We start from the raw sequence: 125,747 nt of genomic DNA, 5'->3' as shown, positions 1-125,747 counted from the left end.
AATTTCAGGGAAAAAAGAAATGTGCTAAGCCAAAGCTATGCTGTTTCTATTTTTAATATTTTTCTTTTTAAGAACATTACTTTTGGAGTTTGGACTCAATGTGATAAAAAAATAAAAAAGTAATTAATATAAAATGAAATATCATTTCGCTTTTTTTTTGGGTGCAGGGCTGTAAAAAATGTGAAAGTCTCGCAAAAATCTATCATAAAAAATAAAAAACATAAAGGGTAATAAATATTTTTTTTAAAAAAAAAAAATTAGCTCCAGAGTCTTGGCCGAGGCAAACAAAAATAAAAAATAAAAAAATTGTTATTTGGCGCACGTCCCTACTATATGTATAAAGATTTGTATAAATATTTTTAAATAAAAATTAACAAATATTTTTTGGCAGCAAAGGACAAAGGCGATAATAGGCCCATGTTCGCAGGTGCTTCATTCTATTCTTCCGGTTTCTTCTTCTTCTTCTTTTCTTCTTCTTCTTCCTTCTTTTGTTTCTTCTTTCTCTTGTCTTTTCTTCTTCTCATCCTCCTCCTCCTTTTCTTTCCTCTTCTCATTGCATTTCAATTTTTTTTTCTGGAACTGTATGTTCCCGGATCTCATCCCTATCTTCTTTTTTTCTTTTCTTCTCGCTTCTTCCCGGCTCTTCTTCTCCTCTTTTTTTCCTTCTTCTCCGCCTTTTTTCTTCTTTCTCTTCTCTTTTCTTCTCCTTGTCCTCCTCCTCCTTTTCTTTCCTCCTTTTCTCCATGCATCTCATTTTTTTTCCTGAGATTCTATATCCCTGGATCTCATCTTTTTTTTTTCCTCAAAATTTCATAACGCATTTTTTTTTTCTCCTCCTCCTTCCTCCTATCCGCTGATTTCATTTTTTTTCAGAATTTCATACCACAGCAAGAAACAAATATTTTTTTCAAAATGATCATTAGGGAAAGAAACAGTTTTTTTTAAATCTCCTCTTCTTTTTCTTCTCCTTCCTTTTTTTTTTCTTCTTCTTCCCAGCAGAAATATGAAAAAAAAAAATCCCATGCTTCTCCTCTTTTTCTTTCTTCCTCCCGTTGGCGGATTTGTTTTCTGAAATTCTATACTGCAAGAAAAAAATAGAACATTTTTTCCGGATCGACATGAAAAAAAATGACTCCACTTATTTTTCTTTCGGTTTCTTCTCTTTCTTCCTTTTTTTTTTTTTCCTTCTTTCCGTCGTTTCCGACATAAAAAAAAATACATACTTCTCCTTCTTCTTGTTCTCTCTCTTCATGTTCTCTCTTACCTACCTCCCTCCTCTTCTTTTTTTTTCCTACTTCCTCCCGAGATGCGGAAGGCTGCGACGACATTTTTCTCTAGCTCTTCCTGCGACAGCCGGCAGCAACCTCCCGGCTGCCATGCAACATCTCCACATCGATCCGAAGGCGATCATCTTTCTCTCTCGGCTAGATCCACATTCTGCCCTTTTTTTCGCCATATTTTTAAAAAATCTTCCTAACAGATGCGGGGAGATGGGGGGAGGATTTGTGGAATTTTTCTTATCTTGTTTTTTGAATCTCTCGACAAATCCGGAATAGCAATTTTTTTTTTTTTTGGAACAAGCTGTATCATTTTCTTCCTTAAAAAAAGCTTTCAAATAATAATAATAATAATAAATAAACATGATCAATCTCCGATTGTGATTTTAATTTTGCAGCAGAGTACCTTCAAAAAAAAAATAATTAATTATATCTCTGCGTATGCATTGCATTAGCTAATTTTTTCTCAAAGAAAATCATCTCTTTCCGATAATATTTTAGAAAATAAAAAATTATTTAAAAAAATCATACCTCCAAGATTTATCCGTCCCTGCCAACATCTACTAATTACCAAACAATGAAACCACAGTTTTGATCAGGTTTTCATTTCAGAGTCCGAGCGAGATTTTTAGTTATTCCTCAATCTTAAGTTAACTAATTAAGAATAGCACCAAGATTCAAGTAAAACTTAATGATTTTGAAACACCCCCCTCTTAATGTTCATCACAAAAAATCAAAAGGCAAGCTCGTATGTACAATAAAGGTTGTAAGCCTAAGCTGGTAGGAAAAAGTTCATCACAATATGTGAGCCTAAAGTTGCAAACAATCCACCATCTATAAATTACCTAATTCTAAAATTATATCAAAAAACTGAAATCTTATTGACTTAAAAAAAAAAAAAAAGGAGGGAAACTTTATTATATTTTTTCAACCAAGAAGGATATAATTTGACAACCACTATGAGTCCTAATATTTTCGTTAGGTTAAGAGTTCAAATCCATTTAAATCTAGTCGATCGACTCGTGATCAGCCCTAAAATATCTGCATTGTAGTGTTTTCTAGTCCACATAAGTTATGAGTCGGATATGCTTTATATTATTTGTAATAATATAGAATTTCATCCAAAGTAGCTAATTGAAAGATATTATTTAGATTTTTTTACTTTATCAAAGTATCAAAAATTTATTCAATAAATAATTAATATAAAATTAAATATGTGTCCGCGCAAAACTTTCACAAAATTTGCACCGCACTGAGTGCGTCCAGAAGGTGCAGATCGTGACCAATATCCTCCAAATCCTCCTGCAATCACCCACGCACAAATTGCTAGACAGCCATCATAAAGCTTCCCCTTTTGACCTAAAAAATTCAATATCCGGATTGACAGCTCCGAGCTTATGGAGGAGGTCCAGAGTGATCAGGCCCCAAGAGGCGCCGCCATTCATCCTCAGATGCTCCATCACCAGAGACTCGAAGTAATCCTTCCTCTATTGAATCAAAGATCATAAAAAAAGTTTTCTTGCTTCTTTTTTCCCCGATTGTTTCCTATAAAGATTCCTAATTTAATCGAAAACGAAGCACAGCGAGGCGGCGGCAAACCTCTTCCACCGACGGTATATATTTCCCAGGCTCATCCACTTCCAATTCTCCCATCTTTACCCCGACTCTCGATCGAAAACCCTAAAGAAAAGGATCAAAAGAAAAGCTCCTAATTAAAAAACGTGGAGTATAGTCGAAGAAGAGAAGCGAAAGATCCCGGAGAGAGCGAAGGAGTGGGAAGACTGAAGAGGAGGATTCCCGCAAGAAGAGAAGAACAAATCCCGGTTCGATACGGCACCCGGTCGATCTAAAGCCGTCCCGACACTGTCCGATACATTCGGGACGGAGATAAGACGACCGAGAATTTTTTAAATGGACCCTATTAAAATGGTATCATCCGTTGCAACCAATACAATACTCGTCATTTGTCCTATTTTGGATTATTTTAAATTATTCAGTGTAAAATTTTTATTTCTTAATGGCTAATGGTACACAAGACCTTCTTACTATATCTAAGGCTCAAACCGTATAGGATACTGACCTACCTATATTTATATTTATTTTATTTGATGAATATAAATATGAATGTGGATATCATTCGAATGTAAAAGTTGATGTCTATATTTATTTTAAATGGATACAGATATCGAAAATATGGATATAAATTGGATAATTAAATTTTATGACTAAATATCAAATATATTACTAAGTAGATAATAAATCAAATTAATAACATATCAATTTGATATAATTATTTATTTTTTTAAAAAAATTTATAAATTTTATATAAAAATAAATAAAATTACAAATAAAATTGAATATTTGAATTGGATAGTTTTCTATTTTATTTGTATTCACTTTTTTTTTAGGGACATGGATACTGATACAAATATTAGCCCATTCGAATAAAAAAATTGATTTAGATGGATATTATCTAATCCACTTCCACCCATAACTATACCCCTCAACTAAATCAATATATATGTATAAAATAAACTATTACCATTTATATTAATGTGTGATCTTCTCTAAATCCGTTATAACTGCCATTATTTTAGACGGAACCGGTCCGATCTCGATGCTTCTGTCCGGTCCGGTCCGGCCCATTTGGAAAATAAGTGCGCGAAGAATATCGACCGTCCGATCGTGGAACAGAAGGGCGGTTCAAATTCCTAGATTTCCTTGGAAGGCTTGGAGCAAGGGAACGGCGGAGGAGGGCGAGCCGGAGCGAGCTTGGCCATGGCGGCTTTGAGAGGCGCATGGCGTCCCTTGAGCAATGGACGCGTTCTTTTCGGGAAGCCTAACAGTAACGGTAGAGCTCCTCTACTTCTTCCTTCCCAGCTCGTCTCCTTCAGAGGAATTGCCTCCAAGCTCTTCGTCGGAGGTAAGCTATCTACAAATTAAAGAAAAATTAGAAAAGCTTGTATTTTTTTTAATCGATTGATTGGGTTCTTTATGGTTTCATTTTTCTAAATTAGATGAGAACAGATCGTTTTATGCATATAATATCATTCAAAAAGTTTTGAACTAATTTTGAGTTATTTTGATTTTTGAGATATCATTAGTGGTTTCTTGAGGTTGGTTTTCCGATTAAAGGGACCAAAAAAGGGGAATATTGTAATTTTATAAAAGTTATTACTTGGGTTTTTTCAGTAGTTTTGCGTAATATCTCCTACGCAAGTAGGATTGTGTGAAGAGATCAGGCATAAGGATGAAGAATTTGGAGGGATAGATCAATTATTTTTAGATGAATTCCAGGAAAGCTGGGGAATTTTCTACTTCTCTACTTAGCAACTCTCACCCGCACAAACAGATATTTCATGGATAGGGTGATTGAGCATCCAAAGAGGACTATTAAGCTCAGATATGGTTTTATTGGAAATTAGGACTATGATGCTCCAAATATAAGCAGAGTAGGGACATGGTTGAAGGAAAAGATGCTGGCCTAATTATATTGATGTTTTCAGGTATTGTGTGAAGATATCCTGAAAAGGCAATTGTTAATGCATGTTTTGAGACTTAAGGAATGTAGAGGAACCTTTTGTATGCAGTGATGGTGGATAGTGTCTCTTACGATGCCCATATTTGGGTCCATGGAAGTTGGAGTTGGAATGTGATTTTGTGGAAGCGATGAAGAGTTTTATGTTGCTTATTATTTAAATTGACACAATGAACTATTGCAAGGGTAGGGAAAGAAACATAGTTTTGGAATGGGTTTGCCACTGACTTTAGTTATCCCTGCTCTGAATTTTAGAATGTTGATATATGTTATTAACATTTTTAATCCTATCAGGAACTTGCCAACTAACAAACATGAAACTGACAGAAGCTATGATTTCTTGTAGATTTAAATAATCATCAGATCCACCTAGCATGATATATATATGGTCCATTTAATTGCAAGGAAATATGTGAAAATGAAAAGGAAAAAAAAGCCTTTTGGTAATTTATTTTTCCATACGTTTGGTGTGCCCAAAGTTTTGTGATACAAGGATCAAAAAGGACCTTCAACGTGCTGGCAAAGTTGAACATTTTGTTTCATTAAAACTAGTTCTTGCAAATGAAAAGTCAAGTTATCTAACAAGCATAGTGTGTTTTTTTCCATGTTCTAAGTTTTTCCCACAAAGATGGAAACAGGATTTTCTAGGAAATAACAAGTTTACTGGGTCCTTTTCCTTGGGAACCACGTAAAATCTTAGAGAATTGGTCACATTTCGATTGCATTCTCCTCCTTGAGGAAGTATTTAAATTGTAATTTGTGATCCATGTATTTTCATCTAAAGTTGATGCATGCCTTCTAAATGGATTTCATCCTGCTCCTAATTGTTCTAGTTCAAAAGAGCCTAAATCAATTTTACTATTGCATGAAGCACTGTAATCAACAAGTGTCATTTCATCTGTTTCAGGTTTGCTTTAGAGCTCTTCCTTTCATTTTTAGTGCTCCTTCTATCAAGGTTGCTCTGTCATGCATGATTTTGTTTTTTCAGATTGTTCCTTGCAACTTTGTTCCATTATTTGTATTCCTTCCCTCCTCCCCATCAACACCCCCCCCCCCCCCCCCCCCCCCTCCCCCAACTTTAGTTGAGATCTTAGTCTTTTGGTTAAGAAAATGAAGGTCAGTTCAAAACCATGAATCTTTGCTTTTTAAAAAAATCGCTGATAAATTAGTCAGCTTCACAGCTCCCTTCCATATAAGTAGTCCAACTATAGTTTTTGTTTTCGATTTTGTCTTATTCATGCACATTGTAAAATACCAACTAGTATACAGCCATGTAGTATTGATTGATTCTCTGCAAGACATTTTCTTAGTATCCAACAAGAGGAATTTCTATGTGGTGGAAACTTTCTGTTGAACTATGGCCCCTCATTAATTCTTTCTCTGTGATGGTCTACGTGATGCTAGTACCTTGGAGCTAATTGTTTATGAGAAGTCGTGGAATAGACCTGCTGATGTTGTCTGTTCTCGTTGGCATCTAGGAGATCCTCAGGCATTCTTTAAGTTGGAAAATGGAAAAGGTAATCAGGAGAGAGATGCTTATGTAACATTTTTTAAGTTTGGTGGCAAGCATTTTGAAGAATTATAGGTGGATGAGTTGGTTCTTGTCTAGTTCAAGAGGGAAGTCTTTTACTCTGAAGACCTCCGAGGGCAGATTGCCATGTGGAGTTTGGTTCAATAACCGGGGAATAAATCACATAAATGTGGTGAGGCAGAGGAAGTTTCATTCTTTTGAGGCTGCAGATGCTCTTAGAAGTGCGGATGAAGCTGGTAGAGATATAAGGATGGACTAGAAGTTATTGAGGTACTTGATGGTGAGGGTTTTCATTTGCACTTCTGGCTGCTTTATGTTCGGAGGGTCGATTTGTTGTGGAGCTTGAAATGCATTATTGGGGCGAGAAACAGCAAGGTGTTAAGAAGAATGTGCCTTCTTGGATGAAGATGTAGAGGCTATATAATGTGAAGGAGCATTTTAGCTGGGTGAAATTGGTGGCTTTATGATCAGGTCATTAGAATAGCTCTCCTTTTGTGTTATTCTATGACTGGTAGCCTGGGTGTCCTGCTTCATCTGCTGCCCTCCTTTCGTCAAATTTGATGGTGCACTTACATAAGGTAAAGAACAACCAGGCAGGAGCAGTGGTACTTGATGCCTGTACTCTTACCGTCTTCATTTTTTGGGCCCTCGGATGAATCAACAGGATTCTGGGCAAGTATCTGCCTTGATGAGCATAAATTCAGATGGCATGTGGTGGAAGTGCACCATCAAATTTTACAGGTTGGAAGGGATTATAAGATATAATGGATTAGATAGCAAAACTGGACCAGTGGAAATCAGAATCAGATGACATATAGTGGAAGATATTCAAGCTATGCTGCAAAAGGTAATCTGCACGAGAATCTCGCATTATTTATAGGGAGGAAGTTTAATGTGTGGATTGGATAATGAATAGGGCTTGAAAGTAAATCGTTCTGTTATGTGAACCAGAATGTCTAAGGGCACTAGTCACTTAGCAAGGATAGATTATTCACGGCATTCTGCTTTGTTACAAGAAACAAAGTTCCCTGAATAATGTCTAGCAAAGCTATTAGAAAATTTCTTTTCATCATAATTTCCTACTTCATCTTCCTAAACAAGGCTGTCTTTGCTAGTTCTACTGCAAAGTTGAAGACTCTTTAGCCAATTTTGACTTCTGCTCTCTGCTACAATAGAGTGGCAGAAATATTTCAATTCTGGATGTTCTTGTTTCCTGGAGATTTTTAGCTAGGACAAAGCCCATATCTCAAGGAATGATGAATTGTGGGACATCTTAAAACCTTGCTATTGATGATATTGCTGCTATGTTATGCATAACAAATACATGTGTGAGCATATCAAGCAACCTGTATTTGATTTATTTATTTGTGCTATGTAGAATTCAGATCATTGCTGATTCTTGTCAAAAGGTACTAATGTATACTGCCCTGGATGTTGAATTAGCAGTAATTGCTGTTTGAGGCATAAAAAGCATCGCATCTTATGTTGCACCGCTTGCATTTCGTAATTTACAGGTATTTCATTCTACACAACAGAGGAAGCCTTATCCGAAGCATTTTCACAATATGGCCAAGTGATTGAAGGTGCTCTTGTTTCTTCCGGAATCTGATTCTGCATTGGTTCTTTCTTCATGGGCAAACATGCCATGGCTCATTACTGACATGACTCTGTGCAGCCAAAATAATCATGGACAGAGCCTCTGAGAGATCAAAAGGATTTGGATTTGTAACATTTGCCTCAGAAGATGAAGCTAAAACGGCCCGCACAGAAATGAATGGCAAGGTGTGCACACATTAACATGTCATCACTTGAATTATAGGGCTTAACAAACATTTTATTTATGATGGTTGTGAACATGGATTGATTTGTAAATAATTTGAACAGGTTTTAAACGGGCGGGTTATCTTTGTTGACAATGCAAAAGCCAAGCTACGTTTCAATGACCCTCTTCCTGTTGCAAGAGGACCACCTGAACCATCTGGAAATAAATAATATTATTCATTCCTGCTACTTGCTCACTGTAAAACTGAAAGATCTTGTCTGCTGAAGACTGAGTCAAGAGTTCTCAATGATGTTTGCAACCAAAATTTCTTTTCATTAGATTTAAAAGATTCCGGAATAAATAAATTAACTAATTTGCCTCAATTGAGGATAATTTACAATCCACTTAATGTTGGCTGCTGTCCTTGTGGAAAAAAATAGGAAGACTAAAAAGCTCATGCTGCCTTGACCTTCCTAGATGGAGGCCTCCGGAACAGATTGATCAGATCATCAAGGCCCTGCAAAAAAACCATCAATCACTTGCAAAGGATTTTCTCAAAACGAGGCATCACGGTGTCCGTGCATTGTTAGACAAGCAAGCATACATACCCGTGTGGTGACAACAAGGAAACCGAAGAGAAGAATTAGATATGCTCCCACCACAAGCAGTAAAAGTAGATCAAAAGCAACACTTGCAACCTGCAATTTTATAATTCAAATTTTAATGATGAGGTTCTCCAATGAGTAAAAATAAATTAATGGATGATAGAAACACTTTTGCTGGATGGTTCTTTGTCCCAGCCATTAGTTCTCTAAGTTTGTTCTAACAAAATTATAAGCTGAATGTGAGCTATAGATAACGAAGCTACAAAGCAAACAACTTATAATTGCTCATTAATGACCAGTGTGTTATAGAGAGGACTCCTTGGTATATTTCTCACATAAGCACTGTTTATTTCTTTTCGAAACTAAGAGGCTGTTCTGCTTTGTATAATTAGATGAAGTGTGAACTGAAATGGTATGAGTGTTGCTTTGTCTTAACTTTTTGAGTCATCGAGTGTTGAACAACATGCAAGATTCTAACTTTCTTTTTTTCGTGAGATTGCCCACATGAGCTGTGATAAACGTAGACCTGGATGTGGGCAAAAATCACACACTGTGAACGAGGCAACATTTCCTGCTTGGTATGAGGCCCACCCGCAATTGGTGAAGCCACATTCCAAAAAGCAGAGACTTGGTTCAAGGTGCAGTTAACAGTGATACATGTGTTATAGAGCATGCCTCCCGTCCACATGGACAGGAAAACAGAGTACAGCATAGATATACTAGAAGCACCTGATATATGTTAAGCGTTGCCCTTGTAGAATCATAAAAACTGAACATCCCATCGATGGTCTCGTGCTGTACATGCACCTCAACTGTGTGATCAGATAATTCCTGCCACACAATAAAGTCACCTTTCAGATTACGTGACAGAAGAGTGGAACATTTTGAAAATAAAGATGAAAAGAAATGATAATTTTTCATGACAAAAGAATAACATATAAGCATTTTGAATGTATGAAAAATGTGGTTACAACTAATATTTTACCTGGTTCTTGTATCATATACTTAACATGCATACATGCTCTCTCTCTCACACGCGCGCGCGCACGCACAGAGAGAGAGATCCATATTGCAACACTTATGTGATTAAGGTAATTAAGTAAATCATGATGTGCAAAGAAGGATGAGTGTCAGGATTGATGTTTATAAGCATCAACTGCTGGTACAGGAAGTTGTTTTTAGCTTTCATAAGCAAGAATGTTCCTGTCCGATCATAATATTTGGAGGAAATTAAGTTGCAATAAACAAACTTCAACCAATTCGGCCATTTATTCTAAGTGAAGTTATGAGATGTACATAGTTCCACAAAACAAAGAATATTTCTGTCATCTGGAGATGTGGAAATGTACAAACTTTCCAGAGTGTTAATCTGATTGTCTGCAAGCCATTACCATGAAATGCTCTCAGAAAAAGGAAAAAAAGGAGTACAGACTGTGAATTAATGCCAATTAGAGGCATTGACAGAAATGAGCATGTAAAGTTGCACCTACAGGGTTATTTTACAAGCTCCACAGAACTTTAGGAATAATAAGTTTGACATTCACTTTTCCTACTAAGCATAGATAATAATAAAGTAATAGATAAAATAAGTAGAGCAAGATCTTCAACAGATGTGCTAATTCAAGCTGCATGGATTAATAATAAATATTAAATGACAATAAGATGGAAATTAAAAATTATATCATCTGTGAAACCTTTTTCAATGCAGAGATAATTGGGTCAGTCTTGGAGAGAAAGGGTGCCACTCGAGGTGTCCGTGACAAAAGATCCAACCATGCGCTTATATAAGAAGGGTTTAAAGCCAAACTACTATTATCCGCGAAAATCTGAATGTTCTTGCCTTGGTGTCCATAAATATGCCTCTGCATGAAGGAGTTAAAAGTTAAAAACTAAAAACCATAATAGAAGTTAGCTTTCAGAACTGCAGACAACCTATTTCCATGTACTTATATCCATTTTAAGCATTTTGAGTTGGCGCATCCTTGTGGATGCAAAAAAAGTCAACCTTAACGTGTGAAGTGCACTCATCATCTTGCATTTAAAACCTAAATAAACATCACTAGCACATAGGTTGATACAAACATAGACACACACATGTAAATACATATGGTGCTCTTACCTTTTCTTAACCTAGTAAATGCACTGACAGGACAAGAATAAAATCAATATTGTTCTCCATCACCCTCATAATCCAATTAGATAGTATTTTGTGTCATATCTGCTGATAGCCTGTGGTCGGTTTGATCAGCATAATTCACTGATTAAAGAGTTCTCACCCTATGGAACTTCGGCCACTATTCTGGTTAGCATTATTATTTTTTAGATAAAGTTGTATAGCATAAACCTAAATTGCATATTCCATATAATTAAAGAGATGATATAAAGTAGCAGATTACTGGTTTAGAAAAGTAAAGGGCAGAACATGTTTCCAGAAATAATTCATTGATATGAGCAGCAGCTTGAAACCTGTCATTTATGCTTCTTTGCACACATCAGAAATAATTTAGAAGTAACATAACAGGAGGAATATTCTTGAATGATTTATATATGACAAACAAAATGAGAACAAAAAATGTTTATGGCTTCTAGGGCACTTTACAAAACCAAAACTCTATCAAGGGAACACCTGAAAGAGAATATTGACCTACAAAGAGTAGAATATATGTAGAAAGGTCCACAAGGGGCAATGATTATGCAAGTGGACAAAAGTTCAATTGTTAGCAGCACCTTACTAACTAATGCCTTCTGAATTCAAGCATCATTAACTAAAACTTCAAAGTTCATAACAAACTAGATTTATTTGCAATATTTACTAATATGCAAATTTATGAATCTGCAATCAAGAAACCTTTAATTCAAGTTTTTGCTATTTGTACACTAAAATTATTGTCATTGTCTTGGAAGCTGTTTCATGCATCCTTGTAGATCTAGACTTTTGTAGTAGGTTCACAAATTCCTAATAACACCGTTGTTTGGTGTTCGGGAGAAAAATTTATGATATAACTTTAATTATGTTTTCAAGCTCTAGTTTGAGCTTCACTCATATGATTCCACCCTAGTAATCCTAGAAACAGACGATATAATATCAAACTGTAAGCCTTCCATGACAGGAGCATATTACTTCCCAAAAACTATTGCATTACAACTACCCCAATATCTGACAGCGGAAAGGAGTTCTGAAGTCACATTCTTGAGTTATATGTTCAGAGATTTGGAAACAAAGAAATCAGCATCTTTCTCAAGACAAGTGCTTATCAATTTGAGAGAATCACTGAGAAGTCAAGAGATAGCTCTCTTTCACTTATCCTCTCTCCTCTAAGAAAGCTTAGTACTTCGGTGATAATACAAACAATGATTGGAAAAATGTTTATCATGTCTTCTTATTATAAAACCAACTTCAAGCATGTTTTGCAACTAACTCCGGACTGTATCAAGTTAAATTCAAGTTTTCACTAAATGTAAAATCCTCAGGCATTCATTGAGTGGTACTGATGTTAGTGTCACGATCTGCCATGCTTTTTCTCGACTAAAAGGAAAATAGCATATCTACACCGAGAAATGGTCTTACATTCAAGACTAACCATGTTAGCCACATTTTCCATTGGAAAAGGTTGTAAATATATCATTATTAGCACAATGAGTTATCATGCACATTGGAAATCTTTTTGTGATTAATTAAATTACAGATGTTGCTTTATGATCTAGCATATAGTTGTGCTATATAGAGCTATGTAACAAAGTGGAAGAGCGATTTGGTCAGTTCAGTCTTGAGATAAGAATTGTAGAAATGGAAATCACACGTTGTTTCTATTCAAATTTTTAGCCTTTCAGCCCCTTGGGGCAAAAACTGCATCCTTCTATCTAGTTGTATCGTATTGCTTAGTACTCTGCACCTTGTTCAATAATAATAAATTCAAAAAGATACCCTCATATATCAACTATACTGAGAAGCTAATGCAGATGATAGCCAACAGGAACAGATAATCCATCACTTTCATTTAACTACTTCAATAATCTGAATTACTAAACACACCAAACAGACATGGATATGCCATTGAACTAAAAGCTTAACTTCCACTGCTCCTGCCATGATCAATTCAATGTCGCAAAATTGTATAATGAAGTTCTTGTCAATTATGCTTATCTGAGCAATGAACATTAGTGTGTAAATGTGACTTCTCCAGGTTATAATAGTGGGACATGGAAAAAAAAGAGATCACTCGAGCAACATTACCAACTCAAAAGCTCGTGCTATGACTAAGAAAAAGTAACTGATCATACCGCAAGACTTTCTGAAACTAATCTGATGGTTCTGTAGACTGCAGCTTCATCCAATGAATCTCTAAGGCAAAACTCAAAAGCTTAACAGGGAATCATTTAAGAGAGACTGTAGATGAAATAAAGGAAAATGTTTTGTAGTCTTACCTTGTGTCATTAAGTCCTCCTGTACTTTCAAGTAATTCAGGCGCAGCAGAAAGCTCAGAAAGAGTAACAGCAGTTATTCTTAACCTTGAAAATTGCTCATGCTCCCAGGCAACCTAAAGTAGGCCATACATTTATCCATTAAAGATTTAAACAAGGCCTGCTTCTATCGTGCAAGTGTTGCAATTACAGCAAAATCAAGTAAGTTTCTTTGTAGAGAAAAAAAAGTTCATATAGAACAAATGTTCAGCAATTTTAACATGTAATATGCATATAAGGGCTGCAACAAGCAATAAACACCAGATATTTTCAGAAGAACTCTGACAAGAGGAGAATTTAGCAGGACATAGTGAGTAACACACTCATAGACCAAGGTGTTTAGCTGAAATGTTTTAACAAATCAATTTTAAAATGTGCAGTTTTGGGTCCCTAAAAGAGTACACAAGATTTACACATTGATTCACTCTAAAAAGATTATTCTAACAGCAGATGCAAATATGGTATATGAATGTCAGAAAGTGGTGATTGTAGCTAGGCAGCTAAAAAGCAATGGTTTTGACCACCAAATCAGGTAGACCAGTTAACTTGCTTTTATCAGCGCAGGTGGAGGGTGTGTTGCTGTGACACAAATGATTGCATCTTTTTCTTTCTAAGCTTAAGTGCTCTCTTGATAAGCTACTAATCCGTAATTTTGAGCAATAAGAACAATTTTTTTCCAATTTTATGATTTTTAAGCAATAAGAACAATTTGCTTAGGCAGTTAATTCATTTCCCCAACAAGAGAAGATATTAGACAAAAGATGACAAAGGACGGCTAAAGGAAAGTTGTCCTACTAGGATACACTGCTATAAGTTTCATCCTCCCAATAATACAACCACACCACATATACAAAACCAATTGAAGACAAAAAGCTTATGGTTTTTGACAATGCTACAAGAATACATCAACTTATGTATAATACTCCATGCAGTGTTAATACAGAAATGATATCTTGGACAATCTCTTTAGATGAATATACATAGACAGTTGAAGTGATTTAGAGTGCATAGGAGTAAAATTCACTCACTCGTGGGTTTGAGATATTTATCTTCTTGTGCTTTATTCCAATTGTAACTCCCAGCTCGTTTGCAACATCTGACAAACTCTGCCATCAAAACAATTCATAGTTAAAAGAAAGAAGTGTCCATTCTTAAATGTGAAAGAGGTGTTGCTTCTATAATTTTCACTAAAGCACATATCAAATTACTTTTATCATTCTGGCACTTGACTTACTTCATGAACCTGTTTTATGTAGGCATTTTCTGGAGGCTTGGACACATGAATCCACAACTCATTTTTCCAGGAACCAATACTATTTAAGCATATGGCATAGTCAATGCTCTCCCGTAAACGTTGATCAAAACTCCTTAGCCACTGATATAAACACAATCATAATATGTGACCATGAATAAGCGCTAGCAAGGGTCAACAAATTAGATGAAACAAATAAATATAGTAACTTTTAAGGTTGCTGATGAAAGGGCAGGCAAAAGCTACCTTAAGAGTTCCATTATAGTTATAAGGTCCACCAGACGTTAACCCAAAAAGAAGGTTATATCTCCCGCGGGTCCTTGGATTCGAATAAAGAAGTGAGAACAGTCTTGCTATCTCCAAAAGAGCCACAACTCCACTCCCATTACTATCGCTTCCCACAGAAAGTGCCTTGAAATAATAAATAGAATTTAAAACCTAAAATATTATAGTAAAAAATGTAAGAATTACTGATTGAATAATTTATAACCCATACTGGAGCAGCACCAAAAGTATCATATGATGCAACTACAGCAATTGTTGGCAGTTGATTGGTATCTCCATCTCCTTTCAGTCCTGGCAACCATCCCTGTCACGTAAACCAAGTTAATTATACAGTAGGTAGGAAATGATGTCTGAATGTCATGAATGGACTCCCTCAAAGTTGACATAAAGAAAACACTCGAAGCACTGGTCTGGGAGAAGACTGAATGGAAGGGGGAAAATAGAGACAAAAGAACACCTCCATCACACCTAAAACCCAAAATTTTCAATTCATGATAGCAATGTCAAGAAACATTAAATAATATAATGCAGCAAATACATAGACATCCTCATGAAGCAAGAAATTTTGGCCTACAGTGTCCATGGTTACAAACACGTGGCTTTTTAAATCTGTTCCCTTATCATCCACTAAGAATGTGACACATAAAGACCAAAACGAGGAAAATGAAAATTCTTACAAACTAGCACTAAACCTTGACATTCTATGGAAGGAAATATTACGAAGTGGAGGTCCACCAAACAAATTGCAGGCATAGTGACAGCAAAAAGTGATGGTCCGGCACTTGGAACCAAGAAATGGTCCGGCACCTAGTTTTCTCAATTTTTCTCCAAAAAAATAATATTTGTGTATGATTTGCCAGATTTGGAATAAAAGCTGCCTCCTAAGGATATGCAATTGATGGCATTCCTATAAAGCTAAACCATGAGGAGATTCATGACATGGTACACCTAACACACTTGTCCTATTGGATTGTGCTGACAAGGGAGTGGGATCCGTCTAGAAATATAATAAGTTTTGCAGAAGTAACAAGCTTGCATCTAGTTTAGTCTGTAAGAGATTGGACCTGAATGTCTGTTATTGATAGAGATGAAGTTTTCAGGGTTCGATGATGACACAATCAACTTGTAGCTAACACACTTGTCCTACTGGATTGTGCTGACGAGCATGATCCCTCCAGTGTAGTGAACACATTTGTCTGTATAGTGTAGCTAACACATCCTATTGGATTGTGCTGACAAGGGAGTGTGATCCCTCTAGCTTAGTTAACACATTTGTATATACAGTGTAGCTAACATGCTTGTCCTATTTGATTATGCTGAAAAGGAAGTGCAATACTTTCAGAAATGTAATAAGTTATGTCCAGTGAATAAGCTTGCACTCAATTTTCTGTGTACTGCTTCATATTTTAAGAACAGAGAAGAGACTAGACCTGAATGTTCGTTATTGTTGGAGATGATACTCTTTTAGGCTCTGGTGATGAGACAACCAACTTGTAGCTGCAAAATCACATAATATAAGAAGGAATTAGTGGGGGCTAATATATTTCATTGCAAGCATGGAATAACTTATTTATCTTTTTTCATCAGTAGTACATTAGGACAACATAAGACTAATATATCTTATAAAAGAAAAATGATGAATCTGCATTCCATAAGAATTAGAGTCCTGGAAAGTGTTAACCGTATTCAAACTAATCTTAGGACAAGGGAAATTAACATTACAGCATAAGATCAATTCAGTCAATTTAAGATGAATCCAGTTCCTGTGTTGTATTTCTCCTTACAAAAGTCATACTTTTCTCTAGTCATGGATGCTTTTGAAACACTTCTTTGCAATACATTCCTGCAAGAACTAAACCAAAGCTTCCATTCATATTTGAGACCTCATTCTTTGTTCCTCTAATTTTTGCTAGTCAGACACAAATGGTAAGAGCAACTGTGCAAGAGCTGTTACCCTTTTGATACCAAAAGGTACCAAATCAAATTTTCAAACCGATTGCATAAGATAATCTAGTGGCAATCATATGAAATTTTCTGCACTATTGTTTCTTGGCAAGATCAGAAACATTTGTACAGAAAACCTCTATCAACTTTTTACAACTTCCATCACAATTTATAAAAGATAGATATCTAATGGTTTCTAATGCTTCAGCACAAAGCAAAGGCTTTTCCATTTGTCCCTGCGATCTATAATACACATCATCACTTAGTCATCTATAAATGTAAACCTTAAATTCCTCTTTGAATAATAATTCCAATTGCAGGCACTATCATGACCAGTCCCAAGCCCAGATGAGAAAGGAGAAGGGTTGATGTCAGGTTAACAGTCAGTCATGAAAATGTTATCCTAATTTCATATGCATGAATATTAGGACATTCTCTGTTCTATTTGACACACCACAACCTGACTTGATCGTGGTGAGTAGTAGGCAAGGGGTTCTTTAGGTCGTTGGCCATAAGCAACCCACTAAAATGTGACCTGGTTGTCATTAATGCTGAGCCAACTCTGAATAGTTCGGAATAGTTGGAAGAGGCTAGATGGCTATGGTTACGGAATAATTTCAATCAGAATTTATAATCCTAGTTTTACTAAGTGTTTGAAGGTTCCTAGGTGGCCTTGACCAGTAAACCTTTTGAGACATCAAGAATACTGACCCGTGATTTAATAGATATGTATATTTTGGGGTTTGCAACTGATGTTTCGAAATCAAATAAAATGGGAACCATCATGAGAAAAATTGAAAGAAAATGAACAATCCCTCGCTCCATAAAATACTGAAAAGAAGATGATGATAGAGAAGAATCCATCAATCACTCCAGCTTATATTTAGGCAATTCAAAAGAATCATCAAAAACAAAGATTTCAGAGCAAGAAGAAATGGAAATGAGGGGGGCAAAAAAGAAAAAAAAAACTTGCATTCAAAAACTTTGAAAGTGAGTGGTTCAAGAACAATGAAGGAGATGTACGATAGAGAGGGGGAGGGAAGCTCAAAAGAAAAAAAGATCAAATATTATTTGACACTTCATGCAGATGATGATTCAAACCACTCAAAATGTACACAATAAAAAAAAGGGGAGTGAGGAAGATGGAAAGAAAAGAGAATATTCTTTAGAAAGGATCGAGGAAGATGAGGAGAAAAATGAAGTTAATTTTGGTGTCTCTTCTTGCATATAAGAGAAAGCACAATATCAAGTGCTTCTCTGTCTTCTTCTTCTTCTCCTTCTTCTCCTTCTTCCTAGTAGTTTCTCTCTTATAATGAGCATAATAGAGAAGAATATTGATAACTAAAATTTTACAGACTTAGAGATGCATGAAGTTAAGAGTATCATTAAACTACTAAACTTTAATTAATAGACAAGTAACGATTCCATCATTGTCAAATTTCATATGACTTTGCAAAGTCAGTAACGAATAGAGATCCTAAACAAAATGGAAGTTAAACAATCCATGTAGGATATTCTGATTACTAGGCACAATTTTTTTTTCCAAATGTGGCAATTATTATGCAGTAAACTATTTGCTGAGTTGTATCTTTTGAAGGCAACTAAGAAGGAGCTAGAGGTATTCATATTGAATAGTAAATAGAAATAATTTAGGTTACAATAGGACTTTTTCTGTCTGGCAGTGAAGAGATTGTGGGATAGAGAGCTTGAAAAGAAATATCACCAAAACGTGATGTTTTGCCTGGCAAGCAAGATGACTATGTGCTTATGAATACAGCTTTTACATCAAAATTTTGTTGAGGATAGCACCATAATTAGATTTTAAAGCAAGCATCAGTTCATCACACTTAGGTAAAGGTCTTAGCTAAATGAACTGGTTGCAAATTAAGAGGCTTCATTTAACATGCAGTAGTACACATAATTGCAGAATACAAGAGCTAGAAGTCATTTTTTCTATAAATCATGTAGGGCAGATTCCATGTTCAGATGGATACATGGCAACAAGTCATGTCCTCTATGAAGCAGTTATCATTTTAAAGGCTAAATATCAGCAACCAGATTGACTAAAAACCTCCCATTACAAACTCTAAATCAGTTTAAATTTTGGAATCGAAGAACATGTGTGTCTTGGCTAACCAAAGTATCAAGTGGAGGTGTATCAGGCAATTTCCTATAGTTGAACAGATGTTCTAATTATTTTAAATGACTGTTAGCAGATCAACTAACCCGCCAGTGGGTGCCATAGGAGGTTGGCCAGTAGCATCACTTCTCCGGACATCAGCAAATATAGCATTAATCTTATCATCCTCAAATGCAAAATAAACTGGATACTGCAAGTATTAATAAACATAATTAGTTAAGAAAGCACTAACACATAAGAACATGTAAATAAGTAGCAGAGGATAGAGAGTATTGGCTGTCTAAGTTCTTAAAATAAATAGTGATAACTGATGATCCATTCTCCTTCAGATCATGTGGAACCCATAAATTAGGACAGCTGAAACTCAATTAGGACCTCAGCAAATTTAAATCTAAAGAACTCTTACAAGTAAAGAACTGTACAGATTTAAAAGTTCGAACAACAAAAATGCAATCTTAAGCTAGCATACAAAAAGGACCTTAAACCCTAGGTCATGGTGAGAACTAGCACTTAAACTCTAGTTTCTTCTCTTTCAGAAGTCCCTAATGCTCGTAAATATAAATAATTATGGAATTCACGAACCCTTTTGCAACTAAATTGTGGATCCCTTCATTGACAAAATTAAGTTAAAAGGAAAACATTCATGAACATAGGTAACATAGCATCAAGGACTGCTGAACCGAGCCGTACCGGCCGGTTCAGCCTAAATCGAGCAGTCGGCTCTCTAATGGAAAACGGTTCTGGCCGGTCTCGATACTGGTTCGATGAACCTTGCATAGCATGTCAACATCAGAGCAAAATCTTAAGCGGTAGTTGCAAAATAATAAGTGCAAGTACCAAGTTTCGTGACTATGAATCAATTCAAAATGCTGGGATATAAACAAGAAGTGGCAAGGAAGACACGCAAGAGGGCCACTTTGTTGCTTCTAGTGAGAATATATATATATAGGAAAAAATACTTGTTTCCCCAATCTACAGGAAGTATGTGTGTGTGTAAAAGAGTGAGAGCAGAGCATGTCATAAAACAGTGTATGCCACCAAGACTAAGAAGGTATCCAAAAAAAAATAAAAAAGTTCAACACTTCAAGGAACTATCCAACTCTCAAATTAACTGTTAGTTTCTTCAGATCCAAGATTAAAGGTTCAACTGAGTTCGGTCATGATACTTTATATCCTTTAACCTTAGAATTAAGAAAATAAAAAAACAAAAAACTGCAGCATACTTCTCCAAAAAGAAATTTGATTGAACAGAGAGGACAAGGGAGCAACTTCTTTGAACTAACATTTAAGCTGAACATCATTCCAAAATCCAGGCAGAATCGAAATACAGCCATAATTGGCCCAAGGGTAGTAAGATGCATGGCAATTGGCAACCCACTGAAATCCTAAAATAAGGTCTCAACAAGTGATATGTTGAATTTTATATCCAATAATTTTCTAAAGTGCCATCAACTTCTATTTCCATTTCTTAAAGATTACACCATCTGCATAATTTACAATTTACACCGAGCAACTAGGTAGGAAAATTAGAATTCCAAGGAAGCAACTATGTAGGAAACTGTCTGAGGAAATTTAGAGTTCCAGTCTTCCAGACAATCCTCTGGAGATCAAATTGAGATAAAACAGAGGAATGCCATGAAGGGTCTTAGAAAGATCTCACCCCTAACTTTTCATCCCCAACACCTAGTATATTCCTCACAGGAAAATCTCAAAAAGTCTCCAGAATGGACCAAGATATCCAATACCATAATTCAGAAAATTTAACTGAAGAGCATGACTTCAAATTGTTATGTTTACCTCATACTTCAAAAAGTCTTGCAAAGGTATGAATATCAATATAAAATAAATAATTGCATTACTCCCTCCCAAGAGCTCTACCAAATACTTGTTAATGTGACCGGAAAACTACTGGTTTTCCAATCAAATCTTAAATCTAAATGAGCACCGAGTAGGAAGTATACATCATGCCTTCAAACTTCTACAATACACAAGTGATTGGAAGAGTAGGTCCAGGAACCCGGATTAGCAATTGATACTTATGTTGTCCTCAATGCAAATATCTATTTATTAAGGCATACTGAACTCTTATTAGACACTGAAAACTTAGTTCTAATCTGAAAAAAAATGGGACATCGCACTTAAAAAAAATGAAATTTTAATGTTTCCGCTTCCCTCCAAAGGAGCAGATAATAACATAGAATATTGTGATTTTGATGAAGATGATAAAATATCTATAATCACAGCGCAACAACTAATTAGCAAATACAAAAGAGGCAAGTGGCCAAAACACTGACATCAAAGCAGTATGCACTCAGCACAATTGAAACATTTTTTAGAAAATTTGCAATAAGAGATCTCAAAAGGAAGACAATGATAGAAATTAAGCAACAATTATAAACTAAAAACTTAGATCTGCAGAGAAACATCAAGTCCAAGGATCCCAAATGTAAATAGTACAAGTCTAGCTAGTAATGAAATAGTTGATTGGTGACCATGTGATCATGATTGGATTTGAATAAAGTGTTATGTCACTTACAGGTATGTTGGCATGTATGAGCAATTGTTCTAACTCAACCAATATGTTTCTCATAAGCCCATCATCTTTGCTCTTGATCTCCCCAACAATCCTGTTGCTAACCTTTTGAGGAAGCAAAAGTAACAAGCCTCCCAATGGCTGGTTATTAATGATGTACTCTGAAAATATATAATTGTAGCAAAATTTAGCAATATAAACATGCACAAAAACAACATAGAAGGCAAAACTTATCCCACCTATTCTGGTCGAAAACAAATTAGCACCACAAAAACTGTTGCTGATATAGGGGAAGAATATATTACTTGTAAAATTCAGAGGATGGTGAATACAACCTCCTAAATGCTTAAACTTTTTGTATATTAAACAAGAAAAGAAAGCATCCACACACAAGTAGCAAAATTATGACATCACAATGAAAGTTTGTTGCAGGCCCTTTTTTTGGTGAAACAGGGCAGGAAGTCTCGCAAAAATTAAACTCTTAAAGAGAAAACACCTACCAAATCAGCCAGGATAAGTAGATGAAAACAAAGGGAATAAAATATGAAAACAACAGCTGCCCCAGGAATTTCAGCTAAGTACTGCTTGAAAACAAAGGCCAACACTACAAATACGTGGATGGATACAAGATAAATTTTGTTATGGCTCACTATGAAACTTAACTGAAAAATGGGAGGTAAAAAAAAAAAAAAAAGCAGTGAACCTCTGGAGACTTCACAAGACTTTATGAGTGGCATGCCAGTATTTTAAGATCAGCAGGTTGGATTGTCACAGAAGAAATTTATTCAGAAAGAGACTCGCAGCATCTAACAAAGAAAAATTTACTGTCAAATAGATGTTAGGCCCAAACCGTGTTCATGCATGCCTAGATTTCTTGATATTCTTCTACAAATAACAAAAGGTGATAATGCATCACTTACACAATTCCAGGTGTAACTCTTGTACAATTGGGAGGAAAACCTAGAGATGCCTACATAATGTGCAAAATACCACTTTCAACTTTTTTTGAGAATTCTGTACTAGCATATGCATAATACGATCAGAATGATATCCTAATAATGTCAGTTGAATGCCTACTTTTGTGAACCCCGAAAGAGAACTCAAAAGTGTTTATCTATAGGGCTAATTGATTTTGAAGATTAATCAACTCTCATAAATAATATTTGAATTGTTGAATTGTGTTTTATTTTCTTTTTCATTAGTTAGTAATTAGCCAACATTCATAGTATATAAAAAGTTAACTAAATGAAAGAATCAGTGAGTACTTCACAAAATATAGCAAGAATTTTGTCACAACCCAGAACTTCATCCAAAAGGACTTACCAAAAGGTGTTATTTGAGTTTCTTGGTTCTGTATAGATACCTAAAATCCACCTGGTGCATAGCCAATATGGGATTAAATGTATACCTACATGGGTCCTTACATACTCCACCTAGTTAAGCCTTAGTATCTTCATCAGGCTAAGGGTCCAATCCATTCAAATCCAATCACAAATACCGCAAATCAAATCACAAACATTAAGATCAGCTTGTGGTCAACTAAGTAGGCCCGTGCTGCAATATCTTCTAGTCCATCTGAATCATGAACCAGATTCACTCTGATAACATTTATAGCAACCTAGGATCTCTCCCAAAATTTTACATCCCAATGGGACAGCGGGTGTCCCAATCATCTCATCCCATTTCTATGAAAAAATAAGACTGGGATAGGGTCGGGACTCCAAAACCTAGAGGGAAAGAAAGAGGGAAAAAAAGAACGAAAGGAAAGCTGATGAAAAGGAAAAAAATGAAGGGAAAGAAGAAGAAGAAAAATGAAAGAAAGAAAGAAAGGGAGAAGAAAAAGAAAGGAGGGAAGGAAAGAAGAAAGAAAGGAAAGAGAAAGAAAAAGAAAGAGAAAAAAGAAAGAAATGAAGGGGTAAGAAAAGAAAGAAAAAGAAAAAGGAAAGAAAGTAAGGTAGAAAAAAAGAAAGAAAAGAAAAAAAAGAAAAAGAAAAGAAAAAAAGGTAGAGAAACATAGTATATCTACCAGAATGCATGACTGAGACTGCTCTCGGGATGGGACAACAGAGCATCCTATGATAAATCGAGACACCTTTGTCCCACAGGATTTAAAACCTTGACCTCACTAACAAAGACTAGCTAGAAGGTATTAATGGAATTTCTTCGTATAGGTTTCAAGCTCTTCCAAGTGCATAGTTGATGTGGGACTAAACACACAACCACACGAGTCCTCACAAATTTTAGAGAACCAATCTCATCTTCATCGAGAGCTTCTCAGTCATGATTAGTTTGGGTTTAAGTCCAATTTGAAGCAATCAAAATCATAACTTGAAAGCCTACCACACCATCCAGGAACCAACAATTATGAGGAACCAAGCAAATTACTTTCTAGGAATAACAGAGAATATAGAAGAGAGAATAAAGAAGAAGAAGAAGACAGAAAAAGTTCAAAATATTCAAAAAAAAAATGCAGAAAGCTATCTACGATACTAATCAGATTCTCTTTTCTTTCTTTCTTTTTTTTACCTTTTCTTTGTTCCCTAATAGCCACATCAACCAAGTATTACTTCAATCTTTAAGTAAACGCAAAGTAACTAATAAAAGAAATATTCCAATTTGATATGTTATCCGAGGTATCTAATTTAACAGCGACACTCAACCAGGAGTTATTACTTGAACGGAACGCAACAAAACGAGAAAACGAGAAAAATTTTCAAGCTCCGCACAGAGCACCAGTGTCCTGTTTCTGCCCTGTATAACTACGAGAGGGGAAGAGGGAGGCGACTTACCTCGGAGGAAGGTGAGGTTGAGCTCCCGGACGGGCATCATGACGACGGTGCGGGAGAGGTCGGCGCCAGGAGCGAAGGGGGGAGCGCAGGCGTGGTGATTGAGGCCAGCGAGGCGAGATCCGTAGGGCACTCCGGCGAGATCGTACTGGATCAGGCGGTAGACATCGACGGCCGTGGCGGCGTCGCCGAGCTCGACGCAGGCGACGAGGACGAGAACGAGGGCGACCACAGAGTAGATCGAGTCCAGCACCTCCACCCCGCCGCCAATTCGGCCTCTCCTCCTCCACGCCATTGATGTACGTACGAGAGCTTCGGAGAGAGATCGAGAGAAAACGAGGGTTTCCAAGAACCAAGAAGTTGATCGGAGTTCAGGGAAGTCGCCGTTCCCCAGGGTATCTCTAGTTTTCGGAGCGGCTTTGCGCTGCTCCCCGGTAATGTAAAACGAGGGATTCGGAATGGACGGCGTAGGATTCGGTTTTATACAAGGACTGATCACCTATTTGAAGTTGTTATGTCGCACGGGGGTTTAAAATAGTTTGAACTACTGCCGATTTTGATCTTTTTCTAATAACCCCTATCCAATGAAAGTATTGCGTAATACTTATTGTGTGTAATATATGTGCTTCATGAGGAGTTATATAAGAAAATCTATTACTTAATTTAAATTAATTTTTTAGCAAATTGTTTGCCCGTATAATTCAAACTTAGCACCAGTATTTCTACATATTAACCCTTGTTAAATGTTGCTATTATAAAATTTTGGCATTTTCTGATCATGACACCATGGCTACAAAATGTAAAAATTTTATTGTTTGAGTTGGATTATATAAGGAGTCAACAATGTTAAAATTCTTTGTAGACCATCCAAATTGAAGAATCAAATCTTTAAACATAATCTATTCTAAAAAATGCTAAGGAACTGAATTCTAGTGTGTAGTCCAATTCTTATTATTCTGTGAGTGGTTGAGATAAGGGTGTTTATGAAAAAATAGAAGATACTCCTCTCTAACTAGATAATTAAGATTAGATTGGGCCATTGCTCTCACTATTTGCTTTGCGCTATAATGGTCCTTTCTGTAGTCTCTTATAAATTGTCATGATTTGGTGCACTTAAAAAACATCATGGAAGAACAAAAACTCTCTCCAATATAAGTTTATCAATTAAATTCTTTGTCATTTCAAAAAAAAAAAAAAAAAGTAGATCTAACTACTTCACCCCCATCTTTATTCTTGTAGATAACTTAACTATAAAATAAACTTAGTGGACTCTAGATAAAGCTAGTTATCTAAAAGATCTTATTTTTCTAAGAGGATGAGAGAAAGGGGCAAAATATTAATATTAATAAAATAATATAGTAGAACAACCTATATGTTAATCATGTAAACCAATAAACAAATTCAAATAATAATAACTTATTTTGAGCTAATAAGCCGAGAAGGATTTAAATTAGATTTCACAAAAAAAGGAGAGCAGTATCAAAGCCACCAAGAGAGGCATGGTATGAGAGGATATAGTATGGTGTCCATTAGCTAAGGCAATCACAGAGTCAATATCAATAAAGGTAGACTACCTCTTCTATTTTTTTTCTTTTTGAAATATCCAGCATATCTATTTTTTTTCTTTTCTTGTTTTAGTCAAGACAATTTAATTGCCATGATCATGCTTCAATGGCTGATGTAGCTGAATTTGTGCATGCACAAGGGTAGCAAAATAAGAAAAATAAGCATTTCTAGGATACCAAGAAGTAAACTGAAGCTCAAAAAAATAGTTTGTGATTTTTTCTGGTACAACAACAGCATACATTATATGATAATATAAAATAAAAAAATTAATATTGCACAAAAATCTCAAACAAAAAAAGTTACATGAATAATGTGTAACTTTTTTTAGTAATCCTTTCATTAACACTGCATACCACAAGAAAATTGGCTATCATTGAAGGGATGGATGGAATAGTTACATATTACATGTATAAAATTTTAATTAGATTTCTCTGCAATTGTCGAACAACTCATGTTAATTAGGTAGATAAATCCCATGTGGGGCTTCGCGTATAAATGCTAATAATAATTCAGAAAATATTTTTTTTCTTCAGGTCATCCATGGAGCATCATTCTCATGGTTTGAAAGTACCATATAATTCTCGATATTGTATGGGCGTTATATGAAAATTGTGAGTGTTAAGTCAACCTAATGTCGGCAACGACTTTGCCGAAATATGTTCAAACTTTACAATGGCATTTTCACAAGAATCCCCTGTACAATTTAATATTACTAAAAGCTTGACATTTCAAAGGTCACGAAGGGAGCGGGGCTGGGACATATTTGTGGAGGGGTCAAAGGCTCTAAGTCATCGATGGTTTTAAAAGGAGCTCCTCGCCTCCTCCCCGGCAGAACCGTTAACGTTAGGGTTCCGTTATCTTATCCTACTCTACTCCACTGCGGTGGCCCCCTTCTCTGATCTCTCGGATGCCGCCATGGCTCGCCTCACCTTGGAGCAAATCTCCCGCGAGAACAAGAACCGCGAAGTCGTCGAGACCACTTCGCTTCAGCTCTCCCATCGAGCACTCTCCGATGTGAGTCATCGAAGCCCCCGCAATTTTTTTTTTTGTTTTTTTTAATTAACTTTGTCACTGGAAGACCCTCTTGAAGTGATGTTAAGAAACTCGAAATTTTGGATCTTTTGATAGTTTCTTTGCCTCTGTAGGTCTCGTGTTTGAGTAAATTCCAGAACTTGGAGAGGCTCGACCTCAGCTGCAATTGTCTCTCAACTCTCGAGGTAGTTTTGTTGGAGTTTCTGTTAGTAGTTATCTTGCTTTCGATCCAAATTAGTGGGACAATTTACTTTAGTTTCCTCATCATCCAGTGTTAATAAAGTGTAATTTTAATTCACGGTTTACTGCTAGGATGGTAGTTAGCATGTGTTTGTTTTACTTTTTAATTGGAATTTATTTTAGATGCCAATCTGTTATTTTCTTTTTTTTTTGTTTGAAATATGGAGGGTTTTAAACTCTTGATGCTCCATGCAGGATCTGTCTTCGTGCATCAATTTAAAATGGCTCTCTGTCGTGGAAAACAAGCTTGAAAGCTTAAAAGGGGTTGAAGGTCTCACTAAGCTGACAGTTAGTTTCAACAACCACTTTGTTATGCAGTAAAAATTCATTCTCTTCAATTATGATATTCTTGTTTGTAATATTTCTCTTGGGTTTATATCATGAGGCATAAGCTCTGGTTTGCAATAGTTTTTGCCTTGTGGTTAGTTTGAAGGGGGTAGTTCGCATTGGATACAAATGTTGTATAGTTAGGGGTTATTTGGATTAACCACATTTATATTTTCTTGTATGTGTTAAGGTGGGTATATTCAGTTGTCCTACTGGTAATCTGACGGTGCAGCTTTGAAGGGTATCAGCTTAGTCAGTTGTAGTGCTGATTCTCTTTGAGATGCACATCAAGCTTGTTCAAATTTGAAACAGACCCACATAGGATCACATAGTTCTGAAACAAAAGAAGTCAAACACGAAATGGTTGAGGAGCTTTATCACTGCTATCACTTTCTGCCATCACTGCGCTCTCACTTTATGTTTGATGATGGCAATGCTAGTTTTGTTATACAAACAAAGTAACCATATATCATGGATACTTATTGAGATTTTAGTTGGCATTAAATTTATTCGTTCTTTTATCCTTGTGATGCAGGTGTTAAATGCTGGAAAAAATAAGCTCCGAACAATGAACGAAATTAGAACTGTCACAAGCTTACGAGCTTTAATTCTGAATGGTATTTGTTTTGAAAGGAAAGTGGATACCTGGATCAATCCAATATTTAGCTCTGTGTAATATATTTCTTCGGTCTTCTATGCTGCAGATAACAACATATCTTCCATCTGCAAGCTTGATCAGCTACAGCACTTGAATACGCTCGGTATGGATAACAGACAAACAATAGTTTTCTATAGAAGCAATATTATTTATGTTTTGCCCGATATTTCTCATAAAGATTTTCACATTTTGCACATAAATAAGTTATTCTGTCTGGTGTTCTGGTAATCTTTTGGGGACTTAGATGATCTTTCTTGTGTCTGACATATGTTCCATTGACAAATTGGGGTTGGAAAATTTTCCTGTCGAAGAAAGGAAAAGGAAAGATTACTATGTGTCAAATGCCTAAGTAATATTTAGTTTTGTTAGTATGCTGTATGCAATCTACTTTTGTTTCTTTAACTCTAGAGTAGTAAATATTGTCTATCTTCTCTGGGCTTCCTATCATTTTTTTCCTATCGAGGATTAGTGTCATCACCATGGTGATGAAAGTTCGTTGTTCCATTTACCATTAATTTGAAGAGAAACTTTATGAGCCAATTCGTCACTTCCATAGAGAATAGGAGCAAAAGCTCATACATTGTTTCTATAGATTTAAATAAATTGAAAAAAAAACAGCAACAGCATATATTTAGAAACATGTGGAAACTGGCATAAAATCTGTCTCATGTCTGATTATGGTCTTTTGATTATTCTTAGTTTGACTTGGATGTAATTGCATTATGAATCTTATTCTCATTATGCTTCTTATAGCATCTCTTTATCTTTTGGCTATTCTATTGCATGCACTTAATGCACAACTCAGTATAATGAGCATTGAGAAGAAATATTTCTCAAAAAAATGGTGATATTAACTTTAAACCTTCCTGAGTCTTTTGTCTTCAGTTCTTTCACGAAATCCAATTCATGATATCGGTGACTCGATGATGAAACTGAAGTCTATCAGAAAAGTAAGAATTTAAATATTGATATTGTTTTACTTGTTTCTTTTGTTTTGGCAACTATGCTGCCTTACTCATTTATATCAGAAATTGCTTAAGCTTTTTTGTGTTGTTCGTTATTTCAGCTGTCCCTCTCCCATTGTCAAATCGAAAATATTGGATCTTCTCTGATGTCATGTGTGGATCTGAAGGAAATCAGATTTGCTCACAACAAGATCACGGTATATTTTAAATTGATATCTAATTTTCTTCTTTAGTTTCCTTTCACGTATCTATTCCATAACACACATGTTATTGTTGTTACAATCGTTGTTTTCAGCAAGTCCTAGCTAGTCTCTGCTCCCTGTAATTGTGTCTTGTTTAATTTCCCAGACTCTCCCAAGTGAACTGGCACAGAACATCAAACTCCAAAATTTTGATCTGGGGAACAATCTGATTGAGAATTGGTCAGACTTAAAGGTCAGTGATTTGGTGATTGTCAACTTTGTATTTCATGATAGTTACTTCAATTTGAAAGGTGCTAATAGTTCAACTAAATGATAGGTTCTTTCTGCATTACACAACTTAAAAAACCTCAACTTACAAGGAAATCCTATTGCTGAGAAAGATAAGTTAGTTAGGAAGGTAATTTTTTATCTGATCTTTTTATCTTCTTGTCATGTTTGTGACTTACCTATCAAGAAGATAACGATTCTTACTTTTCCTAAACTCTATGTCAGGTCAAAAAGTTGTTACCAAATTTGAGGATATTCAATGCTAAACCCATAGAAAAGGGTAGCGGGAGTGAGAAAATCTCTGGAGAGGATGGCTTGTCTTGCAGTAAGGATGATCTTCCTCTCCATAATGCCCCTGAAATTGAAGCAAAGGATGAAGTAAAGAGGAAAAGACCCAAATTAGATGTTAAAGCCTGTGCAGAGAACATATTGAAAAGCTCTAGTGAGGAAGATCGTGTCTTTCAAGTTTCCACTATTGTTAAAACTAAAAGGGAAATAAAGGAGAAAAAAGCAAAATCAAGTGTAAAAACCAAGAAAATTAATGCATTTCAATCAGAGGATTGCAATTCTCCTGGTGATGCTACTGATCTAAAAAAGGCAAAGGAATCAAAGAGGAGGAAGCCTGTGAACAAAGAACAGAGCAAATTTGAGGGAATTGATGATGCAGAAACACCATTATTAGACCTTGTTCTATCAGATAAGACTAGTCAACAGTTGGACAACAAGAAGGACAATGAAGTAGTTTCGGATACAAAGTTGCTTGGAGGATTGGTGGTGGACCATGCTAAGAAGAAGAAAAAGGTTAAAGGCATAGGTATGGGCTATTCAGCATTTCGGTTCCTGGCCCCAGTCTCAGAAATCGGAATGGGTGGGCCATCAGCATGGGATGATTAGTCCGTAATCAAACTCTTACAAGCATTTGCGAACACTGTCATTAATCTCTTTTAAGTATGATACTTGAACTTAGATATTTTCTCAAAATTGTTTCATGTGGTGTATGAATATCAATCTGCCATTATTTTTTTAGCCATCTATAGACTATAGTCAGTCACATTAAAGAAAAATAAATAAATATTGTCTAAGTATCACCTTTTGTATCTATAATTATCTGATCCATCAATATTGCGATACATCAAATTTATTTACAATGATTAAGTTAGCTTATGTTCATTGCTTGACAAACTTGAAAAATCAGATGCATGGAATAATTTTCTCTTTGTTTCTTAAGCTCTTTCTTCTTTTCTTTGCAGGTGAGATTTTTTTTCCTTTTGGGTTGGGGTGGGGGGGGGTGGTTACTTACCATTTGTTTGTTTTAACAAATGTAGAGAACACTGAAGTTGGTTACTGAAGTTGTTTTCTTTAAGAAGAATGACTTAATAAATTTCATAGCGTCATGGCTATTGAGAAGACATCATTAGAATATTCAGGCTTATCTTTTGCACAGTCGGCCTGTCCCTCGTGGAAGAGAAATCTCTGTTTGAGATTTAGTTGGAGAAGACCACAATAGCAATCCTCATCTAGGCGAATTTATTTTTTTGAGTGATATTTTAAAAGATATTTCCAGTTGCCCTGTTGCATGCCAGGGCAAGGTATCAAATGTTATTTCAGAAGTCATGAAAAATCATGAGTAATTGATGAAATTAACATATAATTGACTATTTACATTTTCATAATTTCCTCATGAAAAAAAACTCGAGATTGTTCCGAAGACTCTCTTTAGTTTGAATGGAATATTGTGATTGCCTAGAACATGCTACCATGAGAAGGCCCACATAGTAAAGTTTATACTGCTTCACATGATTTGGTACATCCACCAAAATACCTTATCCATGATCTCTTTCATATATTAGCTTTTCTTTGTACTAAATTAGTATAAAGAAAAATACGTAGCTTTTCACTAAGATATTTGAGCACTTTCAACAGTGATGCATATGTTAGAAGAGTATGAGTCCTAGGTTTTGATTCTTGATTCCTTCTATTTTTCTCCATCATCCTTTTCAGATCAGGTTGGCAGCCTAAATTCAAAGACTGTCATCTGATCCATTCCGGTGATTCATTTGGATGATCAATCAAACAATCAGATGGAATTACTTATCATAAAGCGCCGGCATTCCCCTTTATCCTGGCCTTCCTCTCTACTTCTGCCTCTGCTTCCACCTCATGAACTATTGTTTGCTTTCCCCTCCATCCACCCTCCATGCCCCATTCAACTGGCTCAAGTGGTAAGATACTTGGAATCCAAGAATACTTTCTTTGTTTCCTGAAGAAAAACTGACCGATATCTAACAGTGATTGCGAAACATCATCAGGTAGTCAGCTCCTTTATTTTAAAACTCCAGAAAATTAACATCAGGGGATTCCTAGATCGAAACTTTAGTGGCACAAGACCATAGTGGCAACCCTGATTTGGTGAGATTACTTGTTTGCCTTGACTGGTTGTCAAGGTATTACTAGTCCTGCCAAGTGTTAGCCACTTCTTATTTCTAGATCAGACTGTAAGTTCTACTAAGCTGATAATCTCTTATCCTGCTGATTCCAAGGACTTGTACTCCACATGTTTGATCCTGATATTACTTTAAATCAAACCTACTCACTGTATTTACTTGTTTATAAATTGTAAGCCAAGTACCAAAAATTTACATGCATGCTTGGTCGTATATAATTCCTAATATTAGCATAATGCAGCTTGTGTCAGCATTCAGCTTAAAGGACCTAGAAATGTACATAAAACTTCCCAAGATATCAGAGGCCTACAAAAATACAAGAAATCAAGAACGATTAGCTCATCTTAATCATATACGAATGATATTATGAGAAAGAAAATTTATATCGAAGATTGGGCACAATCGAAGAATCTTATCCATGAGCTTTCTTCGCTGCGTATATTTCGACGTATAATTGGCATTGCTTCCTTAAGTGAGGCTGTAATTTTCTGATCTTTCGAACTCTCCGACCTACCGGCCGGCAATGAACATGAAAAAAAAATAAATTATCACACTACTCCTTTCTTGTATTTTATCTATAACAATTATGGGAAAGCCACCAGTGCTAAAAAACTGAGGAACGCCGAGACCCCGACGGTGGTGCAGCACAAATCCAGCATCCTCTCTCTCATCGCCGTCCACTCCTCCCGCTGCCGTTTCCCCTTCGCGAACCCCTCGTATCTCATCTCCGTTTCTCCCTCTGTTTCCCTCTTCCTTTCACCTTCCAGCGCCGCCCCCAAAATCCCCAGACTGTTCCTTCCATTCAAGCAAATCCCATCAATGTCCTCGACCGTTAGGCCCAGCTCCCTCACGTGCCCCGTCGCCTCGTGGCACGTGACCACCACCGTGGCCGAGTAAACCGAGCCGCCCACCTCCAAAACCGTCGCGAACCGGACCAGGGTGTCCCACGTGTACCATTGGCGGTCTACCGCCACCGGTCGCCGGCTAGATAGGTTCACCGCCCGGAGTCCGGCCGGGTCGATAATTACCCAGCTAAGTGTCAGGTCCGCCGGCGAGATCACCAGGGCCGCCGTTGATAGGTCCTTCCGGTCGAGGGCGTCGATCCGAAAGGGCGCGCCTTGGAACCAGGAAGAGGTGGTTTCCGTCTCCACGACACGGGAGAAGATCGGGGCGCCGTCGTGGTAGAGATCGACGGCTGAGATGAGCTCCGTGAGGCGGCCGCGTCCGGCTGCAGTGGCGTGGAGGGAGGGGAAGGGGTGGGCATCGAAGAAGAAGGAGCGGTAAGAGTGGGGGAAGGAAGGGAGGATGCGGAGGAGGCGGGGGTGGCGGAGGGAGGGCCAGGTGGCGAGACAGATGTCGCGCCAGATGTGGGGCTGGGTGGAGACCGACCGGAGGCGGGAGGTGGCGCAGCTCGCTGCCGCCAACGCAGGCCCGTCCAGGTGCCGGAGAGCCCTCGTCAGCACGTCATCGTGGAGGTCCTCTATTGTGGTGGCTCCGCCGCCGGTCGGCGTCGATTCGTTTGCCATCGGAATGGAGATCGAGTTAAAAATCTCGCCTTTGAGCGAAAGCGGGGAAGAAGGGGGTCGCTTTAATATAAACAAGGGGAGAGGATCCGACAAGGAATTAGGATCCGATAAGTAATATTTTTATTTGGCGGTATATTTTGGAAGGGCCGCTGATATGAGGCTCGATTTGACGACTCCGTTGGGGATTGGTTATTCCGGGATTAGGTTGGCTGGCTGGTGATGAAGAGGGGAGGCAACGTTGTTAGCACGATTTTCATATCCGCTATTTCACCTCTCTTTCGTATACGCAATCTGAAGACAGGTGTTTTTTTTTGTTTTTTTTTAATTATTATAACATCGGTAGCACACCTCAATCTAGCATGAGTGCTACCTACAGAGTCAAGAGAAATGAGATGACATAGAGTTGGGAGGAGGGGAGGGGCAGTGTCAGACCATGTCTATAAATTTTTTCTTGAATGATAAATAGCAAAGGAAGCAATCTAATCTGCAGCTCTGTTCGCCTCTCGGTAAACATATGCAACTAGAATAGAGCAGCAACCTGTCACCAATCTCTGGATGTCCCTGAGCAGTGGCCCTATCACTTTACATCACGAATTCACTCAATCATCATGGTAGAATTTCTAGGATGATGTAGTCAGCCCCCAGGATACTCTTCGTATAGGTGATGCCCTCCCATGCTGCCCTAAACTCAGAATAGCAGTCATATCATAAGTGTGCTGCCCATCTGCCGTAATCAGTCTGGAGTTAGTGATCTCGGATCACAAACCCCGTTCCTCCTTTGTCTCCTCTTACCAAGAAACAACCATCGAAGTTCACCTTGAGGTGGCCCGGGGATAGGGGCTCCCAAAAGACAAAAGTAACTCAAGGCGTTGTGATAGCGATGTGGAAATCCCAAATGTTCCTAGCCCACCTCAGTGTAGTGGTGATGATCTCGGTCAGACAAATAGCTCTATCTATCACAGTCTTCGGGGATGCCCTCCTTCCTTTAAAGGTGTGGGCATTTATATTCAACCAAATGTGATACGCCAAGTAGGCACAGGTGATGTCTCTCTTCACGGTCCCAAAGGAGACACCTGTCAAGACGGATATACATCAGGGAACTTTTTGTTTGATGCACATGGACATTAAAAGTGATGCTATTTATAGCTGTACATCTAATCCTCGCTATCCATACCTAAACTAAAGCACAAATAGTCTCTATTCAGCAGTGTCAGCTTAGGTGGTGATAACTAGGTTGGGCATAACCTTATTATAGGGATAGCAGCAACTGTTGTGAGACGAACAGCCATGTAATCTTGAATCAGAACAGGTTTAGGACTTTTCCCTGCCACAAGTTCGAATTCACTCTTTTTCAATTTTTATATAGATCTATCATATGTTGTTACATCATATAAAGCACACAACTAAGGGTGATGCATATTTATTTATACAGTAAACACTAGCCAATGGATGTCACTCTAAAATCCCCAGGGACGCCACATTACATAAACTATGAAGCTTTTTTCAGGAAAAAATGGTAACGAGAGCTCGCTGACAAAAAGAACAGACTTGCAGAGTTGAGAATGTTAAGGTTACATCTTTGGCAGTTGGTCATGTTCTCCTATTAAATTTTTATAGTTCTGTGTAAGTAGTGAAAAAGTAGTATAATACAATAGGGTTTAGTTTTGAAGCAGACCTCAAAAGAGTTCAGCTTTCCTTTTCACCATGAGACAGTGACTCTGATTCGACCCCAAATGCCTTTATATTACGTGCTCTACAAACCCCGGCAACCTTAATTCAAAAGGGGTTGGGGGGTCACATTTCGAGGGTCCTTCTTTATTGGTTTTATTATTCCTCTGGCCTCCTGTGGCACTCCATTTTTGACTTTTTGTAAGACGAGTGTGTCTTCCTTATCACCTGGTCAGCCACGGCATGCTTAATCAAATGCGTGGAAGAGAGGAGTTCTTGGGTCCTTCTCACTACATCTAACTTTGGGCCAAGTCAAAATCATCGATCTCAAAGACATGCATATCTTCTTCATCTTTGCATGATAGTACAGGAATTTAAGAAGGAATTTTCTTTCCTCTCAAGAATTCATTTGTTTTGAGATTTGTGTAGGTAGATGAATGAATGAGTTTGAAGTGCTTGGAGATCTATGCAATGCGCTATCCAACGGTCGGTGTTGCGAAAGAAGATTAATCATTCTTTTGCACGAAAGATGCAACTCGAATCCGTCGAGCCATACGCTAGAAAGAGTGTTGTACGTTGGAGCTTCAGCTATGCGCATGCCTACAAATGGCTAGACAATGGTGTCTCGACCATCCCTTTGAATCATTAAATATGGCCGAACTATAAAATATACGTTATTTATATTCTAGAGCAGCTCTTTGCAATGTAAATATTCTAGAGCAATATTGCATTGTATTAGTATTTAATATGTGTCATGTACGTAAAAACTTATTTAAATAAATTTTTATCGGTATTTTTTTTTGAAACTAAAAAAAACAAAAATCTAGACTTTTCACTTCCTGGAATTCTCCTGTAGTTGTTTGGTAAACCTTTTTCTAAAGAAATTCTCTAACCACTCATCAAGTTCTTATCTTTTCATTCAATCTTTATGTTTCATGGCTTTTCCAACTTAAAAAATTAATAGTATATAAATGTAGGTTAAAATTGTTTTGAAGATGATTTCTAGCTTCTAAATTATGGAGTACATGGGTGGACCCTTGGTCCATATTATAGGCATACAACTGACTGAACATTTGAACTAAGGGGAGACCCAAATAGCAGTTGGTTGGCATTAATTCAATAGTTTGCAAAGATTGCAATATCTCCGGATGTCATTGTAGAAGTACATGAAACTTTAATGATACAGATATAAGTCACCATATCCTCCACTGACTAGGACTTGACCCGGGCAATTGGCACCTCTCCACTTCTCAATGGAGTTCATTAATCGTATTCATATAGTTCATGACTTCCGAATCATCATTAGTGGATATGACATTGGAGATGTTTATGGAAGGGGTGATATAAAGTTAACATGCACTGCACTTGATATTCAGTGGATTATAGGTCTTTCTCCTTTGTTTTCATTGAGTATATGCACTCCCAACTATGAAAAGTATGTAATGCTTTTTGAAGAATAAAGTAGATGGATCGATTCCTTTTGAAAAAAGTTCTCTTATTTCGCTGTTTCCAAATCCCCCAGCAAATAGCGGTAAGAAGTCAACCCCCTGCACTTCTTCCTACTTTTCTCCACTAGGTCCATAAATCATGAAAATTTGTAGGCTACCCTTCAAATTCAACTGTAGTTTTATAGTGGATCAAATGCTTATAGAGAACAGGGACATTATAAATAAGTGATTAACTGATTCACTGTTATAGCTACATAAAGGGAACCCAACACAAACATTCCATCCTTTATTTGCTAGAGTCTTTCCTGTGTGAAGTTTGTTTCTTAAAGCAAGCCAAAGGATGGCTCTAACTTTCTCTAAAATGGTTGCTCTCTAGATATTCTTGTGATATGGGCATCTTAATCCTCTATTATTCAAAAAATTATAGTAAGAGTCAACTGAATATATACTATTTGGGTTTAACTTCCATATTGGCACATCAGCCAGCCTTGAGGGTCTAAGTAAGGCAAGAATCTCGTGAAGAGCTTCTAGTTGTCTCATCTCTTCCTGAGCCAAAGGACCTCGTAGTCTAATGTGCCATGTCAATATTCTCCAACTCCAATAATTGGTCACAGGGGTGTTATGCTTAACAACCTTTTCATATAATCCGCAAAAAGAGAGCAAAATGGTACTGAATCAATCTATGAATCCTCTCAGAAGTGAATGCTACGTCCATTTCCAAGCTTAAAGGAGATACAATTCTAGAAGGCGCCATCCTGTTTACTAATATCCCTCCAAATAGGTGACAGCTTAACAAGACTTTTTTTCGATCTCGTTCCAAACTTGAACCTCTTGCAGTAGGCACTATTTATCTGATTCTACCAATGGTTCTTAGATCCTTTAAGAAATTTCCAAGGCCATTTGGTGAGAAGGGCTTGGTTCATTTGATCAATATTTTTTATACCAATCCTCCCTGCTCTTTTGTTCAGCAAACTTTATCCCAATTAACCAGACAATAGAAGCCATAGACACTTTCTTCTCCTCTCCATAGGAAGGTCCTCCTCATTTTATCAACTCTATTGATGACCCAGTTGGGCAACTTGAAAATAGACATGTAGTATGAAGGTAATGCAGTCAAAACAAAATTAATTAATGTTAGTTTACCACCCCAAGACAAGAGACTGCCTTTCCAAGAAGTCAATCTTAAATTGATCTTTTCAATGAGCAGCAACCAACAATGTTTAGGCATCTTCGTGTCACAGAGGGGCAGACCCAAGTAAGAGAAAGAAACTGATCCTTTTTTACAATTCATCCAATCAGCATACATCGAAGCCTCCCTGTCTTCCATATTGATACATAGAATAGAGCTCTTGTGAAAGCTAATTTTTAGACCATATGCCTCTTCAAAAGCTAAGAGGATTGCTTTAGCAGCCATTGTGTTTGCCTATTTTTTAGCAGAAAATAACAGTGTAACATCAGCAAACTGCAAACTTGATTTCTCTAAATTCTTGCTTATTTTCCATTCCTTCAATTGGACCAAGTGCACCAGCTTGCTTGAGAAGTCTAACTGACATATCCACAGCAATAATGAAAAGAGCAGGAGAAAGCAAGTCACCTTGCTGTAAGCCCTACCTACACTTGATTCATCTTTCAAGTCTGCCATTTACAAGGAGAGCAACTGAAGTCCGAAAATAGAAGACTGTGCACCCAACTAATCCACCTGCTAGGAAAACCTTTGGCTTAGAGAGTTGCAAAAAAAATCTCAGTTTATCTTATCAAGTCCCTTTTCAAAATCCAATTTGCACAGAAACACCTTTTTGCTTCATTTTCTTACAATAGGAGATCATTTCATGGGCACTAAGAAAATTCTCTATAGTGTATCGGCCCTTGACAAAAGCATATTGGAATTGGTCAATTAAAGAGGGGAGAAACTTTGCCAAGTTTCCTGCAAGTATCTTAGTAATAATTTTGTAAAGACTATTGAGGAGATTGATCGCTCCGAGATCATGCACAGTGAGTGCACCTTCTTTTTTGGGTATGAGTGAAATGAAGGCAAAGCTCAGTCTGGTGAAGTCAAACACATCTCTATGAAACCATCTGGCCCAGGGGTTTCCAATCCATTAAATGAAAAAACAGCATTCTTGACCTCTTCTAGTGTGAATTGATCATCCAATTCACCTAGATTCACCCAACAATCACTATATAGTAGACTCTAGTTAATAGAGATTTTAGGAGTGTAGGTATTGCTAAATAAGTTCTTGAAAAAGAAGTGCAATCTAGAGTTTTTGTCCTCTTGTAATGTGAATTCGGTGCCATCATCCAATAGAGCTGCAATATAATTCCTCTTCTTCCTACCTGATGTTATTTTGTGGAAATAAGTGGTGTTTCTATCCCCTTCCTTAAGCCAAGTAATTTTAGCCCTTTGCTTCCAATACAATTCCTCCTTATGGTACAAATCCTCTAGAAATAAGTTCTGCTGGTGAGAGATCAGTACACTCCTCCTTCCTATCAAGAATATCCACATCATGCTGTAGTTTCTCTTTTAAATCTCTATTCGAAATTCTTTTAGTGGAAGACCACCTCTTAAGTGCCAAACGGAGCCGCCTCAAATTATCCACCCAAGCTGCTGCATGGTTATGACTTCTATGATACTACTCCAAGAGTTGATAACAACATCATCCAAGTCCTGCTCCTTCAGCCACCATTCTTCAAAAGTGAAGATTTTTGGTGCATAAAATTTGATATCACACTCAGGCGCTATTGGAACATGATCGGATGCTGAGCTAGAAAGACCATTCTTTATAGAAGCAGGGACCAAAGGAAACTATCAAGTCTTGCCAGGGAAGGATGATCTCTTCGGTTGCTCCACGTGAAGTTCCTTCCTTTAAGATCAAGATCTATAAGATTAAGAGAGGATATGAAGTCCATAAAGATCAAATTGTCCTTCAAGCTCTGCTGATTACCCCTTCTATCGTCAGAAGAACATCCTGGTTACAAAAGCAAGGGCCAACTTAACATAACAAGCAGAAACCCATAGCTGATTGAAGACCACCACCAACCATCAACCAAAAGCACTGCTGCCGCCTTCCCCTTCTCCAACGCAAGTAGGCTGTCGACGACTTCCTTTGCAACATCCTCTGAGAAAGAAAACCCACATGTCCTTCTCCATTCTAAGAGAAGTCGCTGTTCTCCTGCCAGATATTATCCGGTTCCGAGGCTTCACGCAAGCATTCTTCACCCCTCTCTGATTTTGTTTTCTTCCCAAAATGCGTCTGCAGAATTTGGAGACACCTGCCTCATATGCTCAGGCTCTGTAATGAGTCTTTCCGATGTGGAACTATTGGATTTCATACCTTTTCCACCATCGGACAAGAGCCATCCTCGGCTTTGATAGGTTTAAGATCAACTCATCTACTTTAACACCTCTTTTCTTCCTATGAATTGGAATTAACTCTGCAGTTGCCTCCCTCACAGAGCCCACTGCCCTTAATGTAGTTGACTTTCTTAGCCTTGAAGTTGACTGGGAGCCGCCTTCTTCATTCTCCAAAATTTCCCTGCCTCAGTGTTATCCACAATGTCTTCTTTATCTTGTTCAACGCGGACGTTATGATCAGCCCGCATGCTTTCCTCTGAAGACTTGTGGCATCTCTTAGAGTAGCATGATTCTCCTCCATCCTCTCACAGAATGCATAAATTTCAAAAATAGAAAGATCCTGGCCAACTAGTGTCCATGGAGACACCCTCTCAAGCTGACAGAAACCAGAGGTCAATCTTCTTACCGTCTCCGCATCCCATGCATGGAGTGGGATGCCAAGGAACTGGAGCCGATGGGGTATGGCCCCATCTCTGTACGACCACGGCTGCACTGAATAGGAGAAGAGACTGTGTCGCACTGATCCTCGTCGGGCTGCTTGCAGCAAGCTCAATCGATTGGGAAAGAGGACTAGATAAGTTCCGCATCCAAACTTAATAGGATCCCAATCAACCTCTTGAGTGAATGCGCCGAAGAGCCCGAGGATACCTCCGGAGCACTTGGTGGACGAACTCCTTCTGTGGTCGGTAAAAACATTGAAAGATTCTCAGGTCTCCTAGCAATGAAGATATCACCTTCACCATCCATCTTCTTCTCAGGTCTCTAAGGGTTTGGACCTTTGCCTAGATCGATAGCAGCCGCATGAGAATGGGACGATGATGACCCATCAATCCCTGTTTCCGTCATCTTAGTAGGTCTCCATGAGCTTTGGCATTGAGCTCGCCTGGCTTCATCTTCTGCTTTCCAGTTGCCTCCTAGAAAACGCCTTTGATCAGCTTCTCCTCGGAAAGTTGAAACGGCTGCCATCACTCCCTCTTCTTGCTCTTTGGATGTTTTGATTTGTCGAAGGATATAAACTTAATTTGAGCGTGCAAATTGGTTTACATGCAGAGATAAGTTTAGTCTGATGAACAAATGTGGTTAGTTTGTGCTAATAACTTCACTTTTAGGCTTAAGCAAAGTTCATCTATCCACAAAGCAACCTTAGAACTGTGTCTCGATAAAAAAAATAAAAAAAAAAATTGTTACTCTAGGTAGCATACAACATTCCAATCTCTGATTGATGTTATCTCTTGTCCTGCCAAGAAGAATCCAAAGAACATGATGCCAGGACTTAGAATCCAATAAACAACCTCATTTTCTGTCTTCCCGAGTGAAGGCAAAAATCTCTGATTGATGTTAACCTTTTTTCTTTTGCCATAATTGTCTTAAATTTAGAATTCCTATCATAATCTTTGAAAGCAAACGATCATGATGGCTGTTACTTTTGCCATAGCAATGCTACCTAATATATGACCATGCTAGTCAAAATGGTAACAATCATTTTTGAATTGGGTTGACTTTGCTCTCCACAATGCGGAAAGGTGTATCTGTGGTCAAAAATGTATCCAAAATTGGAGCAATAATATTGATTTTGGCATTTACATTAAGATGAACGACATCGAAATAAAGACTATGATTCTGACCAAGATGATATTTGCTAATGTTTCACCTACGACCAGCTGGAAATGGCATAAGATTAAAGTTATCGTTTGAAATCAGTTTTTCAGCTTGTTCATGGCCATGATAGAAGTTACAACAAGAACTGCCTTGCAGTTCAAAGTTTATATGCATGTATGTATACATATCATGCACCCCCGGCAGGCACCAGTGTCTACAATCTTGAGGAGCATCAGTCGGCGTGCCGGGCTCCCGATGGCTCGAATGGTGGCCGTCTTTCCTGAATCCTATCAAATATGTGATGTTGAGAAGCTGCACCTTCCTCCCACCACCCTTCATCTCTTCGATCATATCTGAGATGACCTCGTTGTGTCATGGCTGGGGTTCGAGTGCAATAGCCTTGGTTTCTGGTACTGTATCCGCGCGGGATGAGCCTCCATCGTCCCCATATGCCGTTGCTGCAATCCATTTCATTCAAGTCGTACTTGAAATAGGTAGCTGTTGAGAACTAGGTATTATTTCGTCTACAATTTTACTTGCCTATAGTGAAATAATGGAGCATAATTTCGGAAGAACAGATAGCTATCTTCTTTCTTTAGGTTTCTGAAGCTCCACTCTTTCACTCATTAGAGTACTTTCAAAGCCTCCTTCACATCCATGGTCATGTTTGAAGCTTGACGGACCTCGAAATAGCTTCCTCTGAAATAGCCACAACCAATAGCCCTGCCAGTTTGCAGTTACAGCTGCACCACGCCCAGCACTAGGCCTACGCCGGCCACGCAGACTGACCTCCACGCCGTGACCGTGCCACCGGCCATTGCTTGTCCATCATTGTACGCCATGTTGGCTCAGATAACGAAAAAAATGGTTTTTCTATATAACCGAAGGACCTGAGGTACGATGTAATATTACTCACATAAACCACACTCTGTTGAAAACCTCTCTTTTTTATATTGTTATCTTATCATTCTAACTTAGGCATCGGACAAGTGGACTTCTTGCAGGCCACCCAGTTGTGGAGACCAGTGACCGACGCCTCAACCAGCTGCTCAACTCGTCTCCAGCCGACCTCAGGGTCATTCGAGCTGCACTTTCGTCTTGGTCCGAATTTAATAAATTTCTCACAACTTTAGCTAGAATACACATTAATGTCTTCCATTAGTTTCTCCTAGTTGAATCCTCGGCAAATATAATTGTTGCATTCTTGATTCTCTCCAGCATATTAGTGCCTTTGAACCTAAGATTCAGGAAAAAGAAAGAAACATGACAAAAACTTCAAGAACAAAATTTAAGACAAGAATGCATCCAATGTAGGAGAGCATCGTATATCACTACTCGTTAATAGAAAAAAAAAATCAAAGTTGATCCAATCTATAAAAAATAAAAAAAAGAGAAATATGGTTGGTGCAACACTTGGTTATATAGCCAAGTCGTGGCTCCATGCATGCCTTCTTATTGGGTGAAGATCTTTGGTCCGGTCTTTGGAGATATATTTCTCCATGATATGAGCAATTATTATACAGTTTCTTTAAAATGATTGACGGTGCTTCACAACTATTTAAGAAAAAAAATAAAGTTGACATTATTGTTAAAGAAAGAAGAAAAAAACAATAGAAAGGAAAAAGAGGTAGCAGCTCATTTTGGCTTAGCATGCCTAGCTCGAGAGGCCACACCCATAAGGTTGTGATCGCCAATTGAGATAACAAGTGTCGTTCTGGCCATTGGCCTCCCATTTGAATGCTTGGTCTAGAAATAGACAGTCTTCACCATAAGACCTCAAGCCGTACCCTTCATCCCAAAGCCACCGCTTATACGAGTGGTCGTAATGTTGGTGACAATCTTTGTGTGGCCCATTTTCTTACTTTAATAAAAGGTAGGTAGCTTGCCTCTCCTTTCAACAATAACAAAAAAAAAAAAATTAACTTCTCATCTTCAGTCTGTAAAGCACTATCAAAATGACTGACCATATAAGCAGCCATTCAATCCATAACCTTGCCTGCTCTAAGAAACAGGTGTTTGGCTGAAAACCCCTCCGTACCTCAACAAGCTTCCGTTACTGGTTGGAGAGAGATTTTTTCTACTAATTATTTCGCCTGCGCGCACCGCCGCCGGGCTTTCTGCTGCTCCCCACGCCCTCCGTACTCATCCGCAGCTCGTCCACAAGAATTGCGACACGTGTATCGCGAAGTTCTCGCGCGTTCCGTTGCGCCACGTCGAGCGAGGGTGCCAGCGGACAAAAACAACGGCTCGGAGACCGAGAGTGACGTGCACGTGACTTGGAGGGGAGTGGCACGCGGATGGTGCCTTTAGCCGTTAATTTTAAGCTCAGGGTAAATTAAAGTCACTTTCTCGCTGACAGCACATGAGCCCCAAAAAGAGGATGTACTCGACTGATTTAAAAGTGCGACTTAGGCAACTGTAGTACATGTGGTTTTCACTTTTCTTTGGAAAGAGGTGATGGACATGGTTGATGGTTTTGATTATATGGTAAATTTGATAAGTAAACATTCTAATAAATTCTTGCAATAGTGATATTGCCATGATTGGATTTATTATTTTTAGACCAATAAATAAAGTACAATTTGATCAGCACTCTCTTTCATGTGATGGAGCATTGAAAAAGAGGGAATTATAATCAATTTGTAGAACAATTACAAGTTATATATTCATGAAGAAAGTCGAGGACATACAGTGTAGTGGTATCATAGTATTCTCAGATGAGCAATTAACTGTTTCATACAAATTTTGAGAGTATACCGTGATGCAATAGGCAAATTGCTTCATTCTGACTAAAGAGCTCATTTCCATCTCATGGTTGCTAAGGAAGAGAGCCAAAAAGAGCTTACTTAGAATAGGAGTTTGCTGAAAATATTTTTATGCTTGCCGAGCATGGTAGGATACTGAGCTATTTGTTTTACAAATAAGTAGATTTGCAATTACATTTTTTCAATATTGTTCTATTAAGATCTGACAAATAATTAATTGGTCTTTTCCGACACACATACACACACATATACAATGCAATGATAAAATATCTCTATTGTTATCTGAAGTGCTCATTTTGTCTTATGATTGCTAAGAAAAAGAGACAAGAAAAGCCTATTAAGGACAAGAGTTTGCTGAAAGCTTTCGATGTTAGCACAAAAATATATATGTGTTTGCGTGTCTTGACACAACAGTATGATTGCTCTATTATAATATAAAGTACTTATTTTATCTTATAGTTGCTAAGAAAAAGAATCAAGAGAAGTATATTAAATAGGAGTTTACTGAAATCTTTTGATATTGACTGAATAAGGCAGAGTACCGAGGCATTTATTTTATACATAAGTAGATTTGCAGTTGTAATTATCCAGTATCATCTTGCTAAGATCCGACTTATAATGAAACAGATATATGTATATATGTATGTATGTATGTGTATATAGAGGTGATGAATCATCTTAACTCCAATATGAGATAGGAATAAGTTGTTCCAAATATGTTGGCTATATTTATTCTATTAAAATAGTAGCTCTGTCCATTGAATTAAATCTCATAAATTTGTACTATATTACTACAACCAACCAAAAATACATTTTCTTTTCCTTGAGATTCTTTTTTTGGATGGAAACCAGATTATAAAAGGTACCATTAAATTTCATTTGCATCTAGAATTCTTAATGGATAGCTCTTGCAAATTATTCATAACAAAATGTATGGTCACAACTACAGTATCTGCATTCTCAGCAACAAGAATTAGGAAGAAAAACACTTGAAAGGAAACAAATAACAATGGAATCAACCAAAGCCAAATACAATTATCACCTCTTCGTACTCATATCCAGATCACCATCAACATCCACTGTACCATTGTCATAATTTTGAAGACATTTATAACCTTAAACTACACCCATGTGAAGTTTTTATCCAGTAAATTTCTTCACTTCGAATACCTTTCGCCTCTTTCCCAAGACAATCACCAACACACCAAATTCTCAGCCACCCAATCAACAAAGACCAATCCCATGCACAAATCTTAGTGGTTGCATTTTGGGAGTCAAAAAAATGTCCTTGGAGGTCAGATTTTTGTTGTGTTTGCAATTCAGTCCTCTACTTATCAAATAATTGATATCTACCTTCTCTTCTCCATCAAATAGTTAATCACTACCTTTCCTATTCAGTCCTCCACTTATTAAATAATTAATCTCTACCTTCTCTTCTCCCGACCAAGCTTTTGGTCCTCCACTTACCAAGCTTTTGGCCCGTTTCGCTCCCCCTCCTTCTTCGTCTCGTTTTCTCTCGCCGTTATCTCCACCCCACTCTCCTCACGCTTTATAACACCCACTCCCTCTGTCTTTCTCTTGCAGCACACACAATACCCACTTCTCTTTGAGAGAGAGATGGAGAAGTTAGCGGGTTTCACCTCCGGCGCCGCCGCGACGGCGTCGTCGTTTGCGAGTCCGAGGGCGTACAGGCGGGCCCTGGCGGAGACGCCCTGGAGGCTGCGGCGGCGTGCGTGGTCGGTGACGACGACGCACGAGGAGATGAGCCGGGTGCGGGCCCGGTCAGGGCCGGACATGGCGCGGGCTCTGCGGTGGCCGGACCTCGTGGGGCTTGGGCTTGGGGGAATGGTCGGCGCCGGGGTTTTTGTAGCCACCGGCCGCGCCGCCCGCCTCTACGCCGGCCCCGCTGTCGTGGTGTCCTATGCCATTGCTGGGCTCTGTGCCCTCCTGTCAGCGTTCTGCTACACCGAGTTCGCTGTCGACATGCCCATCGCTGGCGGCGCCTTCAGCTACCTCAGGGTCACATTCGGTCCGTCTCTCTCTCTCTCTCTCTCTCTCTCCATCTATAAAAAGATCTCTTTTACAGTTAAATAATGGCTTTTGTTTCCGCTTACAAGATAGAAAAGGGATTTTAAGTTCACTCTAAACGGGAAAAAAAGGATTTAAAACTAGTTTTTCGGTTTTTTATCTTCCTTTTCCCCCTCAAAAACCAGGAAGAACGGCAGTCATTGCTGAAATCTGGGATCAACCTGGTTCTTTAAAGTTTCAACAAGTTATATTTGTTCTCCAAATAAGCGATCCCATTCATAGTTACGCTCTGCTTTCGTTTCTATATCATTCGCCTCTTTCGCAGTGTAATTTGCTATTTATTGGATGTTTTTAAATGCTTTCGTTGCAAAATATCTGAGTTTTTCATAACAATCTGAACCACTGGAACTGTTTCTAAAATTTTTATTTAATATCGTTTGGTTTTGCTCTTTTTACTAGATTTTCTTTTTTATGTTTTCGACATCTCTGTTTTTTCCCCTCATCTCTGTTTAAAATGATTGAATGGGGTCCTCCAGCCAGAATGGATTTGGCACAATCTTCTGATTTGTTTATTTCTGTGTCTCTTTGTTTTCAGGGGAATTTGCGGCCTATTTGACAGGAGCGAATCTAATAATGGAATACGTGTTCTCCAACGCGGCAGTGGCGCGGAGCTTCACAACGTATCTAGGGACGGCAATCGGTGAGGACGCGGCGGCGCAATGGCGGATCACTGTCTCTGGCCTCCCCCAGGGCTTCAACCAGATCGATCTCCTTGCGGTGACAATAGTTTTGATCATCTCCGTGTGCATTTGTTACAGGTAATCACCGTCGCTTTTTAACACAAGAAGAGCAAGAGATTGGTTGCCTGTCTCAATCGTTAGCTCTGTTCTAGTTGTCACTTGTCATAAGGATGGCGTGGGGCTTTCTTCTTTCACCTTTCCATGCTTCCAATCATCATATTTTTCCTTTGTTTCTTCTGTCTTCAAATCAATCCTTTTACCTTCTATCCAAAATTCCCTTCATCTTTCACCTTTTCTCTTACCTTGGATGGCCTCCCCGTTCTCGCTCAAACAGTCAAAATCTTTATTCCACTCTGGGATCAACAAACTGAGTAACCCGAAAGTTGGCAGCTTTGTGTCTTCACCTTCCCCTGATCTCCTTGGTTCAAAGACGGCTCCTTTTTCTGAAAAATTTCATGGTTCTCGCCTAGTTTCGCATCTCTTTTAATTGTTCTTCCACTCCGATTAAAACAAATCAAGTTAATTACATGCTGCGTTTCTTTTTACCTTCCTTCGAATCTTCTCTGTTCCAAGGTGGCTCCTTTTTCTATAAAACTGCCATTTTCTTTCTTTTTGCTTTCGAGTATCTCTTTCGTTTTCATTCCTTGTTTTCTATGTCCAACGAATCCTCGTACTTGTTCTGCATCGCAGTACGAAGGAAAGCTCGGTTCTAAACTTGGTACTGACGTCGATCCACATAGCCTTCATCCTGTTTATAATCCTGATGGGATTCTGGAGAGGGGACTGGAAGAATTTCACGCAGCCGGCGAACCCGGCCAAGAACCCCGGCGGGTTCTTCCCCTACGGCGTCTCGGGGGTCTTCAACGGAGCGGCCATGGTCTACCTCAGTTACATCGGCTACGACGCCGTGTCCACCATGGCGGAGGAGGTGAAGAACCCCACCCGCGACATCCCCATCGGCGTATCGGGCTCGGTCGTCCTTGTCACTCTTCTCTACTGCCTCATGGCTGCCTCCCTCGCCATGCTCGTCCCCTATGACGCTGTGAGGACCTCCCCTGTGACTCCTCTCTACTGCCTCGTATCCTGACCGTCAAGCCGGCGGTCCCACGGTGCTTTCATTCTGAATCACCGCCGTCGAATCGATCCATTCTTATATCCGAATTTGGATCGATTCTGCGGGCCCCAGGTATCTTAGGCGCGTATATTTGCCATAACTCGGTGTTTTTCGTGCTGCAGATAGACACGGAATCGCCGTTCTCAGGGGCGTTCAGGAAATCGGACGGCTGGAGATTGGTGTCGAACGCGATCGGGGCGGGGGCGGGGTTCGGGATCCTGACGTCGTTGCTGGTGTCGATGCTGGGGCAGGCGAGGTACCTGTGTGTGATCGGACGGTCGAACGTCGTGCCAGCGTGGCTCGCCCGGGTCCACCCTTCCACCGCCACGCCCGTCAACGCTTCCGCTTTTCTCGGTACACCTCTGTTTTTTTTGAATTTTTTTACATAAATACCATCCTCAATATTAAATTTGACATGAATACCCTTTTTTTTTAATAAATATTTACAGATATACTCTTGTCAAATACTTATTTTGCTATCCTACTTTTTTTTTATATATATTTATTTTTACATATGTATTCATTCTATCTAACGATGTTAAAAAATTAACGGTTTTAAATTAGAATAACTAAAATATCCTTAATGGGCAAACTTGCAAATAGATCACGATCTCGAAAGAAGGCAGAGACAATCGTATAATTTTATAATTTTATTTTATTTTTAATTAATATAAATTTAATTTTTCTTAGCATCGTTAGAATAATCGTTATATTAGGGGCATCTGTACAATAACGGAGTTTTACGTAGATATATATGCAAATATTAATTTTGTAAGGATATTCATACAAAATCCGATATTTAGAAGGGTATCCATGCAAAAAATTCTTTTTTTTTTTTAATCTTTTTTCTTTTCAAAGCTTTAAATTTCGATGAATATACTCTCTCTCTTTTTTTACTCAAAAAAAGCAGTCCCTGGAGTCTAGTGTTAAATTTGGTGGGATGGAGAAAATCTGGTGAAACTTTTTTTTTTTTCTTTATGTTTAGCTGAACTGGATAAGGTGAAAAGCTCCAGGATTTAGGATGTGGGCTGGGAAATGGTGACGATCAAGTTTGGTTGTGGTCTGTTTTTCTAAATTTTGTTAATTTACTAAATACTGCAAGTAAATACGGTCTTAAATAGATGAATGAATTGAAATTACTGATCATAAATCCTGTAAGTTTTACGTATCATTTAGTAGAAAGAGGCAGGTGAAATTGAAGACAGCATGTACTTTGTTTGGTTCCTAATTAACAAAAAAAAATGAATTATTAGATACAGAAGAAGACGCACAAGCTAGTATTTTTATAAAAACTTGTTCTAATTGGGATTTTTTATCATGTTACCTATAGACATTTGATCACTTGAGATTTAAGAATGGCACTGTTATTGCCGGATTCAGCTTGGTGAAAGCTATGGCGTGCCCAAAAAAAAACAAAAAAAAAAAGAAGGTTGAAAGCTATGGGTAACTTCCAAATAATTATTCATTATGAAAGTGCTGTCCACTTGTTCTTCAATCTCTATCGCTTGTATACGGTAATAATGTCCTCGAGTTGGCCTCTGGATGTTGATGTTTGAATAGTGAAGGGGCTATTTGAAAATTTCACTAACGGTCGGATGTAGCAAATTTTGCTTTAGTTCTGCTGCTAAATAGCTTTCTTCTTGGCTCTTCCAGGGGTGTTGACGGCTGCGATAGCTCTGATCACTGAATTGGACGTCCTCCTCAACCTCGTGTCCATCGGCACCCTCTTCGTCTTCTACATGGTTTCTAATGCCGTGATCTACCGGCGCTATGTGGTGGTGGGATCCACGAACCCATGGCCCACCGTCTCATTTCTCCTCTGCTTCGCCTTTGCGTCCCTTGCCTTCACCCTTGTATGGCGATGCGCTCCTCCCGGGAGGACGAAGTTTCTTCTCCTTGGTGGGTGCGCCGTGGCGGCCATCGCCGTCCTACATGCCTTCCAAGTCCTCGTGCCGCAGGCTCGAGAGCCAGAGTTCTGGGGGGTGCCATTGATGCCTTGGATACCATCCATATCGGCATTCCTGAATTTGTTCTTGTTGGGTTCTCTTGAAGGGCCATCCTATATACGGTTCGGCTTCTTCTCGGTGATTGCCGTACTTGTTTATGTTCTATATGGCGTGCATGCGAGTTTTGATGCTGAAGAGAATGGTGATCTACTCGAAGTTTGAGATAGCTGGAGACATCCAGAGGAAAACAATGATAATGGAAGCTTCATGCCTTCATGGTGTGAAGGAACTGAAGAAGAAAAGTGCCATCTTTTGTTTTGTTCTGTTTAATTACGTTCCGCTTATTTTTCTCCACTTTTCATCTTTTTTTTGATGGGGTTGATGAGGGGGAAGTTAAAAAGGTGGGCGAAAAAGAAATTCTGAGAGGCAAACATGCCAAAGAAAGAGCAAAAATAGGAAGGCTTTATGCATGAAAGCTGTAGCATTGGTGGTTTTCAAATTAATTACATCTATATTGTGTCTCTTTCTGATCATGAAATGAGGGTCAACTATTTGTAACTAGTGTTGTTGCTCTTTGGCATTGTGACTTCATAAAAGAGCTCTCTTGCAGAAGTGTTGTTACTCCATGGGAACTTCTTGCTGCTGCGGTGGAAGAAGTCTAATTGTCTGATTCTATTTACTTCAAACAATTTGTCTTCTCCATATTACCATATTTCTAAAGTCAATATTTTTTTATGAGGAACTACTGAAGTCAATCACTTACTGTCGTTCCTCAGCAGTTCTCTATTGAGGTCAATTCCATAGAGATATTTGAAACCCAATTAGTTACTTCTAATTACGTAAATCAATAGTTCAAACCGCAGAAATGGCTAGGAGCTCAGCATATTTGTTTTCCTCCTCGTATCTTTATGCTCATCTGCACTATTTAAATTATTTTGTTAACGCGTTATCATAATTGCTAGCTTGTTTTTTTTTCATATATATTTTGTGAGCACATCATATCATGGGATTGGCCGAATCAAATCATGGTGACATTCTATCCGATCAAGATCTAATCTTTGTTTTTTTTTTATCCCCAGTTGCTTTCAAACATGAGATAGCTGCAACCATTTCAATTCTCGCATATGAATCATAACAACAGTCCCAACCCCTCTCCTGCTCATGATCTAAGATTATGAGACCACCATTGCACCAATCCGTAGCCATTTCTGCTGCAAAATTGTGACAAGAGACAAGAGAGGAGAATTGCGGCCCCCACCAAATCCATGCACTTCCATTCCTCTGTCCGGGGGTCGGCAGTATTAAGATGATAACAACAAATCCACCACGCTTTATGCTACACTCATCTCGTGATATCTTTTTTAAAGCAATGGTCAAATCGCAGGGCAACCCTTCTTTCCCACCCTCCTACCTTCTTTCCACCATCCAATCCCAGAGGTGGCAAACATGGACGTCACTAATGAGACCAAGGAGATAGGATGCAAGAAAATTTGAATAACTCCTGCATATCTATCCATTGTGGAAGAAGTTAAACATAGGGGCTAGACTTACTTTAGCATCAAACTAGATCACTTTGCCAATGGTACATATCCTTCTCATGTGGTTGCAAATAGTTCACAACTTGACTAAATAAGTAGTGCAAATCCATAGTTCACAACTTGACTAAATAAGTAGTGCAAATCCAGGCTAAACAAAAGTCTTCCAAATTAGATTGCTTTATTCCATATCTCAGCTAACCACTTTATGTCCCTTTTGGTTTCCATTTACCTCCATTGTGATCACTCATCTGACTACTAGCTAGTGAGTGCTTTCTAAGCATCAACAATGGAGATAAGGATTGGCTATGGGATATTGGGAGACAAAAGATCGCTTCTTATCCTACTCTAAGTTCATTGCCTACTTGATGGGTGGAAAGCAATTAAAAGGGTTAAGCCTCGCTAGATTCGGCTCTCTTAAACCAAATCTGCTTCCACCTTCTTGCGTTCCTTTTTGTCAAAGAATATGCACTCCACTCCTTTTCCTGGCATTCTATAAGCCTCTCCCCATGATAACGAACTGAGACGGAAAAGGGCTGTTGTTGATGCAGAACGGAGACGGGACAGGGCAGTTGTGGTGATAGATCAGAGAAAACAGGAGAAAGGGGAAGGAAGAAAGGAGGAGAAGAAGAGAGGAAGGGGGAAAGAAGAAGGAGAAGAAGGAAAGAAGGAGAGGGAAAAGAGAGAGGAGAAGAGACGCGGGGGAAGAAATTCTTAATTCACTTCATTAAACCCTAATCACAATGAGAGTTTCCTATTTATAGGGGCCTAAACAAGACAATTAATATAAAACTCTTAACACAAAAATATTTTCCAATAAAGCCCAAAATAACACAAATAAAATCCTACAACAATAAAATGCAAACAAGCTCAGAAATAAAATAAAATAAAAATGCAAATAAGATGGTGGACTAGACGGGCGGATGATCAGCTCCGATATCCCCATCTCCTCTCTTGGCCTAGAGGATTCAGCCTAGGCCACATTGAGTTTGCCAAGAAACCTAGAAGATGGTGATACGTAGGTTGGGCCTCATCCATGTATTGTGGCTTAAATATTAGTAGAAAGTGAATATATATTTCATGCCATCATCCATTGAATCACTCAGTAAACTCTGTTGATGTGTTAGTATTACGGATATATATACATGGTTCTTTCCTTTTCTTCTAATAATAACAGTGGAGTGCCACCTCTCTGCCTTGGGCTGGGAACCTGTCCCTAGAATGCGTTTAGGCAGAAAGGTGTCAACTAGCAGACCCAAGTCCTTCTGACTAGGTTGGGTTTAAGTTAGACTCATATGAATCGACTCTAGCCAGATTTGGACCTACATTAGGTTGTGGCCCATGCCACATACTAGGGTTGGGCTTCTAGCTCATTGCCCATTCTCTCTCTGAAGTCAAAGATTTGGATACCCTAAAAAGATTTGGAATGCGATTGCAATGTATCAAGTTATCGAATAGGCTGGAAGGGTGGGTCCTCACGGGCCATGGATCCAAGAGGGAAAGCATGAGAAAGGAGGCAATTGATGTGATATGGTATCTCCTTAAAAAATACATTTTGTGAACCGTTCATTAACCTTCAGGCACCTAAGTCCGTAAGCAATCCAGTCCTCATGTGAAACTTTAATTGGCATCAATATTCTACATCTATTGGGGAATTAATGGGCAGTAAATCCTCGTACCTAGCTTAACAGATATCTAGAAAAAATTGCAGAAACACCCGTTCAAATTTAGGTTAGTTTTCGAAAGTTTAGGAAATGTTAATTAGTTGCCAAACTTTAGATTTATTGCAATGTGGCCTAACTGTCTATCTCCATTACAAAATATTATCATGTAAGTGTCATTTGATAATCAAACTTTAATAAAATTTGAAAACGGTCATTTCTAATAAGTTAGCAAGCATTTCTTCTCTTGACATGAATTGAAGAGGGGGAGCTGCATGCAAACACGGGCCGCTTTGAGATCTGAATGGCGGAGGATGGGACCTTTGGAAATCTTGCAGGTGGTTAGATGATAAAAGTTAGAGCACTTTGAGATCTATGCAGACGGATGTGATAAAGATGGATGCTTTGAGATTTGTGCTGGGGCAAATGAATAATATAAGATGAGCCTTTTAAGATCTGTGCAAGTAGATGGATAATAGGGAATATATTTCTTTTGAGATCTGTGCAGATGGATGAATGATAGAGAACATAGTGCTTTGGGATCTGTGCAAGTAGATAGATAATAGAGCTTAGAGTGCTTTAAGATATACGTATGTGGATGAATGCTAGAGCATTGAGCATTTTAAGATATATACAGATAGATGGATGACAGAGAATAGAGTGTTTTGAGATCCGTATGGATGACTAGGCTATATTACAATAAAAAATAAAATTTTAGTGGTTAATTAAAATTTTTAAATATTTAGATCTAAATATAAATAGCCTAAATTTGATAGAGTGTTTTTGTAATCTTTTCGCATTCTAAGATGGTTAAATAGGTATCATGTAATAAGTTCTTGACCATATTTGAACATTGTTTGGTCACGCTGCCTGCCACTTAACGGTAATACCTTCCAAAGACAGGGGGGTATTTGTAGTAAATCCTTTCAATTTTTGAACTAGTACCTGCAAGCCGCTTGACGAGATTAGTTTAAAATTAGTGCTTGGTATTATTTTATGCAAGATCCTAGACAATAATTATTATATTTCAGTCCTCAACTTTTTGGATCAGCCGAGTTCGACCGACGTCCTGTTTTGCCCTCGCGTTCGTCCCGCTTCCTCTACGCTTTCCCAAATCCCGAGCTTAGGGTTTCTGACCATCTCGAAGAGATTTGGGCGTCTTCGCGTCTTGCGTCGTGCTCCCCTCCCTCGCCGGCTGCCAGGCGGGATGGGCCGCCACTTCGAGACGGAGGCGGTGCGCTTACGATCCTCCTATTGTGAGATTTTTGAGCTCCATTCTATTTAATTTTTGTTATTTAATGGAATTATTTTTCAGCAGACACAGCAAAGGTGATAGCTTGGTAGTTTCTTTGTTGAGGTAGAATTTCTGATTGCTATTTAGTGCAATTGATGGGAACTTTGTTGGATCGAGGAATTTATTGTGTTTAATTTCTAAATGGATGCCTTCGGATAGCTTTTAAACTAGTGAATAAGACCCGTTTGGGGGAGTTGTTGACAGTAGAGTTTTTGAAAGTAGAGCTTTTATAAAAAGCTATTTGTTCTTTAGTAACTACATTTTTAAAGTGTCGTGCCACTTTAATATATATTTGGTAAATAAATTGAGAAAGTACTTGGTATGACAAAATGACCATAAAAAATATTACATAGTATTATACAATAGAGCATAGCAAAATATAATATGTATTAATATTTAAATATATGATATAGTATAATATTATTATAATGTAAAATAATATTATTATAATATAGTAATATAATATTGTATATTGTAGAATAATAATTTAATATAATATTAAATTATTTAACATAATATATTAATGTATTATGATATAATATAATATAATATTTTATTTATAGTATAATACAATAATAAAGATATAAAATATTATAATTATTAGCATAAATTAATTTTTCAAAATATAACAAATTTTCTAGCTAGGTAATAAAATTGGTTAAATAATAATTAAAGGGACATTTTGTGTAATTGTTATATTTTATCACGGGTATTTTGGTCAAAAAAATAGCTTCTCGACTGGGTCTAAAAGTGCTTTTCCGAAAAGCTTTAAAATGGAGCTTCTTTCAAAAAATTATTTTTAACTTTCTAGAAAAGCTAAAATAGCTTTTCGAAATTTTTACCAAACACCCCTATTTCTTCTAAAAGTGCTTTTGGAAGGGCAGAAAGTACTTTTTGGCCCTCCAAAAGCTCCCCCAAATGGGGCCTAAGACTTATGCTAATGATATTATAAGACTCCATATTTCAATAAATTTCGTTGCAGTCTTGGGTTGAGTTCGGTCGATGCATAAACTGAATGACTTTTGCAATTCTGATAATTTATCTTTTCTTTTTACATTATAAACTTCGATTGTTTTTCTTCAATCAGACCTAAGATGCATAATCTTTTTTTGATGGAAGGGGAGATAAGGGTGAGAAATAGTCCACCCCAATCACCCAGTATTATCATAAGAATGTATAATCTTGAGGCAAGAGTCAAGCTGCAAATGCTTAGGTTGCAGCTATGTGGAAAAAAATGGCATTTTTGTCGGTGGGAGCTATAAAAGGTGGCAGCTTCGTCAAAAATGAGATGATAATTTCTTTGTTTAGGTAGAATTTTGGCTTGCTTTTTAGTGAAATTGATGGGAACTTTGTTGGGCTGATGGATTGGCTATGATTGGTTTCTAAATTGATGCCTTTGGGTTATGAAACCCATTTTTAAGGTAATAAAATTCCATTGTCTAGTTGAATTTCTTCAGACTTTTTGATTTCATTATGTTAATTTAACTTCAATTATGCTGAGAGTGTATAGTTTTTTAGGTTTGATTATTTATCTTTTTTGAAGGATAAACTTTGGTTACTTTTCGTGGACCCAACTAAAGATGCAGCAATTGAAGGTAAGAATCAAGCTGCAAATATTTCGATTGGAATGCTGCACAGTCTGCTGAGATGACAAGGATCAAATGGTTTTGAATAAGCATGGAAAGATGAAAAAGGGTTGCATATATGAAGCTTATGGGTTAGGACCGGCCTTTAATAGAGGATAAAGTGAGCGAAGCGATTAGCTGATTCGGAAGTTGGGGTTTCTTCTATTACATTAGTGACTAGAAGTTTCTTTATTAAAAATCAGTTGGTACATTAAAAGTTAGGATCTCTGTGGGTGGTGGCAGGAGTAGGGGTGAGTGGTTTAGCAAAGATCCACAAAAAAAAAAGTACAGTAAAAAACAGAAGGTTCGAACATTAGTCTGTGACAAATTTCCACAAGAAAAAAAGAATGAATTTTCTTAAATGAAAGGTAATATTGATTGAAAGATGTTTTTGTGCATAAGGTTCCCGCCACTGCAGGATCTAAAAAAGGTCAAATGTACACAACTTTATTTTTACATATGGAGAGATTGTTTCTATGTTTCGTGATACCCATGTCAGAATGGAGCAACCTTACCATTGCGATATTGATTGAATAAAAAAAAAAAGAATGGTTTTCGAAATGTCTTTACAGCTTGGTGAAATATTGTGGAAACCTTGCTGAAGTCTGATTTTATTTCTGAAAGATGATTGTACGTGAATATGTTTGAATTTTGTTGATGATATAGAGCTTGATGATTGTTCTTTGAGTATAAGTTCATACGAGCAAGTGGTTTTGATCTTATGAGAATGTCCAGATTATATAGATTTAATGTTTGTTGAGGTGGAAAGATCATTATTCCCTAGCATATTTATTTAACAAGATTTGTCCTATTATTGCTAGACAACCTTTTACACACTCTCAAGCTTAGAGTCATATTAACATGATTAAAGGTCCATCACAGTATGACAACCGGAGCTCAAGTATCACATGGGTTAAGAAAACTTGTACTTGATGAAAGAATTGTATAATCACAATTGCTGACGACCCTATTACAGGCATGACAGTAAAAGTCAGAATAAGGAGACAAGATGTGTCCTTCATCCTTGCACAAGAAGATGATGCATCATGGAGCTGCCAGTGAAAAATCAGTAACCATACATTGTATTGGTTACAAAGTCTAAAGTTTGTACATGATTGGGACATAGTTGGAGGGATTTGAGTCAAGATGGTTGCTGATCCTGAGAAGCCAGACGAAACTCTTATCATATAGAATGTGATTTGCCTGGGAAAAATGGAAAAAAAGGAAGAAGGAAAGAAAACTTGTGTCAACTACGGACTGCTTGTTAACTAGAGTAGAGGACTAATTGGCCCATCAAGTTGATGTGGGGCGTATGAATGATAGGAATTCTATTTGGTGCCTCTTAAACAAGAAGCAGCGAGTAAAAAGAAAAAAGGTTCTCTTGGTTACGATCTCTCTTTCAGAAAGCAATCCTACACTTGCCTAGCATGAGTAAAATATTTAGATTTATGTGATTTAGTTTAGTAATCCTTGCATAAATATGTGTATGTCTACAGATGCAGTTTATGTAGGGATAGATTCAAATCTTGAATGATGTTTTGGATAACTATGATTGTATAAATTATTCATGAAAACATTGTTCCTTATACTGGAGAAGGCCGGGATAGTATTAAGCATATAAACATTCTTTCATGCAAATTTTCATAGCGTATGATCCAATTGTTGTTATCGTATCTTTTGCCCTCTTTTCTTGTTATTTTTCTTGCTGAATGTTCTGTGCAGATGCATATGTGTGAGCGATCCAATTACAAGATTCTAATATCTCTTAGTTATCTTAAATCTTCTAGATCGGTGATCTTTTTATTTTCCACTTTTAGCCTTTAATAAGAGGCACCACATGATCTTCTATCAAATAAAAGGAAAAAAAGATGCGCCACTAGAACATTAGCCTGCATTCTTCTATGGATAGGCACAGTCACACTTTCTAGCTAGTTGTAGATTTCTACACATTTTTATGGATATATTTCGTCCTCAGTCACATGTAATGGTGTTGCCCTATGCTACATTTAGATTACTGTAATTCATCTGGTCACCATCTCTGGAAGCAGATTCCGTTTGCTTTCTACTGATTTTCAAATAATAGTATTATTTTTTTTTGGTAAATATAATAGTATTATTTATGCATTACTTAACTTACCACTACCATTTCTGGTACTCTTCACTGATTCAACTAGTGTGTCAGGTAATTTTGCGTTAGTCATGGCCCCAAAATAATATCAACCTGTTGTAGGACAATAAGGGTTAGGGGCTACCTACATGCAATGGCGGATCTTGAGGCAAATGCATAGGTTATGAAGGAATTTGTTGCAGGCTGTCTAGACTCCAATATTAGGACAGTTAATAGGAAATTAAGACTTGAAATTTACTCTTTTTATGGTGTCCTAGATGTTGGAGGATGAACCAAACACAATCTAGAGCTCTCATAATATTCAGATATAAATATATAATCATAATAGATTAAATAATGCACATATATTATATATGCAAAATGTTTTGAATTTTTTAATCAAAATAAAGAAGTATATATATATATATATATATATATATATATATATATATATATATATATATATATATATATATATATATATATATATATATATATATATATATACTTCTTTTCATGAAAAGGGAGGCAGTTAAGCCACCCAACTTTTATTAAAAATTGCAAGTAGTGGTGCAGTCAACATTGGTGGTGCTGATTATGAGCCTTCAGATAAAGGTCAGCTTGTCTTGGTTGATACTAACATTATCAATGTATTGGGATTGCAAGATCTCCTTCATCTATGTGCAAAAGGAAGTTCATTGTGTTAGGGAGGAGCCTTCCATGGTTTAGCTTTTCAAGATGATATGCTCAGAAATATCCTCACATGTAACATCCTCATCAACCTGTACTCCAAATGTGGCCATGTCGAATCAGCTCGTCATGTGTTTCGTAGGATGCATATCCAGAGTAAAGTTTCATGGAGTACCATGATTGCTGGACATACCCACTACAGAGTGGACAGAAAGGCACTGAAGCTTTTCTTGCAGATGCATCGAGGAGTGGCACCACTTAGTGAATTTACTCTATCAAGTGTCCTCTGTGCATGTGCTGCCTGATCTGCTGTTATCAATAGTAAACAGTTCAGACTGCAATGGGTTCCAAGTTGTTTGCTGGAACTGCAGTTCTTGATTTTTTTTTTTTTTTTTTTGCAAAATGTAATACGATCAATGATGCATTCTGTGTTTTTGACAAAATTCCAAAAAAAAAATCATCAGTCACACGGAGTTCATTGGTAGCAGGGTATGTGCAAAATGATCTTCATGAGAAGGCCTTGAGGTTATTCTGTAAAGCACAGCAGATTGGAGTGGAGTTGACACAGTATCCACTATTGATGCCTTTCTGGCCACTGCTCTTATTGATGTCTACTCCCGGCGTGAACATGTAGAGGAGGCTTACTTTTTGCCAAAATGGAAGACAAGGGCATGTTTGTGGTATGCAATGATTGCTGGTTGTTCCAGGCATGCTTGATTCTGTGAAGCCATGATACTTTTTGAGAAAATGCAGCAGTATGGGATGCACCTAAATGAAGTTATATCTCAGTGCTCTCTGTTTGCAGCCATGTCGGTTTAGTTGAAAAGTGCTGTCATTACTGGGATCTGTTGATGAGATAATTTTGGTGCACCCAATGTCCACTATTCTTGCATGGTTGACATTCTTGGTCAGGCTGGTCAGATTGATGAAGCTCGGGAATTGATTCAAAGAATGACATTTAAGGCTACTGCCTCTATGGGGGGATCCCTGCTCAGTTCATACAGGATCCATGGAAATCTCAAATTGCCTAAAACTGTGGCTAAGCATCTTTTTGAGCTTGAACCAATAATGTGGGAAATCATGTTTTGCTTTCAAATATATATGTTGTGAATATAAAATGGGGGACGTTGCAATGGCAAGCATGCTTTTGAAAGATATTGGTGCAAAAAAGGAGACGAGGAAGAGTTGGATGGAAGAAAAGGGCAAAGTTGAAATTTCTGTTGTTGGAGAGAGTAACCACACCAGAGTTTGTCTTAGAAAGCTGAGTATATATGATCTTATAAAGCTGTTGAAGCACCACAATGAGAAGTTGGCACTTGCTTTCGATCTCTTTAGCTTGCCTTCTGGGATGCCAATCAGGATAAACAAGAATCCTAGAGTCTGTGGAGACTGCAGTTTTTATATAAAGTTCACATCCTCAGGGACTGCTGATAGGGAGCGTCAGGGATGCTAATCGATTTCATCATTTCAGGGATGGGATTTGTTCCTGCAGGGACTTCCGGTAATAAGGAAACTTCACTTTTTTGGGGAACTATCAGCTAGATTCTGGTATCATTTTTTTTTATTTTGTCATACGACTCATATCTTCCTCCATGTGCATGACCATGCCTCATCTTTTTGTCCTGATATATGGATCAGCACATCCACTGATGGGTTTGTCTTATGCATCGGTGAGAGACTGGCCAAACTCGCCATTTTATAGGTAAGTTATGTTCCTGCAGGATAATCAGGTGTGAAGAATGACCATTTGTTTTTGATGATATTACTTTTGTCTGTCGCTGGACCATGCCGAAATTATTCTGTTGATAAGTTATGTTCCTGCAGGATAATCAGGTGTGAAGAATGACCATTTGTTTTTGATGATATTACTTTTGTCTGTCGCTGGACCATGCCAAAATTATTCTGTTGATAAGTTATGTTCCTGCAGGACAATCAGGTGTGAAGAATGACCATTTGTTTTTGATGATATTACTTTTGTCTGTCGCTGGACCATGCCGAAATTATTCTGTTGATAAGGTTATCATTCAGCTGACAGGTAGGTGGTGTGGCCTCCGCTTTCAGGATGTCTGACCTTATTAATGCTTCTCTGGAACCATATTGAAGCACACTTAGAGATGGGTTCTTAATGAGATTTTTAATTGAGTATTGCTGAAGACTGGGAAATGGAGCATGGATGTGCTATTTGGATGGTCATGCACGAAGTGAAAAAGTTTATCTCATAATAATTAGAATTATCATATATCATGTCAATTGAGCATTCCGCTCTTCAGTTTTAATTGCAGAATTCATTGCACCTGAATAAGGGAGCAAGATTCTAACTGCCACTTGCACTAGCAAGATAAAGAGCAAAGTTTGTCATGCTATGATGAGGGACATCTGACCTGATCTGTGCTCAAGTTTGCCCCTGTTGACCATAAGTCTAGCTACCTCATCTTTATCAAAAGTTTGGCCTAAAAACAACAGTAAAATCTCACACAAGCGGATTGGTAGGCTGATAGTTTGACATTTTGATTACTTTTCCTGTCCTCTATTTCCCTGTAATGCTTTATTATTAAAGAATGCGATCATCTTGAACGACGAAAGTTCGGCTTCACACTATGTCTCATTTTTTTGCTCATTTATTTATTTTAAAGTTATGCCAATGAGGTTTTTTTCGGGAAAAGAAAAAGATCTTTGTAACTATTCTATTGCCTGCTTTCAATGTTAAGGTGTAATCTCCTCATGAATCTTAACCATATGTTGGCATGTTTGTTCCAGTCAAGGTGTTCAACAGTCATTAATCTTGATTTTTGCTGCCTCTATTGATACGGATGCTGATTGCAATTTGTTTTCATCCTTGATCGCCAAATGCTGATTGCAATTTGTTTCCATCCTCGATCACCAAAATGCTATCCACATCAAGCACTGGTCTTGAGTTTCTACCTGCTCAAATTGAACATGCTATTTCATGGACAGTGACTCATGCCGTATGGTCCACCATCCACCTTTTCTCATGTTACTCGCTGCTGTCCGCTTGCTGATGAGCAACTGGAGGTGATGCCATGAATAAAATGCGGACAGATGGATGACACCGTTGCTTGCACCTCCCCCTCCACGGAACAGAATTTTCTCAATTCAATGATTTAAGCTCAACTGGTCTAAATGGTAACATGAAATTACACAGATGCTATGGGTACTTATGATCATCATCTGGGATTATGGGATCTTTTTGTTCCATTAATATATTTCATGCATTAGGCTAAACCAAAATGAAGAATTTCTCTCAGCTTTCACTGTCTGCTAGTAATTAATCTCAGGCTTTACTTCATGGTCCACTTTCTCTGCTGCTAAATTTGTTTCTCAGAATGCGCTGTGAAATAGGAAAAACTGGGCTGGAGAACTATGCAGGGACATGGAAAGGTGGAATAACTCATTTGAGGTCTGCTGAAGAAAAAGATGACCTGTCATCGGGTCAGCCATTTTTGGTGGACCATGCTTGCAGGTAGGGTTGATGAAGGCAGCGACTTCTTGAAGAAAAGATGTGGACGGGGCATATCATAATAAGCAGTTCGTAGGGCCCAGGGAATTCGTTGCTTCAGAGATTGGTGGGTGTATCATTTGAGACATCATCATCTTCAAATGCAGGTCTATCTTGCTGTGATCCCTCACCGTGCGCTCTTCATCGTGTCAAGAGTCATATCTGTCCTCCAAACATGACCTCAGGTACTCTCCCTTTGACTCCATTGTCTGAAATCCGAACTCTTATTTGTAGCAAGAGATACTCTTTTGGAGATGCATGGGGAATTAGTGGTTATTATTGCCATTTAGTGAATCATTTCAGCAGGACAGGATTTAGTGCCAGGGAACATGATCCTTGGTAGTCTGTGCATTAGTTTGCTTAATTTTTTGAATCAAAGTATGAATGCTCAGGTGTTGATGTGTTAGATTCGTGCCATTTGGATAACATGTTTAACTGTCAAGATTAAATTAATATAGCAGCACATGGATCATTGTTTTATCAGCAGACAGGAAATCTTTCTGTTGATCCGGTTCCATTAATCATCCCGCAAACTTGATGATCCTTGCAATCCTTCTTATGTATTCCTTTGAGATGAATCCTATTTGCCTCCTTCTAAATGGTGGTAGCCATCTTTTGGTTTCTTTCTTAGCTTCTTAGCTGTACTGCCACACTGTTACGACCCAAATTAATATTCCAAAGGCATCTACCTCACATGTAAAGCTTGGTCCTTAAATAGTCGGCTTTGTAAAAGATCTTGATAGTTTTCACTCTATTCTACCCAGGTAGCCCTTTCTTTTTGATGGCTCATGTTGGTCTTACTGAGTAAACCTTTCTCTTTACAGCTATTAGCCGATAGCTTTTACCCCATGTACCATTTCCACAGGTCTCCCCTGTGTAACTTTGAAACTTAGCTATTAGTGTGGACAATAATACTGAATGTTCAGAGGAGACAGGTCTCCAGAGCTTGGTTCTGAAGTCTAAACTAATGAGAATCCAGCTTATTATACTTGAAAACTGTTGCCCATTGTGTCTGAACTTGTCTCCAAGCCATTAGCCAAAGCAACTTTCTCACATCCTTTGGGGGGTGTGAGCCCACTTGCCACACGAAATTAGGCTTTTCTTCCCAAGAAACAGAAAGGAGACCAACCACAAGTATAGAAATAAAAGCAAAGGACATCGAAATCCCCAGATGTCTTTTCTTTCATTCTTGCTTGCCCCCCCACCCCCCCCTGATATTTCTTTCATATCATGGTCTTCACTGTACCCATGCACCAGAACCCACCCCCAGTACACCACGATTCACTTCACAGACACCATCAGAGATCACCAGATGACGAAGCAGAATAACTAGGAAAAGTAAAATGGAATAAAAATCTCATTACATTTCTTTTTATTTTTTTTTCCTTCAAAAAGATTACAGGTTAACAAAGTTATTGGGCTATGCTTCCCTCCCTGCCAAAGTTATTGGGCCCCACACATATCTACTCCTTTCCAAGCTGATGTTTCCTGAGACCTGACCCCATCCCTTGACAGGCCCTGTACAGTGGATTTCCTGAGAGGAAATGAAAAGAAAACGGAGATTGCCCGGAAAACCAGGGATTTCTTCCCTCCCTCCTTCCGTCCCTCCTTTGTTTTTTCTCCCAGCTATTCTCTTCTCGTCCATCTCTTCCTGTGGTTCCCTCACAAGTCAATCAGAACGTCACTTGGGAGAGGAGGGGATTGGTTGGTGGGATTTGAGAACATGGACTCAGAAGTCAGATCTCCTCTCTTTCTCTCTCTTTCTCCTCATTTCATCTCCTCCACCAATACTTTTAAGCTTTCCTCGAAGAGCTAGCCCATCCTGTAATATAACAAGCAAACCATTAAGCTACAACAGTGCAATCCATCACCTTAAACAAAAGAGGTAGTCACTCTTTTCTTAGACTTCCTGCTGACCAATTTGTACCCCCCCGCGGCTATGGTTGGGGGCTGGGGGCACTGGGGCTCTGGTCTGTTAAGCATGGTTCTGGTTGCACCGGCTGTGGCTCCGGCGAGTTCGGCCCGCATTCCAGATTCACGCCAAATAATCTCAGCCGCTTCGAGGTAACCGGTGCTGCTTTCTCCACTGATCCATCTCCTGCAATTGGATAAAGTTCATGAGTTACATGCTTGCTCTTTGATTCAGTAGTCACGATGCTTAAATCATGGCTATATCACCACATCTACCTGCATGAAGAAGACAGTCTTGTTGCTCTGAGCTAAGGTACCAGTAGGAACTGGAGGCTGCTGCTGTGCAGTACACGGGACTCCAGGGTACTGCAGCATTGGGCCTGGCCATGGTGCGAGCCGGCGTAGCTTCGGGATCACCGCGGCGCCTGCAACCAATGTAGAGGCGGTCGCCGCCGTCCCGCAGGCGCTCGAAGAGGACCACGTCGCCCACGTCGAGCCGTTTCTCCCTGACGAAGCGGCTCCAGCCCTTGGTGAGCACATAGCTTTGGCTGCTGGTCCAGTAGGAGTAGCGGAACCGCCATGACTTGCCTGACTCAATATCGTCGAAGCTCAGATGCAGGCCCTTCTCGCCCGAGTCTCCGGCGAGGGGGAAGTACTTCTCGGCATGCTGCTTGGGAATGACCAGCCTGTTGAGCTTGCCCACATCACTTGGGGTGAGGGGCTTCTCAAACATGCGCTCTCTCTCGTACTCATACTGGTAGTAGTGCTGGGGCTGGTCATGGCGTGGGTTCATAGGTGGCTCCCAGGACCAAGCTTGTGGGGGATGGTAGTGCGTAGAGTTTATCGGCATTTAGGACTTCCGGAATGGAGTTTAGAGTCTTGCAGGGCAGGGAAGAGAACGGAAGAGAGGAGAAAGGAGGAGAAAAGGAAGGGTATGGAAAGTTGGCGGTGGAAATGGTGGTGATGATGGTGTTGGTGTTGAGAAGCATGGAGATATTATTGCTATGCATTTATAACCTATCGAGAAAATTTTCAATTTATGGTTAGGACAAAATGCCATGAAACTAGACAGATATGTTTACTTGCACATGAGAGAGAGAGAGAGAGAGAGAGAGAGAGAGGGAGAAGGGGGGCCTGGTTCAATTGATCTGAACATATGATATGAGAGGTGTATATTTTTTAACTTGGGTGGACAGGAAGAATCGATGGTTTAAAGTTCCTAAAGTTACTATATTTTAGTGAGTTTGATGAGGAGTGATAAGGTGGTGGTGCTAAAAAGTGAGTGCTGTCATTGTGGCCTCATCACAGCCATCCAGGGGTAGAAGACCATGAAAAACTCTCGTCTACAGACATTTTAGCTGGTACGTTTGACTCGTAGGAGTCAGATTTTCTTCTGCATTGGAAGACAACATAAGTCCTGCTGAGATAGATATACATCCCTATTATAGTGCCCTCCTGATTCTCTTCTCTTCATTTTAACTATTTACTGTAGAGTTGGAATCAATTCACTCACATCTGGAGAGTGGTTTAGATGCCTGACAGGCACCACACACACATCCTAATATTGAATGCTACCAATCGATAGAGGTTATGTTTGGCAAAGTTATGTGGCTGTTTGCATCTGTTAGACTTTCAAAACACTCCAATGGTGTATCAAGCCATTGTTGGATTTGCTTTTCCTTCAGTTTTACCCATAGTGTAGAAATTCATGACTGCACCTGAAGCAACAAACGGTTTTTGACTAGAAGTTTTGGACCCAAGCTTAACTAGTCAACCCATATAACCTAGTCTTCTAGATTCCTACTGCGGTTCGGGTAGGTAATTAGGGTTAGGTTTGGTTGGTTTTCTGTCCATTACTTGAAACAGTTTCAATCTTATCTCGGGACATAAATCCCGGAAAACGATTAGTATCATATAGATCTTGACCGAATAGAATTAGCATCCATCCAACTCACCCTTGTTGTTGAGCATTATGAACTAGGTGTCACAATCATAAGGTGGATGCAGAAGTCAGAGTTATGTTCTAATGTTTTAACTACTTGTGGCCGTGACTTTGTTATTTACCAACCTTTTTATCTTCTTGTTTCTTTCTTGGGGGGCATGCGTAGGACTTCTCAGAGTAGTCCATCCTGCTGCTAATCCTACTCTGGCGTACCTGATTTCAGAATTCCGGTGCTATCTGGCACTAGATAAAAATAACTTTTTCAGAACCCTAATATCAGGGGTTATCTTTAGGATTCGTTTGATTCGCGGAAAAAAAAAAGGGAAGAAAAAATATGGTCAACAAAAAAAAAAGAAACTTCTTGTTTGAAATGGAAAAGTAGCATTTTTAAGGGAATAAGATTCCATATTTTATAGAAAAGAAAAACTCACGGGAAATATAAAAAAGTTGCTTTTCCACCGGTTGGAAATTAGGGCTCTTTTTTTTTTCTTCCCAAAAGTACCTTTAAATCATCAAAATTCATAAGTAAGATCTTTTTCTTTATTAAAGATATAATAAGTATTTTATACAACTTTTCAGAAAAGTAAATGATCAACCAAACATGTTAAAACTATTTTTCTAGACATCATATTCTTAGAAATTATTTTTCTAAAAAAAATATTTCAATGAGAAAATTTTTTTCTTCCACGAACCAAATAAGTCCTGAAATATAAGTATAAAAAATTTAGGTGCCCTTTGGCCTCACTTTAATTTCCTTATTTTCAAGAAAAAATTATTTTTATTTTATTTTAATTTTAAAATATAAATATATTCAGTTAAAACTATAAATATAAACATAACTAATGAACATAAACATCACGATGGTGGTCGAGATGGTGATAATAGTCGCGGTGATAGTGGCGATGGGGCACCAGTGATGATAATAATGGGGAGATAATAAAGGCTGTGATGGTAGCGGTATGGCAGAAGATATGGCGGGGGTTAAGATGACAGAGAAACTATTTTTCAAGACGATGGCAGTAGCACCGTCGTCTATTGTGGACGTTGACGTTATATGTAACATGACGATTTTTTTTTTTTTTTTTGTGCGTGTGTGTGGAAACTATTGATCAATCAACAGTAAGTTGTAATGTAAAAATGGGTGTCAAAAATTTTGCATCCACCTGGTTCTAGGTGTAACAATCATAATGAGCATACGTACCCTCCTAATTACTATTATAAATAACCCGAAAACAAATAAATAATGAGAGAGGGGAGCAGAAGGGTAGGGCACACGTCTGTGCGCCTTACCGGGGGAGGGGAGCATGTTCCTCTCACTTCCCCCCATGGGGTCCACCAAATCTACGGCTGGGGTAGTTGCATCCCGTACGTATCTCCACGCGTCGATCCCATAGTCGAGGCGATTGGTGGGACCCTTTCTTTCCCTGGATCAGCTACTTATGTGATTGCAGGGTGGGAACGGTCGGTCCGGCCTTTAATTCTTCTCTCCTTCATTATTTTCTCTCTCCCCCTCTCCGACACTGGAGCGAATGGGAAGCCCACTCCCTCCTCCAGTCACTGAGAGAGACTTCATTTTTTGGGGCAGGGGAGGTACAGCTCTTTTGGAGATCCGGACGCATGATTGGATGGAAATGGCGAGGCATTGGCTCTCTCTTTTGGTGGGTTTCTGCAGCCTTTAATTCTCCTCTCTTTCTTCTCTGTTCCTCTCCAACACTGGGGCGAATGAGAAGCACACTGTTCATGTACTCTTTCTATCAAAGTGCTGCACCACCAATCTCGTGCTAAAGCTGCATGCATGTGCATGAGATTATAGCTCATAGCATAGTGTACATGTGTGTATGCAGGCATGCATCTCTAACTTGTAGCATCGGGTCGAAGGTTGAGCAATATCCTCATTATAATCTGATAATTCAATTGAAATTCGATAGAATTCGATCGCAAAGATCATGGAATGGTTCATGCAATGTAAAAAATCAAGTTATGGATGCTGCTGCTGCTGCTTTGGACTTGGCAAGATTCAAGTTATGGAGGGGATATTTGCTCATCACTAAGAAAATATTCATCTCACATAAATTGTAGCACTGGATGTCTCAGTCTAACAAGTAGGTGGGGAGTTGTCCAATGAATTGGATGCCCTCCTTCAGGACTGAACCGGACCATGAAACAGTTGGTCTTAGGTGACACACCTGACCTCCCTGTCCTACCTCCACAGTATTAATTAAGCCACAAGATGATGGTGAAAGAGTACTGCCAGATTCATGCTGAGGTAAATAGGGCGGCAGACTGGGTGGCCTTCTTTACTGTCCATCACTTCAGAGAGGTCTCGTGGATATGGGCTGATGTTGTACCGGTCACATTCTGTTTTAGCGAAAAAATAAAAAAGTTCTGTCAGGGGCTCAGGGCACATGCTCTGGGTCTGGTCCCTTTGGAACTTGGAAGCAAGCGATCACCCATGATGAAGGAGCCAAGGCCAGCCCAACATGACCTAATGAGAGAGAGGGAGTAGAGCCCTGGCCCGTTGAGACCTTCCCCTTCTTGGTCCCCCACTTAGGAAAGCCACATACTTCCGACTCGTGGAACTTGTTGGAACATGTGCAAGCATCTAAGTGGTCAATCAAAAGGCCGAGGCACTAACAAAACAACCCATTCTACTGAGGAGTAGTGGAGAGGAGGTCTCTGACTCACAGCATATATAAGCCTGTTCTTCGTGCTTATCATTCGAAGGCATGATAGAGCACTCATTTGTAAGGTGGTAGGTACCTTATCATCATCTTTGTCATCCATTTCGTCATATCCGGTCCAGCGAAAAATGCTAGCATATGTTCGCAATGTGAATGTGACGGTATATGATTTTATTATGGTATCTACGAAAAATGATTAGATTTTTAATAAAATAGAACTTTGTTAGTTGACATGTTGAGGTCCAATTAGCACATCGAGAAGAATTCTCGTTTCTCTACGTCCATATTAGGTTAGTCATCTAGTGAAAATAAGAGTTACGTGGCAGGCTCATTAGAACATTTTGGTTCATCAAGTTAGTCTTCACGAATGGATGCCACTAAATAAGCTGCCCTGCTCGATGATCCGTTGGATGGGAATTGCATTGATGTGTGCATATCGGTTGTAAGCTCCAATTCGATCCCTCTTTCTGTGTTGTCGCATTAGCTTGATGCCGTGGCTAGCGAAGTATTGAAATGCCCCTCTCCTATGAAATATAGGGTTCGATCGTGCAGCCTAGCTTGTACCTAGAGGTGTCGATGAGTCATGATATTCCAGCTTTAAGAACCTTCATGGATCTCCACTAGCTAAAGTCAAAAGGAGAATCAAAAAGTAAGTTTTCTCCATGCGCTGTAAGTTATTGCATCCAACATTATGCTTAGAGTCCACATCTAACCACTTGAGCAATAAGGCATCAATACTTTACATCACTTCTTTATTGCAAAAGGAGGTGTAAGTGTTGAGTATATTCCAGGTACAATGCACCATATATTTATATGGGACAACTCTGAAAGAGCTTGACCATGGGATATAGAAATTATTAGATGAACCTGACCTAGATCCAGATAGAAGGTGCGAGTGGATCGGATAGACTCCAATTGAACTAATAGATGATCTGATTTGATCCCCACTAGAGTCAAAATTTCTACTCACCTTAGTTAAAGGTCCGATCCAAATGTACAAAATTAAACACAATCAAGCAAAATAGAATTTGATCAGACGTGACAACAAATGACTTCACTTAAATCCCAAAGTCCCAAATCCGTAAAGTTTAAAGACACTAAAAGGGGCTTCAATGTCAAGCCCAAAGCTAGTTTGGGTCAGACCTTGGGTCATCTTATAAACCTGGCCCAACCCAACCCAACGACTCGACAGATGGCGAGCCCTAGAAAGGAGAGTCGAAATGCCCAATAGAAGAAAAAAAGGAGGGGGGGAAAAAGAAAGACGAGTTTCTGACTCGAGCGGTTCGATTTCGATCTCAAGGCGCCATTACCATAGAGACGAAGGGGTAATCTACTCTCCATTCCTTGTCGCTTCTCAGAGTTCTTTCTTTGATCTATTGGATCATCGATTCTTGAATTCAGTTTCTGTTTGTGAAATCCTAATTCTTTAATCGGATGAAGTGCTGCTGTCTGTTCAAAAACCTTTCTTTTAATCGATTATGCTATCTGTGTTTCGTTTGTTTGGTGATTGCTGATTTAATTCTGTTTTCCTGCGGAGGTTTCGATGGAATCACCGAGCTTGTGATGGCAATTATTTATGTTGATGCTTGATAGCCGTTCATGGATCCAATTCTTTTTAGGCGTAAGAAGATTCATTTATGTTGATTGGGTTTTCAAGCACTTCTTTCCTAGAACTATTCCCACAGGCATAATGGATTATTTGGCTCTTTGGTCTCTCGCTCGCTCACTCGATGTGCGCGCGCGTCAATCTAGCTTATGAACCTTTTTTTTCTTTTGGTGATGGACTTGTGATTAGGTAATCTTGTATCTGCTTAGCTGGTGTCCCTGTTTGAAATTTTGCTTGAATTGGAACTTGTGCTGGTTCGATGAGATCACTGAGGTTATGATGAAAAATAAGATTGTTAATAGGTGGTATTGTGGCGGATTCTTTTTGGACATAAGAAAATTTTCCAATCTTTGGGTTTGAAACACTTTTGGCATCTTTAACTATTATTACAAATGTATCTTGCATAAAATTTATCTAAGATGAAAATGGAAACTAAACCGTAAAAGGCAGTTTCTTTTTCTGCATTATTATCATTTGGTTTCTTGGGTTTCTTTCATTATGTTATGATTGACCCTTTTTTTTTTCAATACCAGACTAACTAAAAAAATGTTCTTTTATGATGGACTTATTGCCAGATATTCCTGCATTTGCTAGCTAGTATGAATGGCTCCCCTGCATAAATCTTGCTTGAATTGAAATTTTTTATGGTTCAGTCATGGTAATGCATATTGAAAGCTTGCAACTTCTTTGGGTCGGTTGTTATTCTTAAATATTTTGTTTTTCTCTTAGTTGCAGTAGTCTTCTATTTAGGGCGGCGCACCCGCTTCCGGATCTCCTCAAGAACTCGTCCCCACACCTGCTTCCTAAGTGTTTTTTACTAAATTTTTTAAGAGACCGACTTCCATGTACCCGTACTGGATCCACTTCCTAAAACTAAGGCTTTTCTTTGGATTGCTTTCAATATCTTAAACAATCTTTCTGCGAGCTGATTGAATACCCATTGTGTATTGTTAAATTGCAGCTTTTAAGTGTTTCAATTGCATTCTAATGTAAAATTTTGTTCTTTCATTGATTATAAACACCATTTTCCTGTCACATGAATTCAGAATGGGAAATTTGATTCTTAACAGGTAATTGTATCTGTTGCCTGTGATGTGTGATGTGTTTGGATTTTGGAATTTCAAAGATCCAAGATGAGTTGACGAGGTTTGTAATTTATAGATTGCACCAAGGTGCTACAATTAATTTCTATCATGGGACATCAAGGTGCTACAATTCGAGAGGAAAGCACTGGTAAAAAATGTTTTAATGTTAGATCTATCTTGAGGTTAAAGCATCTGCAGAAAATGGCAACATGGACTGGCAAGGAAGCTCCAGTTCGTCCTCTGAGTGCTTTCTTTGGCCGCCTCTTGGCTGCTCATGCAGAGGCTGCTGGAGCTCCTCTAGATCCATTTCTTTTTCCTTGTGAAAGGTGAGATTTGTTTTACTAGTTGGCTTTGGCATGCTAAACGCTAGGTTTTTGTTTGAGTTTCAATATCTATGTTCCATTCTCAAAATTTGTGTGCAGATGCGAAACCATTCTACAGCCTGGTTATAACTGCACTGTTCGAATTGATAAGAATGAGATCAAAGCATCCACCCAGAACAACATTATTTACAAATGCCATTTCTGTTCTCACCGGAACTTGAAAGGGGGCACACCAACAGGCCATGTGAAAGAGCTACTAGCTACAAAACCAAGATGCATTTCGATCTCACAACCCCGTAGGTCGACAGATAAGAAAGCAGGAAATGGTATGAAAGATTCGCTAGCTAAGGGGGAATTATATAAGAACAAGAAAGAAAGCATTTATCTGAATTCGAAATCTGTTTCTGCATCAGAAATCACTAGTTCTGGGGAAATTGAAGCAGCTAAGGATCTTAACAAGAACAGAAAGGTGACACCTATGGAGAAAACTCACATGATCTTATCAAAGAAGAAAAGCAAAGTGGGTATATCAGGATTAGACAGAGAAGATGCTAGTGAGGGAAAAATTCTTAGTAAGTTCAAGAAAAGTAGGAAAGCCTTGTGTAATTTGAAGGAGACTCCAAAAAGTAGTGAGTACAAAACCCAAAAATGCAGAAGCAGTGATAATCTAGTAATTCCTGTGGAGAAAAAGAGTAGTATCTTGTCAAAGAGGAAAAGGAAAGCGAGCGTATCTGAGTCAGACATGCATACTGCTAAAAATTGCTTTGTTGCAACAGCTTCAGATAAAGCCAGAGGAACTAAAAGGAAAAGGAGGAAATTGTTACATGTTACGGATGAGATTCCCAAAATTAGTGAGCATCAACCCTTACTGAGTGTCCACAATAAGGAGAGTCCAGCCACTCCTTCAGAGAAACTTGGTGAAAAAGCATCAAAGAAGAAAAAGAAAGTAAGTGTATCAGGCTCAGATAAGCAATCTGCTTGTCATAACAGTTCTGCAGCAACAGATTCAGGAAAATCTGTTGGTGGGTCCTGCAGAAGGAAGAGAAAACTATGGTATAGTCTGAGAGAGATTGCTGAAAGAGATGAACATAGAAGCACTCCGAGCATTAGCAACTTAGCAAATCCATTTCCATTGTAAGTGGCATAATAACAAAATTTACTAGATGGTAACTGTCATTAATTATTTCTTATTATTTTCATTTTTAGTATCATGAATAAAACTTGTAATTTAATTTTTCATTTACGTCCTTTGCATGTGCAATGTTTGTGAACAAGTAGTGAGTGCTCAACTTTTTGTAGGAGTCTGCGTGGACAAGGTCAAACACCAACATGCTCAGTGTCATAATTGTTGGAACATGCTCATGTTTTAATTTATATGTTTCAATGCTGAATATTTCATGGGAGATTCTTTTGAAGATCAGTACAGGATGTGTTAGTGAACTGGGTCATAATCAGATTTAGGAAGGAAATGGGTCTAAATGATAGAATTTGCCAACGATGGCAGGGAGGGTAGGGGAGCCAGTCACATGTAACTATTACAGATAATTGAGACCCTCTGTCCAGTAACGTGAACATGGTAAATTAGCACCCTTGAAAGGGAAAAAAAAGGCTAATTTAAGAAATGCATGCTCATAGGAGTCATTAAGAATACTTATAGTAGCTTAAGTGTAAGATTTATATAACTTTATACCATTTTTGTTGCTCTTGCTTTTATTTTAGATTTAAAAAAGTATCCTTAGATCAAGTCTGATTTTAATTCATGCAGTTTCAATATATATAGATTTTGAAAGTGAAGCCTCCATTATCACTGATGGCCAAGAGATATCATAAGATAATCCCCTTAGTTCTCTCTCTCTCTCCCTCTCTCTCTCTCTTTTAAAGAAGGCATATCATGGTATAATTACTGTTTTAGCCATCTTTTCTAGAAGGATTCTTTTTTGTCTTATTCCTTCTCATATGTTTCCTTTTTTATTCTCTTCTTCCACTCTTTATTTCATTCCCTTTATCATTTTACCAAAGAAAGACTCTAATAACAATTGAGGGTGGTTGGTGCTCCTATGCTAAATCTATAAATTTGTTCCCTTTTATTTTGAGTATCATTATCCAGGAAATTTTGCGAAAAGCACACTGTTAGCAATTTAAAATTGCATTGATGCCTTAAGGGCATGCTCTTAATCCATTTCTAGATTAAAAATTTGTTTTGAAGGAGGAAGGGGGGGGGGGGGGGGGGACATGGCAAACTCCTTTCCCTTCTATTACTTTTAAAACTGATTTTCCTGTTGACGAATCCTCATCCCAGTAGCTTGTTGATATGTAATGAATTTATTTGTGACTCTGGATCATATTAGGACACCTTCACGTGATGCGCCTATTGTGAAGCAAAAAGAACAAGATTGTAGCATGAAGCTTCTGAATAAGCAAGCTAAGCAGAAAAAGACTGCCAGGTCTGACAAAAAATTAAGCTCAAGCAAAATGCCTAATGGAAAAGGGAAAATGAAGTGCAAAGAGGGTAAGAGTGTAGTATTTGCAGAAAGTCAAACACGATATTACAGGTCTAAGTAACCTTTTTGGTCATTTATGGGTATAGGACAAAGTGCACAGGCTTCGGTTTCAAGCACAAGTAATGAACCTAAGAGTTGTGTACACCAAACTGATGCTATAGGCGGGTATCATAGAAACTTGGTCAGGTAAATAAAAGTAAATGAAATTGGTAGTTTATTAGATCAATACGTCAAAAGCTGTTACCTAGAAGAATTTTTGGTTATTAATCCATGTTACCTTTCTTTTGGGCAATGGCAGGAGTATGAATTGTCTTTCTACCAGGAATAGCAGTGACTTTCATTTTATGAGTCAGGTAACTAAAGCCTGAAACGTTTCTCTGCCATTTAGAAGCTTTCTTGTTGTATTCTGCTTGCATTTAATGGTTATGTTTTATGCATGTAATGTAAATATGCAGCAATCTGCACCTGTTATGACTGCCCATGAACTTCAGTGTTGCAATCTGGTAATGAAGTATGAAGTTCGCAATATTGCCTTGCTATTTCTTTAAGCTATTTGTATTGTTTATTGGCAGTAGTTTGTGAACATCCACTTTACTGTGCTCCATCATGTTTATTGTATTAATTTCCTGTTTTTATTGATGATGACAAAAATTACCGTATCAATCATATATCTTGTAGAATGTAATGACCTAGGATTTCATCTAGAAAAGCTAGCCGAAAGGTATTATTTGGATTCTTTAGCTTGTATCAGTATCCAAGATTTTTCCAGCGTACAACTGACGTGGGACTAAACACATGCCATCACGGGCTCTTATATACTTCCCCTGTTTAAGCCTTGGACCACATGGAGTAGGTGCACTATAGCACGGGTCCTTTTGGGGATGACCATGGGCTAGTTGTGGTGTTTGTGATTGGATTTGGTTGAATTTAAATCTGTTTCCTAATAAAATCTTCAGGACTTATACGAGAGGAGTGTACAAGGACTTGTGCGAGTGTTTGTTTAGTTCCATATCGGTTGTGTGCTGGAGATACTTTGGGTACTTATACAAGACCAAGAAACCCAAATAACACCTTTGAGTGAGATTCTGAGTTGTTAGAAATGGTTTCAAAGTAGACCTAATCCATGACTTATGTGGACTAGAGGACCCTACAACATGGGCCATTTTGGAGTTGATTACGGGCTGATGGTGGAGCTTGTGGGCTTTTAGGCTAATTACCACACACGAGTGTATGTAAGGTGGGCTGGGTTGGCCACTCATGTATGGAGCTCTTTCTCTCTCTGTGTCAAGATCCGCATAGGCATGTGCTTAGTCCCACGTTTGTATAGGGCCAAGGAATCTAAATAATATCTTTGGCTAGCCTTTTTGGGTGTGGTCTTGGGTTGTTGCAAATATTATCAGAGTAAACCTGGTTCATAGCTAATGTGGACTTGGAGACACTGCAACATGGTCTCGTACAAGGCCGACCACAGGCCTTTTATGGTATTTGTGATTGGATATGAACATTTAGCCTGGCAAAAATGCTCGGGTTTAAACTGGAGGAGTGTGTGAGAATACATGTGGGCATGTATTTAATCCCTTGATTATGCATTGGGTAGATCTTGGATATATAGGGAGGGCTAAGGAACCCAAATAATATCTTTGGCTAGCCTTTTTGTGCAAGGTCTTGGATTGTTGCATAGAATTATTTGCAAGTCCATTCTGTTTTTATCAACTTTTCTATTGCTCTTTGCCATTTATTTGTGATCAACTTTCTGCTTTCCTACAGATGGATCGTATGTTTTAATGTTGTTTGCGATAAAACAATTTTGCAGAGCTCCAATGCAAGTGCTGGGCTACAACCTCCTATTGCAATGGCTGGCCATCACCCTCACTGCTTAAGCCCGGTATCATTTTGGGGTACATGAATTAGCTTTTATGTTCACTTGCTATGATTTTGATTGACCGCTCTTTCCAGAAACCTGATGATTGCAACAGATATTTTGAATTGTTTTTGTTACGCTGTTTGTATTTTACTTATAGTATAAACTGTGCAGGGATCCAATATGGCTTATACCCAACTTTCTCCAGTTGTGGCTACGAATCAACTTTGCTATTTAAGTCAGGTATCGACAATTAACATTACATAGGAATTATATTTGTCCTTTACCATCCAGACCCAGATTTTAGATCTACTAGGAAGCTTTTCTTGATGCTATCAAAGGCATCTGATAGCAAGCTTCCTGAACTCTATACTGTGTTATGGAGTACCTGGGCATTCTTATTATTCCATTGCATTTAATTTTTGATATGCTTTTGTGTTAATACAGCTTAAGACTGTTTGATTACTGTTACCTCTGATCAAACAAATTTGCAGGGTCCCTGTGTGAGTGCCACAACGCAGTCTCCCATGATAATGCCCAGCCATCAACATCACTGTTTAAGCCAGGTGAGATCTGAGAAACTATGGCCTTTCAGAAACAATATGACATGTCATGTTTATGAAGTAGAATTATGATGTATTTGTCTTGAAGGACATTGTTCTTGTTGCAGTTGGACCATACATTCTTGAAGTTGCTAATTTATTTTTTTGGTAATTTATAATGGATTCTCTTATTTTTTCCAAAAAACAAATTCTTACAGGTATCCAATGTGGCTGCTATGCAACAAAATCCTGCTGTTATGGCATCTGATCAACTTCATTTCTTGGCGCTGGTATGAAATATGCAACAGTACTGTGTCAATATATTAAGCTTTTCATTATATCACCAATATTACTATATGAAGCTCATCTTGCAGGGCCCCAACATGTCTGCTGTGCAACAATCTCCAATTGCTATTGATGGCCAACAAGTTCACCATTTGAGTCAAGTACATAGTCATCGACCTTCTGCAATATTGTGCTCTGTCCGTCTAAGATTTCCTATTTGTGATAGACTGCTTTCATTAGATTGAGCGATTACAATTTTTCATGGTATAAAATTCATAGGTGTGCGATAGAAGTGCTATGCTGCAGTCTCCCATTGCCATGGCTGGCCACCAACTTCACTGTTTAGGCCAGGTGTTATTACGAGAACATTCAGATCCTTCATAATCTATACAATGTTTACTTGACATATCCATAGAGTTTTTTTGGTCATAAGTTTTTATGTTAACATGTATGCACATTTGGTAGGGACCGAACATGACTATTATGCATCAGTCTCCAGTTGCTATGGCTGCACATCAACTTCATATTTTGGGTCAAGTATGACATTGGTGATGTCGCCTTGTCAATTTGTCAATCTATGTTTTATTACAGTATTATTAACTAATGCTATTTGATTGTAGGCATCCAACTTGCACTGTTTGCAGCAATCTCCTGTAGTCATTAGTGGCCATCAAATTCACCATTTGAATCAAGTAATCTAGATTGTGAAACATGATGCAATTATTTTTGTGGTTTTCAGCTTTTGTGATTGGAGTATAGCATGCAGATCTGAGAACCATGCTATTTGACTGGTACTTAATAACATTGTTATTGCTAATATTTGTTGAGACAATTTTTGCAGGAATCCAGTGGGGATGCTATACTTCAACCTCCTGCTTTTGTAACCGACCATCCACTTCACAGTTTAAGTCAGGTATATTTCCGAGAACTTGGAGAAATTGTATGGTCAACACCCATGTTCTGCAACAACAAGAGAAATTAGGGTTGATTGGTCTTGCAGGAGGCTTTGATGGTTGCACAACCAGGACTATTTCCACATTATAGAGACATCACTGGCAGTAGTTGCTATCTACAAGGGCAGGATGGAACTTCTGCTCTAGGACTTTACCACTTGGGCCAGGTTCAGGTCAACAATTGGCACATCAAATTCTTTTCTATGTTTTGAACTGTATTTATGTTCAGTGTCATGCTTCTTTTGTAGGGAATGATTCCAGTTGGCGCAGTGAACCCTGAAGGTCCTCATGGCATCAGTTCCCTTGACCTTAATAACCCTGGCCAGGTGGTGCTTCATCATCATGGGTGGTTGTAGTGTTATTGACAGTGTTTCGCAATTTACGGAATTGTAATGTTGGCAAAATTTTGTGGAATATATCTTATTTAGTTCCAACTGAATGTAGTCTGCAGTTTATCAGGTTATTTTTTTTTTTTTGGTACACCGGCTCCTCGCACCAAATGTATATAAGTACGACTACTAAAATGAGAAAAAAAAATGGCTAAGCGAGTAGGGAACATCCGTCTGGTTCACCCAAAGAAAACCTCCGGAGTGATGCGCCGTGTAGGAGGCCCCCGGTCAGCAACTGTGTTAGCCTCCCGATAAACATGAGTGGCCCCGAAGGAGCCACAGTCCCCTGCCATTCGCCGATTATCAGTTTAATTACATGATGAATTCTGAATTGATTGCTATCATACAGTATCCCTTCTTGAAAATAGATGTTGCTGCAGAGGTAAAGCAGGCCAACGTGACCTAGATTGAGAAGCTGAGAGTATGGCTTGTTGCTGTAGGTTACATAAGATATGGCATGAGTTGAAGCTTGGTCATCTTTTTTCAGTCTTTGTATTGTTTGATTTCTAATTTGCACATTTATCCGTTGGACTGTATAACGTTTACTGATTCTGTCTGTGTATTCACCAAAGTCCTTCACTGACCGTATAATGACCGTTATAATCACTATAATGACAGCAGGGATTTCAACCACCCTCTGTGATGCCATTGAGATAAGTAACATAAAAAAAATATAATAGCTCTTATTTTTCATTATACTTTATTGTAATGGACCATTATAATAAATCATTATTTTTACTTGTACTTTTCTAATTAAAATAATTTTGTTTATATTTATTTTTTTTACAGTGTTATTTTTCCATTCTAACACCACTATAAGATAGCTGCTATTTCAGTGATTATTTTAATATTAAAAAATTTTAAATATTTTTGAGATAAATATGATGCCCGGTTCATTGTTTTGCTGCGTGATATAGCGATGAATGTGGAAGATAAAAAAAAAAAAAAAGGAGAAGAGAGGGAATGATAGATACGATATCTTATCCACATCTATCCACGTGGCATGGTCTCATTAGCCCATGTCTCCGGCACTGAATCCATGGCATCCACGGAGAGCGATACGCAACCACAAAAAACACCAAATCTTTTTTAACGTACTCCACTCATCCTCACCTCCAAATCCTCTAAAAATAATTAACCCAAGGCAGTGAAGCAGAGGCGGGCAAATGGCAGCCATGGCAACTACCTCCAGTGTTGCAGCAGGCCTGGGATCTCCTCTCCCTCTCGTACGCCGCCGTTCTTCGAAGCCAACTCTCATCACTTCTGGTAATGCAAGCACAAGGCAGTAATGCTTACGGAGGCCTGGTTTCTATTCACTCTCTAATTGGATGCCTCTGCATATCTCTAGGATTCATAAGGCCTCAGGTGGCTTCAAGGAACCCTCTCAATCTGAACCTGGCTTCAGGTGGAAGGTTCACCTGGTAAGAGATACGTTTCTCTATCCCTGCTCATCCTCTTTCTTTTTTTTCTTTAAGATATGTAGCTAGACAGAGTCATTTAAACAGCCCAGCAGGCATGTCTGTAAACACTGAGATTTTTCATCATTTGAGACAGCTTTGAGAGGGATTGGCTTCGCACCGATCTGAATGTGATTGGATTTGGCCTGATTGGGTGGCTTGCACCATCGAGCGTTCCGGCGATCAATGGCAACAGCTTGACAGGGCTCTTCTTCCAGAGCATCGGCGCCGAGCTCGCTCACTGGCCCACTGGCCCGGCCCTCACATCTCAATTCTGGTCTGAACTGGATCAACTCCTAGGGATAAGACTAAGTTCCTTTGTTGACATTTTCCTTCTCTCTTGGTATTGATGGCAAGTTGGTGACTTTGTAGGTTGTGGATGGTCTTATGGCACCTGGGGCTGTTCCTTTGCCTCACATTCGGCCAGATTGGTTTCAAGGGAAGGACTGACCAATACTTCTAAAAGACTCGATCTCCATTCAGGCTCTGTGTACTGTTGTGTACACCATGGCTTGTCATGTTTTCTGATCTGTGTTTTATCTATCGCAGTGCAATGTTGGTCTTTAAATTATTTGGGTCAGAAACTCTCATAACTTAGTAGAGTAGATCGCAACTGTTCAAGTCCCACAAATTTAATCTTCACATAATTGCATTCCGTAACAAAATATAAGTCTATAATAATAGATTCCGATTTAAAGAATGACCATTGCTTCCTCATAGCAATTCTTTGACTTAGATATTTATTCTTGTGTAGAATAGGGAGGACATCGTAGGACAGAGCTTACGCTTTAGGAAGTGACTTAAAATGTGGAACCAGAGAGACTAATAAGAGGAATAATATGATTAGGTGCGTTTTTTTTTTTTTCCACGCTACTCTAGTATAAATACATCCAAAAAAAGTTAGAAAACAACAAATATCGAAAAGTCCTTGGCAACTGCGCCTCCCTTGTCTAGAAAATTTCATCTGAGTGATCCGCCATAAGAGAAGCCATCCAGTCCACAGCACTCCCTGTGAAGATATGCCTCGCTCCTACAAAGACACATGCTCTCATCAAGCTCTAGATGTCCGGAAGCAGCGGCAGATTAGGTGCTCCTTGAGTCACTGTATTTGGTCTATTTATAGTGCTGCATAGTGGAGCTCAGATTCTTCTTCAGATTAGTGATAACCAGGGCATAATCTGACATTGTGCTCAAATATTTAGCCACCTCTCTACCATCAAAGGACTTTGATTCTCCATGGTACCTACGCTGCAGTCATGACAACAAACCTCTTAAACCTCACCATGTAGCTCACGAACCCAAGCAGGTTAGGCAGCCAGACTCCAACCCCACCACATGCTTGCATCCTGACGAATTGGACAGCTTCCAACACTTTAGCAAGTAACAAAATAATTTCTTTACATGCATCTTGGAGGAGATCTTCTATTCAAACACTTATGAGAATATGAGAACTATGTTGTGGTTATGATTTTTAAACCGGATTTAATAACAGTAGTAGCACCCAACTAAATAATTAATGGCCATTAGTTTAATTTTCTGCTATTATGTTATGTACCAACTGAAAAACATTCGGCTGTTATTTGATCTTTTCATTGTTTGCAGAACAAATTTTTATTTTCATAGTAATAATTCGTAGACATATTGATGTATTTGTTAACCCAAAAAAAAATGTTATCATCTGGGAGCCGTAAATTTATTGCATGACACTGCTATTTTGCTGCAATTATCAACTAATAACACCTATTATAATCAGAAAGGTATACAGTAAGATGCACTCGTTGGTAACTGTTGCTTCCTTTTGGTAATGGTAGGCCAAACAGCCATGACTAGCCATGAACAAACAACACTAATGCTTATCTCAATGTTGAGCTTGCTTCTTTGAGAGAGAGAAACTATCCAAGAATTTTTAGTGTTGAGATTGACATAGTGGGTAGACATTTGAGGGGATACGGTCTTGGATTCTTTATCATCAACCATTGGTTTTGCAGATGAGGTTGTTGGGAAAGTTTGGCATCATCCGACTATTACGGTGTTAACAAGCTACTTTTGAGCCGTTGATTTTGAATATGAGTGCTTTGTGTGTTCAATTTGGTATTTAAAGAGAGGGAAACCTCACCATCTTTATGCTACCTTCACTGTTCTACAGGCACATAAAATTAACCTTCATGTACCCTTAAACATTTTATGGAGAGAGAGAGAGAGAGAGAGAGAGAGAGAGAGAGAGAGTCAAAAGTTTAAACAAAGAAAGATTCTTTTGGTGTAAATTTAGTGTTCAGAAGGCTTTGAATTCCTTTTACTTTGTCTTATAAGTTGGAAAATCCAGTGCAAATTATATTATTTTGTTTAAATATTTCATGCATATATCGAACACTACTTTCACTTTGGAAAGTTCGCACTCAAAGTCTCATAACTGAAAATTCTTAGCATTCACTTTTCAGACAAATCAAACCACAAAATTCCACTCCAACTAAAAATTATTTTTTTCAGAAAATTACCTTTAAAGAAAAATGACGACTTTTTCGTACAACCAAACGCCCCTAAGCTAATGCTATGGCATCTGATAACATAAAGTAAATTTAAAATGTGATAAGATTATGCTTTCCCTACAATAAAAAAAAAATGAACAAATAGTCTTAATATAATAAAAGAAACTCAAACTCACTACTTCAATTATATGTCTCCTACAAGCAGTTTCCCATGGTACATTTGGCTGATCGCATCCACCACCCAAGACAGAGACATCAGCAATACAACTAACCAGACAAGTAGACAAACATGCACAAGAAACAAGAAAGCATAAACTTCCCCCATCCTGTTGAGCTGTCATAATCTCCAAAATTACATGGTAACCAGTCATTATAGCAATTATCAATGTAGACTTCCCCTTTAGTCTCTAACATAAATCATAAAGCCTCCAGGATCAAATAGCTCATCGCCACCTTTTCCACCTCATATTGCTATAACCTCTGCTTCAAAGCCGAAGCGGTTGGTGTGGCATCTGTAAGCCCCATCCACCATCTGTAATGAACTTGAACTAAACTTGTCAGATACATCATCCATATGATAGATGAAGGACACAAATAATATCATAAAATATGGTCTTGTTAATACATTGCCATTTTCATAATCATTACCCTTTATAAGATGCTCCCTTGGCATAATCTTCAGTTGCTGGAATTAGCCAGGCCTACCATCTTAAGCATGTTCCGGTCCTCCTTAAATCTCTCGAGAACTGTACCTTTAACAAGATCTGGCCTTTCATTTTGCACTCCTTTCGATAGGACTCCCCAGCATTCAATTACTTCTGGTCGTATTCTGTTTGTCTTAGAGAGGCAAGGACTGTTGAAAGTGGTGCAGGGGAACGTGTGCCCTTGATCAAAGCTTGCAGACAGAAAGAGACCAAAGTGATTGGCCCGCCCACCAAAGCCAATGCCATTGGGAATGCTATCCGAACTGAAATTCACAGCACACTACCACAATAAGGTATCAGTTGTCAGGGTTGGCTTTTATTCTGTGTTTGGCAGAAGGCAATTTACACTATCTCAAATTATAGCAACTTTTTACTTAGATGAGCATACTGATACATAATCATTACTTCAAAGCCAACAGGAAATAAAAGGATGTCTTATATTTATGGTTGGCAAGTTATTTCTTTTGCACAAGGAGTGAGCACCTGTGCATGTAAGCTTTGATAAGCTCTGAAACAAAGCAATTTCTTGGTAACACCATGATATGCACCCCTGACTGATATAGGTACATGAGCAAATAGAGGAGAACCAGTGATGTACTATCCAGGTTTCATTAGCAAACAAGCATGAACAAGGAGGGAAAATGGAAAGTTACAAAGAACAAACAAATTCTGTAAATACATGGACAAACATCCCGACAATAACATAACAATAATGGTAGAGCTATTAGTCAGGAAAATAATGACATAAATTATTCAATCTCAGAGGGAAGAACAGATCAAGTGTCATAGTAAGTTTTCATAAAATCTCACCCACTGCAAATTATTGTTTGCTCCTGTAGGGTGGAAAATGGATGCTTGAGGATATAGCTGGAAGAGGCAGGACTTCATATCACCATAAAAATTGCTTTGCCTTTCCCATGGTTGAGAGGCATATCCTCCATATATGAAACCTTCAGCATCTTTGATAATCAACACAGTTGGTCCATCTCCATTCCTGCAGATGTACAGAAAGCTGCCCAATCAGCATAATGAAATTATAATACTTCTATTTTTTTCCCCTTTTTTCCCCTCTTTTTTGTAAAGCTGATTGGAAAATAGGACATCCAGCATTGCTTACAAGAAACCTAGAAAACAAAATCACAGGGATTTAGATTCTATTCAGACAACAGTGACGCCACATAGAAGCATCACCTTATGGAGCAAAACATTTTAATTATAGCATCATCTTATGTGTTGTCATCATCTTCCATGAAAACATGCAAAAATTACCTTTTCCTTGCGTGAGGTTTGTAAGTGCTAACTTGTAATGCAAATGATCATTTACAGCATGCGAGTATCGCAAATAATGTGATGCTCTGTAATTCTTTTCACATAAACCACATTGTGTTTTGAGTATTCTTTTTATATTTCAAATTCAATCAGCCACAGATAGCAAACTTGCAAAACAAAAGCATACTCACGATATATTTCCCAAGAATGTATTGAAGCTTAAGCCATTAATTGAACTATGGTACAAAAGCTTCCATTCCTCCACCTCATGTTGAGAAAGGACTCCTCCAATGTGCCAAGCATATTCTCTCCTTAATATTAGCAAATCGGATGTTAAATTTTCTGGATATTGTAGATGTGGAACTTGAAAACCTGGTCTGCCTGTAAAAAAAGGGATATAGATGAATATAGGAAGGGGTCATTGCTTGGTGCAATAGTAAAGGTTTGGACTGACAAGCACAATAGCACAGGTATAAGTCCTGAGGCAGAGACTTCATGTAAAAGAACAAAAAAAAAAGGCCAAAGACTAGGACTATCCCCAATCTGCCCCTCCCAAGACCCCGGATAACAGGGACCATAACTGGGTAATGGCCTCTCTCTCTCTCTCTCTCCGAAAACACTCATCAACATAGTTTTCAAGCTAAGAGATCCATTCACCAACAGATGACAGGAAACACAAATATAAGATCCATCAACCAGTTCGGTTAGAAGGGTAAATTTATATAATTTATTCCTTCAATTATCACATGCATGTGTAGGTCTTATCAGATTCTATCTTTCACATGGAAAGCTCACTTCAAGAATCCTACTGCTATATTACATTTACAGGCAAACTTTCTTTAATATGATATATTTATAAATTATATATGTATAATATAATATACTATATAATACAGATACAATCACATCTTACAATATTGAGGAATAAGACTTGTATGTCCTATTGATGTTGCCTATGATAATTTGAAGAATCATATACAGCTTCAACTAAGACATGAAGACACATTAGCATGATGAAGTTGCAACCAGAATAGCTGTAACAAATTGGAGGCTAATCCTTACAAATTCAGAGATTATAATTCAGCAGGCCAAAATCCATTAGGTTGGACACCAATTAAAATATTATAACCAGAAGAACTAAAAAAGACATCGCATGAAGTCTTCAAGATACGCCATGTATAGCAAATGCAGGGAAGAAAGAAATACAATGAAAGGACTGAACCTGAATCAGGTGGCATCAGCAAACTTCCAAGAAATTTCCTCACAGATGGAAGAAGGCTACACCAATTTCTAAAATCTGTTGAAGACATACTGTTTTCTGCTGTTTCTTCACCTTTCTTTGAAAATGTTGCTGCATTGAGAAATACTTCCAAAACATTTTCATGCAAGTTCAAGCCATTTTCATCAATTTCTGGAGAAAATACAGCTTTACGTATGGACTTCAAAACAGCTTCCAGATCAGACCTAAGAAGTGATGGTATCGTATCATATCACAATATTTGATAGAACAGCAGGATATAACAAGCAATCAATAAGTTTCAACTATAGAGCAAGGAAATAAGACCTAAACTAATAGAAGATAGTCATGTTATGAGAATACAAAAAACCATGATCACAAGCTTGTTGCCTTACAAAATATGCATTTTTTATATAGATAAGCATAATATGCATGTGCTAATGGTCAATCAGCATTTCTGTCCAGTTACTCCACTATAGCTTAACTGAAGGCATTTGAAAACTTCATTTTTTTCAAGACACTTCTACAAGAAACTATTAAAGGACCCTCTTGCCAAGGCTGCCTTGGCCAGGTTCTGGAACAAGGTCAGAGGGTTGACACTCTGCATACAGGACATCCTCAACCCTTGATAAACCACACATGAAACATGAAAGAAATTCCATGTAGATGGTATCAAGCTTAGGGTACTTCACAAGTAACCTTCATCATCATTAAGAATGGAGAATAAGAGGTGTAAAGAAAAATATGACTGTAGGTTAGGGACTAGCATAGAAACAATTGAGTTCATCTTGACTCAGCAATTGCTATTATCCTTTTACCAAGTACTCGAATCAATCGTTATACTGCTAGGTTTACAACAGTTTACAAGAACTAGCTCCATGAGTTCATGCTGCACACATAAATAAAGAAAAAGGCCAACATAAACCATTTCGGGATAAACTTAACAATATACCAAAGAATCAAACAACAAGCTTGGTACGTATTACAAATGATCCATGGTAGCCATTAAAAGTAAAGAATTGACAGTACAAGTCAATTCAGCCTTAGAATGATACCTTCCCAAGACACCATCCCCTGTAACATCACACAGCTCATGTATGTATTCCTCAATTTCAATTCGAGTTCCTTTCTCATATGTTCCCTGACATAAGAAGATGAATAATAGCCAAGAGACAAGTAAATAATTGTGCAGACGTGGTAAGTGGGACGGTGTCCGGGGTTACAGATAAAGAAATATTTTCAAATTTGGACTGCCAACAGTGCAAATGGTGGTTCCGTAACAACAAACCATGAGATGACGCCAAACTAACAAACTGGTTCCATTTTTTATCACAACAAACACTTCTTAAAAGCAGTACATGAAGTCCTGATCTTTTTGGTTAAGATAGTTGCGAAAAGGAAAAGCGCATTCGGCTATGCAAGGAATATAAGTGAATAATATAACGTTGAGCCATAATTCATTTCAAAATAAGAAAAAATGTGTGGCAAAAGAGTCCAATTGGTAGATTGCAGAAAAGCAGCTTCAGAGTAGCAATGACATAAGCAGGACAGGGCTTGTCAGATATAGCTAGCGTTGCAATTCCTTTCTCCGAAATTCAAATCAATGAGAAGACAGGTAATCATTTTGCTGATCAACTAAATATGAAAATAAATGAGAACTTACTCTGAAAGTTAATACTCTCTTTGTGATACAAGTCCAGTTCAATCTAGAATAGCAATAGCAGCAAGAAAAATTAGATGAAGAAAAAGGAGATTACTTTGGATACGATGAGATCCTCAAAAGCGAGCATGCCATCATTACGCTTCTGAGTAACTAAATCAAACATCCTATCGCCCAGCAACCCATCAATCCCGAAATACGTCTGCCATTGATAATATTGGAACCAATCAAAGAATCATTAGGGTTTTCTCGATGGGATGCAAAAAGGGAGGGGGGAGAGTGGAGGAGGAGAAGAAGGACCTTGAAGACGGATTTGCTGACGAACTTGCCGTGGCTCTGGGATTGGGCGGCCAGGGACATAAAGAGTGATCTAAGATCCTCCAGCTCCTGATTAGTAAAAGCCCTAATTTTTTTTCCCCAAACAGATAAATAGACGATCGAAGAACGAAGATTAATAGATGGATGTAATAGGTGAGAAGAGATTGAGAGATGAAGAGGAGGGGGAAAATTGTACCGGGTCGCCGTGACGAAGCGCGGGTCGCCGGACGGTGACTGAGCGTTGCCCATGATAGCGGCCCTCGGTGTCCGCCGTCTCCGGTTGATCCAAAGAATAGCCGAGCAGTCCCGTCACCCTTCCCGGTGAAGATTGAGGAGGTAGCGGCAACGCTAGTCTTCAGCAGGGAGGACACGTGTATAGTCAGAGATTTACCTCCAAATGGGTCAGGAAAAAATATTCGAACCTCCAAAATACTTGGCCACACGCTTGAAATTAAAGTTTACTCCAGTTTAGGTGTGCTGAGTGATGGTGACTTTGGTGAGGATGATGAATAGAAAAAAAGATCTCAAATAAGGTAAGAGGCTTTATGTGTAGCACTAGCCAGCAATATATCAAGTAGTTGAAGCTTTTATTAGTGTGTTAGGGTGGATTGACTATAGGAGGATCTAATAATGATTATCGGACAGATTCGAAACGAGGATCGATGGAAAGATGGACACCTGCTGCTTCATGATATTTGCAGGATAGTGACAGATTGCAATTCTTTTCAGACCATATATGTGTTTTAAGAGGTAAATATGGGCACGAAATGAGTTTGCCTGTTTAATACTAAAGAGAGGCTCCTCTATTTTTACTCTCTTTAGACTCTCCTGACTATACTTGTGCTGGAAAAAAAATATTAGTGCAATACATTAGTTGGATGTGGAACTGCATTTAATTTAATTTAATAATATTAAAAAGAAATTCTATTTGAGGATGAGGTTGGAAAGAGTTCATATTCGAAAAAAATATATTTAAATACAAGACTTATCTGAACCGAATTCTTGGGTATATTTAAATGGGGGATGGGAAGCAATAAATAATCCGCTTGCTTGCTTTATGAGGGTCCGTCGGTGTGGGTACGGTAGCCACACGATCTCAAACCAACGGCCGTCCCCGGACTTTTCTCACCAGCGTTCGTCCTGTCTAGTCGCCATTCGAAGAAACCAAAAACCCAACGCACTTTCATCTGTCGACCGAGTCGCATCGAGTTCGCCCATCAGTCCAAATCCAAATCGTTAACTTCCTCTTTCTCCTCCCGCCGAAACCCTAGTTCTCGATCGAGGAAGAAAAATCTGGGCTTCCGACGGAATGTCTGGTGAGTTTTCTCCCCAAATTTTGATCCTTTTCTCTTCGATCTTTTGTGTTTGCTGGTTCCGTATAATTCAACTGCCAGATTTCTCGATTCCCCCTCTTCTTGGAATTACTGGGGTTTTATGGAGGTACTCGCGGGGTTTGTTGGAGTGGATCAAGGAAAAGAGGAATTAGGGTGGGAAGGATTACCGGTTTCGCTGCTTTTCATTGCTGCTTGGAACACCATCTATCCCGGAAATGTAGGGAATTATGGGTTGGGTGCCAAGTTGTGGCAAAATTTTCATGAAGACAAGCAAGGTTTTCCTTGTTGTGCAATGGCATCAGTGAATCTATTGGATCATGTTTACTGATGGAAGCTTGGCAATCCAATCTGTCCTATCATTAGGGTTTTCAGCCTCTCATCCGATCAAGATTATGAGACTCAAATTAGGTAGCCCATAGCTTGGCACAGTGACCGTTGGAAAAGTTGATCCATGTTTTCGACTTTTACTACACTCAGACTATCCGCACTCTGTAATGTAATTAAAATTGTACTCTTTTCTTTGATGTTATCAAGAATTAATGCCAGTTTGTTGGGAAAACATAATTGGGTTGTTGTTCTCCTCTTTGCTATGTAGTGTAGCTATTTCTTTGTCAAATATAGTCTTTATGCTAATGGTTTCTTCGTTGGCAGATTTTTTCATAATTGATTAGAATGATGTCAAGACCTGTGGTACTCGTTTTTCTGCTGGTGATACTTATAATCACGTCACAATTTGAATGGAAAGCACAACTTGCGAATGAAATAGAAGCAAGTCGAAGTATATCTCAGAAGCAGCAACATGTATCAAGCCGAGAAGAAATTGTCAAAGAAAAAGTAAGTCTTGATTTCATATACCTATTCCTAAGCAGGGTTAGCCTCTATACTTTGAACTATCAACACTCAAAAATAAAATCTATTTTTCGTATATTTCAGTAAGCTACGTAAATTTTGGATAAACCATAACCATAGGTTTCAAGCCTCAACCACACTATGTCGTTCAGCTTAATTAATCCTATTTTGGCCAAGGTTCCTTTCAAAGCCCATATCATTTTTTTTTTTTTGAAATTCAAAATTCTATTAATCCTTTCTCAGAACTTAGATTATGTTACCTTATGTCTTTTCCTTTGTCCTAAAACTTTTGACATCAAACTGAGTACATGTCTGTAGCAGAGCATTCTCACATCTCTACCATAGACGCCTCTACCGGCTTAGTCAATTCTCCATCACTCTATTATTAACTGGTGCAACAACCAAAGCTTCTAAAAATACTCATTCTTCACTCTATTCTTTCTAGTTTTACCCCACATCCACTTCAAGATCATCATTTTTGTCAGATTAAACTTTATTTTTGGACCTTTTTATTTCCCAACATTTTGAGCAATGCAAAATTTTACATGTTTAATTGGCATTTAAGAGCACCTTTTCTTGAAAAAAGGACCAGCAAGGCATATGTTGGTGAAATAGCACCTTAGAAGTGCATCTCCACTTCATCCATGTAGTTCCAATTTTGTTATATGTGAGCAACTCTATCTCTGCGTTCTTTATACAATAGATCCTAGCTAAAGGAACCTATCACTCTTTGATATTTATTGTCTGTCAATCATGATAGAGACCTTATCTTCATTTGTATTTTTATTGATACTTCATTTCATATACCTTGTCCTTGTTTGTTGATTTTTTTTAAAGCCCTTATACTTCAGAGCTGTCCTGTACAAAATCAATTCAGCATGGAATCTTGTCCTCTTTCAAGACTGTCATATGCTATGATACGTTCTTCTGAATGTTAACAGTAAGTTTATTTATGATTCATGTAAAATGATATGGGTTTAATGCTGATTCTTAGTGTAAACATGTAGTGACTAGAAAAGACTTATACCATGCTACAACTATTCCTAATACTTATAATCACTTAAGGTGCATTTCTTCAAATTTCAATATACAAGCCTGCCGAATAAATTTTCTTATTAAACTATTATAAGCTTCCTTAAGTTGATGAAAACCATGTGTAAACTCCCTTTTTGTTGTTCAAATTTTCTATCAATTTTTCAATCACCTTCTTGGGCATAAGCCAAATTGGTATCTGATATTGTGATTTTTTTTTTCATTCTTTCTTCTTTTTATATCTCTGTTCCATCATCCATTCCTAAGACTTCAGAGTGGCATGTGGAAGAAAAATGAGGCAAATGTTTGTCTGCATACAGCTTCTAATAAAAAACGATGTATGTGGTCTCCTTGTCGTTGTTTTGCCATTTGAAAATGCCCTGCATTTGTCAACAATTAAAAGCATGGCTGGTGGTTTATTAGATAACTTGCTTGGTATGGTATTGTATGGAGGGATGAATATCATCTCCCACCTATTTGTAGGATGGAATTGTGAGCATGGATGCAAGGGTTTGTGATGTAGTACCTCCTTTGACTCACTAGTCAAGGGAGTTGTCACATAGATGTTGAGCCCTTATCTCCTATCTCCTACCATCACCTTAATTTTTTGCATCCAATTGATGCTTATGTAAGAAAATTGTACAACACTTGCGTTTTAGCTTTTAGGCATTTTGAACATTGTAGATCATCTTGAACAAAGTAGTTTCTGTTTTGGATTTCCCTTCATGTGTTTGAGACGTGCAAGAATTGGGTCAAATTTTAGCTGTATTATTCTTCTCACCTATGTTCTTCTTTTGTTCTTTTCCTATGGAAAACATGTTTGAGGAGGAGACATATGTGTATTGAAAATCTAAGCCTACCTTCTTGATATGTGTAGTTTTTGCTCTTGCACATGCAAGATACTCCCATATAAATAGGCACTAGTACACTAAAATTCCAATGTGAAAGCATGATAAAGGATAAGATGCGTTATTGCTGGTTGATGCTGCATATGAAGAATTCATATTATTAGAAGGGAATAAAAAAGCAAAAAAGGAGGGAAGACTCATCTATGCAAATAGCTTGCTTGCATTTTATTTTGTTTAGGCAGGATTTACCAAGTAAAAGCTGTCCATATTTATATGTGTACGCTACTGGTCAATGATGCTGGTGGACAAATAGCTATGTTCTTTATATATCTATCATTAATCTGCCTTTATGTGATACTTGAAGATCTGCTAGTTGGAAAAAGCAGAAAAACTGAATCCACAGGCTGGAAGGGATATATTCTCTCATGTTGAGAAAACTGCCAAGAAGTGGTACTTGTCCTTGTTGAAAAAAAATATTTTTGAATCACCTTCTCCCTCCATTGCTACTTCATCCTGCATATGAAGAACTTGCATTGAAGAGAGAGAGAGAGAGAGAGAGAGAGAGAGAGAGAGAGAAGGAAAAATTCATCCATGCTAATTGCTCGGATCTCTTTTTTGTCGCTAGGGCTTATCAAATGAAAATTGTGCATTTTTATTGTTTATTAGTTGATGATGTTAGTGGACAAATAATATTACTGATATGGAAAGCAAATAGCAAAACTGAATCTGGTGTCCGGTTCTAAGAAAATTGCTAAAGGAATGGCAGATAACATCGTTGAAAAAATTTGTTCTGTTATGAAACTGAAACACAATATTCGGTAATGGATTTTTTATATATTGAACATAAACATATTACTACATCATTATCTTGTATTTTCTAGGACAATATATCTGGTGAACACATATTGGAACTTAGTTATGATTTGTTTACTCATAATTAAAAAAAATGGAATGCAGTGATCTGTCATATTCATACTAAGCTTGTGGTTATCGATTATATCATGTCTTGTTGAACTGTAGATATTGTAGATGGGATGCATAACTCCATGAATACAATAGTGATTTTCTATTGAATCAGGAAAACTAGTTTGTTTGGAATATTTATCTGTCTTGACCAGTTAGCTTGTTCATTTGGAATAAGTACCTAGCTTGACAGAATAAAAGCAGCGACTCTTTAGCTTTATGGTTGTACATAGATATTCATGGTTTTGAAGATGATGAGTTTATGTTGGTTTAACATACTTTTTAAAGTCATATGCATATTTAGGCTATTGAGCTTTCTTAACATCCTATTATTTGATTATTTTGGAGCTATGAAGCATCTTTTTCCTTTTGATATATTATACAACTGACTGAGCTTATTGCTCTAGAAAATGGTCAGTCCTCACCAACCTCAGGATGAGGATATTCTGGCTGCACATTTATAACTTAAACTTGAATTGTTGCTGGCAAATGAATCCGACTTTCAAAAGGAAATGAATAGGGCTAGACCAAGATGCATTTAATGGTTTATAACTTCAAAATAGAGTACTATCTAACACTGTGGGCTTGCACATTATTGGTTCCTTTGCTAAAGCTCAGTACTTGATGGCACATGAAGATGCAACATTGCTAAACACTACAGAATTGGCTTAGTGTTTACGACCATGGATTAGGGATTTTTTTTTCTTTTTTTCATCCAACTGCATTTTTTTGTTGTTTGCTGTTAAGAAGTATATATGTTATGAATATTTAACCATGATTCTTGTCCTACTTCAATAAATCCGGTGTTGTATGTTATCACAGAAATGCTTGCTGATTTTTGACAATTTGGTCTTGCATATACATTGCATTTTAACATTAGAGAAAACTGATAGATAAACTAGCATGGGTTAGCATTACATCAGAATAAATAAACAAGAAGAAAGACCTGAGTTTTAAGAGTTTAGTTAGGTTAAGGAGAAAATAATATTTGAATGACTCAAATGATTTGGTTGATTATATGACAGACAATCCATATTATTTTGCATTATAGCTTGATTCTTTTTTCTTATGTTGTGATGTGATATGATAAATACATTTAGCACAGGCAGGGTGCCCAGGTTGGCTTGATGCTCTTTAAGTCAAGCTAAGGCTAAGCAAGTTCATCCATCTTACTCAAGCACATCTTTTTGAGCCCAGATTTGATTTAAGATGGCCATGGTTCCCTTGGCTTCATCAAAGCTTTGTTTGTACCTCATTATCAATTATAATTATATAATAGAAAATAACTTTTTGTATGTACTGATATATATATATATATATATATATGGGGACACATATACACACTCATCTATATATATGTATATGTATGCACACATATAAATATGTATTTATATATGTATGTACACTTTACATATGTAACCATTACCTAGGTTACCTCTTCTTAGCTTGCCTGTCTTTTCCTCACTGCTTCTCACCTTTCTCCCCCCTACCATGGTGTTTCTAACTATTTAGATCTCACATTGATTGCGCAGCTCATGCTTCTAGTCTCTGCAGCTTGACCCTCATGTCATAGATCTTGCCTTTCCTTAAATCCTTACCATACATCAGCTTTGCTCTGAGATAATTGTTGTGGCGACTTTTCCTTCTCTTTCTATTGAATCGGTTAAGCCTGAGTTAAGCTGAATTGAGTTTGGACTCTGTTGGTAAACCTTGAACTAGGGTGGGCCTACACTTAAAATAAAATATGAACCCAAGCTAGTTTTGGCTTTGTCAAGCAATGTTGGTCAGGCTTAGGCAAGGGGTGATCTAACCTATATTCAACCTATTATCACTAGCATTTTTTTGTTTTGGTACTGAATTGTCAGCCCAAACCAAATCAATTTGCTTTTTCAATGACCACCTCACCCTTAGGCCTTCACTTCTACCAGGACTTATTTGACAATTTCCCTCCTCCCTTTCTCATATGCCCTTTCCTCCTCTACACTTCAATTCTCCTTATCTCTTTGCTTTCTTTTTTATGTTCCTCACCTTTGACACCACGCATCTAGGGATGGAAGTGGGCCAGGCCATGCCCCTTCCCGAACCCAACCCAAATTTTTTTGGGGCTTCGGGTTGGGTTTAGGCCTGAAAATTTTTGGATAATCTAGGCCCAAGCCTGACCCAAGCCCGACCAGAGCCCAGACCCAGGCCCAGTCGAACCCAATTGGGCTTGCCTGAATTATCCGTTTGGGCCAAAAACAGGTCTGCCTGAACCCGATTGAAGTTTAATATTTCATGATATTGCTTCACAAGTAAATGAGCTAGCTAAAAATTAGACTCTCTCCCATAACACAAGTAAATGATACATAATACGTTATTCTCAGCTAAATCCATTTGCATTTATCCTTTACTTCGTCATTATTCTCTCTAAATAATAATGTACAAAAACAAATTGATTTAGGCTTGAATTTGGGCCTGAATTCGAGCTCCATTTTGGGCCTTGTTCGGGCTTAGGCTCGGGCTGGGCCAATGACACATCCGAGCCCAGCCTAAAAAAACAAATGGGCTTTACACTTAAGCCCAAACCCGGTCTGAACTCCTTCGGGCCTAGTCTGAAGCCCGGCCTGATGGGCCTCGCGCCAACCTGAGCCTATTTCCAGCCCTACACGCATCCCTACACCCCTGCTACATGCTACCTAGCTGCTGAAGACTTGCAGCCTTGCACCTTCATGCTGCCCAACTCGGTTTCCCCCTCATCCCATTTTCCCCTCTCATCTAGCCAAAATGGAACATTGCAAATCATGAAGGTAACTTGCTAGTCACTCTTTATGAGACATTTCTGACCTACTACCATGTTGGGTTGTGTGAGGTTTGGCGTAGGCCTGTTTGGTTTATACTTCTAATGGTTAAAGATTGATTCGATCCATCTTGATCCATTGCTAGTTTTGCCACCCCTAAATTCCCTTGTACTATGTTGGCAACTGGAGGACATGTTTTCTCTGGCACAGCATGATATGAAGTTTTGCTTAAATCCTAGAAATGCACATATGTAGCATGCCACTTACTGGCTCTTGGGTTAAGTCTACCTGTTATCTTAATGTGGTGAAGAGCGAGCATCATGTAGACTGGTATGCATTTTGTTTTCCACCTATATGATTACATGAGTGCATGGACACATAAATACTGAAGTTTTACATGAGATTCTTGTTGACTACCATTTCCTACATTGTGTAAACAATTGATATCTCACCTATTGCTGCAGATAATCCTCTCACAAGAAAAGAATATTCAGAGGCTGAATGAGCTTGTTCAGAGCCTTCAGCGACAGCTGCTGCAATGCCGCAGCAGTAACAATACAGTAAATGGCACTGGAAATTCTTTGGCAGCAAATGTTAATGAGATTGAGGGGCAGCAAATTGTGGAAGATTAAGCAGCCTGGAACTAATTAAAATTACCTGACTGTCATGGATGTATCTTTATTCCAAGTACTGTTATTTCAGTAGTGAAACAGTTCAGGCAGTCGAAAACAGCACATTACCTGGATCTTTGCCTGTTCAATAAAGAAGTGATGCCTTTGTCACAGAACACGACAGAAGCTGGTTGCCGAGCTGTCTACCTCTGTGCAGCATGTTTGTACATCTGTTAAAATGATTGCCTTGTATCAATATGCTCAGTTATTCTAAAATTGGTGTTCTCAGTTGACATAGTTATCTCTAGATACCAGACCTTTAATTCCTCACCCAGTCTTTGGTTTCCCCAGAAGCACCTTGAGCTATTTGTCGAACTGATTTATCGTTTATTATTTTGATATATTGAGCAACAGTAATGATGGCAACAACAGTGATAGTGATGTCAGCGATTACTGTTGTACTTTTATGTCAGTGATGGTAACAATGACAATGAGTGGGTTGTTATAATTCATATCAACAGCAAAAATCTGAAGTTCAGATAGCTAGGTCAACATCAATGGCGACCCAGTTCCTGCCTAGGTATGATTGTGCATAATGTTGCATCATACATGTCCTCTGAATGTTCTGTGATCTCTTTTCATTTATCTGTACTTAATAGTTTTTTCCCTCATAATAGCATTGTTGCCTTTTGCTAGTATTGCTGCTATTGCATCATATTTTATTTGATCCTCTTTTCTATCCCATGTTTTGTCTTTTTAAATATATAAACTCTTCAAATCCTATAGTTGGTTATACTATACAAATCTGAGGAATGTTGTTTTTCTGGTTGGCTTTTTTGAAAATGGTTGCATGGTTGCATGTGCTATATGTGATAATCATTTATTATGTTTTGCTGTTGACTTTTAGAACTTGAAATTTTGTTGTGAAGCAATTAACTTGATCATGCTAGATGTGTATCTCAGACAAGGACAATTCACCTGCTCTTTTTAAATACAATGCCAACCACAAAAATTTGGAAAAAATAAGACCTGCTTTTTTTTCTTTTCTTGGTGACATGAATGGTTGCATTTTATGTAGTGACTCTTTTAGTAGACATCTGCTGAAATGATAACCTTTTACCCTTTGCATCCATTTACATGACAGTTCTGGCATGAAAATTGTTCAGTGGTTTTGCATTCTGTTGGAAGATGGTCTGTTTTACTTCTCAATGTACCAACTTAGTTATTTTAGATGCTTGTGAAATGATTCGTTATTCATAGTCATTACTGGGGGATTCTCAGTCTTATTAATCTTACATGTTTGTTAACCTTGTGCATTTTGTTCCATTTGACATGGCAGTTCTAGCATGAAAAATGTTCAATGATCTTACATTGTGATGGAAGAGAATTTTTTTACTAATAAACTTCACTATCTTAAGTTGCTTTAGATTGTATAAATTGATTCTTTGCGTATAATTGCTACTACGCTGTCAATCTTGTTAAGAACTAAAAATATGATGTTATTATCTTAACATATCCAGTTGTGTGCTGGTCAGCTTCTTTAAATCATCTTGAATCTGCTAGTTGTTCCACTTCACCTTGCAGGTAACCTTCTCCGTATCTTTATTTTCTACCCTAGAGAGAGTTCTTCACCTATAACATGACTTCTTATAGAAAGTTTTGACATTTTGATATAAATATTTGAGATTTTGATATTAGAAGTTATTGAACGAGGTAGAGAGAGTATGACTGTTTCTTCACCTATAACATGACTTCTTATAGAAAGTTTTGACATTTTGATATAAATATTTGAGATTTTGATATTAGAAGTTCTTGAACGATGGAAGGCATTAGCTCATGACTATACTGTTTGCAACAAGATGGTGCTTAGTTTCCAGCATGGGACTTTATTCAAGTTAGTGCATCTTTCTATAATCCCTCTTCTAGACTTGTGCTCGGACATGGTGGATAGGTCACAGGGGCCTGCTTTTGCGTAGGTCGGCATGAAGGGTTTGCAAACACTAGGGTGTGAATCAAAAAATCACTTTGCTGACCTGATAACGAAATCAGAGCAAAAACCTTTTTTCCCCCCAATTATATGATTAAAGATGGTCAGAAATTTTCTATTTAAGATTTTTAGATGATGTATAGGTCTGAAGAACAAGCTTTTAAAGGAAACTTGTCAGTTGGTCGTGGCCTATACTGGTTCCATAAGAAAATTTCTGATCATGGGTTTTGTATTTTTGTAGAAAACAAGAGCAAGGTGTAGTTCAGAAGAGCAAAACAAGGAATACTTGAGATCAAGGATGATGGAAGGAATTGAGAGAGGGAGGGAAGGACTGGACTTGGCCAAAGAATTGCTTTCGTTCTTTCAAAACAAAACCACCTTAAGTGTTTTCATCCAGCCCTAAATTAAGCCTTTTATAGTCTTTAGGACTTCTCTTACGAGTAATTGGAAAAGCAAATATCCTAGAGAAATCAGCAACGAACCAATGTATTGAACTACCTTTAAGATCTCAAACAATTAAGATCTAAACTTTATCCCGCCAATCATTTATTTACCGAGTTCTAAATTGAAACAAAAGAGAGAGATTTTGGCCTTTTGGACATATCACACAGTGCTGTGTAATATGACTAATTGGTTATACATCAATAGGACTCGAAATATTGGATTCTATTGATGATCTGGTCTCCAAATCCTATCTGATGACAGCCCTACGACATCGAAATCAGCCCATAGAATGTTCCTACATCAACGAGTGCACAGATCTTGCAGTCTTCTGCCTCTGATTTTGGAAATTGTTGATAGGTAGCAAACTTTTGTAGAACAAACCGTTCTGTTTCATGTTCGCCTTGCTTAATTCTTCGATGTACATAGCATCAATCCGACTCCATGTTTCCTTGGATGTCAAAAGTTCCTCTCTGCCATCCAGCAGAATATCTGAAGAAGACCCGTGTTCTTAGCATCAACACAGAATCAAACCTTGCTTGGCCTATCTAAGATGGTTAAACTCAGCAAGGGGTTGGTTTGGGTGCTACTTTCATGTCACTGCTAAAACAACCCATGGTAATTTGTGTGCATGCATGAGTCATTTGTCCGATCCTCAGTAGATCGACCACGATAGCAAGTGCTAGGAGTAATAATTCTGATAGCTTGATGGGTTATCGGCTTCATTCATCCTTTTCTGCGTAGTTGGGGTGATTTAATGCAATAGCTCTTTTTGTTAGATTAAAATAAATTATACTTACATCCAATAATTTTAAATTTTTTTTATATTTTTTTTAAATTTATTTTTATCTAATATTTTAATCCACAACTTAACAGAAATTAAGCCATACTATTGATCTTAAATAAAATTCAAATACCACATCAAAAATAAATAAATAAATAAATAAACTGGCCAAAGTAATCTCTAGTGACGTATAAGCCATCTAAGCATTTTTTTTTAAAAAAAAAAAAGGCATCCTCCTTTCTTTTTAAGAATAATTTGGATTTTTATGTGAGTTAAATAGTTTTATTAACATCGTTAATTTAATTGTAAGCATAAAATTTATCCATATGTATAATAAAGATAAATTTCAAAAAAAAATATATTATTTATTTATTTATTTATTTATTGAAAACTGTGCAGGTCTTGCTCTCTGTATTTCCGAATATAAATGGCATGACACCTATGGCGATGGTGCCCGATTGAGTGATTGATGGCCTTCCGAAACTTTTGTGGTCAAAGGCCTTGAGAAACATTTATCCTGCCTTAAAAGCCCTGTCACGGATTTCCCTAATCCGTCGAACAACGGTGGCTTCGGGTAGCCTGTCATGTTGGCTGGGGTACTTGTAAACGATAACCAAGGGATCGGAAGTTCTAGCCTCCACCAATGAGGTCCGGAGATGAATATTATTATAAGGGCTGAAAATGGGCCAATCTGGGCCACACCCTGCGTATGAATCCCCCCCGAATTTTTTTCAGGCTTTGGATCAGACTTAGGCTCCAAAATTGTTGAAAAACCTGGATACGAGCCTGGCCTAAGCCCAGACCCAGGCCCAAACAAATCCGATTGGCCCGGTCTTAATTTGTGGACTACAAATGGTTTTCTCATTGATAATTCATAATTCTAATATTTTTTAAGATGCCTTGAATCGCATATAATTATTATGCCTTCAGAAAATTCCATAGAGGCTTAAAAATACTAATATTTTCAACAGTTCTTAGCCCACACAAAGGTTTTGAAACTTGTTGGGGCCTTAAGTTGGGCTCCATTTTGGGCCTTGCTTGGGCTTGAGCTGGATTGATAATATATCCACTCCTGGCCTAAAAAAAAAAGGACTTTATACTTAAGCCCACCTACGATCTGAAGTCTTTCAGCCAAAGTGGGGCCGGCCTGAGCCCATTTTCAGCCCTGATTATTAAGGATGGAGGTATTCCCCAAAATAGACATACACGAGGACATATGCAAGAAATTTGTTTGATGTCGGCACGAATGAACAAGAAATTCCACTAGCTGGATGTTTCGCATGCTTGCCATAGTGATGCTAAGTGCAAAACCTCTCACTTTCGAAATGGATAGCTAAGTGGCGATAAGCCAAAATGTGATTTTTCGAAGTTTACTTTGTCTATATGGTATTGGAATTATGCTTTATTTGGAAGCTTACAGGAATCTGATCTAATTATAAAGTTGTTTTTTGATGATGGCTATGATGGCAGAGAAGAAATTGGGGACCTAATTTCTCAGGAGAAATAAAGATTATAGAGTGCTCCAAGCCTTATGCTCCGAGGCAAAGGAGCTTGTGATCTACAAATACTTTTCTTTTCCCTTTTTTTTTTCTTGTACTTGGGGAATCAATGCGCATTGATAAAGCCTTCTCGTCCATAAAGGTTGAAATGAAAGAAGGCCTTCAATGTTCTTTAATGGGTGTTCATTTCCTTTGACGTCTGGCCGTGGAAGCTTGGTTGGCATCAATAATATATCAGCCCCTGCTCCCTTGTAAATATATACGGCGTATATTTATAGAACTGCAGCGCTCCCTTTATAGCACCACCTCCCTCGGCTGCAAGTGGCTTGGGTCCAGCTTGACCCAAATATGATCGGATCTGGCTGCGCCCGTGAGACCTCGATTCAATCCATCACCTGATGGGTTTAGGTCGGATCTCTAATTTATCTTGCACTTTTTTAATTAAATTCTGTCGGCTCGTTTTAGGATCGACGCAGTTTTCAGAGACCCAAAACTTATCCAATTGGAGGTCAGGTCTTACCCTTGGGTTTGGGTCGAATCAAGTTAATTGCCGGGCTGGGACCATCACTCGATGCATTTGGCTTGAGTTTCCTTTTAGGTCTTGCCTAGCATCGAGGTGCACAAGGCTAAATCTGAATCTTTTTTTTTTGACCAAATTTTTTTTATTCCAGTCATAGAATAGTCGAGATAAATCAAAAAATCGATCAATTTTTAATCTAAAATTCTCACGCTGCGCTTGCAAGCAGCCATCCCCGATATCATCTTCGGAAGCCGATCATCGTTCATTAAAGGCCGAAGAATCATTGAAAACATTCTTATTTCTCACTAATCACCAATTAGGCAGTAATTTAGGGATTGGGATAGATTTCGACATGCACCGGGGCTTCAATTAACCTGACCAACATTAATTCCTAGGTGGTGGACCAAGGCTTAGCCGGTTCGGTCGGTCCCAGATTGAATACGATGGTCAGAATTAGGGACCAGAGTTCTGACGTAGGCATGATCTGTCTGGGTTTGGAGGTTGCCGATCCTGACCTGACTGAACCCGTGCATGTACGTGGCGGTCCGTCCACTTTTTAAGGACTGGTCTCGGTGGTTGTTAATTGTGTACCTGCGAATTCCTTTTTGCACAGGATTTTTGTTATCAAGTGCAAGCAATTAAAACCATACGAATGTTAGCACGTTTAAATCATGTCTTTTATCCTTTTTTCCAGCCGATGGCAAGAGTTTCTCATGCAAATACAAACATGTAGCCAAGTGTTCAAGCATGATTTAAAGGAGATTGGTTGTGGCTTCTTATGAGATCTCTTCATTGAGTGGTCTTTACACGAAAATGTGTTCGATATATTATATAAATGAGTGAGAGCCCCTCTCCTTTTCTTTTCTTTCTATTTTTTTTTTAGAGAGTTCATCATACAATGCGTGTAGGAATACATCTAATAAAATCAAAAAACATAAGCTCACAGAGTGCTTGAGCCAACTCCCCCTCTTCTGACCACAAGGTATATCCTGAATGGTGATCTGCGTAAGCAGCCAACCAGTCGGCAGCTTTGTTGGCCTCTTTAAATATATACGTGGCCTGAAAGGCCATTCCATCCCTTGTCATCATCCCAATGTCTTGGAGGATGGTCCGTGCTCACGCTCCTCGGACCTTCCTAAATCCAACTGATCATTGTGGCTGAATCGCCCTCTAAGATAATCGAACTGGCCTGCAGTACCCGCCTTGCATGTCGAAGACCTGCCCAGGAGCCCCTCTTTCATATGGCTTTTGTCAACCTTTTGACTAAAACGTATCAACCGTCTGATTCATAGAAAAAAATTCGAATAATTTTTGCATATTTGATTGATCATAAAAAAAGTGGCACATTCGAGAATGACTTATATTTGATTAAGCATCTAATTTTCTAAAAATGTTATACGAAATATCTTTTATGGCTTTAATAAAGGAAAGATCTTATCTAGTCGTATCTAAAAACTTAAGGATATTTTTAGAAAAAAAAATTACCTCAATTTCTAACCCGTAGGAAATTGACTTTCTCATGTTTTTCATGATTTTTTTTTTCTATGAAATGCAGCAATCTTAATCCTTCTCCTCTTCTTGCGAACAAACAAATCTGAAGTACGAAAAATTCTTCTTTGCGAGTCAGAAAGTGTGAAAATTATTCTAAATATATTATTTTTCTTTAGGAAAGAGAAGGTGCAAGATGATAACCTACCTGTAACCTACTCCGTTTCGCATTTATACCTCTCGAGGTCCTTTTTACCTCACATTTACTTACCTTGTAGTCTTGGGTGGACTATGAGTTGTCCATAAATTTCTTGGGCAAGCAAATTGCAAATTATGAATCAGGAACTGAAGTCAAAATCTTAGAGCTAAGCGATACACAAATTGGCCTAGAAATCACCATGGCGTGTCTACTTGATTCATACCAATTTGCAATGCACTTATAGATGCTTAGAAGAAGTATCTAAACAAGTCGAAGATCACATTTAGCCACCAAAGGTGGTTCAATCCTAAGATTTGGTTTCATTCGAATTGCTTGAAGAAAAAGCTCCTCATTGATCAAGCCAATGGACAAGCCAAACAAACAATCGCAGATCTTGAAGACTCATTTGATTTGCGGAAAGAAATTTTTTTTATCGGAATATTTTTTCTAAAAAGCTGATTTCTGAAAATATGATGTCTGAAAAAATGATTTTGGCATGTTTGGTTGACCATGAAAAAGTGGCCATTTCAAAGTGGCTCATGTTTGGTTGAGCATCTAATTTCTTAAAAAAGTTGTGTAAAATATCTATCTATTATACCTTTAATAAAAGAAAAGATCTTAACCATAGATTTTGATGGCTTAAATGCAGGTTTGGAAAAAAAGTTTCCAATTTCCAACCGGTGAAAAAAGTATCTTTTTCCATATTTCTCATGGATTTTTTCTTTTCATGAAATATGAAAAATTTATTCTTATAGGAATGCTACTTTTCTATCTCTCTCGTTTAAAAGCTCTAATCAAATGAGAGACATTTCTTTATCTTCCCATTGATCACATTTTTTTTCTCCTACTTTTCCCACCCAAAGCTGGGGACTTCTTATCGAATGAATGCTTATATAAATATATCCTTTCAAAATTCATGATAAATGGGGCACTTAGTCTTCTCCAATTAATAGTCCTTCCCACCATCAATCCTTCCCTCCCTCTAATTAAGCTCCTCAGATCCATCCATGGGCTTGCCGAGATATCAAAGGTGTGCACTTGAGCTTACCTCCAATACCAACTAACTACAACTATATAAAATAATTCCATTACTTAACAATATGTGCTTGAGTAATGAAGACAGCCCAGAGTCAAAAATACATGCATGTATACATGGTTCATAACCCATGAGACTGCTTTTATCCTTGCCTCAAATGTTATAAATGGAATCGTGATGGATGATGGGAAAATTTAAACAAAACAAATCAACTAAGTCCCAAGTAGGATAACATCGACTCCACATTGAGTTGCCAACTGCTACTGCTATAGCTAGATATCAACAAGGGCATTAATGGCTGTACATTATTGCAAACAAAGAGAAGCTGTTTTTAGCTTGATTATGATACACTTACATCTACAAGGTCATTAGTCTTCTTTATGAACTATTTACATGACAAATTCTATTTTTACCAATTATTCACCACACGTTATGTAAGCATAAATTGGCAGACCTATTGGAAAAGCATTTGATTACACTCTCTTTAACTGTATATACTAAGTAACAAGGCCAGCCTTTTGACTGAATTGCCTTGGCAAGCATCATAATGATATTGATGAGTCTCACAGCATCGGTCATTATGGGAAAACAAATGAGTTATAAAGCTACACGCTTGGTATCTCTCGTTAAATTGGAAATAAAGACCCATTTGCTTAAAGTTGTATATCTTCAAGACCCATTTATTAAGATAACCAGAGATACATTCAATTCTATTTACTTTGTTAGCTTCGATGCCTTGGAGCCATTGCAACAATAAATCACAATTGCAGGACGTCGAATTAAAAAATTATTGGAAGGCATTGAAATGACCAACTATATATAAAAGGACATTCATATAAAGAGAAAATGACCGATACCAGTAATCCAACCAATCTTTTTCTCATTATACTCGAAATTATTTTTACGTAGCATGGAAGAAACAGAATTTACTCGCAATTTAATGCAGGAATACAGTTATAAGATTTACCCAAAAATAGCCGAGTGGTTAGCATCATTTATCTTATAATTCAAAAATTACAAGAAGTCAGCGACCAAGATTCGGGTCTAAATGAATTTTTTGTTATTCAGAATTATTCACCGAATAAACTAATTGCAATAAATGAAGGTGTAAGTAGTCGCAATATTTACTGTTTTTTTTTTTTTAAGCAATCCTCTCCCTCTTCCCACACCTACACAGCAGACGTCCTTGTTTTCTTTTCCACCATTAATTCATTTCCAGGGCTCGATATTGCTCTCCTCTTGCAAACAAATCCTTCAACTCTATTCAATCCCACCATCAGAGAGGAATTAAAGTATTTATGCTGTTGTATTGAAGGAAACCGTTGACCATTCTTTCAATCCTCCTATATAATGGAATTGCAGGCTCGTCGCAACCAAAACCAAAACCAACACCATGGTTGCAGTGGTGGAAGCTCTTCTTTTGGCCACAACCACTGCGTAGAAGGTAGCTTCCTCCGGCACTGAGCTTCTCCGGTAACCTCCGAGCTTATCAACCCGGCCACCTCGAGGAGCCACTTCCTGGACCGAGAGGTTGGGAGCTCTAGGTTCTTCCTCCCCCTCCCCCTCCCTCTCCCTCTCCCTCTCCTCGATCTCGAAGCAAGTATTGATTCTAACTAGTATGTCTGTTGTTTTGGGATTGAGACAGGAAAGATCTTCTACAGGAGGGCAGCGATGAAACGCAACAACGGCAAAAGCCCGAAGCTGGAGCTGAAGCTGAATTTGTTCGTGCCGATGACTTCGAGAAGGGTGGGAGCAGAGGAGTCCTCCTCCTCCTCCCCGAATGGGTCCTCGTCGTCGTCTCCACCAAGCTCGTGCGTGTCGTCGGGCTCCAACAGCCCGGAGGCGACGTCCATGGTGCTCGCCGGCTGCCCTCGGTGCCTCATGTATGTCATGCTCTCCCAGGGGGACCCCAAGTGTCCCAAGTGCAAGAATGCCGTCCTCCTCGACTTCCTCCGTGGCACCACCACCACCACCACCACCACCACAACCACCACCACCACCACCACCACCGACGACAATAGCAAGAAGACCAGAAAGAGCTAAAGACAGTTGCCATTAGTATTAGCACATCCCCTCTCTCTATCATACGTTTTCTTTCTTCCTTGTTTCCTTTGCTTCCTCTAGTCTAGTTTTCTGTATGGCTCTATAGACGTAAGTTGTCCTTCTTTTGGCTGTTCGCGCTCCTCTTTTGCTGAAGGCAATGTAAAACGGGCGAATCATGCGGAGCCCAAGTTAATTCTACAATCATCAACTCAATAGTAAGTCCTTCCTCTCTAACGTTTTCTCGAATCAATTGATGCGTATAATACAAGTGAAATTAGCTCTTCCATTCGCCTGATAGTTGGAATAGATATGTAAACATTTAACAGTAGAGGAATGGACTTGGAATATAGATAATATAAACGTTTACCCACAGGCTGTATTTAGGATAAACTCCACAAAAGCGAAGCCTGATAATCTCAAGGACGAGGAAATCTTTAATCACGGTGAAAGGCATTTTCGTCGATTTGTAAAGAGTCTTCTCCAAGTGCAAAATTTCCATGGTGCATGCATGTATCCATGCAATATATTTAGCCTTGAGTCCGAAGAAGGTGGAGGAAGAGAGAGCTTGGAAGGGATGGGTACGAGCAGTTAAGAGCCATTGAAATGGAAGACAACTTTGGATTGAAATACCATAAAAATCTATTTAATGCAGAGTAATTGAGACGGTTCATATTGATGGTGGCATTACGTCAGGTGATCAAATACCAATTTATTTCCACCCTCTCACCCCCCTCTCATCCTCTTCACCCTTTCTATACTCCCCTTCGGATACAGAGCGCACCTCCATTGCACCACCACTAAATGCAAGGCTCATCACTGTTGCCGCTCCCTTTGGGCTTTCAATGCATCCGTTTCTTTTTACTTCACCCCTGCGCAAATTTTGAAGATGTGGGGTAGGTTCCCACCTGTGTTACTAAAAGAGAAGAAGGGGGAAAGGACAGCAAACCTGAAAGTTGTGTACATGATCCATTTCTAGGTTAAGGTTTTGGTGTCCCTTGGATTCATTGTCCTCAATTAGGGATGTCAGATGGTGTTAATGCTGGTGCTGCCATTGGATGCTTCAACACCTGAGTAGGTGGAATCATGCCCGATGCAAACATCTAAGAAAGAAGATAATAAAAAGGGTTATCTCGGATTATAATCCCTCTGCTCTGCTAAGATAGATATTCACCAGAAAGTACAGACATCATTATCATGCTCCTTTTATCCTCAAAACGCCCTCTCTGTAGCCTCTGGGAGCAACACCCTTGACACCATCGCCAACACTCTGATCTCTTCTCCCTCTCCTTTCCCCAGCCAGCCACCATTTGTTAGAGCACCACTTTGTTTACCAACAGCATCATAGTCCATAGATAGGAACAGCAGAAGCAAAGCAGATCGATATATTGCATATAAAAGAGAGAATAAACTTATCGAGCAACAAAGATTGAAGTGCGCGAGTTGTTCCACCGAGTGAAGTAGATTCTAAAGGGCTCTCCTTGGCAAACAAGAGTCCAGACAACTGAAGCACCAACTGCTTCCCATAAATTCTTCCAAAACGACTGAGCCGGAACATTCATTTCATCTAGAATTGTGGCACCGCAAAATCAGCTTGAGTTTGCATCAAATACCAGCATCAATTGATGTACAGGCAGACAAAGGTGTATGGGCGACCGGTGCGGCCCTTAAGAAGCTCCTTTCATATGAACTGTTTGTGTATCTGTCTGACAAAATGATCAGAGCTAGAAGCAGAGAACAATTGATTTCCTTTTTCATTTCGCCACTCAAACATCTTATGGATGGAGAGGGAAAAAAATGAAAAAGAAGAAGAAGAAGAAGAAAGAGAAACAAATTAAATGGCAAACATTTCAGATAGTTCATAAAAGAAGACAAATGTAACCGCAGAAGATGACTTCAATGTTTGAACAAAATTCTGGCGTCTAATAAGCATTAAAATAAACAGCAGTACTGGAAAGATAGGTGCCATGTACCTTCAGTTCCGGGACGTCCCCAGAGAATTTCAGTACATCTTATATACAATTACATCTACGGGATAGGCGCTTGAGAAAAATATAATCTGATATACAACTAGTTGACAGGCAAGACCAAATCATAATCCTGTTTATACACCGTGATAGCATTCACAAAAAACACACCACCACATGCGTTGTCCGTTTTCCAGTCATCTTTGATGATCACTTTACAACAGCTGCCCACATACATGGCTTTTGTGCAAATGCTTGCACTTGCAGGTCACCTATCTAACAGCTGATTTACCACACAATTCTGAGGGCCCAAGGTGGTAAATGCATCGTCTGGTTAATTTCAATTGTGGTAGCTGAGCAATTGGTATGGTGGCCTACCCAGTTCTTTTACACACTTTGCCTGGGAATGCATGGATAATGACAAACAACACAGGCATGTGAGATAAGTGGTTTAGATTACAACCCGTTGCTATTACAATGGAATTGGATAAGTCTGCCGCCCCATGTATTGCACAGCTTCCATGAATCACACACGGAAATTAGGGTGATACAGTGGGAGGCTGAATCTTGTCCAATGCCTCATTCACAATCGGCTTCTCATTGCAATTGCAATAGGTTGTAGTCTAAACCTGGACACATGCTGAGAGGTAAATTGAAAGCATATGAATAGCCGGAGCGAAGTCATGAATGAAGCCGAGCAGGGTATAACAAATTCTGTTAAATTTAAGAGCTTAACCATGGCATGATCTGTCTTCATTAAAAGCACAAGTTCTTAATAAGGCACAAGTTCACAAAAAAAAAAGGTGTCTATGCTTAGTGACAGATATCTGATGCACTGAAAAACTGAAAGTTTCAAACAATTCTGACATTTATATGAGCACTAAAATGTTACATATTAGCCTTCATAATCACGTGCAAAACGAATATCAGAAGCTTGTGAACCATTCGACAATATTTACATTAATTTGGTGGTTGTGTAATGATATACTCCAACTTCTGAATGCACAGATAATTACAAAATCACATATCATAAAACCAAAACAGAGCAACCTGGTAGAACAAGAGAGAGAATAAATAGTGTCAAAAAAATATTCATTGTTCTTGCGAAACATGTGCCTTAGAGAGCGTGTGAAACACACCCTGATTACCATACAAGAAAAACCAATTACCAGCATAAACCCCAAAATTTTGTTTTTCCATATTTCACATATTAGACTTCTGTCCTTTGAGGATCTCTCATGTTGATTTTACGCCTTTTCCGAAATTAATTCCTTGGAACACTGTTGTCAACTTGTTAATAACTTGAAATAAGCAAAGAACCATGAAAATTGATTGGATTTAGGAACCATAAAGTAGCTACTTCAATGACCAACATGTCAGTTGCCACCTATCTAACCAGACTTTTTACTTCAATCATAAGAGGATGGCATGCACCTTGAAGATAAAAGCAAAGAAAACAAAGATGGCACTGCAGGCTAGGACCTTTCAGCACAGAAAGTAGAATCCATGGGCAAGAAACACAGATATTGAATCTCTGGATGATGCTCAAGAACCTACCACAGCAAAGGATAGACACAATATTATACCAGAATATTGATTTTCCAAAAGAGAAAGTTCCCAACTTGTAGAGAAGTTTCTCAGAACACTAATTATGATCATCTCCACGATGCATGGTTTTAACAAATATTCTTGAGTGTTACATGAAATTTCTTATATCATAAGTATCAAAATAAAGCATTCTGATTCCTTTTACCTGATCATGGGAGAGCACGGCAAATTCTAGAAGAAAATTAGCATGAAAAAAGTTCCACCATCAAAAATGCCAATCAATGTGCATCTTGAAAATAAAGACAGCATCAGAGAGTTTTGTCATAAATCATCCCGACTGCATTCTCCCCAACCACTGCTGCTTCTGATGTACTTATCCACAATGCCAAATTCCTTGTTTTGCTCAAGTCGCCTCGCATAGTTCTCAGTAGAAATGGGACCCTTTTTCAATCTCCGGTAGTAGATCATTTCCCATGGCCACAAGCGAGCAGCACCAAAGTATTCCTCGACAGATATATCTGGAAGACCCTCTTCTGGTGCTGCCAATCCATAGTGTTGCAGGACTAAGAACATTTCCTGTGTTGTTATTCTTGTAGACTTGCTTGTCTCGGATTTAGAGGGAATATGCCTATTCAGCTTTCCTGACGGAGCTTCCTGCAAGTCATTGTTCTGTCCATGATTCTCATAAGTAACAACAATATCTTTATGCAGATCTGCACATGCATTGCTTTCACTGTAATCAGCACGAAATGTAGAATATCGTACATCACCATCATTTCCAATATGTTTTCCATCAATTTCAGTATCCGCCATAAATGGAGTTACTGCATTTTCATCAACTGTTGAGCATGTAACTTTTGGTTTGGTATTCTCCAAATGCTTGGACTCAGGACTCGTCACAGTCTCCACATTACCCTTCAAAGAGGAATTCATGCAAACATCCATTTGCTTCTCCTTTGGGGAAGGTGCAGTCTTCCGTTCCAACGAGACAGATAAAGACAGGGATCTAGGGAAGCTTGACCTTGACCTTGACCTTGACCTTGATCTAGCAGATTTAGCATAGGATGACAAAGAAGCAGACCTTGAACTAGACGATGCTGATCGAGACCGAGAAGATGGAGTCCTTGAGCATGAACGGGAGCCCGAATTAGATATTGATCTTGGGGACTCCGAATGTGATTGCGAGCTTGTTGTAGAAGAATCAGAAGAAAGTGATGATGTATGATATCTACTTCGTCTTCTTCTACTTCTTACAGCCTTTCTTGGGGCTTCACGTTCCATCGTGCTTATTTCCTTTTCCCGAGAATCACCTTTGAGCTTGGAACGTCGTTTTTCCTGAAATTCTGGACAAGTCTCACTTGTCCTGGACACTTTTCTAGCATTTTCAGAATGGGTTTCCTTTCTTACCCGCATATGGTGCCTTGATATCAAAGGATCTCTACTAGCATATGGCCTTCCCCATGAACTGGGTCTGAACCGCTTCAGCCTTCCCTCTCCTTTATCTCGGAAATTTATTTCATCTCTCCTGCGGTTAAACTTGCCAAACTGCTCTCGTCGAGCGTCTCCTTGCGGACAGTTACGCATTATGTGACCAACTAGTCCACAGTTATAACAGGTCTGCTGGGGTTTTGATTTAGCAAGGTTTCTCTCAGAATCATCATCAACAGAGTGCTCTCTGCGCCTTTTTTCCTGAGAACTTCCTCGGTCTGGAGAGCCATAAGAACTAGCCATCTGATTGTTTTCATTCTCATTGCTTCTATTATAACCGTGGTAAGGTTCATAGCGGTCAAACTCATCACCATTCTCGATTCCATTACCAGTCAATGTGTCATTGCCAGATTCACCCCATCGATCATTCTCAATGGGATTGAGATCAGTTGTTGCACCTTCATCCATTACTCTCTCCTTCGAATTTACACCTTTATCAAGTTCTATATCATTAGCATCCTCGCGCATATGACCAGCCTCTTTATCGGGTGCATTATCCAATCGTTGCCCTCCATGATTATACATTGTGACACGAGCTGCACCAGTAGGAAAATCCCTCCGGTCTTGAAAACCCCTGATCCCAACTCTACCATTGCCTTCCCTGAAGTTCCTTTCATGATAGGGTTCATAAAATCTGGTGCTCCTTGCAGGTCTTTGAAGAGGCCTAGGCTGTTTGTTAGACCAATTAAGAGATATCTGCTCCCCACAAATTTTCTTGCCTCGCAATGTCCGCAAAGCTCTCTCTGCATTGGCAGTAACTTCATAGACTGCAAATCCATATCCATCTTTCAGTTGTACACTACACCGTCCAAACCTTCGAAAAATCTGTTCAAGTTCTTCCCGTCGAACATGAGGGGAGAGATGGCCCACATACAAAGACATCTGTAACTAGTTAAAGAAAAAGTCCCATTTAATATAAGTACCCAAAATAAAAAACAAATGCTATGCAGATTCAATAATTAACAGGGAAGGGGAGGGGGTAGAAAATCATTTCTTTGATAGATATACTGAACCGCAAAATGTTCCTCGATAGCAGAGAACTCAAACAAGATGGTATAGCCACATAATAATAGAGCTGTCATTATTCAACCTACTTGCGGCCACATAATAATAGAGCTGTCATTATTTCAATCTACTTGATCTACTTAATTTGAGTGAGAAACGTGATAATATGCATATTCACCATAAATACACCAGAAGCCTTACCATCCAATTTAGTTTTAGTTTTCAGTCAAATGTGCAATTTTATAGTCATTCAAGAAGACAAAATTACAAAAACTAGAATGTTGAATGCTATAATGCTAATAAAGAAAGGGTGTCTTGATTCATGAGGCTCCTACCACTAATAAGGTCTAAAGAGGGTCGGATATATGCAGACTTATTCTCACATGCGGAGAGACTATTTCCGTGATGCCTATGTCAAAATGGAGCAACCTTACCCATTGCACCAAAGCCCACCTCTAGGTTACAATGCTAATAGTAAAAGTTAAACGTGCAATATGTGCAAGAAAATTGTGTACGGCAACAAAATAATAGGATACATCTACCAATAGTTTAAGCATGAATGTGGCTCTAAGAAGCCACAGCTTCTCTGAGCTGCTCTTTGAATTGTGTGGCATGGAAGTTATGTTCATACCATACAATCACATCAGCATTTTGCAGTGTAAATATCACTTCATGTATTGATGTTATCACTGTTCATATTGAGTCTCCCATCCTTGCTTCTACCTGAACATTCTTTATGGTATGAGATCTTCTTATCTGGCCCTTAATGGGCTAGGCTTAACATGGAAAATTGCATTCATGCGCTTCCTTGTAAATTTACCATTTCCACCATCACTATGCATTCGAGTCTTCATGTAACCATATAGGAGTTTATTGACTAACAGCACAAATTCTTTGACAGCCAACACTTCACTCACAAACAGGTTCTTTATTATTACATTCCTACTTAATCTTTGGCTCATGATACAAAGGTGGCATGCTGTTCTGCCCTTTCAAGCTAAGAATATGAATATTATGCTTCTTCAAAGCATGAATTGTTCTATCGTGCTCCTAAATTAAACAACATATAAACTAACAAAATCACAATATTACCAAAAGAACAATTTATGAACGCATCAATCTTCAAAAACAGGATTCTGTGCACACAGTTACAAAGTAAAGTGATGCATATAGATATGTAATCCCTTCAGAAACATGAGTTAGTATTGCATCATATTGGTACTTCATAATCAGCCTTCCTCTGACTGCCTATTAAGCTGTCACAGAAGTTCAATTTCAAACTCTTAACCACTTAAAATTCAAAAGCGAGCTTAACTATAGCCCTATTTGTTTTTTTTTCCTTTTAAAAAAATAGAAACATAGAATCTAATGCAAAAAAAAAAGTTTGATTACTCTGTTTTTGTTTTTTTTAGCAACTTTCTGAAAAAAAGTGGAAATGAAAATTTGTCACTTCCACATTTTTAAAGAGTGGGTTTTCACCCCCTCTCATCTCCTCTGTCCGACCTCCCCATGATCTCTGCCCAAGGCAGCGCTGCCACCACTCATGGCGGCATGGAGCAGGACCTCGCCGGCATTGAGCACGTTGGCCTCTCCCACCGAGCTGATGGCTGGATCAAGTTCACTGCCACCTTCCACATCCACTCCCTCACCTTCCTCCCCAGCGCTGCCCTTGCCCCCAGCAGCTCATCCTTTGCCTTGGTTCCATCGACCGGGCCATCAACTCCACCTTCGGCGCCAACCTCGGCCTCTACCTCGTCCATGTCATCATCGGCCACGTCAAGGAGGTCATCGACACCGTCATGGCCCTCTTCCTTAGCCTCCTCCACTGGACCCACCTCCTCACCACTCCTCGTCCTCCACGGCCTCCAGCTAGCTTAGCAACCGATTGTTATAAAAAAAATAGTGATAGCAAACATTGTTTCTATTTTCAGAAATCTGAAAAAAAATAGAAACAGAATTTATATTTCTATTTTTTTTAAAAAAAAGAAAAGTGTGAGTGATACTAAATGCAGCCTATGTCTTCCTCAATTTTTTTAGCTTGCAAGGTTCATTTACCATAAATCCTAAACTATTAGATCCAAATAATCTAGCTGATTTATTGTCTACAACATGCATTACCACCACATTACTCTTGATACTCATTGACTGGCTTAATAAATGTTACCCCCAAATGAAACCACTTGTTTCCTTGAATTCATTATGATCTTCAAATAGCACATCGTCACCTGCTACCCACCACACGAACTAACACTTCATTAGAACAAATTAATCCTAACCAGAGTCACTGAACATGCATATCCAAGCAATGGCACCTAGATGTCGCTACACTAGAGTGCTAGTGACCAGTGGATATATGCAATACTAGCCTACAAGCTTAATGGATTCCTAATCCATTTGACTTTTATATGTATAGAAACCACTATTTAACAAATCAAGTTCCCTCCATGCTTGAAGCAGTACACTCCACCTTGGGCCTTTGTTTAACTCATGTATATGGCACAGCTTAAGAAGATTTAATTTCTACTTGTTCAAATGCAACATTTAGATTAGTATATTCCTTATGCAGCCCACCTAACATCAATTCACCAACATTTTCACCCAAATTTGGGATTCTCACTTAATCTTCTCTGTGATAAGCTTTATACTTTAAGCAACCCCTTGGAAACTTAAGATCTTGCTCTACTTAAATCCATCATGTGTTATGATACAGGTAAACATCGACAAAAAAAATTTCTTCTAATACATAAAAAAACTCCAAAGCAAAATAAAATTTAAATTTATGAAACATAAATTTCATGCATAAACTTAGCACGTATATTGATATTCCAATATCTTATACCAAAAACAGAAACGCAAAGAACTAGATCTTACGCCTTAAAATAGCTAGCTTTAGAAGCTAAATTACCACAAATAGGAGATCAGGAACAGCAATTCCATCTCTATTCAAATATCATTGGCATAGCAGTACAACAAAATGTAATAACTGATACTCATATTTTAGGATGAATGATGGACTTCTTTTAAATATCCTCATATAATCGCATCCCCCTTCTAAACTCTAAATCAACCAATGTTCTGCTGTAATTTATATTCTCTGATATAGGTGCACACATGCAGCCCAATATAGTATCAGAATGAAATTTCTATGGTGATGAGGGAAAAATTCAAGATGGCTCAATCGTTCTCCAATAGCACTGGAAATATATAATGTCAATCACATTTTCTGTTGATATATTTTTCAATATCAGCATCCAATCAAGTTGCCAACAAATAAGGATAAGAAGAGTGAATCTTAAAAAAAATAAAGAAAAAAAGACGGTAAACAGTTGAATGAACCGAGAATGCCTCTCAAGTTACTAAAAACCCTAACATGCATTACCTTTTACTTCTCGGACTTCAGGCAACAGTACAAAAAAACTGAGCCAGCCAATCTGCTATGGCACCAAAACCAAATCAACAGCAGCCCATCAACTATTAACAAGCAAAAAACCTAATCAAAGCTTGCTTCTTCTTCTATCTGCATCAACATTTCTCCACCAAAAAATCTATCAAAAACAGCACCTGAAGCAAGAATCAAAGAAGAAAACCATTCGAAGCTCACCAGGAACTACTCTTATCCGCTGCTTGGGAGACGTCAACGCCGGCCAAAGCCCTTCAATGTTCCTTCTTTCACTTCCCACGATCTCCCCAACACTTCTCGTCCACTGAAACTGTACTCGACGGAATCAAAGCCAATTCTCTCTCTCACAACCAAAAAATGCCCTAATATAACCTAAAACAATGAAAAAGAAGGCCAAGAAACAAGCGGAGGAGATGGAGAAGAAAGAACAGTACTGCAAAACCTGAGAGAACGAAGAATGGTAAGAAAAACCTTCCAAAACCCTAGACCTCAGATGGGATCATCGCGACGCCATCCTATGGCAATCGAAGATCTCTCTCGGCGCTTTGACGGCATCGCCATCTTGGGAGAGGAGAAAACTTTATGGGCTATTTTACGGAAGAGTATGATTCTTATACACTACATTTTTTTTGTATGCCCGTGAACCGCTGATGGATTGGCTGATCGTGGCCGTTGGATCCGAATATCTAAGGAAGCCGGTAAGCGCTAGGACGACACGTATTGAATCTCACAAAACGTTCACCCATTGTTTCCTTCCACCCCTCCCTTTATTCCTTCCGCCCCCACCGTCTCCCCAAGTGGGCTTTCGTTCACCTTTTTATTTTTCTCCCATTTTCCTCTCTCTCTCTCTCTGATCTCGATCTCATCGACTTCTTCTCGATCTCGGCGTGCGGGAGCCAAAATCTTCGTCGGCGATGACGATCGGATCAGGAGGATCAGGTGTTGTGGGTATGATTTTTGAAACCTGGATCTCCTCTTTTACAGCGGATTTTTTTTTCGTTAGTGATCGGCTTGCGGATTCTTTCTTCGATGTTGGTTCCTTGTCATGTAAATTATATAAGTAATTCATCTATGGCCAGTGTTAGATGAATGCTGGGTTCCATGTGTCTTCGATTTCTTGATGGTTTTCCATTTGAATTTCGGGTATTTAATATCCCTTTTTTTAGAATCTCTAATTTTTGGTGCGGAATCTCTAGTTTTTGCTGTATTAAGCATGGAGTTTGGTTTTCTTGTTGTATCTAGCTTTGAATTTTAGACCTATTGAATTGTCTGCAAAGAGCTGATAGGTTCTATGTGTCATGTGAGTGTATCAAATCTTGGCTGACATTTCGGTTTAATCATATGTAATCTTGTTTCGGGTTATAAAATTTTAGGTGAATGTTATATTTTTGGTGGGCGGAATGGGTTATTGTAGTCGTGCAAATGTAGATATAGATTCACCTATAGGACTTGTGCTTCTTTTGATTTTAACGTTTTGCGCCCTTGCCTGATTGACGTAGAGGGTTGTTTATTGCAAATATTTCTGTTTGAATTCTAGTTTTCTTCTTGTACGTGAATTTTTATTGTCTCTTGCTGCGCATTAATGATAAATTATGAGTTTTCATTGTGCACTGGTGGATTGGCTACTTTTCTATGAAAACTTTAGGGGATCCTGATGGAAATTTTATCATACATTCAGATGGTTTTTTTAATATTTATATTGATTTAATAATTATTAGGTTACAATAGCCAAATTTTGGTATTTTTGAATGCATTTATACGATACTGAAGTTCAATGCATAGGCAGCGAAGTAGAATGGATACATTATGTTGAAAAGGGGGGCATCAGAGCCTTAGCTTGGTTCTTTCCGAAGCTCTTACTTTTGTCCAATCATTGCTTGTGGTTGGTGTTTCCCAAATATTTTCCTTATGTCCAAAAAGCTTTTCAGACTTACAGTAGATCACGCTCAGAGGTTGAATCCACACCTTAACGTCCTGTGTCATTGCCCTTTACACATTTTGTATCCTGTATGTCCTTCCTTATACTCAAAACTCAATTGAGCTTTTTAAACTCTTTTCAATTCTTTGCTTTGTATTGGTTTAAGGGTTTGTTTAGATGGTCATAAAATTGTAGCTATAGTTTAAGATTAGATTACTGTAGATGTAATGAGTTACTACAAGGAAAAATATTATAATATTATCTGTTGTGGTGTTTGGTCTGCATATAAATTTATTTTCTGAAAAGAAAAAGTGTCCTTTTCTTCCTTCCCACTTCTCACCCCACTCCTTTTGTTACTCTTCACCACTCGTTGGCAACCTGTATCTCATGGGAGACAGAGGAGGCAAACTTGAGAAGTGAAGTTGGGCGAGTTCAATATGGGGCAGCATCCCCAGTGGAGGCCTTGGTTAAAGGCCATCTAATGGGTCTGGTGGATGCCATTATTGTAGGATGCAGATGGCCGCTGACATGGATGGAGAGTAGCTGAAAGGAAAAAGTGCCCTTTTCGCCCTTTCCACTTCTCACCCCACTCCTTTTGTTACTCTTCACCATTCGTTGGCAACTTGTATCTCATGGGAGACAGAGGAGGCAAACTTGAGAAGTGAAGTTGGACGCGAGTTCAATATGGTGCAGGGGGTTGTGAAATTAGTTGGGGGAAATCAGATGGACGAGTTCTTGTACTCACGCCCATTGTCAAAATGAAGCAACAATTTATAAGGGAGAAAAGGGAAGACTAGGAGCAGCATCCCCAGTGGAGGCCTTGGTTAAAGGCCATCTAATGGAGGCTGGTGGATGCCATTATTGTAGGATGCACATGACCACTGACATGGATGGAGAGTAGCTCGAGGACAGAAGTTGTAGTCAAAGGTTTGCAAAAGGGGGACGAGAGAGGGCACTACAGATAGCAGCTAGTAGAGACTGTGGTTGAAGACTGACAGAAGGAGGCGAGTGAAGGTTATCATCAGCACATAGAGGTTCAGCACTCAAAGGACAAGGCTGTGGTCAAAGACTGGGGGATGGAGGGAGAAGATGGAAGGCAGGTCAATAAACTTCATTGCTGTGGGGTAATTGGCAAAGGGAGGGACAGTGGATGGAAGCCATGAATTTGGCTGAAGCGGTAAAGAAAATGTTGAAAAGAGACATGTCAATTTTAAGATTCACAAAGCCACCCCCTACATAATGAGACTTCTTGGTTATGGTTTATGCCATCTTGTATTGATAAACTCTAATGAATTTATATATGAAACTTCAATTGTTATATGTCTAATACAACTGGCAAGTGGCAATGTGATAGGCAGATGCTTATGAAAGTTTAAAGGGTAACCCCTACACGATGAAACTTTCTGGTTCTGGTTTATGCGATTTATCCACTTTGATAAACTCTTGTGGATTTTTTCATGAAACTTCAATTGTTTATGTCTTACAACTGGCAAGTGGCAATATGTTAGGCAGATTGATTGTGAAGGTTTAAAGGGATTGGTTAGCGATTTCTTGTGTAGAAGGTTTTGATTTTCTATTTATTTGGTAACCAAACTAAGAATGCTTGAGATTGAGTTATGGTAATCTTGACTTCTCTAGTGAACTTGTAATAGAGCTACCCATAGATGGTTATTTCAATATTTCTAGGTTGTATTGGCCAGTCAATATGACAAGTTGTTCTAGATTGATTCTTCATATCATCCTTCTTTTGTGCTATTTGTTGACCATAGCATGGATTATTCTATTATATGTTTTGACAGGGGTTGAATAAATTAGAATTAGTAAAATTATGTGCTGGCCAGGACTGCAAGGTGTAGTAGGCTACTTTGAGCATGATCCTTTTTGATTGGAACAATGACATTATCAGCATTCCAGATGTTGGATATTTGGTATATATTTTTGTTTTACATTTTTTTTTGGTCCAGAAATGAGTTAGACTTGATGTTAAAAGAACTTGTGTCTGGAAATGATTACAAAGAACATTGTATCTTGCATTCTCTTATCCATGTAAAGCTTTAAGAAGATTCTTAAAAGAAGTTACAAGTTATGTGGTGAACTAGGAACCTCTATTAGTTTGAGGGTATCATGGAGCAGAGTTTTTTTTTTACTTCACCAATCTTTTTAAATGTATTTTTTGCTCATGTTTATATGTTCTTAGTATCTTCGGCATGGTTGAACTGATGTTCTGCTCGTCAATCATAAGTGCACTTGAGACTATTGAATATATATCTAGCTAGTAAGTCTACATAATTTTGTTGAGATGCCCTTGCCCCTTGTTTTTTATAATGATTATAAAGCTGGTTCTCTGCTGCTTCACATTATGAAAGTACTGATATGTAGTCAATTCTCCTCTTTGTTAACTATTGTCTCTGGTGTTGTGGCATGTGTGTTCTCTAAAATATGCATAAATTTATCATGAGTAATGACATCTACTAAACGAGAATTCAGTAAAGCCCATGAAATGTGAACTTGCACTATTTAAATGTACTTTTTTTATGCATATTCTAAGAAAGTGATAAATTTCTCTACAATTATCTTGCTGCACAGTACCTCGGAACTTTAGACTGCTAGAGGAACTTGAACGTGGAGAGAAAGGTATTGGAGATGGCACAGTTAGCTATGGGATGGATGATGGAGATGACATTTACATGCGCTCTTGGACGGGTACCATAATCGGTCCACATAATGTATGTCCCTGTTTCTTAGGCCACTGGCTATCATTCAAGAATCAATTGGATTGGCATTTCTAGGTTTATGACCCAGCTCAGTCCATATAGTCATTGGAGATATAATACTATTAGTTGGTTTTGTTGGGTGCATTTTATTAAAAGAATGGGAAAAAAAACTATTCATTTAGTAGAGCATTATTTATCTGCTTTCGCCAGAGATTATCAAGTAGCCAGCATTTCTAATTATCACTTTGATGCATTCTTGGTTGATTGGTTGCCCTGTGTAGTGTGTAATGGAACAAGATAGAAGTTGTACATGGTGATCCAAATCATCAGCTTACTAAGGGAACAGCATGATTTTGTACATATCGGAATCTGTTTCAAGTGAATAAATGCTTATCTAGATAACTTTTTATGCATGTCTTCTGGTTGTTTCTGTTGTTTATTATGTACAACTGCAAAGTAGGAATTGTAACATTTATCTGTTAAAATGTGTTGTGTATTTTACCTTGATAAAAATGCACTGACTTGTTTTTAGTTGCCTCATGATGACTGTTGTAAGTGTTCATATCTAAAGAAACATAGTAAAGGATTTTGAGGTAGCTATTTGTGATTTGCCAATCTGATTTGTGATAGTCCGTACCAAGTGTTGCTAGTTTCCTCTGAACCCGTCATGATTTATAGATGCATTCACAAATGTCCCCCTGCAAGACAATTCACACCTGCATTATGTCGTTTACTTTAGACTTATACAAGTCAAATATTATTTGCTGAGGCACAAGTCAGTAAGCAATCTGACTCAATGAGTTAAACCAAGATCTGCTGAGTATTGAGAATAATCTATTTAGCAAAATGCTACTCCAAGTTACCAGTTTTATTATTCTCCTCTTTATGCCATTTCTTTTGCAGTCAGTGCATGAAGGTCGCATTTATCAGTTGAAGCTCTTCTGTGATAAAGATTACCCTGAGAAACCTCCAAGTGTTCGCTTCCACTCACGGATCAATATGACATGTGTTAGCCATGAAACTGGAGTGGTAATTCTCCTTTTCTGTAGCTAATCTGATTTTAAAAATCTGCCTGCCGCAGTGATGCTTACAAATCATATGACCCATGGCTTTGTGATCTTGCATAATATTAATAGCGTTGTGGCAAGATTTTTTCCCTAAAAAAAGGTAATGAGGTGCAAGCAGCACTTTTTATCAAATTGTTTAGCGGGCATATGCTTTGTTGGAAGAGATAGCCTTCATCTCCCTTGAAGATATTATATAATTACCAAATGAAAATATAATTGATGATTTAGTATGCAGGATCAGAATAGTAATTAGCATGGCAAAAGAAATTATAGTAAAAAATTCTTTTTCTTTTCTTTTTCTTTTTTCTTTTGGTGGATAGAATGTGTCTATAGATGGCTGGCTGCATAACAAGGGGTGGTTTTTCCCTAAAAAACACCCGAACTGTCCAAATCCTGATAAGGTGTGATTTAAACCCAGATCTCTGTGACAACCCCAAGAGACTTCAGCAGCTTGGTAACTTGGACCAGAATGCGGTGTATCATCTTGGTTAGCTAGATCCTTAATTAATTTAATCTTTACTGTTAAAAGACTTGCTAAACCATTGATTTATTTCAAGCTTGATTAAATAACCAGCCTGCTAGAACATTACTTAAATGACATCTTAATGCAGTATATTCTAATGAAGAAGGAACATTTACTAAACTTTGGCTGATAGGAATGAATTTCGTTTTCTTTTGAATAGTGATCAAAGTTTCTGCTGTATTGAGAAAGTTACATATTCACAGATACCTGCCTCTTTAGGTACCGAGCAGCCAGTGCAGAAACTACCACAGAAACCAAGCAATCTGAGTCTCATTTATAATTTCTCATAATAAGATCTGAAAATAGCAGTACTGTTAGATGCACGTGCTATTGTTTTTATACCATGCACCAGGAAGATGACAGGATATTTGGAACAACTTGTTACATCAGTAGGGTTTGTTTGTGGGAAAGCTGGGTGGGGGGTGGTTAAGAAATCAAGTTGGTTTTGATTGGTGGCAGGTTTTGATGGGTATTAGACCTGAGCATGAAGCAGGCCAGACAAGGCTTAAGCTGAGTGAGGTCTAATATCTAGGTAAAATATCCTGACCCAAAGGCCTGGCCTGCACTGATCTCAGGCCTAGATTCCGGAGCCTCAGCCTGGCTTGATAGCAAATGGTAGGGCCCGAGCCTAATCCAACTGGCCTGGGGCAGAATTGGATGTGACCCGACTGAAGCAGACCGGAAATGGGGGGGGAGAGGTGAGCAGCCAGTAGGATTTTTAGTTTGGTTTTTGGGAGAGGGGATTGGGGGGGGGGGGGGGGGGGGACTCTAGTGGGGAAGAGGGGACTGGAGGAGAGACGAGAGAGAGAGAGAGAGGTGGAGGGTGGCCACCAGTATCAGTCAGTGTGCATGTGTGTGGGGGGGAGAGGTGGAGAGAGACAGAGGGATGAGGGCTGATGGGAGAGGGGGCTGCCTCCACTAAGTGACAGGGGGATTGGGATTTTCTCCCATCCCTTGTATGTTTTTTTTCTTATTTCAAACATTTAAAATATATTATTATGTATAACCTTATATAAATATACTATATGAATATTTCTGTCAGTATGAGAAATCTAGGCTCGGCCCAACCTTAGCCCGAGCTTGACAAAAATCGGGCTGAGCAGGGTGTGGCAGGTCGATTTTCCGCAGGTCTAGATACACTGGTAGTTGGAAAGAGTCATCGTTTATGGTTCTGCACTAACAGTTGGATTCCTAAATGATCTTTGTGATTGTGTCCAGGTTGAACCAAAGAAGTTTGGGATTCTGGCAAATTGGCAGCGAGAGTACACCATGGAAGACATACTGGTACAGTTAAAGAAGGAGATGGCAGCACCGCACAACCGGAAGCTTGTTCAGCCCCCAGAAGGTACCTTCTTCTAGTTAGCACAATCATTGCGTGTCCTACAAATGTCAAGGACCCAAGGATTGCCTCGTGTGGATCCCCGTATTCAGGTTGCACCATTTTCATTTTATGTTTAACTGCACTTTACTGTCATGATGTTTTAAATGGGATTTGCTCATGCTGATGTCGGTGAAAAACACGGTCAGATTTATAACTGATATCTGTATAACCTTTCCGGCATGTGTCTTTATGCCCTGATCTTGGTTTCCGTTGGAAAAAAGAGCTCTTGTTAATTTGGGGATGTTGCAGCACAGCCAAAATTCATGTCTTGTAATGTTGCCTCTCGACAGCTTCATTAACACAATGTCTGATGCAGGTTAGCGAATGCCAACTTGGACGAGAATCTTTTCGAGTTATCTGGAAGAGAAGGTCCAGAGCAAACATTTGACCTGGTTGCATGACCAGTACCATTGCACCATTTTTTGTCATCAGGTTTAGTGCGGTGGGGTTCTACTGAGTGATCAAGCGGTCAGCAGTTTCATATTTAGTTGTGCCTTACCCGCCGAATTGCTTGAATGGACTTGGTCGCCCGAAATGGAGCCAGGAGAAGATCGGTTTATATTTCCGATATCAGTGATGCCTCGAGTTGGATTGCTAGTTCTTTCTGCAGAGAGCTAGATGGAAGATCTACGATCAGGTTTGTCCATACGTTCAGAGATGCATGCAGAAAGGTTAATTAAATTTATAGGTGGTTTGTCCTCCATGCCAAGCTTCAGGATCCCCTGGTATCGTATGACAGGCCTCTTTATGGGTGAGTGTGAAGGGCTTCCTGGAATTTGTCTGTGATTTTGACCTCACAGGTGGATGGTAGTATTCCTTAACAGAGATGGACGGCTTATAGATCTAGTTTGCATTTGCCCGCTTGCTTCAACACAGAAGGAAATAAAAATTATATAGCAGGTTATGCGTAACGGATCATGCAGCAGTGTTTGGAACTCAGCTCCTGCTTAAATCTTAAGAGCATAGTTGTAAAACAACGGATGGGATCTGACGGAGCTTTTGTTACTCAGCTCTCATCTGCTCCTTCCACATAAAAGCATCGTTGGAGGATCCCTGCTCAGAAATAAAAGCATATAGAAGTAGGACTCGTTATGGGAAATAGCACGATGGAGGGGAGTACATGCACTTTAGTTTGGATGAGAAGTATAAAGATTTAGTAATACTATTACTTGCAGGCATACTGCTCATCATCAATATTAAGATGAACAGTTAGAAGAAGCAGTAAAAATATTATATAAAAAGCTGAGTAAAGTAAAATCGCAATATTTATAAATAGAACTTTTCAGTATCAAATCAAAAAGAACGGAGGAGAGTTTCCCCTTTCAAATCGAGGAGATTTCCAAAAATCAACTAGAGAAGCCAAAGTGTAGAAATGGCACCTCCAAACTTGGAGAGGGGAAAAAATATAACGAATACACAAAAAGGAGGAGTTGTAACTCCTAAAAACCACGAGTTTTTCAACGCTTCCGGTCAATGCAGGGCCAAACATAAAAGGAACATCCCTCAGATCAACGGAAGCTTCTGCTAAATTTGCGTAAAGATGAGATTTTTATCACTCACCTGCCTGAAATCATCTGCATCGATGACCACAAACTTGTTTCGGTTCCGAGGGCCTGCAAGGAGCCGCCCTCCCATGTCCATCGATTAAAACCCTACTCCCTCTTTCCACTCCAGTCGTACTTGACAGAGGCTGGGCTTGCTGAAGGTGGAAATGGCGGTTGGAAGTTGGAGCAGTGGTAGAACTTGGGAGGAGGAAGAGGAAATTAAGGAGGAGAGCTGCCATGGGGTGGTGGGATCATCAAGCGAGGAGTCTTTCTTTCTTTCTTTCTTTGATATAACGGTGTCTTACACAACACGAGCATGAGTGCAGCTAATAAAATCAAAAAAAAAAAAAAAGCTGCCAAAGAGAGTAAGGAACATCCATTTGGCCAAAGAGGTCCGGGGATTTTCTGTGGACGTCTATATCGGACATTCATCCCTCCTTGTATCTCTTACTGTCCCGCGATGTGGCAGGGTGTACTCACGTCCGAGTTATATTAAATGAGTAGCCGCTTTTACCAAAAAAAAAAAAAACATCCGTTTGGCCGCAAAGAAGGCCACCTAGTCAGCTGCACTTTCGCCTCCCGGTAGAAGAGTCCTCTTTCAAGAACTAATGAAGGGGAAACTTTAGGCTTGGGGCCTTACTAGCTGTGCTTTAAGAGTTGGAAAGAGAATGAGATGGCATCATCGGAGCACTCTGCTATAAGTAAAGAAATAAAAAGACACGATCATGCATGGGCCACAACAAGAGCATTGCACCATATCCTTGTTTGTGCTATTAGAGAAGGCTGCACGTCACTCCCTAGATGATTGCACAATCAACGCCACCTTTCCAGCTTTCTCATGGCTGCACCATCGGCCGAAGCTCTGCGATCCAACAACATTCTTTGTTTTTTCTACAGCCTCGATATCATTTTGATGAGCCATGGGAGAGAGGGGAAGGGGAGATTGTTTCGAACTTCTTTCCCCTCTGCTTCCCTTCCCCGGGACCGACGCGGAGAGAAACTTCCATCAGGCTCCTTCCGTGTATTGATGGGCCCCGGTGACACAAGGAGTGGGCAGCGGACAAACCAGTCTCGGCGCCCTTTCGGTCAAAGTGCCGAGCATGGGCCCTTTCAAGTTCCGTGCTTATACCTGCAAGCCCAGCT

General features: G+C 38.6%; 12 protein-coding genes across 36 annotated transcripts; 7 read left to right on the top strand and 5 right to left on the bottom strand.

The window, feature by feature from the left end:
* The first annotated feature begins 3,967 nt into the window (after positions 1–3,967).
* LOC103703115 (small RNA-binding protein 11, chloroplastic-like) lies at positions 3,968–8,491 on the top strand. Its single transcript, XM_008785833.4, has 4 exons — positions 3,968–4,200; positions 7,861–7,929; positions 8,022–8,128; positions 8,231–8,491. The coding sequence occupies exons 1-4, from the start codon at positions 4,056–4,058 to the stop codon at positions 8,336–8,338; spliced, it is 429 nt and encodes a 142-aa protein (XP_008784055.2). The 5' UTR covers positions 3,968–4,055; the 3' UTR covers positions 8,339–8,491.
* LOC103703114 (nicalin-like) lies at positions 8,421–24,602 on the bottom strand. Its single transcript, XM_008785832.4, has 14 exons — positions 24,118–24,602; positions 21,332–21,489; positions 18,882–18,985; positions 16,142–16,208; positions 14,923–15,015; positions 14,673–14,837; positions 14,409–14,549; positions 14,203–14,280; positions 13,139–13,251; positions 12,995–13,055; positions 10,408–10,575; positions 9,443–9,544; positions 8,717–8,806; positions 8,421–8,625 (listed from the first exon to the last, which is right to left on the bottom strand). Exons 1-14 carry the CDS (start codon positions 24,407–24,409, stop codon positions 8,563–8,565), a joined length of 1,695 nt encoding a protein of 564 aa, XP_008784054.2. The 5' UTR covers positions 24,410–24,602; the 3' UTR covers positions 8,421–8,562.
* Positions 24,603–26,470: 1,868 nt separating this feature from the next.
* On the top strand, positions 26,471–30,502 carry LOC103703116 (protein phosphatase 1 regulatory subunit 7). Its single transcript, XM_008785834.3, has 10 exons — positions 26,471–26,694; positions 26,826–26,897; positions 27,148–27,240; positions 27,815–27,896; positions 27,984–28,040; positions 28,823–28,887; positions 29,004–29,099; positions 29,251–29,337; positions 29,422–29,502; positions 29,598–30,502. The coding sequence occupies exons 1-10, from the start codon at positions 26,596–26,598 to the stop codon at positions 30,264–30,266; spliced, it is 1,401 nt and encodes a 466-aa protein (XP_008784056.2). The 5' UTR covers positions 26,471–26,595; the 3' UTR covers positions 30,267–30,502.
* A 1,444-nt stretch (positions 30,503–31,946) lies between these two features.
* LOC103703233 (probable F-box protein At2g36090) lies at positions 31,947–33,360 on the bottom strand. Its single transcript, XM_008786015.4, has one exon. It carries the CDS (start codon positions 33,340–33,342, stop codon positions 32,401–32,403), a length of 942 nt encoding a protein of 313 aa, XP_008784237.2. The 5' UTR covers positions 33,343–33,360; the 3' UTR covers positions 31,947–32,400.
* A 12,259-nt stretch (positions 33,361–45,619) lies between these two features.
* LOC103703117 (cationic amino acid transporter 7, chloroplastic-like) lies at positions 45,620–50,560 on the top strand. The gene is made up of 5 exons (XM_008785835.4): positions 45,620–46,203; positions 46,798–47,020; positions 47,633–47,984; positions 48,179–48,410; positions 49,710–50,560. The coding sequence occupies exons 1-5, from the start codon at positions 45,792–45,794 to the stop codon at positions 50,222–50,224; spliced, it is 1,734 nt and encodes a 577-aa protein (XP_008784057.2). The 5' UTR covers positions 45,620–45,791; the 3' UTR covers positions 50,225–50,560.
* Positions 50,561–59,292: 8,732 nt separating this feature from the next.
* On the bottom strand, positions 59,293–66,568 carry LOC103703234 (B3 domain-containing protein Os11g0156000). The gene is made up of 3 exons (XM_017841824.3): positions 64,619–66,568; positions 64,349–64,529; positions 59,293–64,253 (listed from the first exon to the last, which is right to left on the bottom strand). The coding sequence occupies exons 1-2, from the start codon at positions 65,190–65,192 to the stop codon at positions 64,369–64,371; spliced, it is 735 nt and encodes a 244-aa protein (XP_017697313.1). The 5' UTR covers positions 65,193–66,568; the 3' UTR covers positions 59,293–64,253; positions 64,349–64,368.
* Positions 66,569–70,192: 3,624 nt separating this feature from the next.
* Positions 70,193–79,046, top strand: LOC103703120. Of its 9 annotated transcripts, none has more exons than XM_039130744.1 (18): positions 70,193–70,290; positions 71,642–71,982; positions 72,079–73,113; positions 74,328–74,488; positions 74,567–74,666; positions 74,779–74,833; positions 74,936–74,983; positions 76,294–76,365; positions 76,516–76,584; positions 76,836–76,907; positions 77,102–77,173; positions 77,258–77,329; positions 77,448–77,519; positions 77,634–77,705; positions 77,789–77,860; positions 78,010–78,081; positions 78,169–78,294; positions 78,370–79,046. In XM_039130744.1, exons 2-18 carry the CDS (start codon positions 71,765–71,767, stop codon positions 78,475–78,477), a joined length of 2,496 nt encoding a protein of 831 aa, XP_038986672.1. In that variant the 5' UTR covers positions 70,193–70,290; positions 71,642–71,764; the 3' UTR covers positions 78,478–79,046. The 9 variants fall into 9 exon arrangements, with proteins under 9 accessions (XP_038986672.1, XP_038986673.1, XP_038986668.1 ...); XM_039130745.1 differs by having other exon boundaries at positions 74,773–74,833; positions 78,169–78,288; XM_039130740.1 differs by having other exon boundaries at positions 74,773–74,833.
* A 572-nt stretch (positions 79,047–79,618) lies between these two features.
* On the top strand, positions 79,619–80,598 carry LOC103703121 (photosystem I subunit O). The gene is made up of 4 exons (XM_008785844.4): positions 79,619–79,776; positions 79,859–79,931; positions 80,065–80,244; positions 80,340–80,598. Exons 1-4 carry the CDS (start codon positions 79,677–79,679, stop codon positions 80,428–80,430), a joined length of 444 nt encoding a protein of 147 aa, XP_008784066.2. The 5' UTR covers positions 79,619–79,676; the 3' UTR covers positions 80,431–80,598.
* A 2,008-nt stretch (positions 80,599–82,606) lies between these two features.
* Positions 82,607–88,309, bottom strand: LOC103703122 (MTOR-associated protein MEAK7). Of its 2 annotated transcripts, none has more exons than XR_001879217.3 (9): positions 87,838–88,309; positions 87,624–87,726; positions 87,421–87,525; positions 86,719–86,804; positions 85,649–85,890; positions 84,618–84,807; positions 83,968–84,151; positions 83,102–83,420; positions 82,607–82,985 (listed from the first exon to the last, which is right to left on the bottom strand). XR_001879217.3 is itself a non-coding variant. In XM_026802995.2 (9 exons), the coding sequence occupies exons 1-8, from the start codon at positions 87,888–87,890 to the stop codon at positions 83,132–83,134; spliced, it is 1,269 nt and encodes a 422-aa protein (XP_026658796.2). In that variant the 5' UTR covers positions 87,891–88,211; the 3' UTR covers positions 82,607–82,985; positions 83,102–83,131. The 2 variants fall into 2 exon arrangements, 1 of the variants encoding a protein (XP_026658796.2); XM_026802995.2 differs by having other exon boundaries at positions 83,102–83,437; positions 87,838–88,211.
* LOC103703123 lies at positions 83,387–96,489 on the top strand. Of its 2 annotated transcripts, none has more exons than XM_039130748.1 (3): positions 83,387–83,450; positions 89,627–89,809; positions 95,909–96,489. In XM_039130748.1, the coding sequence occupies exons 2-3, from the start codon at positions 89,648–89,650 to the stop codon at positions 96,074–96,076; spliced, it is 330 nt and encodes a 109-aa protein (XP_038986676.1). In that variant the 5' UTR covers positions 83,387–83,450; positions 89,627–89,647; the 3' UTR covers positions 96,077–96,489. The 2 variants fall into 2 exon arrangements, with proteins under 2 accessions (XP_038986676.1, XP_008784069.1); XM_008785847.4 differs by lacking the exon at positions 83,387–83,450 and adding an exon at positions 88,676–88,957.
* A 10,161-nt stretch (positions 96,490–106,650) lies between these two features.
* On the bottom strand, positions 106,651–116,055 carry LOC103703124 (serine/arginine-rich splicing factor 4-like). 15 transcript variants are annotated; one of them, XR_001879205.3, is made up of 6 exons: positions 115,900–116,055; positions 115,437–115,767; positions 109,770–111,934; positions 107,224–107,751; positions 106,999–107,152; positions 106,651–106,921 (listed from the first exon to the last, which is right to left on the bottom strand). XR_001879205.3 is itself a non-coding variant. In XM_026802999.2 (4 exons), exon 4 carries the CDS (start codon positions 111,932–111,934, stop codon positions 109,886–109,888), a length of 2,049 nt encoding a protein of 682 aa, XP_026658800.2. In that variant the 5' UTR covers positions 111,935–111,940; positions 115,437–115,574; positions 115,659–115,767; positions 115,900–116,055; the 3' UTR covers positions 109,586–109,885. The 15 variants fall into 15 exon arrangements, 9 of the variants coding, with proteins under 9 accessions (XP_026658800.2, XP_026658798.2, XP_026658804.2 ...); XR_003384885.2 differs by having other exon boundaries at positions 107,238–107,751; XR_003384884.2 differs by having other exon boundaries at positions 106,999–107,755.
* Positions 116,056–116,233: 178 nt separating this feature from the next.
* LOC103703125 (ubiquitin-conjugating enzyme E2 variant 1D) lies at positions 116,234–123,320 on the top strand. Its single transcript, XM_008785868.4, has 4 exons — positions 116,234–116,405; positions 119,962–120,101; positions 120,993–121,118; positions 122,898–123,320. The coding sequence occupies exons 1-4, from the start codon at positions 116,372–116,374 to the stop codon at positions 123,036–123,038; spliced, it is 441 nt and encodes a 146-aa protein (XP_008784090.1). The 5' UTR covers positions 116,234–116,371; the 3' UTR covers positions 123,039–123,320.
* The last annotated feature ends 2,427 nt before the right edge of the window (positions 123,321–125,747 follow it).

The sequence above is a fragment of the Phoenix dactylifera genome, chromosome 10 (genome assembly GCF_009389715.1).
Source record: "Phoenix dactylifera cultivar Barhee BC4 chromosome 10, palm_55x_up_171113_PBpolish2nd_filt_p, whole genome shotgun sequence".
In the NCBI taxonomy this organism is placed as follows: Eukaryota; Viridiplantae; Streptophyta; class Magnoliopsida; order Arecales; family Arecaceae; genus Phoenix; species Phoenix dactylifera.
The sequence above is the reverse complement of the archived record's forward strand: the minus strand, read 5'-3'. Positions and strand labels throughout refer to the sequence as shown.

Excerpts from the sequence above, each read along its gene's own strand:
- LOC103703115 (XM_008785833.4), top strand. The coding sequence starts at position 4,056 with ATGGCGGCTTTGAGAGGCGCATGGCGTCCCTTGAGCAATGGACGCGTT. Across the intron at positions 4,201-7,860 it reads CTCCAAGCTCTTCGTCGGAG|GTATTTCATTCTACACAACA; the intron begins GTAAGCTATCTA and ends CGTAATTTACAG. Across the intron at positions 8,129-8,230 it reads GCACAGAAATGAATGGCAAG|GTTTTAAACGGGCGGGTTAT; the intron begins GTGTGCACACAT and ends TAATTTGAACAG.
- LOC103703114 (XM_008785832.4), bottom strand. The coding sequence starts at position 24,409 with ATGGCGTGGAGGAGGAGAGGCCGAATTGGCGGCGGGGTGGAGGTGCTG. Across the intron at positions 18,986-21,331 it reads TCATACATGCCAACATACCT|TATCCAGTTTATTTTGCATT; the intron begins GTAAGTGACATA and ends TAATACTTGCAG. Across the intron at positions 9,545-10,407 it reads TTATCTCTGCATTGAAAAAG|GAATTATCTGATCACACAGT; the intron begins GTTTCACAGATG and ends ATTGTGTGGCAG.
- LOC103703116 (XM_008785834.3), top strand. The coding sequence starts at position 26,596 with ATGGCTCGCCTCACCTTGGAGCAAATCTCCCGCGAGAACAAGAACCGC. Across the intron at positions 27,897-27,983 it reads ACGAGCTTTAATTCTGAATG|ATAACAACATATCTTCCATC; the intron begins GTATTTGTTTTG and ends TCTATGCTGCAG. Across the intron at positions 28,888-29,003 it reads AACTGAAGTCTATCAGAAAA|CTGTCCCTCTCCCATTGTCA; the intron begins GTAAGAATTTAA and ends TCGTTATTTCAG.
- LOC103703233 (XM_008786015.4), bottom strand. The coding sequence starts at position 33,342 with ATGGCAAACGAATCGACGCCGACCGGCGGCGGAGCCACCACAATAGAG.
- LOC103703117 (XM_008785835.4), top strand. The coding sequence starts at position 45,792 with ATGGAGAAGTTAGCGGGTTTCACCTCCGGCGCCGCCGCGACGGCGTCG. Across the intron at positions 46,204-46,797 it reads CTACCTCAGGGTCACATTCG|GGGAATTTGCGGCCTATTTG; the intron begins GTCCGTCTCTCT and ends CTTTGTTTTCAG. Across the intron at positions 47,985-48,178 it reads TGCTCGTCCCCTATGACGCT|ATAGACACGGAATCGCCGTT; the intron begins GTGAGGACCTCC and ends TTCGTGCTGCAG.
- LOC103703234 (XM_017841824.3), bottom strand. The coding sequence starts at position 65,192 with ATGCCGATAAACTCTACGCACTACCATCCCCCACAAGCTTGGTCCTGG. Across the intron at positions 64,530-64,618 it reads AGACTGTCTTCTTCATGCAG|GAGATGGATCAGTGGAGAAA; the intron begins GTAGATGTGGTG and ends ATCCAATTGCAG.
- LOC103703120 (XM_039130740.1), top strand. The coding sequence starts at position 71,765 with ATGGGACATCAAGGTGCTACAATTCGAGAGGAAAGCACTGGTAAAAAA. Across the intron at positions 76,366-76,515 it reads ACCCTCACTGCTTAAGCCCG|GGATCCAATATGGCTTATAC; the intron begins GTATCATTTTGG and ends TAAACTGTGCAG. Across the intron at positions 76,585-76,835 it reads AACTTTGCTATTTAAGTCAG|GGTCCCTGTGTGAGTGCCAC; the intron begins GTATCGACAATT and ends ACAAATTTGCAG.
- LOC103703121 (XM_008785844.4), top strand. The coding sequence starts at position 79,677 with ATGGCAGCCATGGCAACTACCTCCAGTGTTGCAGCAGGCCTGGGATCT. Across the intron at positions 79,777-79,858 it reads GCCAACTCTCATCACTTCTG|GATTCATAAGGCCTCAGGTG; the intron begins GTAATGCAAGCA and ends GCATATCTCTAG. Across the intron at positions 80,245-80,339 it reads GCCCTCACATCTCAATTCTG|GTTGTGGATGGTCTTATGGC; the intron begins GTCTGAACTGGA and ends GTGACTTTGTAG.
- LOC103703122 (XM_026802995.2), bottom strand. The coding sequence starts at position 87,890 with ATGGGCAACGCTCAGTCACCGTCCGGCGACCCGCGCTTCGTCACGGCG. Across the intron at positions 87,727-87,837 it reads CGCTTCGTCACGGCGACCCG|GGCTTTTACTAATCAGGAGC; the intron begins GTACAATTTTCC and ends AAAAAAAATTAG. Across the intron at positions 84,808-85,648 it reads GCTGATGCCACCTGATTCAG|GCAGACCAGGTTTTCAAGTT; the intron begins GTTCAGTCCTTT and ends CTTTTTTTACAG.
- LOC103703123 (XM_039130748.1), top strand. The coding sequence starts at position 89,648 with ATGATGTCAAGACCTGTGGTACTCGTTTTTCTGCTGGTGATACTTATA. Across the intron at positions 89,810-95,908 it reads AAGAAATTGTCAAAGAAAAA|ATAATCCTCTCACAAGAAAA; the intron begins GTAAGTCTTGAT and ends CTATTGCTGCAG.
- LOC103703124 (XM_026802999.2), bottom strand. The coding sequence starts at position 111,934 with ATGTCTTTGTATGTGGGCCATCTCTCCCCTCATGTTCGACGGGAAGAA.
- LOC103703125 (XM_008785868.4), top strand. The coding sequence starts at position 116,372 with ATGACGATCGGATCAGGAGGATCAGGTGTTGTGG. Across the intron at positions 116,406-119,961 it reads AGGAGGATCAGGTGTTGTGG|TACCTCGGAACTTTAGACTG; the intron begins GTATGATTTTTG and ends CTTGCTGCACAG. Across the intron at positions 121,119-122,897 it reads TTAGCCATGAAACTGGAGTG|GTTGAACCAAAGAAGTTTGG; the intron begins GTAATTCTCCTT and ends GATTGTGTCCAG.